The sequence below is a fragment of the Toxorhynchites rutilus genome, chromosome 2 (genome assembly GCF_029784135.1).
Source record: "Toxorhynchites rutilus septentrionalis strain SRP chromosome 2, ASM2978413v1, whole genome shotgun sequence".
Classification (NCBI taxonomy): domain Eukaryota; kingdom Metazoa; phylum Arthropoda; class Insecta; order Diptera; family Culicidae; genus Toxorhynchites; species Toxorhynchites rutilus.
Genome location: NC_073745.1, coordinates 257,551,264 through 257,673,159, shown reverse-complemented (window position 1 = coordinate 257,673,159; position 121,896 = coordinate 257,551,264). Strand labels below are relative to the sequence as shown.

General features: G+C 38.7%; 1 protein-coding gene across 8 annotated transcripts; it reads left to right on the top strand.

Annotated features, from left to right (window-relative positions):
- Positions 1-1,439: 1,439 nt before the first annotated feature.
- Positions 1,440-101,363, top strand: LOC129767894 (microtubule-associated protein futsch). Of its 8 annotated transcripts, none has more exons than XM_055769154.1 (5): positions 1,440-1,546; positions 92,760-93,026; positions 93,087-96,345; positions 96,405-96,994; positions 99,975-101,363. In XM_055769154.1, exons 2-5 carry the CDS (start codon positions 92,807-92,809, stop codon positions 100,415-100,417), a joined length of 4,512 nt encoding a protein of 1,503 aa, XP_055625129.1. In that variant the 5' UTR covers positions 1,440-1,546; positions 92,760-92,806; the 3' UTR covers positions 100,418-101,363. The 8 variants fall into 8 exon arrangements, with proteins under 8 accessions (XP_055625129.1, XP_055625130.1, XP_055625123.1 ...); XM_055769155.1 differs by lacking the exon at positions 1,440-1,546 and adding an exon at positions 33,420-33,520; XM_055769148.1 differs by lacking the exon at positions 1,440-1,546 and adding an exon at positions 49,024-49,137.
- Positions 101,364-121,896: the final 20,533 nt, after the last annotated feature.

Genomic DNA, 121,896 nt, shown 5'->3' with positions numbered 1-121,896 from the left:
ATTCAATGGAATATTATCAATTCAAATCCGCGTTTTCAGTAGTTTTCAGAAATATTCCACTTTGATGTTGTATTTAATCGAGTGTTGTTTTAGTCCTGATGAGGGTCTCCGCCCTTTAGCTCACAATGGATGTTTTCTTGAAGTTGAGACTATAAAAAAAATATATGGCATTGGTTTGGTTGTATTCACATTGAAACGAATTAGGGCACGAACGGCTCACAATAAACCCCACTTTAGTCTAGCAACAGTCATATGTAAAGCTTAACAAATCACAAGCTGGTTGAATATCAGTCGCTGAAAGTCTGAAGATCGGCATCGATTGTCTGCCGCTGGATGGATTGAGTCGTCATACATGTTTGAAGATTAACTATCTTGATTGAATATTGGTAATATACATGATGAAACCACACATTAAGTATATCATATGGACTACAAAATATAATGTTGATACCAAATATTGGTTTGTATTTTGTAGAGATACGACTTCATGAACAATGTACATTCGATTTTTCTATTGAATTGATACTATTTTTATTCTGACCGGAAACTATCAATATCTGAATATACGTTTGTTGACTTATTTCTCATTATTTGAAATTTATTGTATGTGTTAAGTTTTGTGTTGCAATACGAACAGAGGAACGAACAACAACAAGTTCCTACATAACAATGTGAGGGACGAGAACCCGCATCACGCAATATCGCGAGGCCAACAGCCAAACGATAGACTGTGGCTCCCACATCATCGCAGGCTCAGCGTACAATTTGTTAACATTAATTCCAACGATTTCATAGACAGTGTCAAACCACTGGAAGATATTCAATACTCGATAATTTTATAACCTGACAATTGAGGAGATTGACCTCATCATGGGTGCCTTAAAAACCGTAGACATTGATCTTCGAAATACTGTGTACAAAAAGTAGGTCATTGATAAGAACGGTGTACTATCCAACTCACGTTATGAAACGGCTTTAGAAACACAGTTCACAAACCTCTATCTGTTGTTACAGAACAGGTTTTGCATTTCTGTATTCTTCTGTTTCTCTATTACGCTGTATGAAATGAAAAGAATATGTGTTGCAGGCTCGTGTGAGCAGAATCTGCAGCTCTTTTTTGACTTTATGCGTAACATTCTCACGATGATAAGATTATAAAATGTCAGATCTACACATTTTGAAAGTCATGAAAAAGAGTAGCCTTGCATTATTGATTCAAATTAAAGATACAGCATTTGAGCACATCACTATGAGCATAAAAATATTAAATATAATGAATATGAGTCAATTTATTAGTATAAAGTTAAATAAACAGCAATATATGAAACATGATGAACGTAAAATATTTTGCTTCCGTTGGCTCACTTCGGGCACGAGCAAAAACGAAGCGCTGTGCTGACGGTGTCTGGCGTATGATGGTGCTGTGCAAGCTAGTGTTGGTGTGGAGCTTGTGTGCAGTGGACGTGTTTTGAAAACTAACAGAGTTTATTATCACTTGTGTGTAACATCGCAACTTAAGCCTTCAGTTATAGCGGAATAACACCCGGTAAGCCCGTATTTATTTTCATTTGTAGTACTCTATTGTTCGCCGTAGCTAAGGGTAACTCAAGCGGTTATGTCCCAAACAAAATTTGTTGAATCAATCAGTATTGATTTGTGATGTATACAAAATATATCGACGATTGCATTTTTCTTCTAAGCATTGTATAATACCATCAATGAAAAATATGATAAAATATTCAATTTTCACAGAAGATTGTTTGAACGCAAACAATGCGAATGAGAATAATCGCAAAATAGAACTCCAGAGACTGTAAAAAGAGAGAAAAGATATTATTAACAAGGATTAACTACAGAACTAAATACTGTCGTTTCAGCATCGGTCGCTCTATATTGCATTGTTTCAGTAACAACAAATGTTCAAATGTTTGAGATAATCCACTATCATTTGGCCTAAATAAACTAGAAGGATAGTGCCCAAAACACGACCGCATCTGTTGACGTGGGACTACGAAATTAAAGTGTGCTACGATCAAAATTTCGTCAAACAAGGATGCGTGTAATTTTGTTCAATGAAAGTAAGTTAAAAAAGAAATATTCAGTTTACTATCCGGTTTTATAACCGGATAGCTGGACCTTTCTTCTAACTTCTGCCATTAGATTCTGTACAACCACCCCGTCCACTTTGTCCGCCGCAGCCTTAAACTGTTTCTCGCTTCCACCAGTTCTTTGGGTATTCTCTAGGTACCGCTTGCCCAATTATGGCCCAATATTTGGGATGTTGGAAGGATTCTTGTCCTTCAACATCGCCTGCACACGGTGATGGCGTTATACCAATCCATGACTTTTGTACCGTTTTGGTAGAAAGTCAAATCCGACTAAAACAGCGCGGGACAATAATGTTGCTCCAGGAAAGTCGGTGCTCACACTATGCTTTGGACTGAATCCACCTCGTATCTAGTACCGCACCACACATATGCAAATATTTGATACTAACAATTCTATCATTGAGCATTTTCGATTATCATTGGATTGCATAGGAGTTTCTATAACAGAGCTTCAGCACATTATTGCATTTTAATTACATTATTGCCGATTTAAATTACATAGTTAACGATTATCTGAACCTTGTGAATTATGATCTGCTAAAACAGGCAGCAAAAGTTTTGACGTGGGACTACGTCTAACCGGAGTATATGGGGGGCAAAATGAAAACCTAAACACAGGACATGCCGGAAAAAATGAAAGATTCTGAATGCTTATAACTTGAACATTTCTTACTGGATCGGAAAGATGTTTGCATCAATTGATAGGAAATATTTCTACGCTTCTATCGCAATTAATAAAATGTTATCTTCCATTAGATAAACAATTGAATAACTGTAAAATGTTAAGCATTATCTAAACACCCTAATTGCCTAATTTTGATTGGCCCGATCTACGGTTTCCCTAACACAGCCATCAAAACCAAGCAGCCTTGGGGAAATCGGCATTGCAAATAGATGAAAGTATGGGGACTTTTTTTCTCACCGAAATGTATTCCCTAACACAGACTTCAAAACCAAGCAGCGTTGGAGAGATCGGCATTGCAAATACATGAAAGTCGGGGGTAATTTTGTTCCGACTGAAATGTGTTTCCCTAATACAGACTTCAGATCCATGGAGCGTTGGGAAATTTACGCTCCAAATACATGTAAGTCGGAAGCATTTTTGTTCCGACTGAAATGTGTTTCCCTAACACAGACTTCAAATCAATGAAGTGTGGTGAAATCGGCATTGCAAATACATGAAAGTTGTGGTATTTTTGTTCCGACTGAAATGTGTTTCCCTAATACAGACTTTAGAACCAAGGTGTCTGAGGAAATTGGCATTGCAAATTCATGCAAGTCGGGGGCATTTTTGTTCCGACTGAAATGTGTTTTGCAGACTTTAAAACCAAGATGTCAGGGGAAATCGGTTCAGCAAATAAATGTAAACTGCGAGTACTTAGTACTTTTGTACTCGCTTGCCTTTGTGCAAACTAGAATATGTTTCCTTAAAACGGTCTACCGGGGGTACTTCTGCACTCACATATTTTTTTGCACTCCGAAAAGTGTTTTCCTAACACGGATTACAGAAGCGGGTACGAACACCACGCTATGGCTCGGTTATTCAAGATTGCATTGAAGGATATGCCTTCATATCTTCTGCTCACTGAATTCCTACGCATACCATTTGATGATTAGGCAAAATGGTGATAACCATTTGCTGCGATAACGCCTATTGATTAAACAATATGCGTTCGACGTACATGTTAAAATCGAAACTGAGTGCCTGAGTGAACTGAGTGCCTGAGTTCATCAAATCAAGCAAATTCGCGGTTCGAGAAATACGTACACTTTAGAGATGCAAACTTGAGAAGAAAACGTAAAATAAAATAATCGTTTGATTTTTGTTCACATATTTTGTCCTAGGCATCATACCAAACGTAAAAAGATTGTTATTAAATTTACTTGTAACGAAGAATTAGAATGCATGAATTGACCTTATATGGAATTATACAATCTTTTTACTCAACTTCAACTCAACTCAACTCAATTCAAATATTTTTTTTTCTGTATTATAGTGATTTTCAACACATTTTGGCTGGTTCGTCACTTTTAACTTCCATTTTTGAAAGAATGTCGGGAGTGAGAATTGAACTCGTGACCTTGAGCGTGAGAGGAACGGATGTTACCACTACGCCAGATCGCCTCCACACAAAGCAAATATATTGAATTTAATTGAATTCGAGAATTGTTTCATTCAATCAAAAATTTAATCAATACAAATAAATGATTGCTACGCTAAGATAGTCCCACGTCAACCTTGCGGTTATATCATAGATATAACCCACACAATTTTTTCAAAAATTCTGTTGTTGGGGTTTCTCTTTCAGCTTCCTTGAAGCTAATCGTTCATTTCATAGTTTAGCACAAAAATAATGTTAAATATAATTTAGGTGATAGTACTGAAATTCTACTCACAATTAGTCTCATACAAGAGCATTCATACATTTCCCATGGGATTACAAATTTAATATATTTGAGCTGGTTTTATCTGTAATCTACTACAAAATAAGTATTCCAATAATGTATGGAAAAAAAATGTTACGTTTTTTTTTTTATCCCATTTATTTATTTAAGGCTCATTAGCATTTTAGCTGTAACAGAGCCGAATTTTAATCGTGTAAATGTCACATGGTTATCATCATATCTATAATTAGCACATTACACAGTTGCCATTCGCCAGTATTCCTTCTATACCATTACATATGGTACATTCACACAGTAGCCATTTAGGCGTAAGAGTTATTCTTTCTGTTCTTCCATTATCCTGTTGGACCACCGGACAGCGGAGACAGTTGATTGATCATTGTTGAGTTATTTATAGAACAGTAGCCCGATGTGTCTGCAGGGCAGAGCAGTTGTATGGATGAATCGATCTTATTTCGACCGTGGATCGATCTCCATCGCTGATGATTGTTGCATGGACGTAGATATTCTATAACAACACAAAGATGGTCAATGAGGGCCCTGAGTTTTGAACTCACGATCGATCGCTTACTAAGCGAACGCGTAACCAATGTGGCTACGGAGACCCCCTAAATGTTACGTTACTTCATGTCTGAAGCCTCCCGAGTTACTCTGGCGCCCTTCTTTTCCATTTCCGCTTGACAATTGCCCGATATTTTTCGATTAGACGGAATTGGAGGCCTCCCATTGAGGCCTTTTTCAATGTAATTGATCCCATTGTCATGGTACCGTCATCCGGGGGCAAATTGATCACCGGGGTGAAATTGGTCATAGGTTTTACTGAAAACAAAAATAAATTTTCAGAGGTATTATGCAAATTAATTCTAAACTTTTTTGATCTGACATATTCAAGAATCATCTGAAGGTTCTTTTTGCCAATGGCTCTCAGCGAATCACTTATTAAATTGCATAAAAAACAATATTTTTCTAAATAGCATTTTCGTTTTCTTTTTTAACTATGGTAAAGAAACATATTTTCAACACATCAAAACAATATTTATAGACGCCAAACATATTAATCCACTTCTAGCCGATATTTGATGGGTTTAATAAGTAATCAAATATTTGTAATTACTATTTAAACAAGTGAGAAAAACATTTTTTACAAAAACAGCACGACGAATGACCAGAACTGAATCCCATCATGCAGCATATAGAACGTCTTGTTTTGGCAAAACTAGCTCATTGGTGACAATTTCAAGGATTTTTGACCACATTAGGGGCTGTCCACATACCACGTGGACAGAAAAAGCATGATTTTGGACTCCCCCTCCCCCTCCGTGGACAAGCGTGGACATTTTCATACCCCTCCCCCAGTTGTCCACGTGGACATTTTTACTTTTTTATTTGAGGAAATAGCCGAATTGCGCAAAAGTTAAATTTTAAGTCCATTTGAGTTTATGTTGTTTCAAATTTCACTAGCTGTACCATGCCACACTTTGCTGTGACACATTGAGGCTTTATTGCAAAACAAAACATATGTTTCATATGAGTTTAATTTTGAAATACTTGTAATACTTTGTTTTTCTATTATCAGCGAAGATATAAAGACTATCTGGTTTCCCAACACGGAAACGGGAGGCGATCTGGCGTAGTGGTAACATCCATATCTCTCATGCAGAGATCACGAGTTCAATTCTCACTCCCGCATTCTTCCAAAAATGGAACTTAAATCACCAGCCAAAACCACCAATGGAACTAAACGAACCAGTCGAAATGTGTTGAATGTAAAATAATAAAATCATAACCATAATATTATACTGTTTATACTATACTTTTTATTAATTTATAGTACGGATGGTTTGTACTGCAGTTTTTTGCAAGACCCCTAGAATATGACTTTGGCATGTGTTATTGTAGAAGAAAAGAAGAAAAAAACAACAACACGGAAACGCGTAATATATAGTTGAACAATCCGCATCCGAATATAAAACAAATAATTCCAAAGATACATATACAATATTAGAAAGTTAATTTACGTTCACAGCTTTATCTCAGAAGTGTGTTTATTCTATCTGAAAATCTTAAAGCTTCCTGAGGTACTGGCAGTAGCAACAACAATCCTTGAAGTGGATTGTATATTGTATATGAGCCTCATCAGTGCCGAATTTTTCGAGTTTTTGAAGCGCACCAAAACGAATAGAACATTTTATATGCATAGATTTTTTTATCAATTAAAAAGAATTTCAGGAAAAGAAAAGATGAAGTAGGAAGCATTAACTGATATTTATAGATCTTCACTTGACAAAGGATTGAGGAGTAACGGGTCGAAACTTTAAAGCTATTTCGGAGCACCTGTAGCTTCGATATAATTGATTATATGAAAATAAAAAATACAGCATTTCCTAGCTACAAATTTCTAGTTTAGGGATATCGTACGTATGTATTCTTAGTTTGATATGTATATGCGTTGTAGACAAGACATTGCAACAAAAATAAAGTGTTTTTGGTTTGCTTTTGAAGTTTCTATTGATTTCTAAAATATATTCCCAATAACAATCTAATCAACCTGATTATTTCGCTTCCATTTGATCCATAGAAAATTTCAGTAGGACTATTTACTACAAAGGTATTCTCTATGAAAAATTATGGTTTAATTTTGAATTAAGAATATTTCATGAAATAATGAACGCACAGCAAATCGATGGTCAAAACTGCCCACTGCAAACATGACAATATTCTATGCAAGGTCCAGTTGTTACTTTGACGAATGCATTATTTTATAACAGAGTTAAAGCGTTTCAAAAATCACTCAAAATTTTCGATGTGGCATTTTGCTCCTCTTTTTTTGACTCGATTCACTTTTAGTCGTCAACACAATACGAAACCTTTACCGCAATAGTTCGGGGTATTTTCAGAGGGCACTAATAGCGTATTAAAAATATTTTCAATTTATATTTTCTTATTTTTCATCTGCTTATTGACCATTCTTCATTAAGTGTCTAGATGGCTTCCAAAGAGCTCGTGGGGAAAACTTACATAAAGAAACTCGCGACTCATTGAGTTTTTACTAACCTTGCCCCAAAAGTTATTTGTATTGTTCTTTAGTTTTTCCCATTTATGTTGTTTTGATTTTCCTCCACTGGAATCCTTATCAAATAATCACTTATGAAATTTCAACAGTTTACTAGAGAGTAATTCGACGCCAAATAAAACAGCCACTGCCCCTCCTCATCCATTTTTTTAAATTTGTTCATTTAAAAAAAATATATATAACTCTTCCCGATTGAAATAAGTTTTTGAGAGATCAATTAACTTTCTATTAAAATTCAAAGAAATTTTCTTATACAGGTTGTTAGGTAGTCGAGCCGGAATATTTCAGGTGATAGAGGATCATGTTTGATGATAAAAATCTTCCACACTTATTGTAAGAAATGTATGACCAGCAGCTTAGCAACACTGTTACCGACAAGCTACCAACCTCTAAACACAGAATAAAGGTGAAAAAAGGCTTTCAGCCATTCAAGTATAAGATCGTAACGAGGAAACATCCATGTATTACCGTTATACAATAAATGTACAATTAAACTATAATTGAGTTGCTATTGCCTTCGTTTAGTCACAACACTACACTTATGTTCAAATCTCAACTACGGAATAATTATTGAACATTTCTTTTTTTGCCTTAAACTGATTTTGATTCAAAAAGTACGCTGCTTAGCACGATTCAATTGCTTCCATTTGAGGAAATTTTGCATAAAATTCTGTTGCGAAACATTTAAATTAGGGGAAGATAACAAGAAGGAAAACAGTGTGGCATCAAGGAAAGAATTGTAGAGTGGTTGAAGAGCTTCAATTTGGTTGATAAAAACAATCCAGTTTATCATGTGTTTTGGAAAATTAATAAAAACCCATAAAAGACACTACATTTTAAAGTTCTTCTTTACTTGTTAAGGTTTCTTAATTACATTAAATTTAATGTTTTTTAAATTAGAGTTAGTTCAAGACATGAAATTAGGCTCAAGAAAAGTTCTACAACGGTGTCCTACTTGAGAAATGACCATATGCGTAGAAGAATCTTTTTCATCAAATATGATCCTCTATCACCTCCTGAAATATTCCGAATCAGCTACCTAATTCCATGTATATTCTTATCAGAATACTGGCTCAATTGTTTTAAGTTTGACGACTAGTGGTGCATGGACAATCTCACGCGAATGTAAATATTTTTTCCTAGAAATTGACGAAATTAAAACACTTTGGAAGAATGATTTTACGCGCTATTCTGTATGAGAAACTATACAGACATTAGTATCCTATGACTAACTGTTATATTAGATAAAAAAACCATTTACGCATTTCATAAAACATCAACAATGATGAAATCGTTTATTTTTGTAGCATACTCCGTTACTATAAAAAAGTTCGATCATAGGTAATAGCTTGGTCATTCACAGTTTACGTGAGATAAAATACATGAACTTTTGACTGGGCAGCTCAATTCATTTACTGATAAATATGGCGATTTTTAAAATTCTTGAACATGTACTATTTAATTTAATTTTGAATGTATAGATGATTGTGTTTAAACAAAATAATCTTCCTGTCCACGTGGACTCAGTGTATACCCCCTCCCCCCTCTCCGTGGACAAGCGTGGACATTTTATCACCCCCTACCCCCCCTAAAGTTGTCCACGTGGTATGTGGACAGCCCCTTAGGATAACCGGAATGGTCTCCGGATGACCTACAGATCAGTGATTAAATCGAGTTACGGAAAGGCATGACCCCACCTTTAGGTGGATTAACTCAGGTTTTTGTATCCTCAAACCCATGAATTATCATTCAAATGATCGTAGGTGAAGAAATAATAGATTTTGTATACATTTTTTTTGCATATGACATTAGAAAATCCCGAAAAACATAGATTGATAAATTTCACCCTGAAGCTAAACTTTGAAATTTTCCGCTGAAAAATTTCCAAATTAACGCTCAAGGATTTTATTCAACAAAACATTCCAGAACGTTTTGTGGCCTTAGCACCAGTACTGATTTCAAAAATAATTAGGTATAAATCTAATAAAGAATTTCGGATATATTCACATTTTTCTGAAAATTGTGATCAATTTGCCCATGGTTTACGGTACCACTGAAGTTTCTCTGGACTGTGTGGCAGCTCGCCAAATCTGGCCAAAGCTTCACTGGACCTTTGTAAGTCTTAATAAATGGAAAGATATGTTTATGCAGACATTTCTTCGTATACATTTCGAATCCATTCGCGGTGTCTGTGTCTTGGCCTTCTGTCCTCAGCTGTCCGAACAATAGTTGTACGTTCATGGAAACGTTACAGCACATCAATCACGATCGATTTATGGGGGTATTCAAGTGTAGAGGTACGAATTTCGGACGTTTTTGTGAGCTTCGAAAAAAATAAGCAAAGAATATTTTTACCATCCATTATGTCATTATTTGATTATCCATATTTCAACAATAAAACAAAAATTGAACGGAAAAAATTATGATAATTAGAAAAGTTACAAACTGTTGAAGTGAGGGGGTTCAAAAAAAGTTGTGCCATGGCGTACACGATTCCAGTTCTTCTGGTTTTTTTTATAATTCGTTTATTTGTACAGGCTCAGTTACATAGGTTTAAAGAAGCCAAACTCTCAACTATACTTTTACTATTAACATGTTTTCTTAATTCTACGGTTAATGAAATAGGAAACCGATTAATCGCGGTCGTCTCGAGTTTAGAAGGGTGACACATTTTCCTTAGGAAAAGGATGGGATGTAAGGAGATTGTAACCATGTTCACACTCACACTCACACTCACTTTCACATTCATACTCACACATCACACTGAATTCTTAAACTATCCTCACATCTAATATGTATTAACAATTTAACTTATTCTTATGTTAGGGAACCGATAGCTCGCGAAGGACGAAAAGGAGGGGAAAATGGGGGGGGGGGAAAGGATGTAAGAAGAATCACACTCGAAGATCGATATCTTTAAGGAAAACATATATTTGGGACATGTAATCAAGGTCTAACCGAGCCAACACATCTCTCATCGGCACATTGGGCTGCCTTCCTCGGGCCCGAAGGGAGTTTTCTAAATTCGATCTGGCGACAAGATATAGCTCGCACGACCAAACAACGTGTTCGATGTCGTGGTAACCATGGCCACAAACGCAGAGATTGCTGTCGGCAAGCTTGAAACGAAAAAGCAGCGCATCTAAAGAACAGTAATTGGACATGAGTTGGGAGAAGGTCCGAATCAAGAATTTTAAAAATCGCCATATTTATCAGTAAATGAATTGAGCTGCCCAGTCAAAAGTTCATGTATTTTATCTCACGTAAACTGTGAATGACCAAGCTATTTCCTATGATCGAACTTTTTTATAGTAACGGAGTATGCTACAAAAATAAACGATTTCATCATGGACATTTTATCACCCCCTACCCCCCCTAAAGTTGTCCACGTGGTATGTGGACAGCCCCTTAGGATAACCGGAATGGTCTCCGGATGACCTACAGATCAGTGATTAAATCGAGTTACGGAAAGGCATGACCCCACCTTTAGGTGGATTAACTCAGGTTTTTGTATCCTCAAACCCATGAATTGTCATTCAAATGATCGTAGGTGAAGAAATAATAGATTTTGTATACATTTTTTTTGCATATGACATTAGAAAATCCCGAAAAACATAGATTGATCAATTTCACCCTGAAGCTAAACTTTGAAATTTTCCGCTGAAAAATTTCCAAATTAACGCTCAAGGATTTTATTCAACAAAACATTCCAGAACGTTTTGTGGCCTTAGCACCAGTACTGATTTCAAAAATAATTAGGTATAAATCTAATAAAGAATTTCGGATATATTCACATTTTTCTGAAAATTGTGATCAATTTGCCCATGGTTTACGGTACCACTGAAGTTTCTCTGGACTGTGTGGCAGCTCGCCAAATCTGGCCAAAGCTTCACTGGACCTTTGTAAGTCTTAATAAATGGAAAGATATGTTTATGCAGACATTTCTTCGTATACATTTCGAATCCATCGTCTTGTTCGCGGTGTCTGTGTCTTGGCCTTCTGTCCTCAGCTGTCCGAACAATAGTTGTACGTTCATGGAAACGTTACAGCACATCAATCACGATCGATTTATGGGGGTATTCAAGTGTAGAGGTACGAATTTCGGACGTTTTTGTGAGCTTCGAAAAAAATAAGCAAAGAATATTTTTACCATCCATTATGTCATTATTTGATTATCCATATTTCAACAATAAAACAAAAATTGAACGGAAAAAATTATGATAATTAGAAAAGTTACAAACTGTTGAAGTGAGGGGGTTCAAAACAAAGTTGTGCCATGGCGTACACGATTCCAGTTCTTCTGGTTTTTTTTTTATAATTCGTTTATTTGTACAGGCTCAGTTACATAGGTTTAAAGAAGCCAAACTCTCAACTATACTTTTACTATTAACATGTTTTCTTAATTCTACGGTTAATGAAATAGGAAACCGATTAATCGCGGTCGTCTCGAGTTTAGAAGGGTGACACATTTTCCTTAGGAAAAGGATGGGATGTAAGGAGATTGTAACCATGTTCACACTCACACTCACACTCACTTTCACATTCATACTCACACATCACACTGAATTCTTAAACTATCCTCACATCTAATATGTATTAACAATTTAACTTATTCTTATGTTAGGGAACCGATAGCTCGCGAAGGACGAAAAGGAGGGGAAAATGGGGGGGGGGAAAGGATGTAAGAAGAATCACACTCGAAGATCGATATCTTTAAGGAAAACATATATTTGGGACATGTAATCAAGGTCTAACCGAGCCAACACATCTCTCACCGGCACATTGGGCTGCCTTCCTCGGGCCCGAAGGGAGTTTTCTAAATTCGATCTGGCGACAAGATATAGCTCGCACGACCAAACAACGTGTTCGATGTCGTGGTAACCATGGCCACAAACGCAGAGATTGCTGTCGGCAAGCTTGAAACGAAAAAGCAGCGCATCTTCTTCTTCTTCTTCAATGGCACTAACGTTCCTAGAGGAACTTCGCCGTCTCAACGTAGTATTACTTGCGTCATTTTTATTAGTACTTAGTTAAGATTTCTATGCCAAATAACACGCCTTGAATGCATTCTGAGTGGCAAGCTCTAGAATACGCGTGATCACAGTGCAAGTCGGAGGAAATTTCTTTGACGAAAAATTCCCCCGACCAGAACGGGAATCGAACCCGAACACCCGGCATGTTAGTTATGACGCTAACCACTCGGCCACGGGTGCACGTCGCAGCGCATCTAAAGAACAGTAATTGGACATGAGTCGGGAGAAGGTCCGAATAAAGTCCCGACTCAAGTCCAGACTTTTGAACCATGGTTTGAGGCTAACCTTAGGGATAATCGAGTGGAACCACCGGCCCAATTCATCTTCGTTCCACTTGCGTTGCCAGTTAGCGATGGTATTTTTACGAACTAAAGAATAAAATTCATTGAAGGCGATTTGACGCTGATAAATATCGCCTTCAACTGCACCTACCTTTGCTAATGAGTCAGCCCTCTCATTACCCGAAATGGAGCAATGTGAAGGGACCCAGACAAAGGTAATGACATAACAGCGTCTGGATAAAGCACTCAAAATTTCTCGTATTCTCTCAAGGAAGTACGGCGAGTGCTTTTCCGGCCTCACTGAACGGATAGCTTCGACAGAGCTAAGACTATCCGTTACAATGTAATAGTGTTCAACAGGTCGTGAGGCGACGCTGTCCAGCGCCCAGTGTATTGCTGCCAATTCAGCAATATACACTGAGCAAGGATTCTGAAGACTGTGTGAGGTGCTAAAAAATTCGTTGAACACTCCAAATCCTGTGGACTTATTTATAGTGGACACATCAGTAAAGTACATATTATCACAATTGATACCCCTATATTTTTCATCGAAGATCGTTGGAGCGATCCTCGATCGTTGGTAATCTGAATATCCATGGATATCTTGCTTCATGGACAGATCAAAATGCACAGAGGAATTGATGTAGTCAGGGAAACAAACACGGTTGGGAATATACGAAGAAGGATCAACCTGCATGGAGATGAATTCATGATATGAACTCATGAATCCGGAGTGAAAATTTAGCTCGATCAGCTGCTCAAAATTTCCGATCACCAATGGGTTCATGACCTTACACCGGATGAAGAACCGAAGAGATAATAAATTGAAGCGATCTTTTAGTGGGAGTGGGCCTGCCAAAACCTCGAGACTCATGGTATGCGTTGAGGGCATACATCCCAACGCAATACGGAGACAAAGATACTGAATTCGCTCGAGTTTAATTAAGTGTGTTTTGGCAGCTGATTGAAAACAGAAACTTCCATACTCCATCACTGAGAGAATAGTTGTTCTATACAACATTATAAGATCTTCGGGATGGGCTCCCCACCAGGTGCCGGTAATTGTACGGAGAAAGTTTATTCTTTGCTGACATTTTTTACTCAGATACCTAATATGGGCCCCCAAGTACATTTGGAGTCGAACCAGACCTCGAGATACTTGAATGACATAGCATAAGTGATCGGTTTACCCAAAAGTTGAAACTTTGGTTTTGCTGGTCTATGCTTCCTAGAAAAAAACACCATCTCTGTTTTCTCCGTGGAGAATTCGATCCCTAGCCCAATGGCCCAGGTTGAAAAATTGTTCAAAGTATCTTGTAAGGGTTCTTGCAGGTCGGATTCATTTGATCCTACGACAGACACCACTCCATCATCTGCAAGTTGTCTTAAGCTGCAATTTTGTGTAAGGCAATTGTCGATGTCGCTTACATAGAAGTTGTACAAAAGGGGGCTTAAACATGAGCCCTGGGGGAGGCCCATGTAAGAGACCCGACTTACTGCCGAATCTCCGTGAGAAAATTTCAAATGTTTCTCACAAAGCAAGTTATATAACATATTATTCAATAGAGGCGGCAGACCCCGAGAGTGTAATTTGTCCGACAAAACCTCTATTGAAACAGAATCGAAAGCCCCCTTTATGTCCAAGAATACTGAAGCCATTTGCTTTTTTTCGGCGTAAGCCATTTGAATTTCTCAAGAAAGCAACGCAAGACAATCATTCGTCCCCTTGCCCCTGCGGAACCCATATTGTGTATCTGAGAGTAGGCCATTCGTTTCAACCCATCGATCAAGGCGAAACAAGATCATTTTCTCCAACAATTTCCGTATACAAGACAGCATTGCTATTGGGCGGTACGAATTGAAGTCGGACGCGGGTTTTCCGGGTTTTTGAATAGCTATAACTCGTACTTGTCTCCAATCATCTGGAACAATATTATGTTCCAGAAACCGATTGAATAAATTCAACAAGCGATGTTTCGCCACAACAGGGAGGTTTTTCAACAAGTTGAACTTAATTCGATCCGATCCTGGAGCAGAATTGTTACAAGAAAGGAGAGCAAAAGAGAATTCTACCATCGAAAACTCGGAATCTAGATCGCACCTATCTTGTGGTATATCTCGAACAATTTTTTGCACAGGAGCGGAATCAGGACAAACCTTCCGTGCAAAATTAAAAATCCATCGATGTGAATATTCTTCGCTTTCATTCGTTGAAGAGCGATTTCGCATGTTTCGAGCCACTTTCCATATTTTTTTCATTGACGTTTCTCGTGACAAACCTCCCACGAAATTTCGCCAATAAGCACGTTTTTTCCCTTTGATCAAATTTTTGAACTGATTCTCAAGGGCTAAATACATTTGAAAATTTTCAGGGGTTCCACGTTTCCGAAAAGCTTTAAATGCATTCGATTTTTCTACATAAAGCTTGGAACATTGGCTATCCCACCATGGATTGGGAGGCCTTCGGCGAATGGTGGAACCTGGGATGGATTTCGTTTGAGCGCGAACCGCGCTGTCATATATCAAACGAGAAAGGAAGTTATACTCCTCCAATGGAGGAAAACCATCTCTGGAATTGATGGCTAGAGCAATCGCGTCCACATATTTTTTCCAGTCAATGTGTCTTGTGAGGTCATATGCCATGTTTATAGATTCAGAAGAATTCGACCCAATGGTGATGGAAATTTTGATTAGCAAGTGATCACTACCGTTGGGGTCCTGGATTACATTCCACTTGCAATCTAACGATAGTGAATTCGAGCAAAGCGAGAGGTCAAGAGCACTTGGGTTAGCAGGAGGTTTATGTACACGTGTTGTTTCCCCAGTATTCAAAACGGTCATATTGAAGCTGTTACAAAGGTCATATATCAACAATGAACGATTGTCGTCGTACTGTTCCCCCCAGGCAGTTCCGTGAGAGTTGAAGTCTCCCAAGATCAATCGTGGCTCAGGAAGGAGTGAGCACATGTCATCAAGTTGTTTGCGGCTAACCGCAGCTCTCGGAGGCCAATACAAGCTGACAATACAGAGGTCTTTGCCTCTGATGTTTGCATGACAAGCAACAGCTTCGATCCCTCCAATAGTTGGAAGGTCAATTCTAAAAAATGAGTGGCACTTATTGATACCCAAAAGCACCCCTCCGTATCTATCATCACGGTTCAAGCGTATAATATTAAAATCGTGGAAAGAGATATCATCTCGCGAAGAAAGCCAAGTTTCGGACAGAGCAAAAACATCACAATTGAAGTTATGAATTAAAAATTTGAATGTATCCAATTTAGGGATAAGACTACGACAATTCCACTGTAAAACAGTGATATCTCCGACCTCTCTATTTGAATTAGACATCAAGAGAGATAATCATTGCAAGGAGGGGCCATGTTTGCATCAATTGTTGCAAAATTGTCTTTAATACTGGAAGCATTGAGATGACAATGGTTCTGATGGAGTCGGAAACATTAAAACACTTGAAGATTTGATCCAAAAGGTCAGACAACTTTATAAATCCCGATTGGGAAGTTGAACTGGACGGAAAAATAGGGACAGTTGGGGTTTTTGATGTCCCCTCGAGTGCTGGGTCGTTCGAAGATGAAATATTCCCACGGAAGCCAGGAGGAACCCGATTTTGCTTGTCCGCTGCACTCGATTTTTTAGGCAAGCTAACAGAGGATATAACCGTGGGGACTTGTTCTTAAACTTTGGGAGTGGTCACATTTTTGCGCCGGGGATTCCCTTTGAAAATAAACGGTGTGCCCCCGCTAGCTGTGTCCGCTTCCATTTCATCAACTGGCAACGCGGAAAAGGTATTGTGTGTTGAGATTGGTTGTTGTTGTTGTTGAGCCAGTGGAGAAGCGCCCTTTAAAATTTCCGCAAAAGTGCGTTTCGAGCGTTCCTTTAAAGAGCGCTTCTGCTTCTCCCAGCGACTCTTGTAAGTTTCACAAGCTGAGAGCACGTGTGGGGATCCTCCGCAATATGGACACTTATGCTCAGTCGCACTGCAGGATTTCCCCACATGTTGCTCTCCGCAAGTGGCATAGCGCTCCTTGTTGGCACAATAATCTGCTGTGTGACCAACTGACTTGCGTTTGTTGCAAGTCTTGGGCTTTGGCACGAAGAGTCGCAGTGGTAGCCTCAATTTGTCTACCATAACGTAGTCAGGGAGGGCGGAACCAGCAAAAGTTACTCGAAACGAGTCGGACGGCGTGAATTTAGTTTTTCCCTCTTCCTGGAACACTTTTCCTAACTGTTGGCAGTCCAAAATTTTAACTATCGACAGAGGAAGCTTTTTAAATCTGCCATCTGCCTTTTTTATAAATTCGCTCGTTAGACCCGTTTCTGTAATCACCCCCGAAATTTCTACGTTATGGCAGGGCACATAGGCGCGATATTCAAGGATGAATCTATTGTCGACAACAATCTCGTTAGCTTGCTTCCGATCAGCCACGACAACACGCAGTTTGTTCGGTCTAACCTTTCTCATTTCGACCACGGAGGAATAATTTTTTGTCAGATCTTTCATAATCTGAATGACGTTCAGCGATTTCCCGTTGGGTTTGGGCCGGAAGAAAACAACCCAGGGACCAGTTCCAGGTGCATCCTCTGGATAAACCTTGACACGGGGAGAGGACACAACAGAAGAAGAAGACGAGGACGTGGTTTGGGCGGGAACGGAGACGGTAGAGGGGGGAGATGAGGTGGATGGTTGAGAGGGATCAGGAGTAACAGATGAGGAAGGCGAGGTCGATGGTTGAGTTAAAACGGGGGGGGGGGGGGGTTCGGGGGATGAGTGGCGAGGTTTGTGGATTTCTTAGAGGGGGGCTTTTTAATCGACGACTCTTCTGTATCACACGGAACGCGCTTAAGCGACTTTCCGGCACCTTTTTGTGCAACGGAAAGGGAGTCATCGAAGGAGATCTCCATATTAAAAGACCCCCCACCTTCATCCATCATTTATGTGGCTGATAATTGCAATAGTTTGAATGATTCCTATAACCTAATAAAAAAAAACAAAAAAAAATTAAATGATAAAACTACTTGCTAACGCACACCAGTGCGATGATTGCGGTAACGACTGCTGCTCGATCGGATGATTGCAGCGATCGGCTGATCGCGTGTTGGGCGCTCGGCACAAATGAAATGATGTATAACACCACTAAGCGCGTTCTTCCACACTGATATTGTGTGCGTGCGACTGACCACCGTGTCCGACTCCAATTTGCGATGGCGATAAATTGGCGAGAAATGAAAGTCAGCCACTTTGGCAGGCCTTGTTGCGGATTCTCCACTCGCTGATTGCGAGGTTGAACACAATGTCCACAAGACCACGGTAAACGCGTGATAATAAAAACACCAGGGCGAGTAAAGCCGGGTTCAGACGGTGCGAGTAAGCATACGAGTCGGTCTAGTCAGTTACTGCAGTACAGCTACTCACACCGTGTGAACACATCATGCCAGTTAGTGTCATGTGTGATTCGGCGTGCGAGCTACTACAAATTTTTTTGAATTTACTCGCACTCGCATCCCTCAAAACGTCAAAAACAGAATTTAGCGCTCGAATCAGGGATGCCAAATCTTTACATTGTCTTTACATGTCTCTATTTTTAAGATATTTGAAAATATGCGAAGATTATTATAGACTTGAAAATTATTGAAAAAACAAATAAAACCCTCATAGTTTCTAAGCGGAATCGTTGTTATTAAACGGTTTTATTTAGCTTGCCCTGTAATCTGTTTGTATGTTTGTAACATGTCCCACATTAATAGAAATTTGACCCCCTTCTTGTTGATCGATTGATCTGAAATTTGGAACACACCTTTATCTCTGTAGTCATTACAAAACTGCGTATTTCATTATCTTGTAAATCCAAGATAGCGGCCGCTACAAAATGGCGGATCCCTTTCTTCCTCAAAACCTCATCAATGTGGGTTTTCCAAAACCCCATCAATATGGGTATCAAATGAAAGGGCTTGACTAGCAGAATACAGTTATTTAAGAAAAATGCAAATCCAAGATGGCTGCCACTACTAAATGGCGGACTACATAGTTTCCCAAAACTTCATTAATATGGGTGTTGGGGGGAAGCAAACTACGCCACTGATGACTTGATCTGAACCTGCGCATCCGGACGGTGCCACTCCATGACGCACCCAGACAATCATTGACAGCTAGCTGTCATCACTGTCATTCTGAAAACTTCTCTCGTACCACACATTCTTTGCTAATCACAAAAAAGGAGTAGAGATAAAACCCAAAATAAAGTTGAATTCCCAAATTGTTAAATAATTGAATCATCCTGTCGTGCTTTGAATTTAAAACGAGGAGATCAAATGTAGGTAAAACCTAATAATGTAAAGTTCTTGTTTAATTATTGTTTCTCTTAATAAATACAGCTTTGAGCTCGCTATACATTGATAAAAACGCGTGCTGAATAGAACCTCCGAAACCCCCGTAACAATGGGTATCAAATGAAAGGGATTGACTAGCAGAACACGGTTATTTATGAAAAATGCAAATCCATCAAAATTCTACCAAATGGCGGACTACATATTATGTCAAAACACCATTAATATGGGTATCAAATGAAAGGGCTTGAATAGTAGATCACAGTAGATCATGAAAAATTAAAATCCAAGATGGCCGCAATCACAAAATAGCAATATACTTTATTAAACGTTTTATTTAGCTTGAACTGTTCGTATGTATGTATGTATGTCTGTAGGATTGTCCCACAGTAATAGAAATTTGACCAATAGGAACTGACCGGATAGGAACTGCTGTCATTTTAAAACTGCTTATCTTGAAAAATCCGATTTGGCCTCCGCTCAAAATCGCTGATTCCATATCATCTCAAAAAAAAGGTTGATTGAGATATGTGTATCAAACCAACGAACTTGACTTGGAGAACACACTATGTATTTTCTGCAATCTACTCAATATCGGTATCAAATGAAATTTTTTGACTGATAGAATACAGTACAATGCCTTTATTGTAGAGAAATATTCTAATGAAACAGATAATGTACTAAAAACTAGAAAATAAAATGAGTAAACAAAAACTTTTTAAATTATAAAATCCATTCATTTTCATTATCCACAATTAGTGATTTCATCATATGTCCCACTATTTTATTTTAGTCTTATCAATGCCCTAGACTAATGAAGGAGAGGTGTGATAACTACTAACTGCAACTTGCCTAATTATTTTCTCTAGCTTTTAGTACATTATTATGTTTAATCACAAATAAACCGTTTAACTTAAAAAGTTTTTTTACTCATTTTATTTTGTTTTGCACGCTGGTGGGGCACGTTTTCTTTTTGAGATAGTTTTCTTGGGATTCTAAATATAAAATCATTATCGGGCACAATTTTCATTCGAAATTCACTCACAACTTCCAAAAAAAAGTATTGTTCTAAAAAACAGAATACATATTCCATTTAAAAAAGTAGATTTTCATTCATTATTTTAGTTTTTGAGGCGTATTTATTCCTCCTGCAAATCTACTATCATTTTCATTTCACAAATTGGTACACGAAGCTGCTGTCAAGGCGAAATAAATCAAAATTTGAAAAATCTTTTAGACTGCCATTTGTAGCACTACATACTTTCGGAATTATTTTAGCTATGGATGCTTTCGAGATTCTAAAAAAATATCGACAATAATCTGAACGATATTCCAGAAGAAAGGTACAACATTTCTAGTTTCACTCATGTAGGTATAGCATCCCTCATGAGTGTATCTTGCGTTGTATTTGTGGAGCAATTAAATCCAACAGTTTTTTCACTTTTTCAGGTGTTATTCTCAACACTGCTCTGTACTCTCGGGGATCATCATCGTAGAGTTACTTCAATATTGTATTTGTTGCTCCTTTTTTTTGCATCCAATTCCTGGACCGAATCCTTTTTTCTTTCTGCTTTTTCCGGATAGTACCTTCAGTTCAAAGAAATTCAGCACAAAGTATTTTTAAACACGGCCAGTGTGTGTTTAGCGATAAAATTGTGTAATGATAAATTCAACTGAAAATCTAAGACGAAAACTGCCAATAAAGAAGTCGATTTCGGATCAATCATCTGACAAATTCGGATCTGATTGCTGTTTCTGACGATTTGATGGACATTTGAAAAACCGCCTGGCATCTCTGGAAAACCTGTGCCGTAGTATCTAGTTTCTTGCCAGCAGCTCACATTGTGTGAACGGACAAGGCGAGTCAACCATTTGTCAAGCGAGTTCACCGGGTCAGTAGCTGCTCATTGTGAAGCCAGCTACTAGCAACGTATAAATGGGCCTTAAGGTTAATAACAGCTTACGGCACTCGATCACGATTACGGGAACGCGAAAGTAAACGACTGATTGCTTGCGCTGTCCAGACTTGAATGAGTTCTTCTGGTTATCTGAAACAAAAAAATCGAACAGATTCTGAATTGGTAAAGATGCTGCTATCTCATGAACCTCGGACAAGCAAAAACATGTTTTTTGACAAAATGACGGCTGTCTGAAGAAAAAAAATCTTACGTTTCCCGATTTTTTATTGGTTCATGGGATCGAGAGATGCGTACAGATTATATTCATATTAATTTAAACTAAATCGGTGCAGTAGAACTTAAGATATTGTGTACGCCAGTTTGAAAAAAACCAGTTTCGAGAAAAGCGCGTTTGAAGTTGTGCACCCGTGGCCGAGTGGTTAGCGTCTCACATTATCATGCCGGGTGTTCGGTTTCGATTCCCGTTCTGGTCGAGGGATTTTTCGTCAATGAAATTTCCTTCGACTTGCACTGTGGTCACGCGTATTCTAGAGCTTGCCCCTCGGAATACATTCAAGGCGTGTTATTTGGCTAAAGAAAACTCAACAAAGTATTACTAAACGACGCTAATCAATGCATACGTTGAGACGGCAAAAGTTCCACAGGGAACGTGAACGCCATTCAGGAAGAGAAGCGTTTGAAGTTAATGGTTATGGCCGCACTAGATCAGATACCGCATAACTAAAAAAACTTGAACTTCCGTAAATAATGGGATTTTCGAAAAGTCCTCTCTAGGGTATATTCTTGAACGCATAAACTTCAGAAATATGAAGAAAATTTTAAATTTTCTTCAAATTTATAGAAATTTATTTTTCAAATTTATAGACTAGAATATTGCCATAACCACTTTCAGCGATTGCGCGATTTTAGTAATTGACAACGCTGGATTTTTAATGTGGGTGTCCGAAATCAAATTTCCTATCTCGGCTTCAACGTGAAATTTTTACCGTCCAAAGCTACAGGTTTTCCAAACAATTTTTTGTCAAAAGATTTCAGATACGCCTACTACGACCTCATTCAAACCTTAAAACGGACAGGATTGTCCAACGCATAAATAACGCTACGTCCTTCAAGATACAAAAAGTTTCTGGCACGAGGAATACTCTCAGGCGCATGAATATGAAAAGTTTGGCAACCAACATAATCTGAGCTTTGAAATACTTTTTTTCCAGTGTCTGCTGTTCCAAAAGTTGACAACGCGCTGCATACGACGGTAGCTTAGTGAATCCCGCCACGGAAGGTTCCGAAGAGCGTGTCGTACACATTTCGGCTGAATAGACTCTAAGATCACGGATGGAGTTCACTCGCGACAGAACTTGACCAGAGATTGAAATATGAAACACAATTGGCTTGAGCTTCCGATGGAACGAAATAGTATTGCATTCCTAGATGCTGAGCGATATCATAGCAATCACAGGCAGATCATCAGAACTCGTCCAGAATATGTTGAATCATGTCCCAGTTCCCTCTCACAGCTCTCTTGGCAACCACCGAATCCTTCATCGCCTATTGAACTCTGCTCAACAGTGTCAGCGATTCTTATTTTGTGTTCACCCTATGTTTTGCAGACGCAAAGTGAAGACCACAAATATGTGAACCTCCAAGTCATCGTAACAGGCGGGATCATATCCCAGCAAGCAGCACCGTGGATTTTGAACTCTCTCTTCTTGAATAACTAGCGCGCATACCAACCTAAAGTGATCGTAGATTTTCAGCACGAAGTTCAGGATCATCTTTTTCGTCGGAAAAATGTCACCGTGCCGTAAAAATTTTTTCACTTGTTGTGCAGGATGAGCCGAAAAAGCGTTTCAATCCACCATGACGGCCTATCGATACGTCCTTCACTGCTACCGGACTTGCTTTTCTGACAGTTGTAACCTTTTTCAAAGCTTACAAGCTGAGATCACTCGCTTGGTGATAGTTTTGACATCAATGAAAAACAAAATATTGTTTGTAAATATAAATAACCGCACAAGAAGTAATTGAATTATATAAAACAAATTAAATAAAAAAGAAACAGAAACGAATTTCGCAAATCAAATTAAAATCGAATTCAAATTTCTGGCAACCTACTATGAGTTTCGTCGTCACGCAACGTATTCCAAAAAAACCGGGGAACATGCAGCACGGCAAAAAGAATTGATGTGTCGTTAAGTGTGACGGAACTCATTTCGGTTAGCCAATCAGGAGGTAGCACAGTGTAGATTTATTTGAAAATTCGAACCTAGTTAGCGCAGGAATAACAGGCGGATTTCACTGCTCACATCTCTGCTAAACTCATCAGTGGAGCCGATACCAATACCAGCACAGCATCCAACTGAGCACAAAGCGCGCAATCCAGAATTGATGCGTGATGAGGCCACGCATCGTACGATCCTTGGTAAGGACGGGATCCGGAATGCTATATAAGGCCCTCTAGCCCACTCGACGGGCTATTATTCCTGGATTAGCGAAGCAAAAAGTGGTGTTAATTTCGGCAAGTCCAATTTCCTAGTGAATCTAGTGTTAACAGCAATTTAATTGCTTTAGCAAACAGTGGTTTTGTTCAATAAAACATTTACAGTGCGCGAAGATAGTGAGCGAAGCTAGTAAGGCTATTTTCATATAGCCCTGGTCCTCCTCATAGCTAACGTCGAGGCCAGCTAAAAGGTGAAGAGGTCGCATCCGGTCGAAGAGTTAGTTAGTCGACACATTTAAGTTATTTTCCGACCGTGAATGCAAGGTGTCGCGAGTTAACAAAGCCGAGATAATTCCTCTCGGAGTGCACATACCGCTATCCAGGTCGCCGAAGGTCGTCCACCAACATACGACCAACAACCATCATCTAATCTTCCGACCTGAGTCGGAATTATAAGACGTAGCCGCCGAAGACGTCCATCTTGCCGGTTGGGAACCGGAAAACGCAGCGCAGCAGATCTCTGAAAGCCGGCACAGCCGCCGGTAATAACTACGTGGTGACGGTATCACAACAACGACGGAAGCAGATATGAGCAGAGCGAGTGAGTCCGTTTAGATCTTTTCAATAAATAAATTGTCATCGGATTCTGGAATAAAGTGTTCTTTGATTCGTTTCTATACATTTTGCTTGCGATATTTTCTTGTGTGCACAAAAGAAATTGATTTCAGCTTGATTAGCTCCAGCATAGAGAAGGGACAGGTGAGTTTCCACTAGCGCGTTTTAGTCGACCCTGAGAATACTTGAGTGAGAGTTAGCTTGGCTGGCTTAAGAAGACGTCCGCATCGGAGACGAGTGGAAGTCTTCGTGAGTTACACAGTTTTCAGAACCTAGAACCGGTTTGAAACCCAGTTGCGAATACAGAATCCAGTCTTTGAGTTTCCGTTACTTCCAGAGTCAGTACAATGAACTCGATGCTGTCCAAGTAATCGTCGATGATTGCCGCCGCTGATACTTGTCACATCAGAAACGCTCACGAGCAGGATCTTACAATTTCACTTCAATTGATACATCGTCACTCAATAAAAAACTTATCGCATTTCAATTTCATGCAAACCCACGCAGGCTGAAAATAATGCTACTCTTTCTTCACGCTCAATAAAGAATATCTTCGTGCACTCTCGTTGAGGAGCACAATTGAGTACCCCATTCGTACTCACATGTGGAATTGACTGGTTCAGCTGTTGTTCCTCTCTCACGAAGCTTCAATGTTGCCAAAAGATGAAAGTTGTTTAACCTGATTAGCAATCCGGGCACGCCACATTGGAAACACTTGACTGACTGAGATTCCGGAGATTCTTGAAATGCTCCTCCATTCATCAAAATTCAACGATTGCTCCAACAACCTCCAATATTCGATGGTGTAAACTACCGTTACATCGAATCGCTTCCTGGAGGACCCAGGATCTGAGATTTCTAGTGTTGACGGTTTTGAGCTAGCAATCTTTTTGTTGATTCCGCTAATCCACTGGATGCATAAGGATTGTGGCTTTCCTCTAGCTCCAACTTCTTCTGCTATTGCTATTTCTACCAAGGTACTTCTTCTTGAATGGTACTTACTTTGTCTTGCACGTTACAGATTTCGAAGTAGAGTGTTGTATGAAATTATCAAGAATAAACTGCATAGACCGCCTTCGCACTAATTCCCTACGGAACGCGTAACGAACGGAAGTGTATCAGAAGTATTCTTTATCAATAAATTGAGCTAACCGCCTTCGCACTGATTCCCTACGGAACGCGTAACGAACGGAGGTCGATCAATCTATCGACAATATTCCCTCAACAAGTTGATTCTACTGCACTTCGCACTAATTCCCTACGGAACGCGTGACGAACGGGAGTTTGAACAATTTGTCGAAATCTACTAAGCGGGAGGATCAACGAGAACAAGATCTTCACGAACTCCGAGCGCAAATTATACAATTATTGCTTCGAACGTTGGAAGTCTGGGTGCTGCTGATCTCTCGCTAGCGGACTCAAGACTGCGATATATTCAAGGAACAACACGGGTCTCAATTCAAATTAATAGAACTTCTGGCTGCAGAAGGCAGCCTAATACTACTTACTTGATTAAATTTTGGTCGGGTTTTTATACAGAATTTTTGCTTACATGATATATCCTAATCCTAAGTCAAACATTGGGAGTGAAGGAGAAAGTGAGTAATGCTTCTTCATATAGTCAAAAATGCTATGTGTCACTCGGTCAAGAATCAGAGCGAATATCGATAGGAATGATCCTTTTGTTTCTGTTCCAGTAACAACCGGCCTTTGGTTTTACGATCGCTCGCGCGCTCGCCTATTTTATGGTTTGTTTTGGTTCTATGTGCGTACTAAATTCTAAACTATATTCCCAGCTTAGTCAAACATACGCTCGCTTCAAGTGATAAAAATCTACGCACCAGCTGATCTAGAAGCTATGAATGAAAAAGGGAAAAACACGTGATTCTGATCTTGACCTTCGTTTGCCTACCATTCCTGTTGGAATAACAAATTCTTTCGATTTCTTACACATCCATACAAACATTTTAGAGCGTTGGGGGACAGGTGATTTTATTTGCCCATTTGACGCTTCGAGACACGAAAAGGCATGGTTTTTACCGAAAATGAAATGCTTTCTGTCATAGTTTGGGTGTAACATTGGTACCACCACTGTTTGTGAACGTCACATTACCAATGTACTTCCCGAAGGCGTTCAAATCGTTCGGTAGATATTCTCGACAGAGCGTCCACCTAAATTTGATGACTGGATTATTGGATAGATTCTCCATTTCGCAGCTTCCAGATGTTTACATGAATTTTGAACGACTGGTCCAAACTGTCCGTCAAGTGTCTTTGTCTTCGGAGTTGCTGGAGTTGCACGAATTTTGGACGATCTGCTCTGGCCATACAAAGTTTGTGGCGTGGAAATAATTTCTGGGACGGCCGAAGAACGAAGAAGGAAACTACTGACTGACAAGTTCTCAGAGTCCGAATAGCTGCAACTTTCGGTCATTTCTTGCTCCAGCGTTTTAACCCTTTGCGGTCGTTTGTCTGCTCTCAGCCACCACAGCGAGGAATCATACTCCGGGCTCTGCATAGTCATAGTCATAGTTTCTCTCTCCCATGTATGTGGCATGCATCGATGTTTGAATTCAACGTGGTTTGACATACGCTACAGGTGAGCTAGATTCTTTTGTACCGTACACGAAAATTACTCACACGTATAAAATAGCGTGCAGTATGTGTGCGCTATTTTGCACGCTATTTACTAATACTAACGCGAGGACCTTTATAGCATACTTGATAAATGTCTAAGTTCATTGGTTTGAGTTCACGATGGGTAGACAATAAACCGTCCAGTGATGGGGTAACTTCTTTTTTGCATCAGGAATCATGTTTTCGTTCTACTTTATATGGACGTTGAATAAGATTGCGTACGCGGATATAAAATTAGTGTCAGGGAGAAATGGAATTTTGGATTGAAGTCAGTTGAATGAAGAGGCAGATTTGTATTCATTAGTCGAGTCAGTTAAGATAACCACTGACTGGACTAGTTCACCAGTCATCCTGGCTAGTCAACGCTAGTCAACTCATTTTCTAGTCAAGTCAAGTTTGTTGTGGGCGACTGTAAAGGCAGCTGTAGTCGGAGCGACGCTACTGAGAGTAGAGTCGGTTTTCATTTTTCACCTCCGAAGATTTCGGGCCCTGATCATACTAAATATTTTATTCAACGATGTAACATTTTACATTTTTTCTAACCGAATTTTAATGTCTAGTCAACTTTTTTACGAATGTATTCGGAGTTTCTATGAATAACGATACTCGATATAAACAAAATATTATCACCGTGGAAAGAAAAGAGGATCTTTTTCAAGGAAAATAATTCCGACCGCAAACGGTTAATTTGTCGGTGAACTTCTTGGAGGTTTCGGAAGGATCTTTGGAATCGTCCCGTTGACCAGCGCTAAATTTAAAGTGATCAGCATGTTTAGAGAAGTTAGATGTTGATCATTCACGGAATCTGATTCCATCTACACTCTTTTCTCGATGGTTACACTGTCGGTGATACAAGAAACAGAAATATCATCTCCGATATATAGTTAATTAAAAGTTCCTTCCATGTTCAAGTTCGATTGGCGCCGCTAGATGCTATCATCCGAACACGACATCATCCGTCGTCGCGCAAACGCCGCCTTCAGCAGTACTTTGGGTAGCTTTGGTTTTAGAGCGGGATACAAACGACGTAACAAACAAATGAACGAACGTGTTGAATTCAAGAGACTTCAAACTTTTCAGTTCATTAGCCCTTAGAAAAACAAATGAACGGTTCATTTTGTTTTGTTTTGTTTCATTTTGATTTTTCTTTGAGGATATTATGGAAGTTTCTTTTCCACAGTTACTGGAAGCTACTTGTAATAATCTCTAAGCTGGAATATTAATTACCAATATTATAAACAATTTTGGCTAAAATACTGGAATTCTACTCATAATTAGTATTATACTTGAGAACTCATACATCGGGTTTCAAATTTAATATTTCAATTCACTCTATATCAAATTAAAACAAATCGATATTGTTATTTTTGCTCGTTCACATAAATTTTCTGGTTGACGGTCCCAGTTGCAGTGAAAATGTCGATATTTCTTAGATATTTCTCAGTGAACTTCGACAGTTTCACATGCTTGAATATGTTTGTCAAAATATCTTTTCCTTCCCGGTTGTCGCATGGTTGTCGCCAGTAAGCTGTTTGAAGTCTGTCTCGGTGTAGATTTCGTCGTCCATCACCACGTAATCCAGCTTCGTCAATATCTTCGTGTACAACTTCAAGAATCGTGCTCTGTTAATCTTTGCGAACTGGAGCCGCTGCTTAGTTCGATACTCGATACTCCTAGTTTGTTGGGCCATCTTGATAAAACCAATCGGAGGGAGAGGTTGCTGTTATGATTGAAAACGCTGGTCACTCTTTATGTCTTCTATGCGGCTTCCGGTTTTGAGGTCTCGACCGGACCGTCGTCGAGTACGGATGTATTTTTCCGACGTTCCGCGTTTGCTTTTTCGTCGTGTGACGTGATTTGACGTGATTGTGCTCTTGGAAACAGTTTATTGGTGAAAGCCGTCGGTTTGCGCGAAATTAAGAAAATTGAGAGTGAAGTTCGGGAATACTGGTTTTATGTTTTTGATTATGCAACCATTGCAAATATAATGTTTTCCGTTCTATGGAAATGTTAATGGTTGCAAATATTGTCTCTCGCAACGCTTTTTTTTCCCTCTTGTGTACTTCGGTTCTGTGCGCGTGTGGTAGTAAACGTTTTCAATTGGCACATAATATTGGGGGGGGGGGGGGGTGTATTAACACCGAGAGGAGGAAATCACACAAGGACGGTGGCATGAAACATCATACCTCAGCTAAGTTATTTTTAATTGTCGTTTGCTTCTCTGTTCTATGTTATGCGTGTTTCGATAACCGATCCGAAAGCTGTCCGAACTGCACTTCTCTTGCAGTGTGTTCGTGTTCGTTGATGTTGTGAGAGGAAGAGAAAGTGTCGATCAATATAAGCAGTCGTCAATGCCGGGGCTACGCTGTGACATGTATCACATAAATCCTTATAATATATGATTTACAGCGCAATCACTTCAACCTTTTTTAGGTGATGTGTTCTAAAATGTTGGGTTCATAATAATTTCATAAGGTACTATTTGTACTCGAAAGTTCATTATGTGTGATAGTGAGAGGGCTACATCTATGATTTGGAAAATATTTCAATGGCCATTTTGGTGGGAGTGAGCGAATGGTTTTAGATGGACGCGGTGGAGCAAATGAAACGTCTCCTGCGGTAGTTGTGTGATAGGTTTTATCTATGGGTGTGTTGTGGATGTGCAGAGCGCCGCTCTCTCTAGAATGGGTCTCATGGCAAAGCAAAGATTAATAGAGATGCTCAGTTCGGAAGTTATTGTTGTGTTGTCCAGATAGTTTGTTTTCTTTTTAAACTGATTTGAATATTTTCAGATCTTTTCAGATGAGATTTTCATGTAGATTGAATTTATTATATACTAAATTGCTATGGTGATTTTGGTTTAGATAGCTTTCTGTGTTTATATGTTATAATGTTATAATAGCTATAGCAGCTTCTATGCGTTAATTCAACTATGTTTTGTTATGCAGATCGCAAAAATCTATTAATTTACCGCATCCCATCTCATATACAAGTAAATATTACTCAGTTCTTTTTCTTTAGTTTTATACGCATTCACTACGCATTTTTTCATTTTGCTTTTATTTTAATTTCAAGTTTAATCAGTCGATTCAATATTTTGTTCCCCATTCATGCTTAAAATTGTAGATTAATTTCAAACTACATTTTACAGCTTTCATGTTTCAGACTTCATATTCCACACTTGAATTTCAACAGAATTTGTTTACATGTATGTCTCTGTAAATATTGCTGTTGTTTCGTGTAAATGCTGTATTGGTATAATATCATAGGTATTTCAAACATATACTATAACTTCAACCGCGATCGAAAAACAATAGATAAGTAATATGCCGATTGATTTTAGAGAAGTTTTCTCAGGTCGTCCCAAGATAACCCTTCGTCGTAACGATTTTAGTTCGATGAAGCGCAAGCAAGTCGAATAGCGGAATATAACGCCGGTCTGATGAATTTTTAGGAAGTTATCTTGGTCACCTTCTCAGGTTTCGTCAAGATAAATTTCCGCCATCGAGATTAGAATTCTTAAAAGCTTGATGAATAACGGCACATTTACCGGGTCGATTGGAAAAGTTCTCTCGGTTACCTTCTTAGGTTTCCCAGAGATAAATCTTCGCCGTCACAATTTGAGTTCTTTAAAGAATACGCACAATGAATAAAAGAACATATCGCCGATTGATTCCAGAGGAGTTCTTCCGGTTACCTTCTCAGGTTTGCTCAAGATAACTCTCCACCGCCGTTATTGGAGTTCTATAAAGCGTAAGTGCAATGAACAACGGAATATATCACGGTTGATTGATTTTAGAAAAGTTCTCTCGATTCCATTCTAAGGTTTTACAACCCTCGGCTTTCGCGATTGGATTTCGACAAAAATATTAGAATTGTAGAATATATAGCCGGTCTGATCAATTTTACAGATTTTACAGTGTTTTCTTTGTGCGGTTTCGCTGGTTCGGGTCAGTCACGGAGAGTAGCTGCGAGTTGTGCAGTCTACCCAAGCTCAAGCTCTAGGAATATCGTTCTATCGAGTAATTGAGAGTTTGCGATTATGGAATCACATCACTTACTGCTGTTCTATTTTCCAATTTTTTTGTGTATAGTTGTATTAGTTTGTATTTTTGTATTAGATGTACTTTTTAGAATCACATCATTTACCGCAGTGAATCCTGATTCTTCTTAACCATTCCCACTAACAACTATCCCTTCCATGATAAACGCTAGGGAACCACGCTATAGAGGCGACCCTTCTGGCCTTCGGGCGGCGAATATCATACTAACATTCCTTCCCTTCCCCTGGTGACTGTAAGGACGTGGCCGGCGTCGTTATTGACCATTTAAAGCTCGAATCACTGAAAATTGCACAACGAGAATGATTTGCTAGTCCCAAGCGTCATTTGGTTGGTTCAGGTCAATCACGGAGAGCAACTACGAATTGTACAGTCTACCCAAGCTCAAGCTCAAGCTCAAGCTCTATGCGGCTTCCGGTTTTGACATCCTGCCTGTCGACCAACGTTCTTCGAACACCTCGAATAGTTCTTGGACGCCATTTTTTTTTAAATGAAGATCAATTCTAAAAATCTAAATGAAGGTACCTAGAAAATGAGAAACGTTTTAGTTTTTCAAATACACGATTGGAAGTAATGCGTCAAATTTAAGATGAACAAATTTTGATCATACCACCCTTTAACCGATTGATTGATTAGTTAAAAACTAACAACAATCCTAATGAATCAACCTGTTTATGAAATTTAAATTTGGGGAGCAGTAACTTAGGATGTGAATAGTACAGTTTTATCATAATGTTTTCTTTTAATTTGAGATTTTTTATTACGCGTATCAAATGTCAACGGTTTTTAAGGGACAATATCATTATTCGCGCAAACAGCAGATACACCCAATTATGTTTCATTTCTAGAAGGCTGACATAGCACTTACAATAATAGCTGTTTCGCTTCAAGAGAACAGCAAGGCGCCTAGAAGTATATCCTAAGGTGGGCCAATATGCTAAAACCACTCTTCAGCCATCTTGGAAGTTTACTGTGTTTTGTTTGTAAACAAAACACAATCGCCTGTGCCCAAGCTCGCTCGTGATCAGTCTGTCTCTTTCACGCTTCAAGCAGGTAATTCCCCTTCTACTTTCTTCCATACTGTCTTCATATACCGCTCCTCTAACCAACTTAGTGGCGAAACGGCCTCACCTTAGGATATACTTCTAGGCGTCTTGGAGAACAGGAATGCAGGATACAACATAATCGATTAGATCAGATGTTTGAAAGCAATCGAAAGATTTTTGAACGTATTCTGTAAATGCAATAGCGCCGGTGCGGTAGTGTGGATGCAATATTATATTACTCCAGCATGACTGGGATCCCTTTTATGGCAGACACAACTTCCGTTCATTTCTTCGGATACCACTCTTTCAACCAAGTTCGTATCACGAGATTTTCGACAATTTTGTGATGAGACTCTTGCCAAAATGAAACACCTTGTCTGCTATAACAGTGAATTCTATGTCAATATAATTCATTTCTTGAGTAGGTCCTTTGTTGTTCTGTAATATTTTAGTAATAATCACTGTAATATCACTTCTGACCCAACATGATTGGTTGTGTCATTGCAAATATTGCTTTTTGCGAATAGTGATATTGTTACAACATGGTTTAACCATGTTTCTTATTAGTTATTGATTGAAGTGATTTGATGATCACAATATTTTTTGAATTTCGAAGTATTTCCTCTACAACAAAATCCTTGACCCGAATCATAGTCTTATTTCGTGCTACCATCGTTGCGAATCTCGTTGGTGCTGTAAAGAACATGGGAGCTATCTCAATTTTGCTTTTTCTCTGGTGGACTTTGCGCTGTCTGCCTCAATTTCGTTTCTGGGGCCTTTTTCAGTTTATATCATGACAAATATTTCAGTTTGACATTGACTAGCACAAAATAAGTCAACGCCATCCTATCGCATGAACAATGCGTTTGCTTGAAAAAACGAAATCGTCAACAATGAATCAACGGATGAGAGAAACTCATTCTGATTTCATGATCGGATAGAGATTTAGCAGGTTCCGTAGTGCGCGAGAATTCATTTTTATTTTTGCCTCTTCCCGCTGAACGAACGCCCACCAATTCGCCTCTAATGGCTTGAAGTTTCTGCTTGCTGTTCGAGGACTGTGCTCGTTTCAGCATCGCCGTTGTGTTCACATTCTTGTGTTTTTTTTGTTCTATGTAGAATGAGATAGGTAAACTTTTTATTACATATTATCTTCTAGTGGCGAATGAAGTAAATAGACTTCATTCGCCACTAGAAGATAATATGAAATATAACATAAACAACATATATAGTATGTTTGAAATATAAGTTTTACATATTGATAGAATAATTGTGATTTTTATCTAAATATTGCTTGAGAATGAATTTTTGTTTAGTATGAATGCAAAAGATCAAACAAAATGGATCATAAACCAAACTTCGGCTAGCAATCGGTTACACTTCGGCTTGCCATCTGCCAGAATACAAAAAAAAACACGAACTTCTGTTAACGGTTGCTGTCTGTCTATTTGCTAGTATTAGTGCAGTGCTGCTAAATAGAAGACGTGTTCTGTCGCCCGGGCAGTGCCTCGTGTTCAAAGTTTTGGTTGACCCCGTTAAATTTGCTTCATCACGAACACCCTGTAAGTTGTAGCCTATTGTTTTTCTCTGAACACATGATAGTACGAGGGGTGTGCGATTTCAGGAATTATAATCTGTATAATTTACACACGTAAAATCGCGCGACACACCTGCTTGGTGGTCGTTGATTGCGGTGTTGGAGATACGTTGGCCAGGTGAATTAAATAACATTAGCGACGTGAGAAAGCGCGTACAACAATTCCTACGAAACTTGATGAATTTTTGTCAATTGTTATATATACTATCTTTTTCACAATTTTTACATACATATTCGCTTGTGTTTCTACATTTTATGTTTCGGTTTCGGTTATTCGGAAACCTTTATACCTTTTCGGGAAACAAAATGAGAGAGAAAAGAATTTATCAATAAACTTCTTCACACAACAGAAAATGAAAATAAATTGAATATTGAACGCTATGTCGAACAAAGGGGAATCAACATTGAAAATGTTGCTAGATGTTTAGATGCCGCTGTAAATAAGAAGCGAAATTAATTTACGATTGCACGGAGTCTGTGTTAGGCAAGCATTATTTAGTTTGATCGGCAATCACTGTATCGCTGGGTTTTAAGCTGCAAATGAAAAAAAATTAAGTGTCGCCGACCAATAATAAGGTGAATAGATAAACTTTGGAATTTTCTATTATAGTGTTCAAACTTTTTTTCGTATTTGTTAGAATGAGGTTAGAATAAACACTTAAATAACTTTTTCGCTGCCCAATGTCGCCATTTTGTTTTTCGTTGTATCGATTTCCGTCGGGGCAATTTTACTGCTACGTAAGCGTGGGGAGAACTTGCATTGAAAAGTTGCCCTGGATCCCAAACATTGTGTCGTTTCTCTGTGTTGGAAAACTACGCTATATTTTCTGCTTTTCGTTCTCACGATAGTAACTGATATATTTGTGAGAATTGGGAATAATCATAGCTTCGTGGATAGGAACGGCAGAGTCTAGTTGAGTAGGGGTGTGTTCTAATTTTTATGATATGGTTATGCAATTCAGGTCAGGCGAAGAAAGTTAAGCTTGATATTGAGAAGTATGAAATGCCTTGTCACAACATAATGTTTAAATTATTTCCGAGAAAATTCGAACTTCTGAGTTAATATAAAGCATTTTTCCATCGTCTTTGGTAGCGTTGTTTAACCGCGAGCAACATCTTCATTGACAACTCTACACGAGCTGATGATTGCGCCGGCTAGTGTTCATTCTATCCTGGATTCCTCTAGCCGAGAAAGACGCACCACGCTAGATATGGGATACAAACTAGGGGGGCGTTGCTGATTAACGGTCAGCTGCATCCCAATAGGAAGTATCCCGTGTCGGGCACGAGTACAGAGCATTGAAGACAGCAACATCACAATTACGGAAACACTTGTAATACTAACCTCGAGCCAACCGCGAGTAATCGGTTACATATTACTAACATAGTTGTAAGCAAACATTGTCGAAATATTGAACTCCCGGCCCCGTTAGGCTGACGCCATATGAGCCTAAATAAAAATATATATTTTGGAATCATCTTCATCCTAAGGGATCATGAATGTTAACTTCCTAATCCTCACCAGATAGGAGCCGACAATTTCGACGTGACGGCACTGCCAATAATGGTTTTTCGCGGAGTGGAAGTTAAAGTGAAGAGGAAGATTCGTACAACCCCATTATATTATATTATATTATATTAGCTCCGAACAGTTAACGTTGTCAGACAACAAATCGAATACAGTCGCTGGATTTTGGTTCGTCTCGCTAAAAACGGTTCCAAGTCAATCAGTCTACAACGATGATTATAGTCGGGTCAATTGGTCGGATCGTCCCATTGTACTAGAATGGCGCCGCGTGAATGTAATCGTTTGGCACTTGCTAAAGATCAGTTTCATGCCGTTGTCTGCACACTGATATCAATCCACCCACGCCGTCTATAGCCTACAGCTATAGCTATTTTCCTGTAAATTTAAAGATCGTCGATATACAGTTGCTTACCGGATTTCATTCATACGGTGAGTACGTATGAACTTTTATGAACAGAATGAATATCATGATATGTCGAGGAGGTGGGGAGAATACGGACATGTTAAGATGAACTTCAATTGTATTCTGTAAGCTCATGTTCCTTGAAATTCAGTGTACTGTTTTTCTAATTAATCGGATAGATATTTTGCAAAAAAAAAGTGTTTTTCAATGTTTTTTGATGAACTCAAATACACTATGCATCAAAAATACACCTTTTTTGATCGATGCAGGTTAAATGGACTTATAAATGGAAATACGGACAGGTTAGAGGAATGAGCCCAGAAACGTACGCTCACCTCAGCGCAGTTTTAAATAGGATTATCGGAATCTTCAAGGCATCCGTGTCTTCTTCTTGCTCTTCTTTTTTTCTTCTTCAATAGCGGTAAGGTTCCTAGTGGAACTGAGTTGACCCTATCAACAAATCTATGTTCATTCGTGATTTAGCGAAAAAGGCTAGAACAAATATTTCAATGATTCAACGAATAAGAATAAGAAGTATAAGGTACACAAAACGTCTAAAACACTGCTGTACAAAAGCCTCGAGCGAAAAATAGAGTCCGAAAGCTATACAATCGAATTTTGCAGCATCCGGACGTTTGCATTCTGATGGATGGCGAAACATATGTGAAAGAGGACAGAAGCTGCTCGTGTGGCAGGCGATTTTTTCTTGCGGTTTGAAGTCATCCACCTTTTAGATCAAAGGAACAATTAATGCCGATATGCACCGCACTGAGTTTTTGTAGAAACTATTGCTCCCATTATATACAATGCATAGTACCCCTCCATTGTTCTAGCCGGATATGACATCTACACACTACTCAAAAGCAAGTTTAAAATGGCTACAAGAAAATGCTGTAGAATACATTGAAAAAGATATCAACCCACCGAATTGTCCACAGCTTCGTCCTATCGCACGCTACTGGGTCATCGCAAAGCGGATATTCAGGAAGAATGGTATGGGACGCGAGACCATGAAAGAATTCAAAAAGAATTCGGGTGCTGCGTCTATGAAATGTGATATTACCACTGTGCGAAACCTCATGGAAGGGATCAAATCAAAGGAAGTTACGTTAAATACTTATTACGGAAGTTTGTGAAATACTTATTTTTTCATTTGTTCTTCACTGTGAGCTATTACTCAAAGACTCTAAATACATTATCAAACTGTTTACATTTTTTGATTACATCTATATACAGTAGGGTGGCAATGGATGTATGGAAAAAAATTCATCATCGAATTTAAAAAAACAACCATGTACATTTTGTGTATTGACCGAAAAAATGACCTGTGCAAACTTTTAGCTCAATCGGACATGATTTGGGGGTGCCTCAAAGCACTAAAAGTTTTGATTTTCTGGCCACCTATGCTCAAGTCCCAAAAGGTTGATTTTCGACCAAATTTTTTTTTCAAGATATCACCAGATCTACCTACTCCTCCCATGGGAGGGTTTCGAGGATCAAACAATCAAAAGTTCGAGAGCTTTGAGGCACCCCTAAATGTTGTCCGATTGAGCTGAAATTTTGCACAGGTAATTTTCTTGCGCCAATAAACAAAATGTACATGGTCGGTTTTTGAAATTTGACATGACCATTTTCGCTGCCACCCTAATATACACTCATTCCATGCCAAACCGATATAGTGGTTCTCAGATTTCCATGAAAAGTGATAGTTTTGTTCAACTTTTTCCCAAAAATGACTTTTTTCAAAAATATATAACTTTTCAATCACTGAACCGATTAAGATGATCGACATATCATTGAAGCCAATGAGCTAGCCTTTTGTTAAAAAATATTGGATTTGCAAAAAAAAAGGATTTTGTTTTCGTAATTATTGATTGTAGTTGTTTTTCGTTGTCTTCATGGCTTTGGACTAGACGGCACTATATTTTTTTATACTTTTCCTTGAGGATTTTTTACATAACATATATCGATATTAGAGATGTTTTTTTTCGTTTTTGAGATATGATTTTTCAAAGTTAACCGGTGGACCAAAAGTCATTTTTCCCCTTTTATCCAAAAATGACTTTTTGCAAAAAATTATAACATTTGAACTACTGAACCGATTAAACATAGGAATATTGAACGAAGACTTAAAACATCTTAAATTTGAAAATCATATCACAAAAACGAAAAAATACCATCTCTGATATCGAGATATGTTATTTAAAATATCGCTTTTCAGAAAAAATATAAAAATAGATAGCGCCCTCTATCCTTAACCGAGAAAACTATGAAAAACTGAAACTGAATCAATAATTACAAAAACGAAAATCATTTTTTTCCCAAAAGTAATTTTAATTTTTCAAAGAGAACTAACTCATAAGCTTCATTTTGATATGTCGATCATCTGAATCGGTCCAGTAGTTCAGAAGTCACCCTAAAATGGAAATGTTCACCCTAACGAAAAAAAATCAAAAATACGGGTCCAACGTTTTGTGATAAAGAACAAAATTACCACTTTTCACGAATATCTCATAACCATTGTATCGGTTTCACATGGAATGGCTGTATAAATAAAAATGATTTGGTGTCCGTTCCTCACGATTTAACTCGAGAACGGAGCAACGGATTTGAACAGTCAATATCAGGTTTGATGCATCTAAGTCTGCATCAGATTTATATGCCAAAAAATCATGAAAACCATTTGGAAAGATGAAAAATTGGAGTAATTTTTTTAGCAAATTTTGTAGGGTAAATGATCTTGGTTTGTCCGATTTGGGGTGTTTTTACGCAACTAGTAAATGCAAATCGATTTTTTTTCTTCAGAAAATCACATATAATCGATACGAGTTTGGGTTTGTTGAAAAGCCCCAAGTCTCTAGTTGCTAATACTGCCATAAGGCGTTGAAATTATTCAAATTTTTATGTATATTAACGATTTTCCTCAAAGAGAAATTACGATCATGGTTTGACCAATAAATGATCATGGTTTGTCCGGCTTTAGAAATCACCATTTTTGAATGAAAACACACGAATTCTCAAGTAGGGTAAATGATCTTGGTTTGTCCAATTTGGGATGTTTTTACGCAACTAGTAAATGCAAATCGATTTTTCTTCATGAAAATCACACATAATCGATACTAGTTTGGGTTTGTTGAAAAGCCCCAAGTCTCTAGTTGCTAATACTACCATAAGGTGTTGAAATTATTAAAATTTCTATGTTTTTCAAGCTATTTTCCTGTAAATTTAAAGATCGTCGATATACAGTTGCTTACCGGATTTCATTCATACGGTGAGTACGTATGAACTTTTATGAACAGAATGAATATCATGATATGTCGAGGAGGTGGGGAGAATACGGACATGTTAAGATGAACTTCAATTGTATTCTGTAAGCTCATGTTCCTTGAAATTCAGTGTACTGTTTTTCTAATTAATCGGATAGATATTTTGCAAAAAAAAAAGTGTTTTTCAATGTTTTTTGATGAACTCAAATACACTATGCATCAAAAATACACCTTTTTTGATCGATGCAGGTTAAATGGACTTATAAATGGAAATACGGACAGGTTAGAGGAATGAGCCCAGAAACGTACGCTCACCTCAGCGCAGTTTTAAATAGGATTATCGGAATCTTCAAGGCATCCGTGTCTTCTTCTTGCTCTTCTTTTTTTCTTCTTCAATAGCGGTAAGGTTCCTAGTGGAACTGAGTTGACCCTATCAACAAATCTATGTTCATTCGTGATTTAGCGAAAAAGGCTAGAACAAATATTTCAATGATTCAACGAATAAGAATAAGAAGTATAAGGTACACAAAACATCTAAAACACTGCTGTACAAAAGCCTCGAGCGAAAAATAGAGTCCGAAAGCTATACAATCGAATTTTGCAGCATCCGGACGTTTGCATTCTGATGGATGGCGAAACATATATGAAAGAGGACAGAAGCTGCTCGTGTGGCAGGCGATTTTTTCTTGCGGTTTGAAGTCATCCACCTTTTAGATCAAAGGAACAATTAATGCCGATATGCACCGCACTGAGTTTTTGTAGAAACTATTGCTCCCATTATATACAATGCATAGTACCCCTCCATTGTTCTAGCCGGATATGACATCTACACACTACTCAAAAGCAAGTTTAAAATGGCTACAAGAAAATGCTGTAGAATACATTGAAAAAGATATCAACCCACCGAATTGTCCACAGCTTCGTCCTATCGCACGCTACTGGGTCATCGCAAAGCGGATATTCAGGAAGAATGGTATGGGACGCGAGACCATGAAAGAATTCAAAAAGAATTCGGGTGCTGCGTCTATGAAATGTGATATTACCACTGTGCGAAACCTCATGGAAGGGATCAAATCAAAGGAAGTTACGTTAAATACTTATTACGGAAGTTTGTGAAATACTTATTTTTTCATTTGTTCTTCACTGTGAGCTATTACTCAAAGACTCTAAATACATTATCAAACTGTTTACATTTTTTGATTACATCTATATACAGTAGGGTGGCAATGGATGTATGGAAAAAAATTCATCATCGAATTTAAAAAAACAACCATGTACATTTTGTGTATTGACCGAAAAAATGACCTGTGCAAACTTTTAGCTCAATCGGACATGATTTGGGGGTGCCTCAAAGCACTAAAAGTTTTGATTTTCTGGCCACCTATGCTCAAGTCCCAAAAGGTTGATTTTCGACCAAATTTTTTTTTCAAGATATCACCAGATCTACCTACTCCTCCCATGGGAGGGTTTCGAGGATCAAACAATCAAAAGTTCGAGAGCTTTGAGGCACCCCTAAATGTTGTCCGATTGAGCTGAAATTTTGCACAGGTAATTTTCTTGCGCCAATAAACAAAATGTACATGGTCGGTTTTTGAAATTTGACATGACCATTTTCGCTGCCACCCTAATATACACTCATTCCATGCCAAACCGATATAGTGGTTCTCAGATTTCCATGAAAAGTGATAGTTTTGTTCAACTTTTTCCCAAAAATGACTTTTTTCAAAAATATATAACTTTTCAATCACTGAACCGATTAAGATGATCGACATATCATTGAAGCCAATGAGCTAGCCTTTTGTTAAAAAATATTGGATTTGCAAAAAAAAAGGATTTTGTTTTCGTAATTATTGATTGTAGTTGTTTTTCGTTGTCTTCATGGCTTTGGACTAGACGGCACTATATTTTTTTATACTTTTCCTTGAGGATTTTTTACATAACATATATCGATATTAGAGATGTTTTTTTTCGTTTTTGAGATATGATTTTTCAAAGTTAACCGGTGGACCAAAAGTCATTTTTCCCCTTTTATCCAAAAATGACTTTTTGCAAAAAATTATAACATTTGAACTACTGAACCGATTAAACATAGGAATATTGAACGAAGACTTAAAACATCTTAAATTTGAAAATCATATCACAAAAACGAAAAAATACCATCTCTGATATCGAGATATGTTATTTAAAATATCGCTTTTCAGAAAAAATATAAAAATAGATAGCGCCCTCTATCCTTAACCGAGAAAACTATGAAAAACTGAAACTGAATCAATAATTACAAAAACGAAAATCATTTTTTTCCCAAAAGTAATTTTAATTTTTCAAAGAGAACTAACTCATAAGCTTCATTTTGATATGTCGATCATCTGAATCGGTCCAGTAGTTCAGAAGTCACCCTAAAATTGAAATGTTCACCCTAACGAAAAAAAATCAAAAATACGGGTCCAACGTTTTGTGATAAAGAACAAAATTACCACTTTTCACGAATATCTCATAACCATTGTATCGGTTTCACATGGAATGGCTGTATAAATAAAAATGATTTGGTGTCCGTTCCTCACGATTTAACTCGAGAACGGAGCAACGGATTTGAACAGTCAATATCAGGTTTGATGCATCTAAGTCTGCATCAGATTTATATGCCAAAAAATCATGAAAACCATTTGGAAAGATGAAAAATTGGAGTAATTTTTTTAGCAAATTTTGTAGGGTAAATGATCTTGGTTTGTCCGATTTGGGGTGTTTTTACGCAACTAGTAAATGCAAATCGATTTTTTTTCTTCAGAAAATCACATATAATCGATACGAGTTTGGGTTTGTTGAAAAGCCCCAAGTCTCTAGTTGCTAATACTGCCATAAGGCGTTGAAATTATTCAAATTTTTATGTATATTAACGATTTTCCTCAAAGAGAAATTACGATCATGGTTTGACCAATAAATGATCATGGTTTGTCCGGCTTTAGAAATCACCATTTTTGAATGAAAACACACGAATTCTCAAGTAGGGTAAATGATCTTGGTTTGTCCAATTTGGGATGTTTTTACGCAACTAGTAAATGCAAATCGATTTTTCTTCATGAAAATCACACATAATCGATACTAGTTTGGGTTTGTTGAAAAGCCCCAAGTCTCTAGTTGCTAATACTACCATAAGGTGTTGAAATTATTAAAATTTCTATGTTTTTCAACGATTTTCCTTGAAGAAGAATTATGATTATGGTTTGACCATCTCTGATCATGGTTTGCCCAAAAAATGATCATGGTTTGTCCGGTTTTAGAAATCTCCATTTTTGAATGAAAACATTCGAGTTCACAAGTAGATGTTGCATTTATCATTCCTTGAGTTTACTCTCATCATATTGATTCATTCATAATTTAGGCTTTCTTCGGAATATTGCCTTTTCTTGGGCATTTTAGAAGTGTTCACCTCAACACACTCAACACAGAGAAACTTTATTTCTGCTATCCGCGAAGGACACAATAAACAAACTGCAGCGCGCCAAGCGGTTGCCATAGAAATCATGTGGACAAAACAACATTATTGAATTGGACAACTCATGATCAGAATTGAGTTCATCAAAATGCGGTAATTTAATGGTTTAGCTATGTAAATCTGATACAAATGGTGAGCAAGCATGATGTTTACAATATTTATAAGTGTTGTAATCCAGAAAAGGTCTGAATACGTGCCAAATAATCGTCTGGTGATCGATTAAAAGTTAGCTCGAATGAGGGGCGCATTGACACAAATAGAAGGTGTATTTTATAATCCTTTAAAACATGTGATTTCGTAAAAATATACTATCAAACTACTATAAATTATGTAAAAGGCAATTTCATTTATATGTTTCGAAACATTCGAAGGCCTTATTTGACACAGGAGCGCTGAATTAGAGCATTCAAAAAAGTGGGCAAACCATGATCATATTTTCGACTGGACAAACCAAAATCATTTACCTTAGATGTTGCATTTATCATATTGCATATTTGCTTGAGTTTGCTGTCATCATATTGATCCATTCATAATTTAGGCTTTCTTCAGAATATCGCATTTTCTTGGGCATTTTAAAAGTGTTCATCTCAAGACACTCAACATAGAGAAACTTTATTTCTGCTATGTGCGAAGGACACAATAAACAAACTGCAGCGCGCCAAGCGGTTGCCATAGAAACCATGTAGACAAAACAACATTATTGAATTGGACAACTCATTATCATAATTGAATTCATCAAAATGCGTTAATTTAATGGTTTAGCTATGTAAATCTGATACGAATGGTGTGCAAGAATGATGTTTACAATATTTGTAAGTGTTATAATCCAGAAATGGTCTGAATACGTGCGAAATAATCATCTGGTGATCGATTAAAAGCTAGCTCAAATGAGGGGCGCATTAACACCAATAGATGGTGTATTTTATAATCCTTTAAAACATGTGATTCCGTAAAAATATACTATACAAATAACTATAAATCATGAAAAGACAATTTTAATTATATGTTTTGAAACATTCGAATACCTGATTTGACAAAGGTGTGCTGAATTAGAGCATTCAAAAAAGTGGACAAACCATAATCATATATTCGACTGGACAAACCAAAATCATTTACCTATCTATATACAGCCCATCCATGCCAAACCGATATAGTGGTTCTCAGATTTTCGTGGAAAATGGAAATTTTGTTCTTTGTTGCAAACCATTAGACTCGTTTTTTTGGGGGTGACCATTTCCGTTTCAGGGTGGTCCGAAAAATCATTTTTTTCCACTTTTTTCTAAAAATGACTTTTGAAAAAAAATCATAACTTTTGAACTACTGAGCCGATTTAGATGATCGACATATCAAAATGAAGCTTATGAGTTAGTTCTCTTTGAAAAATTAAAATTACTTTTGGGAAAAAAAATTGATTTTAGTTTTTGTAATTATTGATTCAGTTTCAGTTTTTCATAATTTTCTCGGTTAAGCATAGAGGGCGCTATATATTTTCATATTTTTCTGAAAAGCGATATTTTAAATAACATATCTCGATATCAGAGATGGTATTTTATTAAAGCCAATTAGCTGATCTTTTTTGAAAAAATACCAGAGTTGCAAAAATTGAATTTTGTTTTCGTTAAATATTATTGATTGTATTTGGTTTGGACATGGTCTCGGGACCAAAGGCGCTATATTTTTTAATATTTTTTTTGGAAAGCTGAGAATTTTTTACATAACATATCTCGAAACCAGAGAGGCGTTTTTTTTTTGTTTTTAAGTTCATTCGACCGTGGATCGATCTCCATCACTGATGATTGTTGCGTGAACGTAGTTATTCTAGAACAACACAAAGATGACTATTGGGGGCCCTGAATTTTGAACTCATGATCGATCGCTTAGTAAGCAAACGCGCAACCAGTGTGGCTGCGAAGACCCCCACAAAGATTGGTTCGTATCACTTGAAAAAACTAAGATTTTCCAGAGAATGGAAAAATTCAAGTTTTAAACGAATCATTCTGCTAGAGTAACGATCTTTGGCTTGGTGGCGTCTCATGATTTCATAATACCTCCTGTGTTTACTGATGTTGACACTAAGAGCAACACAAACCAAGTTAAGTTTGGTATTTTGAAAAACCAGGTGCTCTCCCGTATGGATGCCTACTTTTGTTCTGAGCAACACGTTGTTCTACAACCGAATGAGGCGCATTGCCTTACATTTAATCGGACTCAACACTGGCTGATGAAAATATGGAGTTTTGGTGGAAAGATTCATGACCAATCGGTTGCCCGGATCTCAATATTTTATCCCAAGGTCGACTCCCTGAAGTTACATATACAACGGACATAACAGTTCAGAAATCGCCTCGCCGAAACATGAATGGGAGTCATATAACTTGTTTGAATGAACCAAATAAACATGATTTAACTCTAAAATGTGGATGAAATTAATTTTTTTATTCGATACGATTATTTTTACAGGCATTTTTACATAGTTTTAAGAAAAGCCAAACTTTTAGTTATATTTTTATACTAATTTGAATAAACATTTTTCCTTAGTTCAATGGTTAACACGTTAAGTCCCGATTTTTTCTTCCTGCGCTTCCCATTCAGCGCGCATCAAGAACGGTTGCACAATATCAGTGTCGGTTCCAGCCTACAAAGATACTTATTGTATAAATAGAAAACAGTCACAGATTCGACTAGAAAGTAGTCACATTTTGTAAAACATCCGAAAACAAACCGTATATATTTTTATTTTCTTATTTCGTAACTGTCAGTCCCAGTCAATCAGCGCTTTCCTACCAAAAAGCTCTACGTCGGCCCCTAGGGACCGACGCTGGGCTCAACGTGTTAATAAGATAGGAAATCGATTACTCGCTGTCGACTCGAGTTTAGAAGGGTGACATTTTTTCTTTAGGAAAAGGACATGATATAAGGTGATTGTAACAATGTTGATGATAACATTAAATTCTTCAATCTCTTCTTATATCTATTATTTATTTACATTTCAATTTATTCTACTTTTAATAAGAAGAGAACCGACTGCTCGCGAAAGAAGGAAAGGAGAGTAGAAGAATATAAGGACAATCACATACGAAAATCAATAACATTAAGAAAAACATAAATTTGAGACATGTAATCAAGGTCAAACGGATCCAATACATCTCTCACCGGCATATTATTCTGTCTTCCTCGGGCCCGAAGGCAGTATTGTAAATTCGATTTAGTGACAAAATACACATCGCACGACAGAACAACGTGCTCGAAATCGTGATAACCTTGGCCACAAACGCAGAGGTTGTTGTTGGCAAGATTGATACGAAAAAGTAATGTGTCTAACGAACAGTTTTGTGGACATTGGGCATGAGTCAGGAGAAGGTGCGAATAAAATCCCGGAGCAGTATAGTTGGTTCCTCTTTTCTAAATACAAATTACAAAATACAATTTACGTTTTTTCCTATCGGTTACTTTTCTGTCCGCCAATTCTCATTTTTATATAAACCTTTCCACATTTTATATGCTGAATTTTTAATCTGTTTGAATATTATTTGTTTTTTTAAATTTATATTTTGATATTGATATCCGATGTTACTTGTTTTGAGGCAGTAGTCTAGTCTAGAAATTTGAAATAGAAACAAATTTTTGTTCATTCATATTTCTATAGTTTAGGCATTCAAGAATATACCCTAGAAAGGACTTATCGAAAATCTCATTATTTATCGAGTTAGAACCATTTAAGTGATGTGGTATCTATCCTGGTACGGCCATGGCAATGAACTTCAGATACGTTTTTTCTCAAACTGGCGTACACGATAACTCAAGTTCTACTGAACCGATTCGTGCCGAATTCATATGGATACAATCTGCAGGCATCTCTCTATCGCATGAACCTCGAAAAATGATATTTTTAAAATTTTACTATTTTTAAAGAATCGGGAAACGTAAGAATAAACGTTTTAAACCGCATTTTTTCTTTCAAACAGCCGCTATTTTTTCAGAAAAGATGTTCATGCGATAGCGGCATCTTTACTGATTCAGAATCTGTTCGATTTTTTTGTTTCAGGTAACCAGAGGGGTTGGAATCGTGTACGCCATGGCACAATTTTTTTGAACCCCCTAACTTCATCAGCTTGTAACTATTCTAGTTGTGAATATTTTTTCTTAGTTCAATTTTTGTTTTGTTGTTAAAAGATAGATGAATAAATAATGATATAATGGATCGTAAAAATACTCTTTGTTTTAGTTTTACAGAGCTCGAAAAAACGTAAGCAATTCGTGTCTCTACACTAGAATACCCCTCTTAACACTCCAATACTCGCGCGAAGATCGTAATTTGTGTACTCTGGATTGTGCGCGTCTCAGTGTTATTGCTATTGTGTATCTTTAGGCGTTGTTGGTATTTATTTTAAAAAAATATATAATTGGGTGGAAAAACTCCAGAAAATATTTTTTCTTCAACTTCAATCAGTTTTAATATCCTTTTAATTCAGCCATTGATGCTCGATCTGTCAGACCTATACACGAGTATTCTACTTGACGATACTTCCCATTTATTTGGTATAAAATATTGTGAATACATTGATAGTTTGATGCATATTTATTACTCACACATTTAACTAGCTGTACTTGCGATAAAATTTCGAGAAAAGTTATCTGCTAATTGAAAACACTCTCTATTCTAGGCATCGCAAAATTTAGTGTTCACCTTAAATTTCTCAGAACAAATTAGTCTTGTGAGTAAGTTTCTTTGCGAATTAGCGTCCCTTTTTCATCAATGATTGGTGTCAACACTTAACCATTGCCTGGGCAGTGTTTTTTTATTGATGTTTGATTTTTTTTATCAAAATGGCAAGTTAGAGGAAAGCAGCAGAAATTATAACACGTACAATAATAATAAGTATGAATTGTCGTGGAAAGACATTGCAGAAAATAGCAGCTGCTGTTGGAAGAACCAACTCTACAGTAAATAAAATCATAAACAAGTGGAAATACGAAGGAACCATGGAAAATCTCCCGGTAGAGTACGCAAACGGATCCCATCTTCTAATGATGAACAGGTAATTGTTCGAACATTGCGAAAAGACCCTAAAAAACCATTCCTAAATTGACTACCGAAGTAGCCGGCATCATTGGAAGATCTGTCTGCGCAGACACTGACCGGAGAGCAGCATACAGGAACAATCTGAGAGGTCGTGTTGGCTGTGAAAAGTATATCATCTCAAAGGTGTTTATGAAAAAAACGACTACATTTTGCTAAGGCATATGTAAATAGACCTAAGGAGTTTTGGAACAAGGTCTTTTATACGGATGAGCCGATATCTTTGAATCGAATGGAAGACAGATGATGTGGAGGAAACCAAGAGCGGTGCCTCAGATTCAGCATTTGGTAAAACACTGCGGCAGTAGTTAGATAATGCATGGTACATTGGCGGCTTCTGGAACTGGAACCATGGTGTTTATCGATACGATGATGGACAAGATGGCTTAATTGATCTTCTTGAAACGTAACCTGCAGTCTCCCGGTCAGAATTTGGTCTCCCTCGTGATTACCACTTTCAACAGAATAATGACCCGAAGCAAACTGACTTCGTGGTGCTGGAATGCTTGCTCTATTATGTCCCAATCAACTCAAAACACCTCCGAAATCACCGAACTTGAACACTATTGAGTATACATGGTGGGAAATCAAGAACCATCCATCCATCCAAATCCAGGGAACGAAGTGAAACTCAAAACGACGATTACGGAGAACTCGGAGATACTTTCGTCTACAGTGACCAGAAATCTCGCCTAGATGCTTGCAGGAAGTGCTGGACGCCAACGGGGGGCCATACCAAATACTGGGAGATTGATTTTTGTTATCTATCACTATTTCTGAACTGATTTCTATTTTCGTATCAAGAAAAAAAATAACTGTACACTCAATTTTGTAACGTTTTAATTTGAGATTTTTTGTTTGTATTTTAAACATGAAGTAGAAATGTAACCATTTTGATTTTTTATTATCACTACATGAGATTAAAATGGATCGATTTTACGATGAACATAAGTCGCATTCAATTATTTATTTTTTAATTTTTTAACTCAACGATAACAAACCCGCACGAGTTGTATACTCAATTTTGCGATTGACTGTACGTTAACGTCAAGAACGCAATGAACAATCGTTTTTTAATGCACCAAAATATCGTTGAAAAAATAACACATAAATGATCAAATGAAAGCATAACAGGTTCCGTAATGCGCAAAAGTTCATTCTTATTTTCTCCTCATTTCCCACTGAGCGAACGCTCACAAAATCGCCTTTGATGACTTGAAGTTTCTGCTTGCTGTTGAGGTGCTACGCTCGTTTCAGTATTTCCGTTCCGTGTATTTCTACTTCGCGTTTCGCTTCACGGGACAGGTTAAATTTTATATTTCAAATAGCGCCTGATACTTCTTCAACCTCACACAAATGATGAGTCCTGTCAACATTTCCGACATTTTGTGTTAATGTAATATAATGAAAAATTAAATTAATATCATTAATATGTGAAAAACTTATATTAGGAATAATCAGGCTCGTAAAACGCCTAAAATACATTTAATTACATGTTACTAAATGCTCTAAATATTCATTCATATATTATTATAAATAGTTTAAATTCAATATGTTGTTCAGACCAAATGGATCAGACATCAAACTTCGGGTAGTGATCGGCAGCACTTCGGCTTGGATAACGAAAAACAAAGAACACGAAGCAAACATGTACTGGCAGCTGCTCCCTCGCAGTGCGACCAACTTGTTAGTATTAGTGCAGTACTGCTAAACAGAAGACGCGCTTGGCCGCTCGGGCCGTGCCTTGTGTTCAAAATTTTGCTTGACCCCACTGAAGTTATTTATTTCAACAACACCGTAATCTGCTATCCGGTAAGTCTTCGCTCGTCACTGTAACGCATTGCATACTATTGTTTCCCGGGAAGGACGTACGTGGGTCGGTGGAATATAACCTCAATAATTCACTCCACGTCATGTTGCGCGACTCACCATGCGACGCCTGCTTTGGTCGTCGTTGATTGTGGTGATGAAGATACGATGACGAAGTACATTCATCAGCATTGGCGGTGTGAGATAATATTTGCGAGAGTGTGAATTATTTTCTATGAAATTTTCCATTCAGCAGCAATTTTCCAGCAGCAGCAGCCATTTTTATATTTGACGTTATATTCAAGTTGCTTCTGCTTTTGCTATTTTGCAACCAAGTGGCTATCTCTCTCCAATTCCGCGGACACCCCGTGCTCACCATGTCATGCTCCATTTGGTCTAACCACCATGCTCGTCTCGTAACAGCCGTGTCCCCCTTCTTGAAGATAGGGCAAATAACCCCATCTTTCCACTCCTCCGGTAGCTGTTCTGTTTCCCAAATTCTGACAATCAGCCGATGCTGACAATTACAAGATTTTTTCCGGACCCATCTTGATAAGTTCTGCTATGAGAACGGTGCAGCTGTTGGAGTTCTTCACACTCCTCCTCTTCATGGCGGCGCTTCTTTTTCCTGTAGAGTTGGGTTTGTTGTCTCCGCTTCTGTCTATATCATTCCACGTTCCGACGGGTAGTTCGACGCAGAATTATCTCCCGCGCAGTGTTCTTCTCGTGTTAACACTTGCTTCATCATCGAACTACTCGTATCGCATTCTTCGTTTCACTTGTCCTAGGATGTTCTCCGTTACGCTGTTCATGGTTGTCATGCTCCAACAGTTCTCAAGAGAAGCTTCGTTAATTTTGTCCTCTTCCGGCAGTGCAGCTTCAAGCGAATGTGAGTAGTTTTCGGCGACATCGTCGTCGGACATAACATGATCTGCTTGTTTCAGTCGCGTGAGATTGTACCGTCGCGGGCGTCGGTACCGAATGTTGATCAGAACGGAGAGTTCTGGACGCATCTGAACCATCACTAGGTAGTGGTTCGAATCGATGTTGGCGCCTCGATAGGTTCTGACGTCAGTTATGTCCGCGAAATGCGATCGTGGTCGTTGTCGTGGAACATGGTCGATCTGAGATTCTGTTTTATTTGGTGACCTCCAAGTGTATTGGTGGAAGAATTTGTGTTGGAGGAAGGTACTACGTACGGTCATTTTCTTAGAGGTGGCGAAATCGATGAGTCTTAGGCCGTTATCATTTGTTAACTGGTGTGCGCTGTACATACCAATTACAGGTTTGAACTCCTCTTTACCGATCTGAGCATTGAAATCTCCGATGATGATCTTGTCATGCTTTGGGAAGCGTTCGTATTTGCGTGCCAGGTGCGCGTAGAATTCGTCTTTGTCATCATCGAGATTTGCAAGGTGAGGGCTGTGCACATTGATGGTGGTGATGTTGAAGAACCTGCCCTTAATCCTCAAACTGCACATTTTTGGGTTGATTGGCACCACACGCTTCATCATATTGCCCATCATAATGAAAGCTGTGCCTAGCTCGTTTGTAATGCCGCAGCTCTGGTAGATGGTATGATCATCGCGAAACGTACGTACTAGATCCTCTCCAACACACCAACACTCCTACACTTCCTGCAGCGCTGCGATGTCAAATTTGCGGTTCTTTAATAGTTCGGAAGGCACACGAGTACTTCCGATGAAATTGAGAGATCGACAATTCCACGTCCCGAGTTTCCAATCGTTAGTTCGTTTTCGTCTCCTGGGTCTATGTCGATTGATCTGGTTCGAATCTTCTTGTGTATCGTTCGTTGCTTGGTGCTTTTATCGGCGCGGCTTGCAAGACCTGTGACAAACCCCACTATCTCGCAGAAGTACTATCGTGATACTGCTGTTTTATGTCCCGAGTACCACCAGGACTAGGCAAAGACGCTTATTGTGCGATTCACATAGAACGTTACGGAGAAGAACGTCTACGTTCAGTCTACGTCTCCACCAATTCACACATGCAGTCAATGCTTCCAGCAGCCCGTCACGTCAAATGTCAAACGAATGATTTATTTAATGTTATTCATGGTGTCGCCACCTACAAAAATTTTAAATTGCTATGCCCTCTTTCGAACCAACATACCTAGAATCTGTCCTAAATTTTGAAAAATTCAATGAAAATCATTGAATTTAAATGCTTGAACCCCGTAGTCCGACCCTTATTCAACAATAATAATATATTAGGCTGTCAAAAAAGTCCTGCGGTATTTCCGCGAGGTGAAAAATTTTAAATTGCTATGCCCTCTTTCGAACCAACATACCTAGAATCTGTCCTAAATTTTGAAAAATTCAATGAAAATCATTGAATTTAAATGCTTGAACCCCGTAGTCCGACCCTTATTCAACAATAATAATATATTAGGCTGTCAAAAAAGTCCTGCGGTATTTCCGCGAGGTGTCGTTGTGAGCGCGTAGTTCTAGTTGTATTCATTGTATCGAGTCATACTATAGCTTGTTGGAAAGGTATTTTTGCGAGCTATAATATAGTCCTTGACAGTGTTTTGTTTGGTTAAGTCGTTCGTGAGTTATAGTGTCGCAAATATGGATCAAAATAAAGAGAAAATCCGACATATTTTACAGTACTATTATGACAAAGGCAAAAATGCATCTCAAGCTGCCAATAAAATTTGTGCAGTTTATGGACCCGATACAGTTTCCATTTCCACTGCACAACGATGGTTTCAACGTTTTCGTTCTGGTGTAGAGGTCGTCGAAGATGCGCCACGCTCCGGAAGGCCTGTCGTCGAAAATTGCGACAAAATCGCTGAATTAGCCGAGAAAGACCGGCATAGTAGCAGCCGTAGCATCGGCCAAGAGCTGGGGATAAGTCATCAAACCGTTATTAACCATTTGAAGAAGCTTGGATTCACAAAGAAGCTCGATGTATGGGTGCCACACAAGTTGACGCAAAAAAACATCTTTGACCGTATCGACGCATGTGAATCGCTGCTGAATCGCAACAAAATCGACCCGTTTCTGAAGCGGATGGTGACTGGCGATGAAAAGTGGGTCACTTACGACAACGTGAAGCGCAAACGGTCGTGGTCGAAGCCCGCTGAACCGGCTCAGACGGTGGCCAAGCCCTCATTAACGGCCAGGAAGGTTCTGCTGTGTGTTTGGTGGGATTATCAATTTTTCTTTTTTTTTCTTTATTATAGTGACTTTCAACACATTTCGGCTGGTTCATCACTTTTACTTCCACTTTTGGAAGAATGTCGGGAGTGAGAATTGAACTCGTGATCTCTGCGTGAGAGGTATGGATGTTACCACTACGCCAGATCGCCTCCACTGGGATTATCAAGGAATAATCTATTATTAGCTGCTTCCCTATGGCCAAACGCTCAATTCGTACCTGTACTGCCAACAACTGGAACGCTTGAAGGTAGCACTCATGAAGAAGAGGCCATCTTTGATAAACAGAGGCCGCATTGTCTTCCATCAGGACAACGCCAGGCCACACACTTCTTTGGTGACGCGCCAGAAGCTCCGGGAGCTCGGATGGGAGGTTCTTTTGCATCCGCCGTATAGTCCGGACCTTGCACCAAGTGACTACCACCTGTTTTTGTCCATGACGAACGAGCTAGGTAGTCAGAAGTTAGCCACAAAAGAGGCCTGTGAAAACTAGCTATCCGAGTTTTTTGCCAATAAGGAAGCGAGCTTCTATAACAGGGGTATTATGAAGTTGACATCTCGTTGGGAACAAGTCATCGAACAAAATGGCGCATAAGTCAAATATGAAAAACAGATGATTGTAACTAATTTTATGAACAAATGAAAATTCAAAAAAAATACCGCATGACTTTTTTGACAGCCTAATATATACTATTTCTCTCAGCTAGTCGCGAATGATTTTCACTCCGAAATTTGGAACTAAGAGATATGTTGGCATAAAAAGTACAAGAAGTTACTTATAATGCGACATGCCGAGGCACGAGGCATTGGACATTCGCGACTGGTGGCGACTTTCAATGTGGGGCCATAAATTGGCCCCGAACCCAATGTTTACAAAATGTCCAATTAGAGGTAAAAATGTTCAATTAAACGTGTTGCATCACAGATCTGTCCAATTAGCTGAATGTCGAATTAGATGTAAATTACTGTACAACCAAAATCAAAACAAAAGCCGAGACACAAAGCCCAGACAAAAACCCAAGGAACCGTTCCTCTCCGTCAATTGTTCTTTTCTACAAATCCTACCTGTCGTTCTCGTTGAAGGTATGCTGACGGGTCGTTACGTTGCCGGTGTATGTGAATGTTTTCATAATAATTGCATGGTAGAATAACTGACGTAACGTGACGTGACGGGACGTGAACGTGACGTGGATGTTGTATGTGAATCGCACTTATAGCGACATCAATTCGCTCAGAGCAGCTGTTTCCGGGTTTTCGTGGCTTTTCTTGGGGACTGGTAACGTCCATTGCTCATCTCACTAGATCCTAGACTGTTCCCCTGAACCAGTGCAAGCCAGAAAAACGATCTATGACGATAGAATTTCTAACCCGAATGGGAATTGAACCCGAAGCCCCCATCTTGGCAAGCGCAACGCTTACCACTAGACCATGGGAACCACTTTCATTGGTCATGGCTTTCTGATCACGATCTTACAGATTTAAAGTTGAATGATTTCAGTATTAGTAAAACATAGTTTCAATGCCGCATTGTTTTTCGTGTATAGGGTAGAGCGGGGCTAGTTGGTCATTTTTGAATAAATTTGGTTATAACTTTGCAGTACGAAGTTTTGCGTTAGAATGTTATGTATCACAATGAAGCTTATCTTTGACCCTGTCAATGGAAAATAACTAAAGAATCAATTATTCGACATTTTTCTTTTATTTAACGTCTTTATATTTCAGGATGAATTGCCCAACTAACCCCACACACGAGGTAAATTGGTCAATAATAGGCATGTTATTTTTGAGCAAATAATAAGCGTTTTCCATTAGAAGTTTCCTTCATTATAAATTAATTATTTGAATCAAAACAAAAACAGTTAACTAATATCATGTAGCAAGTAAAATACAAATTAATGAAAATTTCAAATTATCATCCTTGAAAATTAGTCAGACAATCTTTTCTAGCGATTTCGTCTCTCTTCCACTTTGTGGCGAACCAGAGATGGCAGGTTTGAAGACATGTCTTCATTTTGAAGGCATTTGTCTTCATTTGTGAAGACATTATGAAATATGTGAAGACATTTCAGTATGATAGCGTACGTGGATTTTTTTTTCCATGAAATTCTAACTTTTGGCCGAAAATATCGTCAAAAAAGTAGGGACTAAAGTCTCAGCGAACGAAGCGGTCTGGATACATATTGTCTCTAGAAGACATTGTCTCTAGAAGACACATTTGCGCTCGGAAATTCGAAAGATTGTGGCATTGAATTTCTATTATTTTGGCCCTACTATACAATAGATTAACCTAGATCTTTTAAACGATCACTTCACAAATTGACGGTTTTCCGTATTCATACCTTTTCTACAATTAGTTTCATGGATATGGTTTGAGTTACAACCAAAATTACAAAGCTGAAATAAGCAAATAGAGTTATCACAGTTCCGTTTTTGTGTGAAGAACTTTCCTCCGATATTATGGTGACATTTTCTCGTACCACGTCAAGACTTTTGAAAACAATCACCTGGCATCCCTGCGAAGCACAACCGCTTGCATTTGTTTTGATGACATTTGTACCGTTCGTCCCAAAGTATATAGAAATAGCTTCCAGGTATGCTACATTACTCTATGCATTATTGTGAGTTCTGATATTCAATGTAAGCGTTTATTATATTTAATGAAAATTTTACAGCCAAAAATATACATATGACAATTATATTGCAAGTGGTTTTTGTGGTGGTTGTCTCGTTTCAAATACACTGGGTTTAGCAGTAAAACATATGCTTTCTATATTTGTTTATAGCTTGCGTAATGGAACACGGCATACCTGAAAATTTTATATGCGTTGCTCTTAAACGAGCAATTTGTATGACCAACTAGCCCCTCTTTATATGAAAAAGAATATTCATGAAAATTCAATAAACATAATTTTAAAAGCGATTTCCATTAACACTCAAAGCTAATACGTACAATAAACCTTTGTTTTACGTTTGAGCCGATTTTTTCATGGACGCTCAGATTCCAAGATATCGTCACTGACCAACTTACAACTATGACCAATTAGCCCCGCCCTACCCTACATCTAATCTTTAGTCCTTTATTGCGTTATCCGCGACGACCGCGATGACCTCCGCGGATAATCGGTGCTCTACTGTATGGTTTTTTTTTCTTGCAGTAACATTGTTCCACATTTGGCATGCTTATTTACTTATCGTATGTACAATCAAATTCCACGCTTTGATTTGGATTTCATTCAATTTTTTTTTCATTGGATTTACTCATATTTTACTTACATTGGATTTACTCATATTTTACAGTTTACTCATTACGTCTCATCATCAGAGCTTTCTTACAAGACAATGTAACAATTGGCGGAAATAGTACATTAAAGTCAGTCATACTTTTCCCTGTCCTAACTTTCCATTGCGTTTACAAATTTTTATCGACTGGCTGAAGAATATGGATTTAAAAAAACATTTCAATCGATCGGCACATAGAAACAGCAGAGAATTATCCTGAATGTATTCTGTAGGCGTAGAGAGCGCCGCGTATGTGGGTTTGTGTGTGAGTACGATGTTGCAGCTGTATAGCTGGATCCCATTCCATAGATGTTATAATCTCCATTCCGCCTATCAGCCACCCCATTGTCGGCCCAGTTTTTTTTGTCGATTTCACCTTTGCTGAGGTTACAGATTTTACCAGATAAATTGTAAGACCCACGAAAATAAGGCTCTTTTTTGTTCGATATACCAATCGTTTGTAGGATTTTCTTTTTCTAAACTTCACAAATCAGGTTATAGATTATTTTGAACTTAAGCGTTTAAGGACGCATGTTTAGTTCAATCGTGTTGATAAATCCAGAAGATTAACTTCTAAGTAGGGTGGAATCCTTCAACGCTGTCAACCGCACGAGGGTTCCCACTGTAGAATATCTCATATCTGCTCTTCGGTTAATTGCCTGAACTCAGTTACCTGTTTTCATTCCATCTTATCATGATATAAAATCAGTTCAATTGTGATGGGAAAAAAGTATTATAAAAAGTAGATATTCAATGCACAAAATGTCGTTCTGAAATCTACATCAAAAATAATACAAAAACGATTAAATGAAAATATAACAGGTTTCGTAATGCGTCAAAGTTCATTTTCTCTCTATTTCCCGCTGAGCCAACATTCACCGAGTCCCCCGTGATGACTTGAAGTTTCTGTTTGCTGTCGAGCTGCTTCCATCGTTTCAGTATCTGCGTTGTACATGTGTTTCTGTTTTAGTATTTCATGTACGAGAGATTATTTAGATTAACTTTTATATATTTCATTATATTCACCAGTAGAGCCATCTGAACAAATGATGCTTGACTTATATGTCTGTTAACTTGTTCCGTGTCCTGAGTTAATGTAATATTCTAATAACATTAGTTTTACACATATTCAACACTATTCATGTTAGGAGGAGTTATGTTTGAAAAAAGGTTTAACTAGATGATGCGCTAAATAAACTATTACATTAGTTGTTTAAGTATTTAAACCTTAATAGCTAATTTGAACAAAATGGATCACCCATCAAACTTCGGGTGGTGATCGGTACAACTTCGGCTCAGATTGCGGGAACATGAAGAACACGAAACAAATGTGTGCTCTGGCGGTTGCTGCCTCACAGTGCGACCAATTTGCTTTAGTGTTAGTGCAGTGCTGATAAACAGAAGACGTTTTCTATCGCCCGGCCAGTGTGTCGTGTTCAGTGAATTGCCCGCACCCGTTAAAATTATTCCTTCGTCACCGCCATCTAGCATCCGGTAAGTTGGCTCTTTGCTTTAACGTGTAATAGACTATTGTTTACTGGTACACATGATGAAACGAGGGATTTGCGTTGGAGGGGCTAAATGCTGAATAATTTACTCCGCATGTTGCGCGACTTGCCATTTCTGAGTAAATTCAGCAACATTGGCAATGTGGATAAATGCCAGCCATTGAGTGAAATACAATTTTCACAGATTATTCATTATGGGGTTTGATTTTTTCGTTCGACTTGTAGTTGAGTACTTCAAACTGTAAAATATTTCCTTCCGATAAAAAAAGCTTATGGAAAATGCTCAATGATAATTTATAACATGATGAGCTTAACAATTAAAATCTTTTAGTATTTCTTTCATTGCGTTTCAATTGTGAATATACAGGGTGGGCCATTTAAAGTGGAAGGATTTGTTTTTGCAATAGCAAAGTAAAGAAGTGGAATTTTAAAATTTTTTTTTTTGAAATTCATTTATTTTGGTCCAAGGAGATTTGTTCTAACTACTTTTTGATTATGATATCTCGTAAATGACCGCCTCTGGCCTTGACCGCAAAATGTGCCCTTTTTTCGGCATTTTCCATCACTTTGCCCAATGTTTCGGCCGATATGGCAGCAATTTCTTGTCGGATATTGTCTTTCAGCGCAGCCAGGGTTCTTGGTTTACCAGTGTATACCTTGGATTTTAAATATCCCCATAAAAAAAAAGTCAGGAGGCGTCAAATCAGGTGATCTCGGTGGCCAGTCATAATCGCCGTTTTTCGATATTAATCTTCCGGGGAACATTTCGCGCAATAATTTGGTCGTGGCAGCCGCTGTATGGCATGTAGCGCCGTCCTGTTGGAACCAGTAATTGTCCAATTCATTTTCACGAACAAATGGCAATAAAAAATCGGTTATCATTGTCCGATAACGCTCCCCATTCACGGTTACCGTTGCTCCATTTTCGTTTTCAAAGAAGTACGGGCCGATGACTTTATCGGCATAAATGCCACACCACACAGTAACTTTTTGGTCGTAAAGAGGTTGCGTTTCGATGAATTGAGGGTTTTCAGTAGCATAAAACCGACAATTTTGTTTATTCACTCCTCCATTCAAGTTGAAATGCGCCTCATCAGACATTGTGATTTTTTGCCAAAAGCCACAATTGAGAAGTTATTTTGAATGTACAGCTGAACAATTTCAGCGCGTTGTTTAGGTGTGTATTGTTCCATGGTTAAAATTGTACTGAAATGACGCTTCCAACGCGGTATGACATTTGTTAATCTGACATCTCTGTCAAAAGTTATGGGGTTGCCAGATGCTTCCACTTTAAATGGCCCACCCTGTATTTCTTGGGAATTGTAGCTGTTTTGCGAATAAGAGAAAACAAAATTATACATTTCACTAAATTTTTGATTATTGTTGTACAAAAGCAAAAAGCAGAATCAATGTATGATGGCATGAAACGATGGCTAACAAAAAAATTTTCAATATTTTTTCTCGAAATTTTTCTATTTTTTGGGTATACAGTATGGTGCCAATGAAAATGGTCATCTCGGATTTCAAAAAGTTACCCCATAAAAAATGTTCACCACCCCAAACAAATACCCTATGCCGAATTTCAGCTCAATCGGACTAAAGGGAGAGTGGCGCAAAGTTTGAGTTTTTTGAAAATCGAAAAATCCAAGAAAATCTGGGTTTTCGAGAAAAAAATTTTTGATGCCAAATGTCTTAAAATTGTATGAAACGTCGAGATGTAGTGTCATCTCGAAAAAAAATTTCGTCAAAAATCGGAAATCTAAAATTTGTTTTGGGGTTCGAAACGAAAAGTATGGTTTTGGGTTATTTATTATAAGTATGGTTTATAGTTATTTCGATTTTTCTTTCGGAACTTGCTTAGAAGTGTTGATTTGCACGATAATATGTCTTATGCAAGATATTAGCTCATTCGGACTTCGTTTACTGGTGTCGCAGTTTTTTTAAAAACCAAAAAATCACCGGAAATCGGATTTTTAAAAAAATTATTTTGGTGCCAAATGTTTTAAAATCGCATGACACGTCGAGATTTACAGTTATCTCAAAAAATCGATTTTGGGTGATGCAATAAGAGGAACTCTAAAACGAATGGCAAAGAGAGCAAGTCTTGCCCAAAATTACGGAAACACAATCCAAACAGCACTAGAGCTTTATAATTGGGCAGTCTAACAGAATGACAAATGTATCACGTAGTTGAACTTCTGTTACGTGTCCAAAGAACAGCATACAAAAAAGGCAAGTGAACTCGAGGAACTATTCAATCACGCGAAAACAATATCGGGAACACAAAAATTGCATTGCTTTATTCCTGTAGATGAAAATAAAATCGCAGCTAAAAGTTTTCGATTTCGGTAGATGATCCCGAAATCTTCAAAATGTTAGGTAAACATAGGAAAGATATGATGATTGTGTCTCTTAGAATATAAGTTAACATGTACATGGTGTAAAATCAGATGAATAAAAATGAGTTTCATGTCAAAAAATGTCATAAGATTTATTACATTTGATTTGAAATAACATTTAAAACACTCATTCAACATTTTTGTTATTATTTTTTATTTTTTTATTTTGGGTTGGCTTTCTGCACTGAAAAAATAAATAAACTTAATTTCAATAAAATATTAAATAAGTTTTTGTTAGAAAAATGTTCTTGCCTTAAAAGTTGCAATGTATGGAAAAGTTGTAAGGCACATATTTATCTACTATTCATCTACCATTTCATTTGAGAAAATCGACTAAGTTTTCGAAATCGTTTTTTTTTTCAGTGTAGGTATGTTTTTTCAGTTTTTTTTTCTTAAAATTCAATTATTTTCCTAAAACACTTCCATAGATCATTTTTTGTAGTACTTACTATTTTCGAGTAAAAGGTAAGATCTTCAGGCGCAGAAAGTTTCATTAAGTTCTGAGAGGGTCATGACTGGTCGATTTGGCATGAAATCCGTTTAATGTTGAACAAGTAATCTCGCATTTTCAATCTGCACATTCTTTCGTTAATTGGCCACCATTACATTTCTTAAAGTTTTTTCCAGTTCGTGTTTGTTGCTGCAACTTAGGTAGATTATTGAAATACCGTCGAGCCTTCCCAGCATACCTCTTCCAACGCTACGAATTTGAAATTACGGGCTCTCAATATGTCCAAAATTATACGGCTACTCGCAAGAAATTTAAGGGGTAGTACACTATGAACATCATAAATAGTATGTAATTTTCGCGATTTTTTTCAACGAGGAAATAAATTACTATGATTAATCTGATATCACAGTTTTATTAGGTATATATTACTTAACAAACAAAAACTAAATTGGTGTCAATTGGAGTGTCCCCTGAATAGCCGCAACCGGTTTTTTGAACCCTTGTAGTCAAAGCCTTGTGAACTGGTGAGAGTTCTACAAGTTTCTCTAGTGGACCGATTTCAACAAATGATTTTTTTCACGTGAACTTGGATATATTTCCTGTCGTACGTAGAATTTTTTCAAAATATTGTTTTTTGACGAAATGATGACATTTTTTGTAAAAAAAATGCGTTTTTGCCTCAAAATCGAGACTAAAACATCCACCAATTTTTTTTTGTTTGAGTTTTTTTCATTGAAGTTTGTATGTTTGCAAAAGGGCAGTAGATCTTTTGGGGGAACAACTAGAAATTACATGAAGACAAGAGTGGTAAGCCCGGGACTACCCCGTTAGCGGAAGACTACAAGTAGCAGAAATATCCTACCATGGAAGGCATGAAGATTTTCAGTAAGTAAATTATACGTTTGAAAAAAAGTTTAAATTAAGTTGGTGGTATAAAAGTTGGTAGAAATTTTAAAGCTTCATGTTAAACTGCAGGTTTACGTGAATGAAAAATTGAAACTTGTTGCCGGAAACAATGATTTATTTTTCAATTAATGCAGCTCAATACTTTGGTTGATATAGGGTGACAAAACAAAATTATTTTTTTTTACATTATGTTTCTATGTAAAAAAGTGCTGATGTACATCAGTTTTGTAAATCCATTGCATTAACACATATTACTTCGCAGTAACGCATTGAAACTCAAGATAACGGGTCATATATTAATAATGAGCGTTACTCTAAACATGCACAAGGAATACGATATGTTCCATATGTTAAATATAGCAAGATAAAAATAGATAAAACTTTTATACTAAGTACGAATCGAGACGACCGTACGATGAAGCTGTAGAATAAAAGACGGGTGGGTAATGTCGGGGACATAACCGGAGTGACGTAGAACTATACAAAGGGGACAGCTTTTGTTAAATATATATTTTAAATAATTTGTTTTATTTTCTTCTCCTACGTGAATACCTACCTATCTACCTGAGAATGAATTAGTTTACTGTTTACTCTTTATGAACATGTTGATGGTTCTGAAAATAACCTTTGGTGTTGTGTTTTTGTTATCACTCGATATTCCTATCTTGTTCGGTTAAACCTTCCTGTTTAGCTATTGCGTTTGCCACTCGCCACAGCTTTCACAGTTGGATTTTTTTTCCCATCCAGCTTGTGACATGTTGTTCAGTAAGTTAAATTTAATGCGACGTTTTTTTTTTCTTTATTTTTGAGACTTTCAGCCTCCTGGGCTGGTTCGTCTCAGTTTAATGCGACGTGACGGAGAAACACTTTGCCACTTACTAAAAAGTTGCCTTGATGAGCGCCGAACCAAAGCTGCTCTGTTCTTGATGCAGGTTTTCTGATTGTCGTGAGCAGCTTTGCAAGCCAACTCGAGCACTCCGACGGCCGAAACTCTATAATCGCTGTTAGGTATACTGGTGCTCCGGCACGGCACCACACGGGTTTACGGTTTGAAAGAAAATAAGATATTTTTTTGGGGTCCGCGTGTTTTATACTCTAGCGGTACACACTCACAGGATGGAGACAAATCGGCAGACTCAGCCAGAGGGGCGAGTCCAATGAGACGAACGAATGAGCGTTAAAAGGGAGCGATGGCAAAGTTTAAAGCCTTTTAAAAACAAAGAAAGAAAGAAAGAAAAATACATTCATTACGATTTGTTCGCTCGTTGGATTCACATGCAGGCTAAAAAGGGTCCTTTTCAGGATCACAAAATTATCTTCAATCTAAAGAGTTTATTGTTTTGTTATCACTCGATATCCCCATCTTGTTCGGCTAAACCTTCCTGTTTAGCGATTTGTTGCCACTCGCCACAGCTTTCACAGTTGGAAAATTTCTTCTCATCCAGCTTTGTGACATGTTGTACAGTAAATTACATTCAATGCGACGTGCCGATGCGCCACTCAGTGTCGCATTGGAGGCGATTTTAACCTGTAATTGAACATTTGCGATGACAGTGGTACAGTGTCGACTTTCAATGTGGGGTCATAATTTGGATCTCTATGTTTACAAAAATGTCCAACTAAATAAGTCGCATTACATGTCCGTCCAATTAGCTAAATGTCGAACTAATAGTAAATTACTGTACTTTCAATCTGGAAACAATTTAATAATTCGTGAAAATGGAATAATCAGGAAAGTCCCCAACTATCAATAAGCTCAGAACAACTGCCAAATTCACATACTCATCAGATCCTGGCAAACAAATTATGAAAAAATCAATTTGTGTTTTATTATTATTTTGGGTATTATTTTAGAAAGCATTGAACTGTATTTCGTAAACTCTTTTTTGAAAGGTTTAATGGCCCTGATAAGCGCCGTGTTTTATGGAATGGTTCCAATTTAGAAAACTTAGTACTCGTGGTTTTGAAAAAAACCATTTCGAACGTCTCGATGCCGCCTTGTTCTGGATTTGCCACCAAAGCAGTTTGTATAAAGAACAAACTTTTTTCTTCTGCTACCTGATGCCGTTTTGCGATTGCGTTTGCCACTCGCCACTCGCTGCAACTGCCTGTTGTCTTGATGTCCACCGAACCGAATGTGTTCTGTTCCGAATGCGGGTTTTTTTATCGTCGCGAGCAGCGAGCAGCTAACTCGATCACTTCGGCGGCCGAAACTATATAACACCGGCTAGGTGGACTGGTGCACTGGTACTAACGCGCTTGGCCTAGCTACCCTTGCGGGGAACTTCAGATCAACACGGTTCGAGCGGGATTTTGTCTTTCCCTTCACTTTTCCTCCTTTACCATGTCCAGACATGGCTGCTTGGGTTGGTTTGTTGATGTGTTGTGATGCGAACCGATGTGGTGTACGGTTTGAATGAGAATGATCGTTACGGCAGCGGAGCGGGGATTTTTAAGCTGACTGGCTGGCTCGAGAATTACGCATGTGTGAGACTGCGACCAATGTTTCGTTAATTTTTTTCTTTTTCCTTTCCAATCGCGCTTCATTCTATTTCGCTGCTGCTCTGGTTGCCCGTTTTGGTCGGTACGATTTGAGGAGCACAAAATGGACCAATCAAAAATGGGCACATAGTGCATTTTGACAATGCTGAATAATTGTGAAATATATTCAATTATTTATCTCAAGAAAAACGAAATGTTATTTGTTATGATAGATGCGTAGATATATTTCCTATCAATTGATGCAAAAACCTTTGCGATCTATTGAGAAATGCTCGAGTTATAAGCGTTCCAAATCTTGCATTTTTTCCTACTTGTTCAGTGCCTAGATTTCCATTTCATCCCCTATATATTCCGGTTAGACGTAGTCCTACGTCAAAAGTGGACAAGCGCGGATCGAGACGACTGCACAAACGGGTACGGCTCGGGACCATCGTATGGACACAAAAGAAAATGGAAAGAAATCAGATCGGAACGACCATGCGGTATAAAACTGGAAGTAAAATTATTTGCGGATCGGGATGACCGCGCAGAACAAGTACAAGCTCGGGACGACCTTATGGAGGACAGAACTTGACTTGATATTTTGTTAGTTAAACGTAATCAATTAGCTCATACATCCTGAAGGTGGTTCATATGTTTTTTTGTGAAGGCAAACACACTGAAACAAAATCCGAATTTTCGTGTTTTTTTCAAATTTTCGTCTTTTTTTCATTCAATTCATATTTTTTTAGAAGAGAGAAAATGTGTGACATGCCCAGTTGTGGCAACACGGGCATCGTCAGTTTAGTTAGTGATTATCTCACGGATGCTCAGGGATACACACCTTCTTCCTTTCCTCTTGCACATTTTAGACTCTGTGAGTGATTTGGATTCACAAGAGGTTATCGTGATTCGGAATAAGATCGTTGCTCTGTAACGTTCAGCTGTGCTGTGGTGAGGAATGATATTGTACAGTATTGGTGGCTGACGGTTTGTACGCAAATTTACTAACACCGAATAGATGTTGAGGTCATGGCCTACTCGAGGAGTGCTATCAACAACCATTAGGCAGAAAAGTCTGTCTTGTCTGTCGATTGTCCGGTTTCGAATTTTGCAATAGATCTCCCCGTTCGTGTTATTTTTATGGATGATTAGCATGGATTGCATCTAACTCCGCTTTATTTCAGCCCAGAACTATAACATCGAGCGCGACTCGCTGTGCATTTGTATCTCATATAGTGAGTACACGCTCAGCATAGTGACAAGGTTCAATGCGTGATCAACCGATGCGTTTTAGCTTAGTCCGAGCTGTTGGAAATTAAATCAAAGATCGAGGAGTTTAACATATTGATCCCAAGCCTAGTCGGTATTGCTAATCGCTTCAGTCGAGGCTATATACGCTACCTTCACATATAATACATTGGCGAGGTTCAACTTATCGCCGGACTAGTTAAACTGGCAAAACATATTGAAAATGCTACAAAAGGTGAATACTGGCTCACCTTCAATTGGAGATTTGATATACTGAAAATGAATAGCTCCATCATACAATCATACCAAATCAAATTACCTTTTTCGCCATTTTGGTGCTTCCAGTGGATCGATATCTCGAAGTGGCTTTTTTTACTGTAGCGATTTCTCTTCCAACTTCTGCCGAGTTTTCTCTCCACTCTATTCCTTTTCATCACATTCCATGAAGGCAACCCAGCAGCAAGCATCTGACTCGTTCGCGGGTTATGCGTGGTTGAGTGAGGGAGCGGCTTGAGCGAAGATGACGTACAGCTTGGGTTGTGTTGTATGTATAGAGATTATTTTGAAGCGTATTGCTAGCTGAAGAAAAGCTCTAGCCACTCGTGGCTTAACCAATTATGCACGTACAAAATGTTTGTTGCTCAGTTCAATTTGGAGAAATAGATAATTGATGAACACTATTTTTGCGTCAATCTCAAAAATACTTGATTATCTTAGTTTTTGATAAATTTTCATTGCAAAAACATGATTTAAAATTACAAATTTCTTATGACATGGAAAATTATTTTCTCGTGAGTATACGACACACACAAGCGTACATTACGAACGAGGAGCGTCTATGCAGCATTTCCTGTCACATGTGGAATGCGGTAGGTGTCGAGAATTGAAAAAGGAGCATTGATTATTGCATCAAACAAACTCTTGCATTCCACTTGGAGATGAAACTTTTTTTTTTGTTATGTATACTTTCTTCTTACCTCTAAATAACTATGGAATTGTAATTTATCTTGAAATGGATGTTTTGGGCTTCCAACCATGTAGAATATGAAAAATTTGCATTTTCTAAATATTGAAACAAACGCTTTAAATATTTGCAATTGCACACTACAAGTAATGTGAAAACGCCCGTAGCTCACTGCCTTGGCTGTGTTGGCTGAAAGCCGCTAGACGACAGAGAGGTGTGGCTGATGTTTTTCCATTTTATTTACTTTTTCATTGCGGCATTATTTTGCTAGTGTTTGTGTACGTTAGTTAGCAACCAAATGTGTTGTTTGTTTTTCTAATATTGTAATTAAGCAATTCACATGAATTACTGGGAATCTTTTCAATTTTTAACGACTGGGAAGTTGATGAAAATACAAAAACTTGCTATAAATTGGTTCGTTTCAGTCTTCTAAACGATTTCTGATATAAAGCCGTTTAAAGACTCTGTCTCAATAATTTTTCAAATTTACTTTACAAACTTTCCGATTTTGATAACAGAAACTTGAAAAAGTTACATAACTGTTGAGTTTCTTCTGTGGGATGCGGTTGATATAGATACTGAATAGCAAGCAACGTCGAAAAAGTCAGGCCTGTCGGCAGGTTGCGATGTGATACATAATAACTCCCAAACGGGTGTCGAAAATCCAGCTCTGTATTTCGCTGTGACAGCAACATGTTGTGTATTATCCGACTGGAGCGGACAGGGTTCGCATGTTTGAAGCTTATTTTTAGATATTTTAACATATTTGGATTTATAATTACTTGAACTTTTTGTTATTTGTCTGGGATGAAATCTATTTCTTCTTACATGTGATTACTTTTTCAACATGAAGTTTATGGTTTTCTGACTTTATCTTCTGCAGTTTGTTTTATACAAATGTATCGTCAATGAAATAATTGCTCTCGCCAACAACTAATTGTACTAGATGTACGATACGACAGCGCGTTCACCACAATGCAACACACTTGTCACATCGCACTCAGAGTGTGTTGCATCTGAAGCCACTGAAAATGTCTAAGTTTGATTGGAAATGTGCATTTTTTCTAACAACTGTTCCTCTTTCAATTATTTCTTAATATTGGTACGGTTGTTTTAAATACAAAATGATTGCAAAATCATACATCGAAAGTAGAGTGAGGGATAATTATTCTGAACTGTGAGAAAAAATCGAAACATTGCCGTTATACTTTCTATTTTAGAGACTCTGTCATAAGTATTGGATGAGGAGTATTCTCAATAAGTAGATTACTAGCCGTGGAATATGTTAGTATTACTGAAGTCCCATGTGAGGGACATGACGGGTGAATCATTATGTATCACACATTGACAGCTGTTTACATTGTTGTTTGCACACTTGAATTTGTGAACGAGACAAATGGTTTTTTGTCGGTAGAATGTCAGTATTGGTGGTGGATTGCTGTAAATCAGTATTCTTCTTCGTCAGTTATAAAACTGCGTGATATAAGCAAAAAAATCACTCTGTAGAACCTAGATATTACACTGCATGCCTATTTCTATGCTGTTACTAAAAAAACATCAGTATACCAATTACCTGCTTGGGTGTAAACCACGTAGATCCACCCAGGCTGAAAATAACGAATGAAAATTTCTGTGATATATCGTTTTATTCTAAGCACATATAAGCTGATTCCCGACGTTCGGGGAACGATTCAGCCTGGACGCTAACTCTTTAACTTTAGTAAATTGAATGAGTATTAGTTGTAGTTCGCATTTTGGAGGCTTCCATATCATTCCAAATAAACAATTGCACCAAATGAACATGATATGGAGCTTTCGACCATAATTGGGGGTTATGCAGATTAACTGTTGTTAAACTTTGATGATCTCTACCGGCTGTCTGTACAATTCAGCGCTACGGATCGCCATTTTGTTTTTCCTCGTGGGTCGATTTCTCGGTCCGTTTGCTACCCGTTTTGTCGCTGCGCGACGCTTCGTACCTTCGTGTTTGTGTCGAGCTGTACGAACCGCTCCGGTTTGCTTCGCCTTTTAAATCATTTCAGGGTTATAAAGAAGCGCCGTGATGGACGAATGGTAGAAAGTTGATGTTGATTTTCTGAAAACTTTTATGGTCACCGGATATTATTTTTTAATAAGACACATTTTTTGTACGGTTCTAGTAGTTGGGGATAGAAGTTTTCGTTATTTGTTTTTTTTCTTTGTTTGAACAAGAATTGAACAAACACAATCAATGCTTCGTTTAAGAATCCTCAAATTAACAAAATTATCTGTCAGCGGAATACAGCAATATTTTGCTGACCTAAGTACAATTCAGCACATGGCCACGCGAATTCGACACGAGAACCAAAGTAATGAAACATCGGCGCAACATTTTCGTTGCAGACGGACGATAAAGCAGAAAAAGCAGCAGCAAAAAATGAGCAGCGTTCGTTCGATTTTCTGCTCTGCATGCCCCTCGGAAGTAGACTGTTGGAATGTTTGATCTTGTCCTATTTTATTTTATTTTTTACATTTTGACGCGGGATGAAAACTTGTTATAATTGATAATGGTGTATTTCATCGGTATTTTGCATAAAATTGATTTCAGACTAATTGTTTCAATTTGGTAGATTTACAGTGTTGAACCTGTTTATGATATAATATGAAATGATTTTTTTTATTTTTTATTAAATTATATAAATGTAACACTATACATATTGTTTAGCGTGTTTACATTATTCCGAATGGTAGTTCGGCATTTCTCGGCTCCATTCGTCAAACCGAAGCTAGGCAGGTCAAATTTTTCGTCGTTCAACGCTGCTCATGTGCTAGTATTAGTGCAGTAACGTTAGCAATAAGACGTGTTATTTTTGTACTCCGCCAGATCGTAGCTTTTGCCTGGTAAGTTGTATTTCACTGTACATGTATTGTTTCCTTCTGCAAATATTTGATCCTGATGTAGCAACGCGTTGATATTTCTTCATTCCGCCAAAAACAATACTGACTGACAGCTACCGCTGCCAATTCAAGCGGTAGTCATTCCATGTGGTAGCAGCCCCTCCGTGAATCAATGATCTGTTGACTCGAGGCTCTCGCTTCGCTGCTGAGTTAAAGATAGAATAGAGGACGGAAAGCTACACACATTTTCGCTGTGGTTGCTTTGTCGTTGACGCGACTCAGAATCAGCGAATATCGTTGAACGATGTTTACGCTATCCGCTCGGGGTTGAATGAGTCTATTGTGTCGATGCAACAATGTATGTATTGGCCAAAAAATGACCTCATCAACCATGCAAACCAAGTTGGTTTGGGTTGTGTCGATGCAACAATGGATGTATTGGCAAAAAAATGACCTCATCAACCATGCAAACCAAGTTGGTTTGGACTGTTTATATAAATGCAATATCGAATTGCTAATCTAAGGATGGAAATAAGGATGATTTTGTATAATTATACTGAAAAAATCATCACAACATCGACTAATTAAAAAACAAACAACGTTGGGAGAGTATTGGAATATTACGAATTCGACGCAACATATAAATGTGTGCAACACTATAAAATAAATGAACACCGCTGCTTCTGTGACGCTCAGGTTTCTCCCACATTGTGGGGTGATATTACATTGGGCGTCCATTAATGAGATAGAGGCGAATGAACTGCAAAGTTTAAAGCCTCTTAAAAACAAAGAAAGAAGAATTAATGAGTAATAGCGCACGGACAAGATTCTTTTCAGTCTCAACCAAAACGAACTTGCTGATAGATTGTGATTACATCACAATTCGGAAATTGGGTTATCGCGTTATTAGTACGATTTGCATTAAAAAAAACATTTCAATATTGTTTTTTTTATTCAATGAAATATCATTATATTGTTGCATCCAAGGAACAGAGAAGTTTTATAAGAGTTTTTGTAAACTTTTTTATAAGTTAATATGAACAAGTAATGTCGATGATATCATTGGCCCCGTGTTTCTGACCATTTCTAATCGATATTCAGGACTACGGAACAGCAACATTTTTGTTTTCATACGTAGACATACATACTTACTTTCTACCAAACTTGTATTCACTGCTATATACGCGTCCTAACGGATAATCAAGTTGGTTTTATATTGAATATATTTTATAAGAATTAACCCATTTGGAAGTATAACTGCGTGAACCGCAAAGGAGTTAAGCGTGAACTCTGCAAGTTAAGCAGATTGTTACCTGAACTGAATGAAATACCTAAAATTTAAGTTTTCATTCCCTTTCCACCCGCTGACGCTCCACACTCAGGACTACGTTTGCGTGGTGTGGTGTGGTGTCATCAACACACGTAAGCACACCCCGGGTATAGCAACGCGTGGGTCACACTGTAGCAATTCGAAAGCGCGCAGTCTCACATCGAAATAAATGATGGGGAGAGTGAGTGTGGTGGAATATGTGATGTTTTTGCAGCAGCATCATTCATGTCGCTCGATGCGAAATGATTGAGGATTCCGTGGACGAATATGGGGAGATCTAAATTGTGTTCTTGATCTTGCCAGACATTGAATGTTTCACAACGCTTTTTACTTTTTTTTAACAGAAACCGCATAAATTTCAATAACGCGTAAAAAACCCGCATAAATTCCAGAATCCGCGTAAAAATGAACCGGGTAAATTCAAAAACCCGTGTAAAAATCTAACAAACAGTGAATTATTAGTTTAAAATGCAACCCATATTCTAACAATTGATTAACTGATTTATTTGCATGCTACTGCAATCATGATGTTTCTCCTTTTATTTTTCAGCTATTAATCAGTGATACAATGCAAACTTATTTCGTGAAAAGTCACATAAATTAGCACATTAAAATAAAATTAAAAATTTCGAAATCCGCATAAATTCCGAAATCCGCGTAAAAATAACCGCATATAGAAAAACTGCGTAAAATGCGACTTCAGTGTACTTCAGAAAGATAGTGATATTTGTCACAAAATCAATTAAAATGAGAGACATATTATTTCGTTGCATATTTCTACTGCCTTCCGCAACTTTTAAAGAATTTAAAGAGATGTTTCCGTTGCTTCGATGTCAGCGCTGATAATTTCTAGATCAACATGTCGAAAGGGTCTATCTTCTTTGATCGATTCTCTTCACCGTCTTTCTCTTTCGATAACCAAGGCCTTTCAGACAGATTTTGCTCCAGTTTTGCCATGTAGTTTGATAAACGAGGTTCCCTTTCACACTTCTTGTCGTCGAACACATCAGGAAATCCTGTTACTGCCGAGTTATTAATGAAAGAGAATGTAGATGAAGAGAATCGGTCAAGGAAGATAGACCCTTTTGACACGTTGATCTAGATTTGTTATGTTACAAAATCGACACCCTACCTTTTGAAATTTCCCCCAGCTTGTGGTCTAATTGTTTTGTTCGTCACTGTATAAAGTTGGGTGCTGTGATTTTACTGTTTCCGCGATCTGCGGACACGTTATTCAAAAGTGGTCTTGCTTATCTGCCCATGACGTAATCAACAACACAATTAGTGTTGGGAAATCGCATATTTGTTGTTTTCTGGTCTATAAGCATAACGTGTAAATGAAATAATCTGTCGAGTTGAAGAATATTATCGGTAAAAAGAGGGCCTGAGAGATTTTGTGGATTAAAACATATTTACACCAACTTATGTAGACAATCAATCGTTTCAATGAACATTTGTTCGCATAGTTTAACGCAATCACTAGGTTGTTTTATATGTGAGGGGCTTAGAATGGAAGGGGTGTAAGTGACTTGATCGATTTCTCTTCATCAACTTTTTTTTCGTGAATAACTCAGCGCACAAAAACGTTCCAATTTGATTTTGCTATAGAAACCGGTAATTGAGGTTCGGACCTATCGTCCCCATTGTCAAACAAGCTGGGAATGTGTTTGCAGTTAAGTTATGATCAAAAGAGAAAGTCGACGGAGAGAAATCGATCAAGTTACTTACACCCCTTGCATTCTGAGTCCCTCATGTAGTATTAGTATTTACATTTCCGGTAATAGTCAAAACATCTCCATCGGTAAATTCAGTGGTTATCGAATAAAAACAAATAGGTTTGGGAGAAACTTCATGAAATGTCTGGAAGAGATACTTTATTGCGAGTCTATAAGTTTTGACAGGGAAGGTGAAAACGAATCCAATTCAACGGTCACGTCAATGTTATTTTGATTTTATCAGTGACTTAAAGTTTCAAATGCTAAAAATTAAGGTGAAGGTGGAAGCTAGCCACTGTAGTAGTATAGGTAAACCCACGTGTATAAATGGGGTAATAGTGTTTGTGAGAGAAGAGCAAAGCACACGTAAATAGATCAATTTACTTATCAGACTGTCTGGCGCTTCATTGACACGAGTCTTTGAATACATTTGAAAAAAATAACAATTCAATACTAAAGTAAAATGTATGAACGATATGTTCCGATGAACAATTGCAAATATAAATATATATAGAAGGTGCATTTGCATGTGAAGTAAAATTCTGATTATACGCGAGCGTAACATGAGCAAATTTATAGCACATGCGAATTGGGGCTCTTTTGGTATTAACAAGTTCTTCCGCATAGTAACTCGATGTTGAGAATTCCTTAATATTTTCCTTCGTTGATCGTATTGTTTTCACATATTCACGTTGGAGAGTCTTAACCCTTCTCTTCGTTGCCCGAGGCATTTTGATTGAATGTAATACTTTTCCGTTTACTGTTTTTAAGAGCATAGGCAGCCATGCAGTGTTCCGAGCTCTGCAATACAATTTTCTTATCCAATGTTAAAGTTGCTTACATTATAGACCCATTAAACGTAAAAATAATAATTGTATTGATATCAAAACAATTTTATTCTATTGATTTTCATGACATGAAACGCTATGACTCAGAAATAACATTTTATTGAGTGGTTTTTATAGCTGGTTCGATGATGTTGTCTGGCATCAGTGTCGAAAAAATAACGGTGCTTTCATCAATACAAACAAAACCATTGCCGAAAATTGAAAAATGAGAATTTAACTTTCAGAGCACTAGCTCGAGTTTTCCGACGTTTTTCACTATACAGTGCAACAGCAGATGAAAATTTAATATCTTGTGAGTAATCGATTAGAGTTTGGTTGATATTACTTGATGGGAAGTGTGCGAAAACGATAATTTTCTTCACACTGTTGCGCAGAATTATTGATTTCTGGGCGAGGGGTGAGGGAGGAAGATGAAAGAAATGAACGCCATTGTGGCAGCCATTTGTGGCTAGCTTCCACATTCGCCTTAAGGAATTACGATATAAAAAACGGGATTGCTTCTCTAAACCGTGCACTGAAAAAAGAAGTCATCATCATAGTCATCATAGGAGCAGCGTTTCAATAGTTTCTTATATTCATCTATTAGAAAACGACAAGTAATGGGATACTATCATGAAAGGCATGTTTGGACTCTACAAAGAATTTGTTAATTTTTGAAGGATGTATAAAAGCTGTATGGAACTACGTCAGTTATGCGTTTAAACTGTGATTATTTAAAAACGTTTTTTCAAAATGTTTTCGAACACAAAATGTTTGTTTGCATGTTGTGCATACGTATTACATCAAATAAATGGAACCAAAATTGGAATGTGAGGATTTTACAGTACAATAAATATTCTTATGATGGTATGACACTCCTCCCTTCTTTATTTCAACCATTGTCTTAGAATATCAACAATATATTCACGAGTAACGAATATGATTTTATTTCAGCGTAAATGACTTTTTTTCAGCTTGAAACACACTTCCCTCATTATATTGATGACAATAACAAACGAGTTCAGTTTGTTCATATCGCATATTCACTGGTTGTCCGGGTCTGTCATTTTGATTTTCTTTCTTTTTTTTTGTTTTCGATGCAACTTAGCCCGAAAATCTATGCATTTGAGCTTAGCGATGACGACTTTTTTCAACACTGATTTCAACCAACCATATTTGAACCAAACATGATAAATGAAAATTTATAATGTAGAATGGAGAATGCGTAGAAACCAAAAAAACGATTTTGTTAATTTTGTCAAACATGGGCGGTTATGTTTCTGTTCGTCTTTTGAATAGCGTGACTGCAGATCACAAAAAAGTAACAACAACATAGCATTTACCATATAGAATTGACATGCGAGCTGGGGAAAATACTCAACTTTAGCAATGTATTTATTATCTTTGCCATCACTGTATTATTAATGCGTGATAATCGGCGGAAGTTTAATCAAGTACTGATTAAAATATTAGCTCTGTTTTGGAACATATTGCCATTGCAGAAAAAGATGGAGTAATAAAATATTGTGTTTTCTTTGCTGTTACATTTTTCCACATGATCTTTTGACACGCTCATTAACCAAACGCAGGAACCAAATTCAGTATTTTGAATACTTTCTCAGTAGACAATGTACCAATTGGCAAGAATAGTGCATTACAACTAACATTGCATATTTTGCATATTTTTTACAATTTTTGTTAACAATCGGTCAATAGACTATATCAATTGGGATCCAAAAAACCATTCCAATCGATCGGTACAGAAGAAACAGCAGAAGATTCTCTTATATGTATTTTGTAGGCGTAGAGAGCGCTGCGAAGGTGAGTTTGTGTGTGAGTACGATGTTGCAGCTGTATAGCTGGCTCACATTCCATAGATGACATAACCTCCATTCCGTCTATCAGCCACCCAATTGTCGGCCCAGCTTCTTTTGTCCATTTCATGATATTACATTTGTTACCTATGTTTTCTCTGCTGAATTGTAAGGACTATGAAAATGAGGTACATTTTTCCTTCTCCGATTTACCATTCGTTTGTAGAATTTCCGTTTTACTAAACTTCACAAATCTGGTTATAGATTATTTTGAACTTAAGCGTTTAAGGACGCATGTTTAGTTCAAACGTGTTGATGAATCGAGAAGATCAACTTCTAAAATGGGGGATTCCACCAACGCCGTCAACCGCACGAGTGTTGTCAGTGTAGAATATCTCATATCTGCTCTTCAGATAATTGCCTCAATTTCAATGTCGAATTTTCATTTCACCTTATCATGTGAAAAAAAAGTTCAATGCTGGTTGGAACAAAATACAATAATTAGTTATTTTTCAATGCACAAAATATCGTTTTGAAATGTACTCCAAAGAATAATACAAATATGATCAAATGAAAACATAACAGGTTCCGTAATGCGCAAAAGTTCATTTTCATTTTCTCTCTATTTCTCGATAAGCGAACGCTCGCAGAGTCCCCCTTGACGATTTGAAGTTTCTGCTTGCTTTCGATCTTCTACCATCGTTTCAGTATCCGTGTTGTACATGTGTTTCTGTTTTATTATTTCATGTACGAGAGATTATTTAGATTACTTCATATTTCATTATATTCACTAGCGGCGCCATCTGAACAAATGATGCTTGACTTATTGTCTGTCAACATGTTCAGTGTACTGAGTTAGTGTAATATTCAAGTTTTACTCATATTCAACACTATTCATGTTAGGAATAGTTAAGCTTGAAAAAACGTTTAACTGGATGTTTCGCTAAAAAATATTACATTAGTTGTTCGAATGTTTGATCCTTAATAACTAATTTAAACAAAATGAATCATACATCAAACTTCGGGAGCCGATCGGTACAACTTCGGCTCAGATTGCGGGAACACGAAGAACACGAGACAAACGTGTGCTCTGGCGGTTGCTGCCTCACAGTGCGACCAATTTGCTTTAGTGTTAGTGCAGTGCTTCTAAACAGAAGACGCGTTTTGTCGCCCGGGCAGTGCCTCGTGTTGAAAGTTTTGCTTAACCCCGTTGAAATAATTCTATCACCACCGCCATCTAACTCCCGGTAAGTTGGCTCTTTGCTTTAGCGTGTAGTAGACTATTGTTCACTGGCACACATGATGAAACGAGGGGTATTCGTTGGACGGATCAACAGCTGAATGATTTACTTCGCATGTTGCGCGACTCGTCTTTTCTCGGTAAAACCAGCAACATTAGCGATGTTGGAATGTTTTTGTGAGGCTACTAGCAATTGAGTGAAATACAAATTTCACAATTTATTTATAATTTGGTTTGATTTTTTCGTTCGATTTGTTTTGTGTTTGGATTCTTCAAGCGGATATATGCTTTGATTTTTTTCGATAACATAATGTTACGAAAATACTCATTGAGAGATTACCTTTATAGTATTTTTTTCATCGTATTTCTATTGTGAAGATAATTCTTCGATATTGGGGACGTTCTACGAATAAGAGAGAAACGATTGTACATTTCTTGGACAATATTATTTTCGCTATCCAATGATCTCAGAACGGCTGTTTGTTATTTTTGAGTTTTTCGGGGTTAAAAAGCAAATAATTAAAAGCGACTCATATTTATCGTAAAATTAATCCTTTTCGTCCTCATGCAGTGATAAGAAAAAAAAGGTCACATTTCTACTTCATGTTTAAAGAACAAACAAAAAATCTTCGATTCAGACGTTGTAAAATTGTACAGTTCAAGTTTTTCTTAAAAAGAAAATTGAAATCAGTTCAGTAATGCTAACAGATAACAAAAATCAATCCCCTAGTATTTGATATGGCGCTCCTCGGGGCGTCCAGCACTTCCTACAAGCACCGAGGCGAGATTTCTGGTCACTGTAGACGGAAGTGCCTCCCAGATCTCCGTAATCTTCATTTCGTGTTCCGCTTTGTTCCCTGGACTTTTATTCTTCAGATGGTTCTTGACTTAACACCAAAGATACTCAAGTCCGATGATTTCGGAGATGTTTTGAGTTGATTGGGACATTATAGAGCAGGTATTCCCGCATGATGAATTACGAGGGAGAGTCAATTTCTGCACGATACACTGAAGGTTACGTTTCAGGATGCTCAATGAAGCCATCTTGTCCATCGCCGAATCGATAAACTCCATGGTTCCAGTTCCAGAAGCTGCCATCATCTGACTGTCGCCGCCATGTTTTACTGTGGGAACTGAATGGTGAATCTGATGCACCAAACCTGGTTTCCTTCACACTATCTGTCCCTCGTCCGACTCAAAGAGATTGGTTTTCATCTCATCCGTATAAAGGACCTTGTTCCAGAACTCCTTAGGTCAGTTTATACATGCCTTAGCAAACTGTAGTGGTTTTTTTCATAATCACCTTTGAGATGAAAGACTTTTCACGGCCAACAAGACCTCTCAGATTGTTCCTGTATGCTGCTCTCCGGACAGTGTCTGTGTTGTGTCATTTGTGTTCAGTCAGGCTCACGATTTAATTTAAGGCCATCGAGTGCGTCGATTTTCATCGGGGATGCTGAAATTGTTCGATACTTTTTTACATCAATGAACACTTGAATAGATATTTGATTCAAGTATAATGATAAATCCTTTTACCCTAGTCATTTCAAAGATTACATTACATTCAAAACGAAAGAACTTGGGTTCCTCGTGATTTGAGGCTGATGTTAAGCGCAGTTTTTTTCGTCTGTCAATAACTGCTCCCGCGAAAACAACGAATGGGTTTCTTTAAAAATGGGAACTGCCCAATACTGCTTCTACGTCGGCGGCTCGGTCAAATATTCACGCAGATTTTGGTGTGTTGGAGGGACTGTTATTTGGCAAAAGCTGTTGAAACCGAACGAAATCATCACTAGGGAATGGTATCGAATTTAGTTGATGCGATTGAGTTGTCAAGCACCTCAAACTCGTCATCGCCTATTCCAAAGTATAAACAAGCCGGTACCGTCGGGTAGGTTCTTCCGGTTATGTCCACGTAGTCGGGGAAGCAAATAATCTGACTGGACTTATTGAAAATTGTATCCCACATGTTGCAACACACTCTTCATATAATTCCTTCCTGTGGTTCGTTGAATCAGCTTGTCGAAGTTCAATGTGAGTCTTAAAACATTTTGGAAGATCGCCTGTGATGATGCTGTAGAGACGAATGAACTCTCAGAGTTTAAAGTATCTTTAATTCAAAACCTGAACCTGATCCTGTGATGCACACACTGCACGCGCATAGGCCGTCAAAGACGTGGTCTTCCTTGATTCTTCAGAGCTGTCGTCGGTCGAGAGTATCATATGCGACAGTCGACGAAAGTGTTCAACACCGTCTTGATTTCCTGCTTACGTGGTACCTGAACAACGTCATCGTAGTGCTCGCGATAGCGCGTTGGTTGCGTGTGCTGCATCACTCTCGCTCAATATCGATCAGCACTCACCGTCAAACCATTTGTTTCCTTAACTTCGTTGTCGATGCCCGGTCTCTGCTGTGCTGCTAATTCTGCTTTGTGAGTACCCTAGAATTCATCTAGGGGAGTAACATGTAGATTATCGACTTCCGGCAACGCAGCTCCAAGAATCTCTACACGTACACCCAAAATAAATATTTGACATATTTTTTGAAATCCTCAAACATCACATTAAACGAGCTTAAAAGCTTCATTTAATTTGCTGTTCACCCATATTGGTATTGCATCTACTCAAGCGAGAGGACCAATATATAAGACCAATTTAAGAGCGCAAAATAAGAGACACTTTGCAAACAAGCATACATCAAAGGTAAAAAAAAGTTGTTTATACGCTCTCCTTTTTACTCTCAGTAAAAAAGCTCTTTTCTTAATATAAGATCCAATTTCATTTTACAATGTGGTGTAATATTCTCGTACAGTTGTATAACAGTACCATTGGTTATTTGGGTAGCATGAATTAATGTATTGTATTGTATATATTAAGCAATTGGCGTTTGACAGTTTAGAACACAGTTTGGCCACAGTTGGCCCTGACATTGAGAATAGTCGCTGAGCCAACCTCCATGATGCACAACCGCTTATATAGACTACAGCCTCCGTGGGGAGGGCCGGTCCATCCTTCCCTTTCAGCATACGATCAAGATCCCATCGGTGTTGGTACCCCGTAATTAGTATGGTTTTCGCACTCTAGTTGGAGCCACGTTGAGGTGGGGATAGTGGACCACGAATGGGGTCTATTTTATGCCTGCAGTTACACGAAGTACCGATAGCACGCTTTGTTCAGTCGTTTACCAACCATATCTACAGTTTACCGTTTGATATCTACAGTGATTTACAGGTGTAGCGATAAAGGAGACTGCTGGAAACAGATACTATCAACAGCCATTAGATAGTAATGTCGACAATTCTTAGGCCTTCTCGTTGTCACGCAGGTGCGAGTTGATCTCTCCAATCACCCAACTTTTGTTCTTGGCCGATTCCTGATAATGAAATAATGAATTGTCTACCATCTTATCATCCGTTTCTGTATCTCTTTCATCGTGACTTCAATCTCCCTTTGAGTGATGGTTGATTGATTTACGAACGATCGTACCGATTGAACCAGCACTTCTTCTGTCGCAGATTTGTCGACTCGGAATATATATAAGTCCATGTCCTATGCATGGGTCTATATCAGCTTTACGTCTCGAACTTCGCTATCAACAGATGAACACTATAACAGTGGAATAATACTAGCTTAACTTTAATTGAGGATTTTATACAGGGGGTTTCAAACGGACTACCCTATTCCGGAGGGGATTTTGACATTCTCAAACCAGCAGTATATTTGCGCACCACCCTGTAGAATGAAATCCGTTTGAATAGCTCCGCCATACACTTAGAAAAATCCTCGGTCGAAAACTACCAAATACATTTGGTAATGCAAAATTAGTAGAATGTACAAATTTTTTGTACATATTGTCAACAAACCCGCATCCCTACCAGGGATTAGTATATTTTACTCGATAACATTAGTAAACTTGGATATTGTCATATCTGAAAACTGGTGAGAAAAGCGCGTATTAACCATTTTCATTGTTCCCATAAGGCAATACGGAGCTATAATAAGGATATAATTCTGATACGTGCATTTTCGGCGAGAAAATGTAGCCGATATTGGGTTTCCGAATCATGGTTCTGCTTGGCATATGTGTTTATTAGTACGGTCGAAAATGACTATAGATTGGTAGTATTTACCAAAAAATTCGTTATATTTACTAATTATTTCTCTCAGTGTACCAAGTCATTGAATCCGTCGCCATTTTGGTGCTTCGAGTGAATCGATATCTTAAAGTGGCCTTTTCTACTGCTACTACTTTTTCTGCGAACATTTGTCGAGTTTCATCTCCACTCTTTTCGTTCTCAACACACTCCATTAGGACAACCCAGCAGCAAGCATCTGAAGCGTTCACATGTTATGCAAGGTTGAGTGAGGAGCGGCTCGGACGTATATGACGTAGGGGAAATGGGGGTAAGACGGACATGTTAAGAAGTACTTCAATCCTCGTTGACGGCATTGAGCTTCGTATTACGAAATAGGGGAGTATGAATGACAATATGGGTTTGCAGAAGAAATGAAGACACTTTTAAAATAAAAATAATGAATGAAAATTATTTTTCCAAATTAAATAAGTACTCTATGTACATGAAAATCACTTTTGATCGCAGGTGAAAAAATTGTGTCTTAAGATAATTTTATTTTATAATGGTAAGTTTTTATGAGAATGTCTGAAAATTCATAGAAAATAACATTAATTAGGGTCATAAAAATGTACTTCTAGTAGGTAAATAAAGTCAAGAAAATTTCGCTCTCTCTCTCTCTCTCTCTCAGTGTTTTGTGTCCAGTAACTGGAATAGGACAAAAAGAGATAGCAATAGAAAAAAGAGTTGAACATTCTTCCCTTCACTTTCCTTCATGCATTGGATGTGGTTATGGATGTGACTGTCCATTTCAATCCCACTAGTGCAATTATTTCAATACTTTAAATTCACCACTTACGAATGAATTTACTTTTCCGTACATACCTAAGATCGCTTTTTTGTCAACTCACAAACCGAAATATAACCATCAGCGAATTCAATTTTGCAATTAAACTACTCAAAATGCTTTATATCGAAGCCGCAAAAATTACATCCATACGCGGCATCATGTTTGATTTTCGGCTTTTGTTTCCCTATTTCACTTTTGATCATTATTCATAGGATGGTTTAAATATTATAGAAGAGAATGTAGAAGGGGTTCCCATCAACAGAAATTTGAAATTCATAAAGCAACTATACAAATCAACCACCTGTCCATTATACCCCCACTGTCCATCTTACCCGCGGTTCCCCTATAGGTTGGTTTGTTATTTTCGATCGTATCGCTAGCTGGAGAGCTGTTGCCACTCGGGGCTTAACCAGTTATGCATGTGCAAAACTAAATAATTGATAGGATTTTCTCGTAACTTTCAAAAATACTCATAGTCTCAGTTTTTAATGAATTTGTCTTTTCGGAAACGGGAGTTAAATTTCTCATGTCCTAAAAAACATTCTCTCATGATTTTTTGACGCACACAAGCGTAGGTACATCATGAACGAGAAGCGTCTACGCAACATTTTCTGTCACATGCGGTATGTGTTGAGAATTGAAAAAGGGGGTGAACTCTTGAATTCCATGTTTAGATAAATACGTTTTCTTCTGTTCAGTATGTATACTATTTTTTTCTTTGATTCTAAACAACGTTTTTATGAAATTGTAATGCATTTGACTTGAAGTGAAGTAGAAGCCTTAGGATTTCTACCACGCAGAACATTAAAATTTGTCGGAAAATATTGATTCATGATTTCGGATAATGTAACTCTTAAAAAACCAATGCTTCAAATATTCATAACTGCACCCTACAAGTAATGTAAAAATGCCCGAAGCGCCCAACCTCGGCTGTGTTGGCTGGAAGCCGCTAGGTGGGAAAGAGAAGCTGATGCTGATGTTTTCCATTTCATTTACATTTTCATTGCGGTATTATTATGTTAGTGTTTGTGTATTTCAGTTAGAGCAACCTAATGTGTTGTTTGTTTCTCTAATATTGTAATTGAAAAATTCAGATGAACTGCTGGGAATCTTTTAAATTTTTAACGGGTGGGAAGTTGATGAAATCACACAAACTTGCTATTAAATTGGTTTGTTTCAGTCTATTAAAGGATTTCTTATATTGAGCCGTTTCAAAACTCTGCCTAAATAATTTTACTGTACTATTTACAAGTTTTCCGATTTTGATAACGGAAACCTAAAATAATTACATAACCATTGAGTTTCTTCTATGGGATACGGTCGATACGAATACTGGATAGCAAGCGCAACGTCGAGAGAGTCAGGCCAGGCAGCAGGCTGCGATATGATACATGATAATAGCTCCCAAACGGGTGTCGAAAATCCAACACTGTGTTTCGCTGTGACAGCAACATGTTGTGTATTATTCGACTGAAGCGAACAGGGATCCGCATGTTTGAAGCTTATTTTTAGATATTTTAACATAATTGGATTGAGAAATTATTTGACCTTTTTTTTTATTTGTCTGGGATGAAACCTATTTCTTCTTACGTGTTATTACTTTTTCAATATGAAGTTTATTGTTTTCTGAGTTTATCTTCTGCAGTTTGCTTTAAACAAACAAATGTATTGTCAATGAAAAAAATGTTCTCGCCAACAACTAATTGTATTTGCTAGACAAATTCAGATCCCTTCACGTAATACAAATGCTTGTAGATGTACGATACGACAGCGCGTTCAGCACAATGCAACACGGCTGATACATCGAACTCAGAGTGTGTTGCATCTGGAGTCACTTAAAATGACCAAGTTTGATTGGAAATGAGCGTGCGTTCCAACAACTGTTTCTCTTTCAATTATTGCCTAATATTGGTGTGGTTGTTTTGAATGCAAAATGATTGTGAAATTAGGCTCTGAAAGAAGAATGCGGAATATCTCTCGTGAATCGTGCTAAAGAAATGAAACGATGCCGTCATACTTTTTATTTTAGTGACTCTACCATGAATATTGGATGAGCAGTATTCTCAATCAGTAGATTAGTAGCCGTGAAATATATTAGTATTACTGTAGTCTTTCGTTAGGGGCATGACGAGCGATTCATTCTGTGTCACACACTGACAGCTGTTGACATTGTTGTTTGAACACTTGTATTTGTGAAACCTCGTTGGAAATGTTTTTTTTTATTGGTAGAATTGTCAGTATTGGTGATGGATTGATGTGACTCAGCATTTTCCTACGTCAATTGTATAATATATGGAAAAAATGGCTCTGAACCTTGATATTACACTGAATGTCTATTTCTATGTTGTTACTAAAAAAAACTAAGTACATTAAGTACGCAGAATATGATGCAGTACCTGCTTGGGTGTAAACAATGTGGATCCACCCAGGTCGAAAATAACAATTGAACATTTCTGTCGTATATTGTTTTATTTCAGCCACATAAGAGCTGTTTCCCGACGTTCGGGGGCGATTCAACCTGGACTCTAGCTCCCAGTTTTGTAAATTGAATAAGTATTAGATCGCATTTTGGAAGTTTCCAACAATTGCTCCAAATGAACATGATATGGAGCTTCCGACACGGAGCTATGGGGGGTTATGCAGAATAACTGTTGTTAATCTCTGATCATCTCTACCGGTGCGGTACCTGCTGTCTGTACAATTCAGTGCTACGGATCGCCATTTTGTTTTCCCTCCTGGGTCGATTTCTCGAACCGTTGCTGTTCGTTTTGTTGCTGCGCGACGCTTCGTACGTTCGTGTTTGTGTCGAGCTGTTCGAACTTCTCCGGTTTGCTTCGCCTTGAAATTATTTCAGGGGAATTGAGCATCAGCGTATTGGGCGAATGGTAGAAAGTTGATGTTCGTTTTTTAAACTTTTCTGGCCGCTGGATTTTGCTTTATATTAGACGTATATTGTACTTTTGCGCGCATCTAATAACGGAGGACAGATATTCTCTCCATTTGTTTTTTTTTCTTGGTTAAGTTCGTTCAATTAAGGCTTTATTTAATAATCTCTAGAAAAATAAAATTATCTGTCAGCGGGGAATACGGCAATATTTTTTGACTTACGTATAATTTAGCACATGGTCACGCGAGTTCGATACACAGGCCAAAGCAATGAAACATCGGTGCAACATTTTGGTCGCGTACGGGCGAAAACAGCAGAAAAAGCGACAACAAAAATTGAAGAGCGTTCGTTTGATTTTCTGCTCTGCGTGCTCCTCGGAGTAGGCTGTGGCATGTTGAATTATTTGCGTCCTGTTTTATTTTATTTTATTTGGACGCTGAATGAAAATTAATATATTTAAACAAATATGTATTTAGTTTGTAATGTGCGGAAAACTGATTCAAAACTAATTGCTCCAATGTAGTAGATTAATGTAATCGAATCTGTTTATTATATAATATAATATAATATAATATAAATTATCTATTTTTATTAAGTTGTATAACTTTTTTATTGTAATATATTGTCTAACGTCTTTGCATTATTCCGAATGACAGTTCGGTAATCTTCGGCTTCATTCGTCAAACCGAAGCTAGCCAGGTCAAATTTCTCGTCGTTCAACGCAGCTCATGTGTTAGTATTAGTGCAGTAACGTTAGCAATAAGACGTGTTATTTTTGTACTCCGCCAGATCGTAGCTTTTGCCTGGTAAGTTGTATTTTACTGTACATGTCTTGTTTTGTTCTGCAAATATTCGATTCTAACTCATTGTTACCTGATGTAGCAATACATGGTAGCTATTGATATTTCTTGATGTCGGCTAAACATCATACTGACTGACAGATACAGCTGCTAATTCAAGCGGTGTTCATTCCATGTAGTAACAGCCCCTCCGCGAATCAATGATCTGTTGACTCTACGCTCTCGTTTCGCTGCTGAGTTAAAGATAACATTGAGGACGGAAAGCCACACACATTTTCGCTGTAGTTGCTTTGTCGTTGACGCGACTCACAGAATCAGCGAATGTCGTTGAAAAATATTTACCCTATTCGCTTAGGGTTGAACGAATCTATTGTGCCCGATGTAACAATGGATGTATTTGTTCCATGGCTTATACTAAATTGATCTTGTGAAACCATGCACTACAAGGTTTTGGTTTTGGCTGTTAATAAAAATGCAATATAAAATGTTAATGCTACGTTTAAAAAAAAAGCAAAATGTTGTCTAATTATTCTGAAATAATCATCACAACATCGACTAATTAAAATACAAACAACGTTGGGAGAGTATTGAAATATTACGACTTCGATGCAACAGATACATGCATGCAACACTATAAAATATATGAACACCGTTGCTGCTCTGACACTCTGGTTTCCCCCCGAATTGCAGGGTGATATTATATTGGGCGTCATTGAAGAGAGATAGCGCGCAGACAAGATTCTTTTCTGTCTCGACCAAAGCGAACTTGCTGATAAATTGAGATTACATACACAATTCGGAAATAAAGTTATCGCATTTTAATTTCCATTAATAAATAAAATATTTCAATATTGTATTTTTTCTATTTAATGAATTATACTTATTTCGTATTGCGTCTAAGGAACAGAGAGGTTTACTAAGAGTTTTTTTTTCAACTTTTTATAACTTAATATGAATAAGTAATGCTAATGATATCATTGACCCCGTGCTCCTGACCATTTCTAATCGATATTCAGGACTAGAAGAAGCAACTTTTTAGTTTTCATACGTAAACATACAGTTTGCTTGCTACCAAACTTGTATTCACTGCTACATACGCGTCCTAACGGATAATCAAGTTGATTAAAGATTGAATATATGATATATGAGAATCAACCCATTTTTAAGTACAACTGCGTGAACCGCAACGGAGTTAAACTCTGCAACTTAAACATAATGAATATACCTAAATTGAATGAAATATCTGAAATTTAATTTTTCATTCCCTTTCCACCCGCTGACGCTCACCGCTCAGGACTACGTTTGTGTGGTGCGATTTTCATCAACACACATAACCACGCCGGGTACAGCAAAGCGTGGATCACACTGTAGCAATTCGAAAGCGCGCAGTCTCACATCGAAATAAATGATGGGGAGAATGAGTGTGGTGGAACTGGTGATGTTTTTGCAGCAGCATCATTCATGTCGCTCGATGCGAAATGGTTGAGGATTCCGTGGACGAATATGGGGAGATCTAAATTGTATTCTCGATCTTGGCGGTCACTGAATGCTCGAAAACGGAAAGGGAGAGATGTCGCGAGCGTGTGGGGGATGTTGTTTCGATTGTTTCGTTGTCATTTTTTTACTTCATATGGTTTGTTGGTTGTCAATATTTTTGCAAAGAAATTCTTTCTGTCTGGGGTACTATCCTATTTTTACTGTATACTTCAATTGTGACCTAGATTAGAGAAGAATATCGTCACATTTCTGTTTGGATTTCTTGATTCACGTGCAGATAAAAACAACTTCAAAATCGTATTGTTTAATGCCATAATCGTAGTATAAGAAAAATTTGTGAATACTAACGAAATGTTAGTATATGATGATCACAGTAGGCCTGTTTTCTCAAACGTACTAACCTCAATTCAGAATCGGCAATGTTCGGGATCGTTCGGGTTTCCCTCCGAACAGTAGGCCACCTCTGGCAGCTCTGCAGCACACAACGGTTGCTAGTGTTTGTGTGGCAGTGCTAGCGTCGAGACGTGTTTGTTTTTCTGCTGCCTGGGAGAACGCCGTTTGTTCGGGAGAAAGGTAAGGTGCAACCACGTTTTATTAACCTTTTCTGTTTCTGTGCCAATGTTGCTGCGTTTCTATTCACGTTGGGCCGGCTGGCAACATTTTTCTGTACCTTTGAATGGTTGACAGGCGCGTTCAAAAGTAACGTCTGATTGTTTCCTTCTTCCGATAATTTATTGTTTCCAAAAGTACGATGGGTTTTGTTTGTTTGATTATCAACACTGGTTTCTCTTGTACAGTTGATTGTAAGTTGACGTTGATGGATCATTATTTTTACCGGTTGTTGCCTGTAGACAGGTTGAAACTTTTGAAAATTTCCTCTGCAATCTTTGGGACACAACAGAATCCGAGTGATAGGTATTCACGTATGTGCCAACAACTGCAACATAGCCCCAGGATCCTGCTTGTTGTTCTACGCGTGCTTGTTGTTCTACGTTATTCTCCCGGTACCACCTCGTTATGTCGGTATGCGTTTTTTCGTTGCCGGGCTATGTACTCCGGGTACCTGCTTGATGTGATTTTTAACGCCAGATATTGTATCTTCAGCATGCGGATGCGGAGTATCGTATAACTTTATATTATTGATCTGCGATTTTATAGGTTTTTCGAAGGGCTGCCGTGAGCGGTCTTCGTGAATATTTTGCTCTAGTCCAAAGAGAGCAGTAATTTGAATCTTTGAAGCAAGCTATTTTTTTCAGATCATTTCAACCCCGATAACATGCTGTTGTTCGACTTATACTAAGTGAAATAAAGTGAATATTTTAAGTATTTTTGATAAGAATATGGCTTTAAATTCCTCTCGGATTTTGTTTTTATCAATCATTCAATTAATCAATCATTCAATTTCGGCCACCACGGACCCGTTTATAGCTGCTGATCCGTTGGACCCGATTTTTCTCTACACTCGGCCACACATTTTGGCCGGAATGTTGCGAATTTCGTATTGGATGTTGTATCTGAGCTCTTCTAAAGTTTCTGGTTTGTTGGCATATACCAGAGACTTGACATAGCCCCATAAATCATCTCGAAATTTCTATTTTCCAAAAGATTTCACCTTATATTTACGTACCGTCGTTGGGGGTGAGAATGGGTCAAAATAGGAAGTTTCAGAATTTTTTGTAGGTCGGATAAGTATCGTAAATTAGAAGGGAAAGCACTTCTGATTATGTAGATATTTTCTCTAATAATGACCTTACGAGTGTTCAGAAGATTGTTGAAAAGTATTAATTTTTCACTGAACTGCGATTAAGGTTGAACCAATCTTAGAAGGGGTGAGATTAATCAACGTAATCAATATTGTTTTCTTTTGAGAGTTTTCAATCCGTCCATCTAGAAGTGCGATGAAAATGATAATATTTGAGGATTTTTCTTAATTCTGCCGTCGACGATGTCTTCTGCTGGTTCCTGGAGGGTATCAATCTTCTTTCGTCGCTTTCAACAACTATCTCTCGTTTCGAATTGAGGAATTCCTTGAAACTGTTATCAATTTTTCTGGTGAACATGGAACATGGGAAATGCTTTTTAGTAGCGGCTTCACAGTAATCGGATAAATGCCACATTCTTGAATCTTGAAATCAAGTTGCTCTTTCAATTGTCATTAGAGCTTTCGAAAATGTTGAAATTCTCATATAAAAACGTTTTTGATCTTCAGAAACAACAATGATTTATCTAGACGGCATAAAATAATAATTCTATGAAATATTTAACCTTGTTGTAGTTTTCTATAATGCTGAGCATTATATTTTTCTGAGATGTTATTTGCTAGATATTTACACATCAAACTATCATGAATTACTTAACAATAACTAGTTGTACTACAGTGAGGTATTATGCATTAGAAGCTTTTTTTGCAACTATTCCTTTTTCTTTAGTATGTTGTCCTTATGATAACTTCTGAAAAGCCTCTAGAATAATCTTGCTTGCTGTTTGTTTAAGCATATCTGCTGCTAGACGTAGGACTACGTTACGATATCTAAACACTGAACATTGAAAACAATCAAAATAATGAGGATTCCGTATACTCGACCACTTGTTAATAGATCGCAAAGATGTATATATAAAGGGTGTGTCACATCAAATTGCATCACGGAAAAAACGCTGTAGAAATTCGCCCAGTATACCGATCCTTTTGAAAATTGTAGACAGTAAAATAAAAACTATTAAACAACTTTTGGCATTTTCTTTTTATTCATACTTCGAGCCCAAGCCCGTATGCTCGCACCTTCCTCTTTCCCCCGTCCATAAGGTTCTGTGAAACGTCAGGTTGTAGTTTTTTTTGAACAGAAATCCATTTTCTCTTGAAGTCCGCCTCCGATTTGACAACTTTTGGGTTCTTCCGGAGGGCCTGCTTCATAATCGCCAAATATTTCTCTATTGGGCGAAGCTCCGGCGCGTTGGGCGGGTTCATTTCCTTTGGCACGAAGGTGACTCCGTTGGCTTCGTACCACTCCAACACGTCCTTTGAATAGTGGCACGAAGCGAGATCCGGTCAGAAGATGGTCGGGCCCTCGTGCTGCTTCAATAGTGGTAGTAAGCGCTTCTGTAGGCACTCCTTAAGGTCAACCTGCCCGTTTACCGTGCCGGTCATCACGAAGGGGGCGCTCCGCTTTCCGCAAGAGCAGATCGATTGCCACACCATGTACTTTTTGGCAAACTTGGATAGTTTCTGCTTGCGAATCTCCTCCGGAACGCTGAATTTGTCCTCTGCGGAGAAGAACAACAGGCCCGGCAGCTGACGAAAGTCCGCTTTGACGTAGGTTTCGTCGTCCATTACCAGGCAATGCGGCTTCGTCAGCATTTCGGTGTACAGCTTCCGGGCTCGCGTCTTCCCCACCATGTTTTGCCTTTCGTCGCGGTTAGGACGAATGAACTTGACAAATTCAGCTTATTGGCGACATCCCGGACCGAACTTCTCGGATCACGTCTAAACTGCTTAACTACGCGCTTGTGATCTTTTTCACTGACGGAGCATCCATTTTTGCCGTTCTTCACCTTCCGGTCGATGGTTAGGTTCTCGAAGTATCGTTTTAGTACTCTACTGACCGTGGATTGGACGATTCCCAGCATCTTACCGATGTCCCGATGTGACAACTCCGGATTCTCGAAATGAGTGCACAGGATTAATTCATGACGCTCTTTTTCGTTCGACGACATTTTTCCAAATTTACGAAAAATTGACAGTGAAGCATGGCCAACGTGATCTATACACTCTTATCTGATTATAAGCGAAAGCTGAAGATATAATTCCTAAAAATTAAATTTCTACAGCGTTTTTTCCGTGATGCAATTTGATGTGACGCACCCTTTATTAGGGTGGCAGCGAAAATGGTCATGTCAAATTTCAAAAACCGACCATGTACATTTTGTTTATTGGCTCAAAAAAATGATCTGTGCATAATTTCAGCTCAATCGGACATGATTTAGGGATGCCTCAAAGAGCTCAAAGTTTTGATTTTTTGATCCTCGAAAATCTTCCAAAGAGGGAGTAAAGGAAATTTGGAAAATCGAAATTTTGTTTTTAATGCCAAATGACTTAAAAATGCATGAAACGTCGAGATCTGGTGTCATCTCGAAAAAAAAATTTTTGGCCGAAAATCGACCTTTTGGGACTTTGTGTGCTTTGAGGCACCCGAAATTCGATTGGTCCAATTTGTGTTCTTCAAATTGTACCGACCAAAACAGGCAACTAGAGTAACAATGGAACACAATTTGAATACATCAATACTACTGCGAAATCAAACGTAGCTATTCATTATGTACTTCATTCTCAATACACTGAAGCCTGGAGAGAAGCGAAACATTGTGTCGTAAGCCCCATATCTTTGTGATTCTACAGTCAGTCAATTTGAATAAATTCCGCAGTTCCTTTCCGAACCGATCATTCATTGTCTAACCGCGAAGCAGTTTCCGTACACTGAGGAACGATAGCAATGCAGCAGCACCTCAAATCAGAGGACACGAGAACAAAAATGAATTTATTCCATAAAAAAGTGGCACTTTTCCGGACCACCGAACCTTTCACTAAAGTGTTATTTCAATACAATTCAATGCAACTGTTCTATGCATTTTAGAGTGTTCGAAATAATAAATGGTGAACTCATATTGATTGCAACTGTTTGGTTTTTAATAGATGACAATTGTAGTGTGACTAATTCCCACCATTTAAGAAGGCAAAGGCCCCAGAGATAGTCGTATTCTCAGTCCTCGGGAGCAGTTTCCTCAAATCACATACACCGACACTATAAGTCTTGTGAATATGATCTTTTTATCGCGATATTGATGAAAAAATGCTTGTTTCCACGAAGATGAGAAAATGAAAATGACACACAAAAATATCACTTTTACTCATCTTCTCCGATATAACAGGTTGTTTTAAAAATTCTTAACCTCGAAAGCTTCCTAAGCGTATGGCATCATGCTGGATAGCATGTTTATCATCACCTTGATGTTTTTCAAACAGAAGAGATGCCTCACCATTCATTTCCCATACCCGGCATACACTGTGTCGTCATATACTCACACGGAGCAACTGCGCCCATCATGCGCTATCGCTATCATACGCTGGCCACCCGGTGACCTATCGTATGCATGAGACCGTAATGCAGGTTTACGGGAACAGTCCCGGAACCATCAACGCACAGATGGGTGAAAATTTTTGCAACGTCCCGAGTTAGAAAAAATAGGAGATGATCCCTTAGTTAGGTCCGACCGAGCGTGGAAGGCACAATTTTGCCTGAAGCATTACGTTTGCCCGGTTAATCTTTACTTTGAAATATATCATTCATATTTACCCAGCAAACATTTAATTTGAAATGTTTCACAGTTTCCGTACCTTTTCTTCAAATAAAAGTGTATTTTTTGAATAAGAGTCAGCTTAAGGCAAACAGAACCCAAAATAAGAAAAGTTCAGTAAAGTGCGATTCGCACACAACATCCACGTGACGTTCACGTTCCGTCACGTCACGTTGCGTCAATTATTCTTCCATGGAATTCCTATTGAAACATTCACATACACCAGCAACGGGAAGTCGAAGTTCCCGTTGCCGGTGTATGTGAATGTTTGCATGAGAGCTACTTGTAAGAATAATTGACGCAACGTGACGGGACGGAACGTGAACGTGACGAGGATGTTGTATGCGAATCGCACTTAACTCTGTCATACGACCTATGCATTGGAGGTTTTTGATATGATACCCTGCATAGACTTCATTTAGTCCCAAATTTTTTAGGCTTCTTGGACATATTGACGGGTCGAGTGCATGCAGTGCAGGGATGCCAGGTTTGAAGACATGTCTTCATTTTGAAGACATTTGACTTACTGTGAAGACATTTGATTTTGTGAAGACATTTTAAAGACATTATGAAATATGTGAGGACATTTCAGTATGATAGCGTATGTGAATTTTTGAGAGATTTTATTTTCATAAATTTCTATTGGCCGGAAAGATAGTCAATAGAAGTAGAGCTTCTGTATCAGTGTCATTCGATCGCTTTTTTATCAGTGTCACTTCTTTACTTTTGTTCTCATTAATCAACAGAGACTTTTTTTTTAGTGTTCAACTAGCAATAATCACACTTCTGATAAACCTTAATGGTTATGATATCGTCACTGCGCAATCGTAGTCTCGGGGTCATTCACTCGAGAATAATAGAATAATCAGTTTTATGGATAAGGTTTGAGCTACAACCAAAACTTCAAAGCTGAAATAAGCAAATTGAGTTATCACAGTTCCGTTTTTGTGGAAAAACCAGGGCGATATTCACCCAAACAACGGTATATCAGGCTAATTATCATTTTTAAACTCATGAAATTTAGTTCGCAGTTGTGAAATATATTCTTTATTCACATTTATTGAAATAAACTTCAAAACCTCAAGGCAAGTTTAGTGAAATGCGCTATATAACAATGCCAATTAATATAAACATTGAATAAGCTATTAAACTTTGTCCAAATGCATGCTATGAATTTCAGTTTTTTCGATAAGACTGTGAAGACATTTGAAGACATTTTTTCGTACCATGTGAAGACATTTGAAAAAATCACCTAGCATCCCTGATGCAGTGGCCAGTGCATTTTTAGAGTATAAATTTGGTTTGATGTTTACATTAGCAACAACGATCAATTGATATCGCTTTTTTCTACCCATTTTTCACCTGGCAATATTCTCTGTTTCATCTTGACGGAAACTTCACACGCAAAATTACACCGTTGAAAGTTTGACAGCTGAAGAGAATCTTCCCACCCTTCAATAAGCGCTCATAAAACCTCGCGATATTTTTTTCTCAGTCACTCACACCAATGCACTAGTCTGGAATTTCTTTCAAAAATTCACTACCTCTTGAATGTATTCGTGGGAGCGTCCTCCGGCCTGCTTTCAGGTTGTCAAAACAAAACCACAAACAGCGCGAACAGTTTCGGTTGCATCTGTTGATGAGAATTTTGTATTTATTGGAACAAAAATATCGCCAAATAGTAATATTATTCAAGTGTGTTAGGTGTTTATATATTTAAAGGGTTTGCTCATTTGTTTTCTACGAATGTGTTCAAACTTGGAGTCGATATAGAGAATATTTTTCACTTTTAAATCAAATAACCTGAGAGTATTGTATGTAGTTAGCGTAATAATTTTTGTGAGTGATACACTTAATTCGCGTAATTAATTTGACTGAGCTAAAAGCTTAGTATAGTTTAGAGAACTTTTTCAATAATCAATCTGTTTCATTCATATCTTTACAGAAATGTTTGAATAAGTGAGACAAAAGGCACGAGGTAAAGAATTGAAAATGATGGAAGTGAACCAACCAATCGCTACAAATGCCCTGGAGTTGTCCAAGATGAGCACGTCTGTGAGTGAGACTGAAACTCTGAAAGATGCTGAAATCGTTAAACAAAACGGGACGTCAAAACATCTCGAACCGGATAGTGAAATCACTAATGGCTTTAGTGTTGAGGATGCCATGGGACAGCTGATGTACAGTGATTCGGAAGAAAATCTCTGTGGAGGTAAGAATTTAGATTTTATACCGATTGGGGCAACGTTGTAGAAAACGTATTATCTTCTAGCCAAAAAGGAGGCCGACCAATCGGAGGCTGATGCTAGCGAGACTGAGCTGGTGCAAAATATCTCAACCAATCTCATCGAGGATATCATTCAGCTGGGTAAGGATGCCAAGCGAACGAGTGGCGAGAATGGCACACAAGAAGCGGAGGAAAAGGAGGAAGGCTCCGAGCTTCCGCCACCATCGGTGCAATCTTCGGAACGCAGTGGACCCGAGGAGGAAACCACCACCGCCACTGCTGTTTGTGCCATCGAGGAAGACACACTCATCGAAGCGGACGACGACTTGCCGGAAACGGTCAGCGATGTTGAGCTGGGTTTGAACGAAAGTGTCCTGCTGGAAGAGGATGACACTGCCGGTGAAAATTTGTTGCTCGTCAGTGGGAAGGAGGAGGGAGAAGGCACTTTGCAAAGCTCAGCTATACAGATCGAGGATAGCGTAGTGATTGCTGGTGGAGGTGGTGAAAGTATCGAGGTAACGTTGGATGAGCTCACCGATAACAGCATGGTGACAATCGACGAGAGCGGACTGAGTATATTGAACACTGCCGCGGTTGATATCGGTGACATGACGACGGTTGATGATTCGGTGAAAAGTGTGGATGAGATGGCGGCTGTTGCTTCCGCAAAAAGCGAGGAACAGTCAGAGTCTGTCATGGAGGTGGAAGAGATGATTACATCGTCTGCTGACGACAGTCCAAAGGACGATGACGATGAGAAAATGGAATCTACCGTGGAGGAAACTGGGGGTGATAAACTGAACAAATCTCAAATCGCAGCGGAGATAGAAGATTTGATCACGTTTCAAGATATCGATAAGGTTGAAGTACGAGCGAAAACGCCTGATAATATAGCTGAGCATCCAAAAAGCGATTCTGACGAATCGGAAATTGTTAAATTGCCGGATGAAACCATGGAAGAAGAGGCGCCGAAGGTTCTAGAACCTGATGTATCGGATCTAATAAAGTTCGACAGCCTCGTTGATGCTGTTGAAGAGAAAAAACCCAGCCAGGAAGAGGCTAACACGGAGAAATCCGATCTGGAGAAACTACCGGAAGAAAGTGCGGAGAGTGTAAGTGATGAAACAGAAAAGGATAGTTCCGAGAGTAAGAAAGAGACTTCGGATGAAATTTCAGAGGGTTCACCGGAGGAAAGTTTACCGAAAGCGTCCAATGGTATCGACCAAGAGAAACAGTCAACAACAGAAACGGAGAAAAAAGACGACGAGAGCAAATCGGATGCCTCAAAGAAGGATGAGGATGCCTGTCCTCAAGCACTGCAAGCAGCCGACGAGGAAGATTTGCTGGAGATGATGGAGGAGCCCGCGCAGATGGATCCAGACGAGGAGAACCTGGAGGAGGATGGCGATGACAATAGCAGCGAATCGGGAAGTGCTAAACGCTCCCAGGAAGACGAGGGCGACGACGAAGAAGAGGAAGAGGAGGAAACCGTGGACGATGACGAGAGTAGTAGGAATGCTGGGGATGATACGATGGATGTTCAAACAGCAGAAGAAGGGGAAGAGCTTACCGAGGGGGAGCCGCCTGTGAAGAAAAAATGTTCCATTGATTTGAGAGAAGCTGAGAATGATATGGACAGCACTAGTAGAGAGCCAGAACATGTCGTAGAGAAGGAGAAGGAGGATAAGGAAGAGGAAGAGAGCATTGATCAACCAAAACCTGACAAGCTGGATGAGAAGTGTAGCGGAAAAGCCAATGAAGAAGACAAAGTTGAGGATCTGATGAAAGAAGTTGATGAACTGCTGAGGAAGGATGAAAACAAAGTCGCGGAATCAGTGGAAACATCGGTAAAACAAAATACTACTTCTAAAGAGAGTGTTCCAAAAGATGTGGAACCTGAAAGCATGGAGGTTTGTGATTCAGAACCCACATCCGAAAAGAAGGCTGAGGGTGATTCGGAGGAAAATGTTACACGTGCTGATTCTGATGAAAAGAAAAGTAAACCGGAAACAGCAGAAAAAGAATCGATTGAGAAGGAGGAAGCTCCGAAGAAAACGGATGAAATGAAAGTGGATGATGATTCGAGTAAAGATACAAATGCTCAGAAAAAAATCTCTGCAAGTGTTTCCGATCAAGACGAAGTGTTTTTGATCGACGATGATGACGACATTCCAGTGAAAGACGATAAATCGCAAAAGCCTGTGGGAAAACGACCCTGTCCAGATGATAAAGGTGAAGCGAAGGAGGAAGAATTGGTTTCCGCAAAGAAAATTCGGTTATCAACGGAGAAGAAGGAAGATTCTGCAGAACCACCAAAAGACAAACCCGAATCTTTGCTGGAATCTATTGAACCACTCAAGGTAAGCTTGACACCGGAACCAGAAGCCTCTAAGGAGAAAAAAACAATTCGAATGGATTTCATGAACAAATTTCTTAAGCCTCTGGAAAGGATGAACCGTTCGAATTTGGAAGAATTCGTGTTGCAGAAAATTGTCGAAGGAATAGCTTTCAAATCCTCTATTGCGGAAATGAGAACCCAACTGGATGCCCAAGATACGCTCCTCCAGGGTTACCGCCAAAAGGTTCATGATCTGAAGAAGCAGTTCAAGGATTTGGAGATGGTCCACGAACGAGTGGTGAAGGATTTGGAAAAGAAAAATCAGCACTTCATAACGCCTGTGAAAATCACGAGGGCTGTCGGTTTGCAGGTTTCCCAACCACGTTTCGTCCCCGCGAACCGACCATCGGTTGGAGGCAACGCTTCTGGAAACAGTACTCCAAAGGGACCCATCAATCGATCCCCAGCTTCTACACCAGGAACTTCTCCTAATAAAAATACTAATCTAACGAAGCGCTTAACCTACAGCAGAGTTTCTCCCATGGTGGTGAAAGCAAAAACTTCTATTCAGCCAACAGTAGTCAATAAGGCGGGAACTCCCGCCACTGTTGTCAGCAAGACTGTTAGTAATTCGCCAGTGAACAAAGCTATAACTCCATTGCCGTCACAGGCAAGCAACGCTACGGTAAATAATGCGCAACCGCCACAACCAGCAGTTTCGACATCACCGTCACCAGCAGCAGCAACAACAACAACAACAACTGCTGGAACTCCAGCTTTGAGGAAAAAGCCGCTACAGAAATTCACTCCGATGAGACCACCGCTATCGATTACGCAGCAGGTTCAGCAGCAACAGCAAACACGGCAAATGCAGGAGCAACTTGTGAGACAACAAATTCAAGAGGTTCAAACAAGTGGAAGTCAACCTCAAAGCCCAGCTACTCAATCTCCTCAAGGATCACCATTGTAAGTATACGATTGAAGCGTTTAATTCCGTTTTTCTAATCATATTTTCGCTCCCCTAGAACACAGACACCTGAACCCACACCAGGTCCAGTCGAAGCGTCCCCTGCGCGCATCCCACCGATTGTGGTGAAGAAGATAACACCCCAAGCGAAGGGTACTCCCGGAACCATGCAAATCATCAACCGTCAAACCCCGTCAATGGTCACAGCTGCTACGAATGTGCGATCCGCATCAGCAGTAGCCACTACGGCGGTGACTCCGGCCAGCGCCGCTCCCACCACAGTTGACAATTCGCTGATAGATCTCACCGACGAAGACGATGTTCCGAAGGCGGCTGTTGTACGGGCACAAACGGCAACCGTTCCAACCGCTGTCGTCCCGAGACCTCCGATCACACTTTTGAACGGTCAGCAGCAGCAGTATGTTCAGCGACAGAACACTTCGATGCCACCCTTGGTGGTCATCAACCAGCAGCAGCGAATGGTCAGTCGTCCGATGCTGCAGCAGCGACCGGCAGGCGGTGGCACCATTGTGACGTCTACTCGGCCAATGTTGATGCAACGACCGGGCAACGTCATCAACGGATTGCCTAGAGCGGCACTGGCTGGTCAACAGACTTATAAACCTCGCATGATGAATGGACAAATTGGTAAGTTGGTAATGGTTACACATTAGTAGAGATATCCGTTGATCGGTCGACTAATCGATAAGTGACAGTGAATATTCGAAGCAAACCATTCATTTGCGTGGGTCAATTTACTGAAAATGTTTGTCTACGTGAAAGGGTTTTTTTTTAGATTTACCATGTAGAAATGAGACGATCTGCAAAAGGTCCTGGTCCGGATCTTATTCCTCCGATCTTTATCAAGAACTGTGCAGCGATGGTCATCGGACCGGTTTCAATGATTTACAACCAATCTCTGCGTGAGGGTATCTTTCCAGAGGTTTGGAAGCTTGCGTCGATAACTCTTTCCGCAAGAAAGACAACAAGTAGATGCTGTTTACGTCGATTTCTCTAATACTTTTGACAAAGTACTACATGGCCTCGCTATTCTAAAAATGGATCGATTCGGCTTACCATCCTGGATCATAAAACTGTTAATCCCGTACTTATCTCCTAAAGCGGATCCACAAGGTAGCATTTTTGGTCCACTGATGTTTGTGTTATTCGCGATGATCGGAAAAATATTATATGCGAATGTTTAAAAAAAATCTGAGTAATAGAACAGAATTTCGATTTATGCATATCGCAAGCTTAAATTGAGCGTTTAACTGTCTTGTGCCAGAAAATGGAATGCATGCAAACGCTGAAAAATGAGAGGCCACATTTACGCGCTCTTGTTCCCCTATTAGTACATATTCAGCGCATCGAACGTGTTCAGAAACGCTTCGTAGGGTATGCTCTACGTGGTCTGCCCTGGAATATTTCCATCAACCTACAACCCTATGAACAGCGCTGGCACTCATTGGAATACAAACCCTGGAAAGACGACGATCGGTACTACAAAGAATTCTTATTTTCGATTCATTGAACGACAAAATTGACTGCAGCTATCTACTTCTGAACGTTAGTCTACACGCACCATCCCGACAGCTACGTTATCATCGATTCCTAGTCGCCGTACGTATGGACAAAACAATTCGTTAGACGCTTGCTGGTGCGTCTTCAACGAAGTATCTGAACTGTTTGATTTTAATATTACCAGATTAGTCTATAAGAGTAGTATTTTTAATGGTTACTTGAAGCATCCCATGACAACACCGGTGGAATTCATGTTCGGGTTCGATTTTTTTTATTTATTCAAAAGGGGCGCACATCAGGTCCTGATAATGTATCCTTTTCTCTACAGGTACGGATGAATTTTGTCTGAGGCTTGCTGTACTCGTGCTGTGACGTTTAGAACGGGCCTTTATCTTCTCACGTCCATATTGAGTAATCCAGCGGACTAAGTTCGGGATTGGATGGCAGCCACACATCCTTCGCCCAGATGTTCTTGCAACCACTTCTGATTGCGGTTCGAGGCGTCGGACGGATCCCCATTTTGTTGACATACAACATTCGGCTCCGGCTGCTTCTTTGGCTGTTCTTTGATTCACGGAAGAACATACTTATTTAAAATTCCGAAGATAACCTCCTATAGCAAGCATCAATGAAGATTGGATGGAAACAAAGAACAATTTCAGTGTTCCCTTCAAAGTGATTGAATTCAATCTAAAATGGGTAAATCTACGGGTGCTGGGCTTACTGGACCAGGAATCGACATGTCAATTCTAATGGGTCAGTGACCTACAGTTTTTCAAACAGAAATACAGATTATTATAACATGTCCAAATATTTGTTTGGCTAGAAAATATGGGTATGCCAATATCTGTGTGTTCTCAGATAGCCAAGCAGCACTCAATGCAGTAAAATCATACACATGTCAGTCAAAGCTAGTTTGGGAATGTATTCTATCCTCCAAACAACTAGCTGCTACCGCAATATGAAGGTAATGAAAAAGCCGATCTCTTAGCAAGATTAGGATCTTCAACTAAAATCGTCGATCGTCGATCGTCGATCGTACATCATGCATGAAAACAGGGCTTAAAACCTGGAAAATATCGATGATTGAAGGCAATTAGAGGGCTCCATCAACACCAAGGCAATCCAAGTTATTTATTAAACCTTGAATAAGGCAGATTTGTAACAGTTAGTAAGGAGTTAGGCCGTGTAAAATTTCACTAGTAGAATTTAAGTGTTTTTGTCGAGCAATTTTGGAAAACTCGCTACTTCTGTAAGCCTGAGTCATCTTAGATCATTGTTCAATGTATTTTGTTAGACGGTAGACGGTTTTGTTGCTTCTCGATGCTCGAAAACTTTGTTTTGCGATTTCGAGTCTGTTCGGGGTAACACCGACACCTTCAGTCAGGGTAAAACTGACACCAGGGTTTGTGTTCCACAGACAGGAAAAATGTGTCCTTACTTTTTGTAGATGCCGCATGTTATATTTGGAAGACAAAACGACGGAGCTGGACTGATAAACAGTCTGAACCAACGATGAATCGGGCATGCAATCCAAAAAGCTTCCACGCTCATCGGCCAATCTCCCGTGTATGCTCACTAGGGTGGCAATGGATGTATGGGAAAAATTTCATCATCGAATTTCAAAAAAGTTTTGATTTTTTTATTCTCGAAAATCTTACAAAGGGGGAGTAAAGGAAATTTGGAAAATGGAAATTTTTTTCGATGCCAAATCACTTAAAAATGCATGAAACGTCGAGATCTTGTGTCATCTCGGAAAAAAAAATTTTGGCCGAAAATCGACCTTTTGGGACTTAACCTGAGAGGCAACGAAGATATGGAAAAAAATAATTATCGAATTTAAAGAACCGACCATGTACATTTTGTTTATTGGCCCAAAAATTGACCTGTGCAAAATTTCAGCTCGATCGGACATGTTTTAGGGGTACCCCAAAGCACTCAACAATTTGAATACTTTTGTAAGCCTCAAACCTAAACTTATCTTGAATGAAAATTTAATCACAAACAGTCGCAAAACACTCGATTAGAGACCGATGAATTAGAAATCACTTATTCACCCATCACACACCAACATGCTTGATATAAATTTATTGTACCATTCTTCCAGATCCCAGCCGCCGAATAGTGGCACGCGCGCCTATCCGTCAACCAGCGGCCAGTTTTGTTCATCCCGCTCCACTGCCACAACCGGGCGCACAACCCAACAATGGGGCCTGGAAGCATGGCCCACCACGGCCCTCGATACGTATCAACAACATCGAAACCGGCATCGTGATCTCGTGGACAATGGATGATCTGTCCGATAACCATGCTACGATTGTGAGCTACCAGATCTACGCCTATCAGGAGACGGCAGCACCTCCTTCGGTGGATATGTGGCGCCATGTGGGCGATGTGAAGGCTATGTTGCTCCCGATGGCGGTGACGTTAACACAGTTCCAGGAAGGTCAGCGTTATCATTTTGCTGTGCGGGCAGTTGACGAGCACCAACGGGTGGGACACTTTAGCCCCCCGCGGACGTGGAATGAATCCGCACCTGGTAAAGCTTAAAGTTCTTACATCTCTACTAGTGGACAGGAATATTTAAAAAAACAGAATACATGTATGTCAACAATTAGTGTAGATTTTATCTTGCAAAGCGAAGAATAGAAATAATTAACGTAACAAATTAATTATAGGTAGGATCAAGAAGATGTTTGCTTTTAAATGTGTAGTTCGCCAGTATGTAGTAAAACTCGTGCAGCACAAAACTGTTTCAAAGGTTTTGTTCTTATGACGCCAGCTCCAATGTGTTGTCGAGTAGCCATTCTCTCGTTCAAACGAAGGCATTGGGGTTATGTTTTCGTATGCCTGCAAAAAGTTTTTACCTTTCTAACCGGTGTACTGTTGTAACAAGAATAAATCTTCATCACTCCAAACCCATCAGTGGGCGAATTGTACAAAGTACTGTGGACATCAAGTCCCTTTCAATTAACAACAAAAAGATAATATTCAAACTGGATAGATCAACCGTCGAAAATCTAGATATTAATAGTAAAATTATCAAGGCGTATTGTTCTACGTGTAAGTTAAGCTATAATCTGCGGCATATGCGAGGATATTTATTGTAGCCAATTTCTATCAGTCGATGTTGGTTGTACTCACGCAAACTTACTAGGTAAATGTCGCAGCTATAGTAGAAGCAAAACTACGAGATTGGAATAAAAGCTTCATTTCTTTAACATAAGATTCCCTCACGGTATGAATTTGAATGTTTTTCTAGAAACTGAATTTTTCGACAAGTTTCCTACTGGTTGTTAATGATGTCACTGATGTCACATAATTTCGAAGATGGCTCGAAAAGAAAATGGAAAGGATTTGGAATAGAAACAGTGAGAATGACAATGATAGAAATTACTACTACAAGGCCTGAATTATAGCCCTAATAAATATCTCCGTATATGCCACTAATTAAGAGACAAAACTAGATTTAGCAATAAATTTTCCATAATATTTATCATGATGGTCTCTGTGGTTCCGAACAATTCCTATTCACTAATATTGTAAATCTCACTTTGAAGCAGTTTTCATCGCTACAAACAACGTAAACATAACAGACTGAAGAAGCAATTAATCAACCATAGAATCACGAAATTGGTAAGGGTGACCTCGATGCAGAGCTCTTCAAAGCTAGTCCGATAGCACTCATACAATGCGAGCACCGGCTGATGGACACGATTCCAGATACACCACAGCTACCGGAGTAAAAGTGACAAGCTGTGCTATAGCTGTCCCTAACGGAGCATACAAAATTCTACCACAGATTCCCTTAGTCATTCGTTACCAATAGTAAGAGCAGAGTTATGGGAAATTATAAGGGTAGACTTCATGCCTAGTTGCTCAATGGCGGACGAGATTTTTGCCCTATCGCAGAACGAGAACGATAAGCTCCACCCTGACGGGTTCGATGGTGAAAATGGTCGATGCTCACATTCAAGTTATGCCATGTTAACGTTTGCATTGAAAAGATGGCAAGTTTTACCTATTTTTCATGCGTTCACCTTAAAACCTGGTGATTAGATCACTTGTGCATCGTCGATCATAGTAACCCATGAGCTTTCAAACAAAATTTTACAGCGCTATCAGATGAACTGCTGAACTTATGGCGAAAACAGTAAATCCACTGCGCTGCATGATTTTTGCGTATTGGGAACTCCATCCCGTTACGAAGAAAGCCAAGTATGCCTGATATGCTCGTTCCGGTATCTATAATATCTTTACACTTCTGGAGAAGAATGAAAATATTTGAACGGAAGTCTGGTTTCGGTCGTTCGATGGTGCTACGCGCTCGTAAACTGCATCTGAAGCTAAATTAGAGGACGAAGGAAAAGGTTGGAGCAATAGAACAGACAGTGAAAAATTCCCAGGGAAGATGGACACCATTATGCGGAACCGTCTAACCGGAAGATATGGGGGTAAAATGCAAATTTAAACACTGAGCATGCAGGAAATAATGAAAGATTCCAAACGCTTACAACTTGAGCATATCTAAACAGATCGCAAAGATGTTCGCATCAATTGATTGGAAATATTTCTACGCATCTATAAAAAAAATAACTTTACACTATTTTTATGGTAAACAATTTGTACTCCTCAAATTGTACCGACCAAACGGATCAACTAGAGCAGCAGCGAAATACATCAGACTTCGGCAAAAACGAAGAAGTAAGAAAAAAAGTTGATGGGTCTGAGCCTAGAGGCACGGACGGGAACTTGACATAGGACTGATTATATGTGGCAATTACTTTTGAATGAAGTTTTTTCATTGTTCAAAATCTATTTTCACTTTTTCTCTTTTGATAAATCAAATGGAAGCCGTGAAAAAAAAACCTGTATGAACTATTATTCTTTACGTATTAGATGAGATAACATGGTAGAATCCGAAACCACAGGGGGTGCTGCCATACAAATGAAACACAAAGTTCTGCATTACTCGAGAATCAATCAAGCAAATGAAACCAAATTAGACATATGGAGGTTTTAGGGTGCAATAAATGTTTCTATGGTGGTTAGACTATCCACACCCCTCTCTTAGGGGGGGCTGCCAGACAAATGAAACACAAATTTCTGCATTACTCGAGAATCAATCAAGCAAATGAAACCAAATTTGGCATGTGAAGGTTTTAGGATGCAATAAATGTTTCTATGATGGTTAGATTCTCCACCCCCCTCTCTAAGGGGGGGCTGCCATACAAATGAAACACAAAGTTCTGCATTACTCGAGAATCAAGCAAATGAAACCAAATTAGACATATGGAGGTTTTAGGGTGCAATAAATGTTTCTATGATGGTTAGACTCTCCAACCCCCTCTCTAAGTAAACATTGAGTTCGGGGCCCAAATTATGGCCCCACATTGAAAGTCGCCACCAGTCGCAAATGTCCAATTACTGGTCAAAACCGACTCCAATGCGACACTGAGTGGTGCCTCAGCATATCGCTTTATAAGTAACTTACTGTACTTTTTATGCCAACATATCTCTTAGCTCCAAATGAAGTGAAAATCATTCGCAACTAGTTGAAAGAATTATTCTATTTATTATTATTGTTGCATAAGGGTCGGACTACGGGGTTTAAGCATTTAAATAATTGAATTCAATGATTCTCATTGAATTTTTCAAAATTTAGAACTGATTCTAGGCATGCTGATTTGAAAGAGGGCATGTTTTAGGGTGTAATAAATGTTTCTATGATGGTTAGACTTTCCACCCCCCTCTCTAAGGTGGGCTACCATACAAAAGAAACACAAATTATAGGGTGCACATAAACACAAACTTCTGCATAACTCGAGAACTAATCAAGCACAATTTGGGATGTGAGGGTTTTTGGGTATGAGAAATGTTTCTATGATGGTATGACACCCCTCCCTCCTCTGGAATGGAGAGGGGGTCCCATATAAATATTACACATATTTCAACCAGAAATATTCCAACCAAACATGACAATTGAAAATTTTCGGAAAACTCTGAAGAAAAATGGGAAAATTCGGAAAATTAAATTCTCATATGTTCTACAATTACATAGCGATAAGTGCTGTTAGTCCATTTGATGTTTGCGCTAGTGAAATTGATCTTTGTTCGAAACTGGAAATGGATTTTAATGTGATGAAACGCACTCCTACATCTTCTTCTATCTATACCAATAAAAAAGTATCGCCGAGTGTGTAGATAAGAGCAGAACTCGAGGAAGGAATTGTCCGATTTAGGGCTGTCTTTATTCTATCATATTTTCTGTATAAAACATTTATTCCATGTAACGGGGAAACATGTTATTTGCAAGTGGTTGAAAAATCTTGAACGAGAATTGTGTCTGAAAATAATCTGATATTATAATGATGAGTTTTGTTAGAAATACTAGGAATTTTATAATAAAAGGTAAATTTAGCGGGGTCGATTAGAAGATCAATCAATGAACAGTTCTGCGATTGGACACATGAACTTGCTCATAGTAAGAAAACGTGAATGAAGGTTTTTTATTTTTTTTTGGCTTTTTGCCTTTTGTTTATGAATGAAGGTATTAAAAACAAAAAACAAATTTTGGGCGGGATGAAGTTTGCCGGGTCAGCTAGTGTCCTATATTTTCTGCTCACTGAATTTCTACGCATACCGTTTGATGATTAGGCAAAATGCTGTCATCAAATTTACTTGTAGCGAAGAACATAATCTATTACAATGCATGAATTAGTGTTACATGGCATTTGTTAAAATTTTTTAATTTAGTAATTTAATCAATTCAAACAAATGATTACTAAGCCAACGGTAGTCCCACGTCAACCTTGCGGTTATATCATAGCCAACTATTTTTTATACTCATCGACAGCCTTTACGTTGGATTCGATCCTGTGGTTTTTCCTGCTGTTGTCCTCCAAATTGATTGCCCATGGGCCGTTTCACCTGCCGTCAGTGGATGTGTTATTTGAAAGATAATTCCGGCATGATTTTTGGGTACCACGACGATCTTTCGTGGTCAGATTGAGAGTGTCTTTATCCAGTAAAGTTGGTTGGCATATGGTGTGATGAGTCGATCTATGCAGCCTGCTCATTGTTTATTTTATTTCTCTCCTTTAGGCCATGTTTTCACTGCAGCGGGGCGTCAACGTGGCGTGAGCGGGGCGTGTTCACTTCTCGCCACGATATTTTAGTTCACTCACATTGCACCGTGCCAGCGGAGTGTCTTCGGCGTATTTTATAAACATTGTCAATGTGAGTTTTGAATGAAAGAATACAATGATTTATTTTCAAATATTCCAATATCGTTGGACGTATCCGGGTCGAAACTCGTACGGTGGAAAACGTAAAAAATAGAAAAACGCAAAAAAATTAAAATTATGTCACAACTACAAACAAACATACGCAAGAGAGAAGCGGAGATGTACAAATATCGCCGGCGTAAAGTGTTTTCGTTTGCACGCCAGCAACACGCCAAAACCACGCTAACGACACGTCAGCCTGGTGTGAACACATCGGTAAGAACACACACGATTAATCGTAAGCGTCACACGCCCGCCTAAGCCACGCTGACGCCCCGCTGCAGTGAGAACAAGGCCTTACGGTGGGTTATTGTTAGCCAGATGAGTTTATTATATTTTTTCTACTTGTTTATGATAGAGTGCGGTCTAACCACACGCTCTATGGCTATGTAATGAATCACGCTATGCAATCGTGATCCTTGCAGCGACAATGGAACTACAGCTTCTCACTTTCTTTCGATTAATCTTTTTTTTTTGGTTTGTTATGTTGAGTTATATTAAGTCTTTCTATTAAACCTCATTCGGCGAAAATATCTTTACGCTGATAATTATGACACCATCGCCGATGCCGTCGACTTGCTGGGCGACTGCCGAATCGTTATTGCTACTAAAATTAAAACCATAGATTACCCTATTACTCTCGATGCAATTTATTCTATGTAACCCTCTACCGCCCAAGTTTTTTATTTATTAAAAAAAACTGACTCCACTTTTCACGTTCTAGTGGGGGTGAACATTGAAAATAATGTCTGAATAATTTGAAAAGAGAATCCGCGAAGCCCGTCTAAAGGCCTTGACCTCTTTTATTCGTTACATTGGTAACATGTTTTACTATTTCCACTTTATATGTCTCTGACAGAAACATAGGTGGAGGTATTTTCTCTTAATTTGTGTATTTGAAATCAAAATCCATCCATTGATTGATGAGATATTAGCGTTCAAAGTCTTTCACTTTTTCCACCAGCAACATTGAAATGTACTTCTATATTGAAAGGTTAGACGTAGTCCCACGTCAAGAGGGGATGTCAAAGCCGCTCTTCTTCCGTTCGGGACTTGCGGTGAACGGGGAGATTCACAGCACAGTACTTGTCGCAAGTTACCACCTTCATCCAAAAATATACTCCGGACGAGGAATGTGGTGCTTTGGTCCGACCTGGCTTCTATCCATTGCGCAAAGAAGTCACCTGGGAGATGAACCGTTTGAAGATAGATGTTGTTCCGAAGTCCGCCAACACTCCGAACTTTCCTCAGCTGCGTCCTATTGAGAAATCCTCGGCAAACCTGAATCGGAGGGTTTACTCCAAACATTTCGGGGTGAAAGCGGAGGAGGAACTAATAAGTAAAGCTAAGGAAGAGCTGAAAAAACTGCCAATAAGTGGGGTACATTTTGCACGACATTTTGGACATGAATAAGCTATCCGTGCGTCTGCAGAGTGGCACTGAGGCATATTTTGAAGACTTTCGTACTACAGAAAGGGGATCGAAATGTTGGGAACTCGCTATACCAAGCGTATTGCCCTCTAAGGTAAAGTGACCAGATGGTCAGAGGTCTAACGCGGGACACCCAAAAAAAAACTTTATGTATATGTAACTTTATGTAACATTTATTCATGAAATTCTGAACATGTGTCCTTGCAATTGAACCTGATCTGTATTATTTCTTTCATCTTGTAATTTTTCTGTGGTACAAATTTTGCTTACGTTTGAAAAAAACTCGATCAGTCAGAGCATTTAAGCCTGGGAACCACGATTCGAATTCAACAATTTTTTTTCAAATTTCCGAATGGAATATTTTAAAATTCGAAATTTTAAATTTTAGTGTTAACGCATGCATTAGAAAAATTGACTAATTTCGGATGGCGATGGAAAAAACTAGATAAGATAATACAATGGAACAAATTTTCCTTGAATCTTATGTTTATTAGGCCTTCAACAAAAATGATTCAACGCTGTTAATTCGCAGCAGCCTTGGCGAATGCCTTCAAGCAACTTTATGATTTTTCACACTGCCAGCTCCAGCGAAGAAGATGGACATCCTGAGACACTTCGTGTCCACCGGATATAACCGATTTGGTATTTACAACATCTTTCCCTGCCGCTCCTCAAGCCGGGAGATCGAAACAACCGGCCAAACGGTGGAGAAGTATCTGGTCAGAATGAACATTTTTATGCGGAAGCGTCAGAAGAGGTCAGATGAAGTAGCTGGAGGTGCTGGTGAAAAACTTCTTTCCGGCGAAGCACTATGTCGTGCTCATAATGAATGATGAAACCTAGTTGACGCTAGAATTCAACGAATGGCAGGGGACCTGGTACCCCACAATTGAGGTAAGCATTGACGTCTCTGGCTGACGATCGGCGCTGAGGGAATGTCCGAGCCGTACTGTTTTCGAGTCTTGTGGTGAACGCAGAGATATACACAAAGTGCCTGTCGGAAGTTGCCGCTTTCATAAAGAGGTATCACGCAGCTGAGAGATCAATGGGGGAGATGAATCGGCTGAAAATAAACATCGTAGCGAAAACCGCCAACCATACCAACATCCCCCAGCTGCGAGGGATAGAAAAAAAATTGGGCGAACTTCAAACGGAAGATTTCCTTCAATAACTTCATGGGAAAAACGGAGAAACAGCTGACCGCTAAAGCCACGTAAAGGTTAAAGAACATGCCGACATTTACCTTTTCATCGGCCATGGTTGAGGTTCCGGCCGCAAGTCCGCCTGGCACTTTATTTACAATACTTCATCAAGTTTTTTGAAGTTCATCCATTTAAGAAAATCAACATGATCATATTCTAATATTGCAAAATGTTGATATCGCGGGACATTTTAGCTTCTTTTGCCAAATGCGGGACGTTTCGCGGGACGTAATCTAACGCGGGACATTTTGTCGAAATGCGGGACTGTCCCGCGTAACGCGGGACGTCTGGTCAGTTTACTCTAAGGAAACTATGTTGAGGAATAAATATAGCTTTGCCCAAAAAACGTTTATTTTCGTTAAAAATGCCGGGACTTTTCAGCTCATGTAGTACACTTCCTTCGTGGGTTCGGGAACCCAATCCAACAATAGCCGAAAGAAGCAGCAATAGATCAGTCATGTTTAATTATTGTATATGAATCTCTAAAATGTTATAGTTTTTCTATCGTTATTTTGTTGCATTATTCTTGATGATTTCAGTAATTTCTATTAGATGAGCTGAGAGTAATCTAAAAATGATACAGTATTCCGTTCGTGAATATATGTAATTATAGAATGATTAATTAAATAAATATAATTATAGAATGAAAAATAGGTGGGTTATTTTTATTGTATAACCGCAAGGTTGTCGTAGGACTACTATTGGCTTAGTAATCATTTGCTTGTATTGATTGAATTATTGATTGAAGGAAACAAATTCCGGATTCAATTGAATTAAACATGAACTTACAAAATATGTGAACGGATGTATCTTTCAATTGTACGTACTTCTCGAACCGTGATTTTATTTGATTTGATTCAATTCTGGCACTCAGTTTCGATCCTGACATGCACATTGAACGCATATTTTTGAATCAATCGACGTAATTGCAGCAAATGGTTATCATGGAATCCCAGATCATCTACGCTCCGATTATATTCCGCCGATATTTTCGGCAGAATATGGGAAAGTTAGAGCTGATAAAATGTTCTTTACTGACGGTTCATGCATAAACGGGTCCACTGGCTTCGGCATCTTCAATGAAAATTCCAGTGCCTCTTTCAAACTCAAAGATCCTTGTTCCGTGTATGTCGCTGAAATGGGTGCGATATACTATGCTCTAGGGATCATTGAAACACTTCCCATCGACCATTATTTTATTTTTTCAGACAGTCTCAGCTCAATAGAGGCAATCCGCTCAATGAAAGTTGATAAACGCTCATCTTATTTCCTAACAAGAATAAGACATCTATTGAGTGGTCGAAAAATTATTCAAGATTACCTTAGCATGAGAAAGAGAAAAAGAGATTACTCGCGGTCGGCTCGAGGTTAGTATTACAAGCAGTCTTCCGACAAACACTTACACATGTCCACCCGATGTGAAAATTACATGTCTTTGTTTGAATTCAAACATGATTTTCGCTAGTGTTGAATGTCTATCCCAAACGCGAACAATGATACACAAACATAAACATTGTAAACAAACACGATGTTCATAATTCACGAACATCATGTACAAACATATCACCCGATGTCGCAGTATTCATTGCTTTCGTTTCGTTTCTTTTCACGCACGGAAAGAAATTATTCATCCTAAAATATTTCTTCGTAGAATACTTTTTCACAGAAACGAACTTGAAATTTAGTTCGCATTACAAAAATTACATGAACTAAGAGGCTATGAGTTCATGCACATTTTGCAAGTCTGATTATATAATCCTTGGTTTCGTGCAAAGAAAACATTCTCTGAATAGAAAGAAGTTTCTATGAGATTTTTTTGCGTGCATATTGCCAATTGAAGTCTGGGGAAGCGACTGCACCATTGTCATGATAAATGCTTCCCTTCCCTTTTCATATCAACGCACCAACACACCGTGTGTTGAGTGGTGGTGGTGTGCTGTCTAATTCGCTTCTTTTACTCTACACACTGCTGTTGCTTGGGATGAAAATGCGAGAGAAACTGAACATCATGTTTGAACATCATGGGAAACAAACATGACACATTCTTAAACAACGGGTACAAAAAATAATGTTTGTCTGCAAACATAAAACTGCGTGAGTAGGGAGAACACTGTTCGTCTCGTACCCAGTGTTCAATGTGAAACACGGAAGACTGCTTCCTATTGGGATGCAGTTGACCATTAATCAGCAACGCCCCCCCTAGTATGTACCCCATATCTAGCGTGGTGCGTCTTCTCGACTCGAATCCAGGATAGAATGGTCACTAGCCGGCGCAATCATCAGCTCGTGTAGAGTTGTCATGAGCGGCTTGAGCAACCTTTGGCTCTTGTTGAATGATCAGTGGACTGCACAACCTTTGGCCCGTGTATCTGTAAAGAGTGTGTGTATGTATTGCCGCGACTAAGTAAAAGTTTATAGATCGGATAGGAGGGATATGAAACAGGGACACAACGAAGGAAACATCATTAAACGTTGACATCGGCGTTTCTGAGGAACAGGTATAGATGAAGCAGAAGATCAGGATCACGGCTACCTAAGGTATCCCGGACGGAGATATCCGATTGTCTGCCTTTTGCTCTCAGTGCTCTAGAGAGCTGAGAGCGAGCAGCATGGAACCGGATACACGAAAAAAAAGTTGAAGAAATTGATTCATGCAAGCTGGAGTTTAATTCCTCATATGCATTTTTGCACTCCGGAATGTGTTTTCCTAACACGGGCTACAAAAGCGGGTACGAGCACAACTCATTGGTTCGGCTATTCAAGACGGCATTAAACGATATGCTTTCATATCTTCAGCTTACTGAACTTGTACGAATACCGTATGATACTCAACATACTTAACATTTCAAACGGTATGCGTACAAGTTCAGTAAGCTGAAGATATGAAAGCATATCTTCCAATGCCGTCTTGAATAGCCGAACCAATGAGTGCTCGTACCCGCTTTTGTAGTCCGTGTTAGGAAAACACATTACGGAGTGCAAAAATTCATATGAGGAATGAATCAATAACTTCAACTCAATTTTTTCATACTACAGCTTTTATACTCAACTTGAGAGTTCATGCGCCTCCAATATCTGTAATTTCCCAGATTCCTCGGTCTAGTAGTAAGGGTGGCGCTTCATACGCAATATTTTGTTTGTATTCAAATTGTATTCCACTGTTTTCTGATTACTTTTTATTTGATCGGAATGCGGATCGGAATGATCGGAGTTTTAAAATGTTTGCATGTATGGGAGCAGACCTTTCTTTCCTTCAGACTGATCGTCAGCTTGGAATTGCGCCTAGAAAAAATCCAAACGATGCCAAGCAAGGATCGAACCAAGGCCGGCTGGAATTTATGGCTATTTTACATGGCTGCTCTTTTCACATAAACACTAGTGCCATTGCACGAATGCACGAGAATATTACACCACCATATAAAATGAAGTCGGATCTCAAAAGGATACATGGAAAGTGTTTTCTGAGAGTAAAAAGGAGAGCCTGAAACCTTCCCCCGACAGGGGCCATGTATGTGGCAAAGTATGCGGAAAGGTTGTGTCTTATTTCGCTCTCTCGTATTGTTCTTATATTGTTATGGCATATATATTAGGCTGTCAAAAAAGTCCTGCGGTATTTTTTTTGAATTTTCATTTGTTCATAAAATTAGTTACGGGGGTCTCCGTAGCCACATTGGTTGCGCGTTCGCTTAGTAAGCGATCGATCGTGTGTTCAAAACTCAGGACCCTCATTGACCATCTTTGTGTTGTTATAGAATGACTACGTCCACGCAACAATCATCAGCGATGGAGATCGATCCACGGTCGAAATAAGATCGATTCATCCATACAACTGCTCTGCTTTGCAAGACACATCGGGCTGCTGTTCTATGAATAACTCAACAATGATCATTCAACTGTCTGCGCTGTCCGGTGGTCCAACTGGATAATGGAAGAACTGAAAGAATATTCTTACGCCTAAATGGCTACTGTGTGAATGTACCATATGTAATAGTATAGAAGGAATACTGGCGAATGACAACTGTGTAATGTGCTAATTATAGATAAATGATAACCATTGTGACATGTACACGATTAAAATTCGGCTCTGTTACAGCTAAAATGCTAATGAGCCTTAAATAAATAAATGGGATAAAAAAAATATTAGTTACAATCATCTGTTTTAAGTCAAATATGCGCCGTTTTGTTCGATGACTTGTTCCCAACGAGATGCCAACCTCATAATACCCCTGTTATAGAAGCTCGCTTCCTTATTGGCAAAAAACTTGGATAGCCAATTTTCACAGGCCTCTTTTGTGGCTAACTTCTGACTACCTAGCTCCTGTTACTACCTAGCAAAAACAGGTGGTAATCACTTGGTGCAAGGTCCGGACTATACGGCGGATGCAAAAGAACCTCCCATCCGAGCTCCCGGAGCTCAGCGCGTCACCAAAGAAGTGTGTGGCCTGGCGTTGTCCTGATGGAAGACAATGCGGCCTCTGTTTATCAAAGATGGCCTCTTCTTCATGAGTGCTACCTTCAAGCGGTCCAGTTGTTGGCAGTACAGATCCGAATTGAGCGTTTGGCCACAGGGAAGCAGCTCATAATAGATTATTCCTTGACAATCCCGCCAAATACACAGCAGAACCTTCCTGGCCGTTAATGTGGGCTTGGCCACCGTCTGAGCCGCTTCAGCGGGCTTCGACCACGACCGTTTGCGCTTCACATTGTCGTAAGTGACCCACCTTTCACCGCCAGTCACCATCCGCTTCAGAAACGGGTCGATTTTGTTGCGATTCAGCAGCGATTCACATGCGTCGATACGGTCAAAGATGTTTTTTTGCGTCAACGTGTGTGGCACTCATACATCGAGCTTCTTTGTAAATCCAAGCTTCTTCAAATGATTAATAACGGTTTGATGACTTATCCCCAGCTCTTTTTTTGCGATTTTGTCGCAATTTTCGACGACAGGCCTTCCGGAGCGTGGCGCATCTTCGACGACCTCTACACCAGAACGAAAACGTTGAAACCATCGTTGTGCGGTGGAAATGGAAACTGTATCGGGTCCATAAACTGTACAAATTTTATTGGCAGCTTGAGATGCATTTTTGCCTTTGTCATAGTAGTACTGTAAAATATGTCGGATTTTCTCTTTATTTTGCTCTATATTTGCGACACTATAACTCACGAACGACTTAACCAAACAAAACACTGTCAAGGACTATATTATAGCGCGCAATTACCTTTCCAACAAGACATAGTATGACTCGATACAATGAATACAACTAGAACTACGCGCTTACAACGACACCTCGCGGAAATACCGCAGGACTTTTTTGACAGCCTAATATTATACACAACTCGCCTCTCGCTTGAGTAAATGCTGTACCAGTATGGGAGGGAACACATTTGTTGTTCTTTTTAAGCTCATTCAACACGTTGAGTGCCACGATTTTATAGCGACTCTATGGAAATTTTTGAACGTATTAGGTTCGAAAGGGAATGCTTATAAGCTTATATGTTTATATAAGTTACCTTTATTAACATATGTTATCTCGGTGTCACTCACCGGTGACTGACGTAGCAGTCAACGTGCTAATGTTAGAAATCGGGATGTAAAAAGATGTGCTTAAAAATTAATTTTGGGCGTACAATTTGAGGAGCACAAACCGGCCCAACCATAACGTGGGGTTTAGTGCGTTTTTAGATTCTCAAGAAGAATAATTTTTTTTTCGTTGTTATATATATGTTGAAATATATCCTATCCATTGATGCACACATCTTTCCAATCTATTAAGAAATGCTCGAGTTATAAGCATCCGAAATCTTTCATTTTTCCTACATGTTCAATGTTTAGATTTCCAATTTAACCCCCATATATTTCTATCAGACATAGTCCTACGTCAGAATCATGATTTGGCAAGGGTTCTGTTGCTGTGAGAATAAAACCTGAGATTTTTGTGACGAACTAAACCATGAATTCGGAAGTACACAAAAGAGAGTGCCTCAACAAACGAATTTCATTTGGACATTGTGGACGATGAAGTCCAATTCGTTACAAAAAGACGTCTGTCCACCAAATTGTTCCTAGTTCCTTTCGAGAAAGAATTGGACGATAACGAAGCGGAAACTAAAGATGAAGGAAGCAGTCACCATTGGTCAGATTGAGAATTGTTGGAATCAGCGAGTTGAGGCCGATTGATTGAAGAAGGTGTGCGTCGGATGATGCGCGGTATCAACGATAAAATGATAACGATTGTTGATTTGTATCAGTTTTTTTCTATGAAATATAATGTTACACTCCTTTTTCATCCTTAGACAGTATTTCGTTTGAAAGAATGGTTAAAAAGACGCACGCAATCGAAAGTGCCACGTTTCTAAATGATCTAACCTTAACTTTGAATATTTTTTGATACTTTGCAGCACATGCACGTGTAAAAGTTCAATTGGTTATCAGCAAGCGGGATGGGGGTAATGTGAAATTATATTACGACGTTCGAGAGACCACCCGCATAGTGAAGAATGTGGTGTACCGTTCCGTCTGCGAGGTTGGCGTGGAGATAATAAATCAATCGATTCGTGGTTGCCTTCTAAGATTGTGGGTCTTGAGGAGAAGGCAACGATTCGTGTGATTGCAATGCAACGGAAACAGTTCATCGGGAAAACCATTCATTAGTACGTAAACGTATGTAATTGATACTTGCGTTTACGGGCTGGATGAAAGCAAGGAAATAAAAGAAACAAAAAAAAATAATACAAATTTCTAAACTTCAATAACCCTAATCGTTGCCATGAGCCATGAAAGTCCAAGGCGAAACGCAGAGCGAAATACATTCTGGAATACTGCTTGATGATGACGACAATAATGAGTTTTGTATATAAAGACATATGCCGCACTTTTGCTAGGGAGTCGACACATCAGGCGTGCCCCACCGAACTTAACTTTCTTTTGTGCAAAGAAACTCCCCTGCACCCCTTCGGAAGGACTGTGTAGTTGATTTTTTTTGTAGTATTCATTGCATGTTTAGTTTGAAAATGGAGCCGCAGTATAAGAGATTTTTCAAATGGCAGTCCCACATGCATTTGAGCAATGATTAAGGACACACATCTTCGGGTAGAAATGAGGGGGAAGCGTGCGAACAGTATTGGACAAAATATTTGCAGCAAGTGATGTTTAATAATGTGTCTATGTTCTTCGATGTTCTAAAACCGAAACAAACATACTTTTGATCTATATGCATTTTTTCCTAAAAAGTTTATTCAAAATTATTGCAATAAACATCAAAACATGTAACATTTTATTAAAATAATAGCTGTACCCTGCCACGCTTTGCTGTGGCACATTGTGATTGCATGGTTGAGTTGAATTTTTCATTTTTTATGTTGTAACAATAATCCTAGATGTGTTTGGTTGTTTTGTATATTGTATCATAGTTTGAGCTCAGTCGGTGCCGTAGTTTTCGAGTTTTTAACGCGCACACAAACGAACAGAAAACTTTTATATATATATAGAGATAGATGAGGGGAATCGATAAATTTAAAATCACTTCGAAACACAATTTCAGTTCCTGATGTATATATATATATATATATATATATATATATATATATATATATATATATATATAGATGATGCAGAGTGGACATTGTGGGTTTTATCAAAGGTTTGTCAAAAATTTAATTTAATTGAGAAGACACCTTTCGTCTTTCGTGTTAAAATGTTTGAAACAATCACCTGATATCCCTAGATATTAAGTTCAATGTTTATCTTTGATTGTGTTGGGGGACTGTTCATTTGAAAACCCAAATTTCAGCTAAAAAAAAAATGGATGCTCCGTCAGTGAAAAAGATCACAAGCGCGTAGTTAAGCAGTTTAGACGTGATCCGAGAAGTTCGGTCCGGGATGTCGCCAATAAGCTGAATTTGTCAAGTTCATTCGTCCAGCGGACCAAGCAGCGGGAGGGCCTGCGTACATACAAGGTTCAGAAGGCTCTCAACCGCGACGAAAGGCAAAACATGGTGGGGAAGACGCGAGCCCGGAAGCTGTACACCGAAATGCTGACGAAGCCGCATTGCCTGGTAATGGACGACGAAACCTACGTCAAAGCGGACTTTCGTCAGCTGCCGGGCCTGTTGTTCTTCTCCGCAGAGGACAAATTCAGCGTTCCGGAGGAGATTCGCAAGCAGAAACTATCCAAGTTTGCCAAAAATTTCATGGTGTGGCAAGCGATCTGCTCTTGCGGAAAGCGGAGCGCCCCCTTCGTGATGACCGGCACGGTAAACGGGCAGGTTTACCTTAAGGAGTGCCTACAGAAGCGCTTACTACCACTATTGAAGCAGCACGAGGGCCCGACCATCTTCTGGCCGGATCTCGCTTCGTGCCACTATTCAAAGCACGTGTTGGAATGGTACGAAGCCAACGGGGTCACCTTCGTGCCAAAGGAAATGAACCCGCCCAACGCGCCGGAGCTTCGCCCAATAGAGAAATATTGGGCGATTATGAAGCAGGCCCTCCGGAAGAACCCAAAAGTTGTCATATCGGAGGCGGATTTCAAGAGAAAATGGATTTCTGTTCAAAAAAAAAACTACAACCTGACGTTGTACAGAACCTTATGGACGGGGTAAAGAGGAAGGTGCGAGCATACGGGCTTGGGCTCGAAGTATGAATAAAAAGAAAATGCCAAAAGTTGTTTCATAGTTTTTATTTTACTGTCTAAAATTTTCAAAAGGATCAGTCTACTGGGCGAATTTCTACAGCGTTTTTTCCGTGATGCAATTTGATGTGACATACCCTTTAGCGAAAGGAAGAATTCATTCAAGCGCTGATCGAACGTTCTGTATGGGAGATCGCGATGATACTTTATGTTGAGCGATACAGTTGAGGATGATCTTGAACGGATTACGACGAAAGGTCGACACCTTGATTATATACGGATGGAAGCTAACGAAAGAAATCCAGCAATTTGGCGGGCAATGGTAATGTAAAAAAACTAGGATTTTTGTGTTGAAATGAAAATATGTGGCCGATGTTTTTTTTTCTTTTTTTTCTCTAAATTTATCCTCATTTTTATTCAAATAGCGTGGGAAGAAGGTCACGCGTATTCTAGAACTTGCCACTGAGAATGCAATCAAGGCGTTTTATTTGGCACAGAAATCTCAACTAAGTACTAATGAAAATGACGCGAGTCATATCTATGTTAAGACGGCGATGTTTCTTTAGGAATGTTAATGCCATTTAAAGAAAGAAAGAAAGGAGGAAGTTCCTGAATCAACACAAAAATCTGGCAGTCATTTTGACATAGAACACGAATCGTTCACAAAGGATCCTAGGAAACCATGTTTGTCTGAAGGTGCATAACCAGATAACGGAGAATCTATCGTTAAGCGCTTGGACGCGTGGCAGATCAGAAGACCCCAGAGATTCCTCAATGTGATCAATGAAGCTGATGAATGAAAAAGATCATCTGGTACCGTTATTTTTAATGTGAGGGGAGGTATCCTAGATTTAGTGTGTAGTTGGAATGACAGTTAGAGTGTGTTGATTACTACATTGAGATAGAAATATATATATATATATATTTTTTTTTATCCAAAATATATATTTTTATTAAGGCTCATATGGCGTCAGCCTAACGGGGCCGGGAGTTCAATATTTCGACAATGTTTGCTTACAACAATGTTAGTAATATGTAACCGATTACTCGCGGTTGGCTCGAGGTTAGTATTACAAGTGTTCTCATAATTGGTATGTTGCAGTCTTCGATGCTCTGTACGTGTGCCCGACACGGGATACTTCCTATTGGGATGCAGCTGACCATTAATCTGCAACGCCCCCCTAGTCTGTACCCCATATCTAGCGTGGGGCGTCTTTCTCGACTCGAGGAATCCAGGATAGAATGGTCACTAGCCGGCGCAATCATCAGCTCGTGTAGAGTTGTCATGAGCGGTACAACCTTTGGCTCTTGTTGAATGATCAGTGGACTGCACAACCTTCGGCCCGTGCATCTGTAAAGAGTGTGTGTATGTATTGCCGCGACTAAGTAAAAGTTTATCGATCGGATAGGAGGGATATGAAACGGGGACACAACGAAGGAAACATCATTAAACGTTAACATCGGCGTTTCTGAGGAACAGGTATAGATGAAGCAGAAGAACAGGATCCCGGCTACCTAAGATATCCCGGACGGGGATATCCGATTGTCTGCCTTGTGCTCTCAGTGCTCTAGAGAGCTGAGAGCGAGCAGCATGGAACCGGATACACGACCAGACAACATGCTCGATGTCGTGGTAGCCATCGCCACAATCACAAAGATTGTTTGCTGCGAGCCCAATGCGATAGAGAAATATATATTGGTATTTGAGCATTTAATAGTGTTTTGTGTCTTGTATGTCGGAATACCACACTAAACCTACTGAATAATGAAAATTATGGGTAAAGGTTCATAGCTTCGACTGCGAATGACGCATCTTTATAGTAGCATGTCCGAAAAAGAACCAGAAACTATTGATAACCAGAGCAGAGGGTCCAAAGCTCATAAGAAGGATAGATGTAATAGCACTCACCCATGATTATTATGGAAAGAAAGAAAAATGGGTAAACTTCTAATCACATAATTTTTTCAAAATAACGCTCCAATATTTGTTATGGCTTGATTTTAATGGTATTTTATTTCCATCTCACCAATTTTGTTCATGCATCATTCTAATCAGTCTGGATGAGAGTCATTTTGACATTATTATGTGGCTGTAGCTATTTTTAGCTGATTTCTCATGTTCGATTTAAGTCGAAGAGACGCAACAGTCTGTGTCATCGGATAGCTTAACAATAAATATATAACACTATTTATCTTTTCCTTACTAAAACACAATGCATGTTTCAAAAGTGCGTTCATGCTGCCATGAAAATCCATTTTGATTCGAAAGTTCTTGTTTTAGGGAATGAAAATAACTAAAAGAATCATCGAAACGCTTTGACGTAGGATTAGGTTTTTGGGAACATATAGCGAGTACAAATTAGAAAACTCGATATCGGTTGCGTCACGAAACGAAACTTACTGGAATCCGTCGTTGAACGTAATCTGGACACATGATTCTGGAGAACTGTAGAAACAGAAGCTACTAAGCTGGGGGAAAGCAACTTTTTTAATGAATTCAGAATCTGTCCGTATCCTAACCATATGGCTTCAAACCTTCGGGTGGCGAATATCATACTAACATTCCTTCCCTTCTCCTGGTGACTGTAAGGACGTGGTCAGCGTCGTTAGGCGTCGTGCATTCGAAGTCTGTGTTAGGGAAACACATTTCAGTCGGAACACAAATATACCCAACTTTCATGTATTTGCAATGCCGATTTCTCCAAGGCTATTTGGTTTTGATGGTTGTGTTGGGGAAACCGTAAATCGGGCCAATCAAAACGAGGCAGTTAGTGCGTTTAGATAACGCTCAACATTTTACAGTTATTCAATGGTTTATCTAATGAAAAATGACATTTTATTAATTGCGATAAAAGCGTAGAAATATTCCCTATCAGTTGATGCAAACATCTTTCCGATCCAGTAAGAAATGTACGAGTTATAAGCATTCGGAGTCTTTCATTTTTTCCTGCATGTTCTGTGTTTAGGTTTTCATTTTACCCCCCATATACTCCGGTTAGACGTAGTCCCACGTCAAAAATAGATATCTGCCCAGGTTGGAATCAAATGTTCTTACGGAAGTACCTCATATGCAAGTAGTGAGATCGGAAGAACTTTCGACAAGTTCATAGAATTTTCAACAAACATAGACAAACATAGAGATAAATGCTGACATCGGATGGGATTGGTGCTTTCAACCCATCTGGCCCTAAGCCGAGAGTAACATGGCCTGATATAAATTGATGTTGATTTACACTACTCCTTGGTTCAATGCAGCAGTTCCTCTCGTTACATTTCAATACTTGCAAAAGGTCCTGGGATGTCCGTCCGTAACGAGCAAACCACTCGGCTCAATATCGTACTAATTCCGCTTCATCGATTTTGAAGTTTGCGAACTCAATATATTCTGCTTTGAGGGAATATCCAACGATCGCTAGATTATTCCACACATCAGCTATCGATTCCCATGCATACCTCAAATATTTTATCCCCAGTTGAGATCCCTCATGATCATGATCAATCCACTGTATAAGGAATAAGCTATTGTTTAGCAGGCCTGACAAAATCAAGATCTGTATTTTTGGTCTGAAAAAATCTTTTCTCTTAGCTTTTTCTCAAAAATCTGTATTAGGTTTAAAAGGCCAATTTTAAACTAAATTTTAGCTTTAGTATGATTGATTGGCATAGAAATTATTGACGATGTTGATGGCATCCACGTAATGCCACGAAATATATAGAGAGTAGTGCGGGGCAAAGGTGCGCACGGGGCAAAAGTGCGCATTGGCCTTTTTGAAGCAAACGAGCATAAAATTTCGACAACAATGTATTCGTTTGATACATTATTACACCAGCAGCAGCTAAACACGATACATTTCATGAATGTGGCAAAAATTTATGAGGTAAAAATAGTTTTGCGATGTGTTGATCTATTTTTTTCACTTTTGGAGATGACGATTAACTTACCTAAAATAACTGGTAAGTTCGAAACTTCACTGTGAGAGAAACCTTCATTCTATAGTAGATGATAGTGCGTATTCGTTTTTGTAAAAAAGTTCAAGAGTTTTTTTTTAAATTCGATTAGTTCAAAAATTACTTGTGGGGTAAAGGTGCGCAGTAGATGTGGGGCAAAAGTGCGCATCAGAATTTTGCTCTGAAAAAAAAATTCAAAATGTTTTCAACCAAATTTTTAACGGGGCTCACAAGAAGAAGACTAATTTGAAGAAATGCTCTACAGCAATGCTCAAAATGGCCTGACAGAGGCTTCGGGAGGGAGTCTCGGAGCGTCGGATTGCGGCAGACCTCGGTATTTCTGAATCAGCTCTGAGGAAGAGGATCATATCAGTGAGTGATTTATTTCTAGAACCGAAATCCAAGATGAGGAAGAAAAATACACAATTGCTTAAAAATAATTCAAAATAAATTTCAAATCAAAACTGTTTTTATTTTCACCAAGCATTCAATGTTTCGTTTATGTTTATGTTTTCACAATGAAGTTCACATAAATATTGTTTTGTTGTCAACAATGAGTTTCAAATAAATCAGTTGAAGGTAACTATATATTTATAAACTTGATCTACAGGGTTTTCCAATTTTAAATTCCGAAAATAAATTGAAATAAAACACACTTAAAATTCGAATTTCGATGAAACTTTTATTTCAAATTAAAGTATGGTTTATGTCATTATGTGTGAAATACAACATCATTCAAATGTCCACCTAGGGCTTCCTCGCACACCTTGATCCGGAACAGGTAATTTTCGATGACTTTTCGGCACATATGGGGCGGTATCTCGGTCATAACTTAACGAATGTTGTCTTTCAAATGTTCGAGAGTTTGCGGAGAGTTGGCATAGACACGGTCTTTCGCATAACCCCACAAAAAAAAGTCTAGCGGGTTCAAATCGCATGATCTGGACGGCCAATTGGCATCAATAAAACGCGAAATTATGCGTCCTTCAAATTTCGTTCGCAATATGGCCATGTTCGGTCGTGTTGTGTGGCACGTGGCGCCGTCCTGCTGAAACCACATGTCATCCGTATCCATATCTTCAATTTGTGGCAAAAAAAATCGGTTAACATGCGGCCATAGCGCTCACCATTCACAGTTACCGTCTCGCCGTCCTCATTTTCAAAGAAATACGACCCGATGACTCCACCAGACCATAATGCGCACCAAACAGTGACTTTTGGCGGATGCAATGGCCTCTCAACAATCACGTGTGGATTTTCTGAGCCCCATATACGGAAATTTTGGGTGTTCACATAGCCACCGAGCTCGAAATGTGCCTCATCGCTGAAGAAAATTTTATGTGAAAATTCAGCATTTTGCTGCTGTTGTTCGTTCACCCAATCGACGTATGCCCGACGCATTCCATGGTCACCACGCTCTAATTTTTGTACCAGTTGGACTTTATATGGATGTAGGTGCAAGTCCAAATGCAAAATCCGCCACAATGATGTGTTTGACAAGCCCAATTGCTGAGCACGCCGTGGAATCGAAA

Coding starts and splice junctions, on each gene's coding strand:
- LOC129767894 (XM_055769154.1), top strand. CDS start 92,807: ATGATGGAAGTGAACCAACCAATCGCTACAAATGCCCTGGAGTTGTCC. Junction 93,027..93,086: donor GGAAGAAAATCTCTGTGGAG/GTAAGAATTTAG, acceptor ATTATCTTCTAG/CCAAAAAGGAGGCCGACCAA. Junction 96,995..99,974: donor CATGATGAATGGACAAATTG/GTAAGTTGGTAA, acceptor CCATTCTTCCAG/ATCCCAGCCGCCGAATAGTG.